Source organism: Mercurialis annua, linkage group LG3 (assembly GCF_937616625.2).
Source record: "Mercurialis annua linkage group LG3, ddMerAnnu1.2, whole genome shotgun sequence".
NCBI classification, from domain to species: domain Eukaryota; kingdom Viridiplantae; phylum Streptophyta; class Magnoliopsida; order Malpighiales; family Euphorbiaceae; genus Mercurialis; species Mercurialis annua.
This window is the reverse complement of record NC_065572.1, coordinates 72097491-72212110: the sequence shown is the minus strand read 5'-3', so window position 1 is coordinate 72212110 and position 114620 is coordinate 72097491. Positions and strand designations below refer to the sequence as shown.

The following is a 114620-nucleotide window of genomic DNA, read 5'->3' as shown; positions in this document are numbered from 1 at the left end:
AACTTTAGTAATTTGCAATTACAACACGAACTTTAAAATTTGGCAATATCAATAACTAACTTTCATTTTTGACAAATTGGTACACCGACCAGTTATGCAACAACACGTGGTTGTATATTAAAATGTACACGTTAGTATCTTTTTTTATCTCGGTGTACCAATTTGGCAAAATATGAAAGTTGGTTGCTGACATTGTCAAGTTTCAAAGTTCGTGTTGTAATTGCAAATTAGGATAAAATTCGTGATTTAATTTGCAATTAACCCTATTTATTTCATTCCTCAAATTAGCATCAAATAATTTCCAAATATCAAATTAAGCCTTATAGTATTAAAAGCTCATATATCATGAAAATTATTTAAAATTAAAGAGGTTTTTTTATATTTTTCACACTTCACCTTCTTCCTCAAACAACCCTAAAAATCCTAAAAAAATGAACTTGTTGCCTCACCTTCTTCTTCAATCGCTGCCGCTACTGTGAAGTAACGGACCCAAACCGTCTTCAAGACCTTTTTTTCCCCGAAGAAGACGAGTTGAAAGCAACATAAAATAGCGGCGGTAGGCGGCAATAGTAGGTTTATTAAAATTAAATAAGGGTTATAATTAAAAGAATAAGATTAATTAAGTGAAATTATATGTTTCACTTTTTCTTTGTTAGAGAGATGTTTTGGATAAGATTTTGTCAACTAAAATTTGTTTTAATCTGATTTGCTCGAGAATAGTTTTTAAATTTTGTTGGCCAGATTGAGGGGTTAAGTGGTCCTTTGTTCCTTACTAATTCACCATATTAGTGATTGTTTGTGTGGATGGGATATTCATTGCGAAAACATATTACTGAAGACTGAAGTGACTCAATCTTCTTAATTCATATTCCCCATGATACTGCTAACAGAGATGAAAGCTTTTCGTTTGTCCAATAGTACAACAATGGGGACAAAAACTGAAAGCAGCATGCAGAACAAAAAGATTCCTATGAAATCATAATACTGAACATACTTCTGTTGAAACAAAAAATTTAATTAACTATTTCCTAAGTCCTAACACTTAAACTGTGCAGACCTTAATTCATTGTAATTTCATATTGAAATGACATTTAAAAAAAAATCAAAAAGCAAGATTTAGTCTGAGATATATGTAAAATACATTTTCAGCCTTCAATAAATTATAAAATCTTTATAAAATCAACAATTTTTTACATATATGTCAAAAAAGATTTTAATAACATTTAATTAAATTTATAATTCCTTATATACAATTAAAAATATCATGATCAAATTAAAAATTCGTTAACATACAATAAAAATACATACAAAATAAAGAGAGAAAAAATACAATCATTAATAGCTTTAAAAAAAATTTAGTTATTGCTAATTAAACTCGTCACAATTAATGGAATGTAATGATTTATAGCTGCTAACAAGTCTCAATCTCAATATAATCTTTCTCCTATTCATGAAGTAATAAATAAAAAAAAACTCTTCTACACGAATAATTATACGACACAACAGTTGGGTCATGTCATTCGTGCAACAAACCAATGAGGCGTTAGCCATGTGCAAATGTTTAATGATAAAAAAATAAGTAATAAATAAAGATTTTCTATCGCAAATGATTATTGGCTTATTGTAAAAATAGAGTGACACATCCGTTGTGTGGAATAAACACTCCTTCTACACTTGATCTGGCAACACCATTAAAGACATGCATCAACCTCACCATACGAGACACCAGAAATAAATTAATCTGACACCTACATTGCAACTTGTATGCCTTTTAAAAGAATGTCTATTCTTCAATTCAATAATGCTCTATTTTCCTCCATTTAGATGAAATAATTATATGAACTGGTATGTAAATTCATTAATTAGACACATTAATTTTTTATTTTATATCAACTAACTCTTTAATTAAATCATTAAATTCCATAAATGCATTTATTATCTCGATTAAAATTGTCAAATATAGATTAATTAATCATAACATATAAATTTTAAAGATCGGAATGATTTTTTGCTAAATAAAAATAATCATTAAAGCTATTCTATGTCTAATACTATTAAGGTTCACCACTGTTTTTTCTAAAAGTACTTTCGGAGATACCGTAAGCGTCTGATATTAAATTTTAGGTAATATTAATATTATAAATTTTAATTTTTAATTTTTATTCATTTTAAAAAATTATTTTACTATTCTATATGTTATAATAACATGTATGTTAGTATATATTTTTATACACTTTGTGAATTAATTTTAAATTCATCCATGACCACTTCCAATTATTTTAGAACAATTTGGTTTAAAATTTCAAGGACGGCTGAATATAGAACAATAAGTTGCATGCAATTTGGTGAGCCTTGTACGTTTCTATTTAACATTATTATTATTTTTAAAATATTATTAAAAACTCTAAAATTGTATATTTATACTGTATTATTATAAAAAAAAAAAATCTTTTCTTTCCTAACTGGGGAAGAAGAAGTTCTTGTGGAACATTTCAACCTACAACTTATCAATTTTATGCCCAATATTTATACCATTTGAACTACTATAAATCATTGGTATGTCTTAGTCCTTGAAAAAAAATCATATATTTTTTAACTTGCAACATAGACATATGGTGTATAAGGATGCCATGTTTAAATCATTACTTTATATATATATTATCAGTGCTAGAAATCTGTTCAAATTAGATAATTTATATTGTTAAATAACAGAGATTTGCTTAAATCAACTTTTTTTTGTTTATGATAATAAAATATGATATGACATTTAAAAGGGAAAAAAAAGATAATAACAATAATAATCTAAACACTGGTTATAACAATTGGATACTGATGGATACAATCAGCCCATGGGCCATTACTGGACTCCCTAATTACAGGCCTCAAACACTCCCAAATAACACTATTACTCTTAGGCCCACTACCCATCCCAAGCTGCCAAATCTTGTCACCTTTCTTCACTCTATCTTTAGCTTCCAAGTAAGCTAACTCATACCAAAGTGAAGAAGAAGATTGATTACCAAATCTGTACAGTGTCATTAAAGCAGCTTCAGTATCTCTCTCGCCAAGCTTTAGCCCTTTAGCTATCTCTCTGATCACCGGCCGTCCTGAAGCCGGCAGGCAAAAATGGTCGATCACCGATTTAAAATTTGGCACGTAAATTTCTCCTGACTTGTCAATGAATCTCTTTCGAATCACTGAGATGCCGTGTTTGATTTTTTCTGAAGGTGGCAAGATTTTTGAGCCGAGGATTGTTATGTGTGAACGGAGAGATTCTCCGGCGACTTGGAGTAAGTCTCTTTTGAGTGTAACTCCGAGGTTTCCGTCGGAATCTTCTTCACGAATTGCTGAGTAATATGCTTTGTCTTCATGGGCTCGTTGGGTTCTGACGCTGCAGAAAAGCTTATATTTTGATGTTCTTTGGGATTCTGTTTTGTTTGTGAGTAAAATGGCTGCACTGCCCATTCGGAAGAGGCAGTTAAGGAGTAATTTAGATTTTTCATGGCCGGAATACCAACCGGTTGATAAGATTTCAGTGCTGAGAACAAGTGCGTAGGAATTGGTGTGGATTTGAAGAAGTGTGTTGGCTAAGTCGATGCTTATAGCTCCTGCACTGCACCCCATACCAGACAGGTTATAGCTTTTGATGTCACCTCTCATGGAGAATTTGTTGATAATAATGGAAGATAAAGAAGGTGAAGGGCAAAAACCGCTGCAGTTTACTATTAATATGTCGATTTTTTTAGGAGAGAGATTAGTTTTAGAGAGAAGATCTTCTACTATAGGAAACAGTACCATTTCTACTTCTTTAATGGCCTCTAGTTGACTGGTTTTCGGAGGAATGTGGTGTAAAGCTGGAGGAAGATAAGTCTCTTGACTTTGACCAGAAGTAGTGAGGATTTTGGCCATGAAAGCTACACTTTCACTATCAAAAAACTCAATCATTGACGAATGTTCAAGAAATTTAGAGAACGGTACTTTGCAGAAGTTGGGTGGTTTAAAACATGCAAAATCTACAAGATAAACGGGTACAGGCTTTGAAAAGTAGGTTTTAAGCACAAAAAACAGCAAGAAATAAATTAGGGTTAGGAGTAGAATAATGGGTGCCCATTCTTGAAGCCATTGAAACTCAAAGAGAGCTGAGAAATGCTCAAGAACAGACTCCATTAGAGAAATTATGGTGTTGAACAACTTGTGATGATAGTGTAGTGTTGGTGTTATTATATTATAATTATGTAACGCAAATACCAATTGGTTAGGGTTTAATGCATGGATGTGAAACCTGCATTTTACAGATTAGCAAAGTCAACGAGGTAATAGTTGTCGTAGCTTGTAGTAGCATGCAGCGAGATAGGGATAGACTGTTCTAGATTTTGTCAATGGGGTAAATCAACTCTGCCAAGTGTGATGATGGAGAAATACTTGCATGAACCTAGTTCGTCACGTAGGATTATAAACCATCCATTTATCATGTGACACGTGGCAACAATAAATATATTAATCAATCAATAAATATCACATTAATTCACATTAAAAGCTAAGCAATTAATGTGATATTTATTGATTGGTTAATACATTTATTGTTGGCACGTGTCACACGATAAATGAATGGTTCATAATCCTACATGGCGAACTAGGTTCACCTAAGAATTTCTCGTGATGATGAGTCGGAATTTGAAGTAGAAAATGGGAAATTTTGGGGTGAAGAATTTGCTAGAGCCTAGAGGTATTAAATTTTGTTGGTTGGGACTTGATAAGTAATGAAAAAGTGGAAACAGAGTGGGACACCTGGTTACCAGACTTTGTTTGAGGGTTTCAGATAGACAGGAAGATATCATAGATTTGAACCTATTTATTGAGTGAGCTTTGGAATTTATTAAGAGGTTCTTCACTATGGCAAGTTGCATTCAATTTTCAGATTCGAATTTCAAATCTAGAAATTAAAAAAATTGCTGTAATATAAATTAGTAATATACTCTTAATTATGGCTAAAAACGAGTAGGACAACAGTTCGGTGTTCGGCGCGATAAGAGTTTGGTTTGTTTCCGTTCGTATTATACAAACCGAGCTCGAACTTGATTTTATGTTCATTTATTTAAACGAACATGACATAGTGGTGTTCGGTTCGCTTACGTTCACGAACAGCTCGTTTAATTGTTCGTAAACGAGTTCGATTAAGAGTTCGTGAACGAGTTCAACGAGTTCACAAACTGGTTCATATAGGAACTCGATAAAGTGTTCACGAACTAGCTCGTCGAATTTAATAATATAAGATTTATTCTATAACTATATTATTTTAAATAGAATTATGCAGTCTTTATAATGTTATGCAGTTTCGATTCGTTTCATATTTTTTTGTTTAACTGCTAAACAATGAAGGTCAAGTACGAGGTCGTTTAGCACTCTCAAAATCTCGTTTGCAAACTTGTTCATTTAGCAACTAAATAAACGAACACGAGCTGAATAGTACAGTCATGAACATCTTATTAAAAGTCTTGAATAAATATAAACCGAATATGAACACCCCCATTCATGTACAATACAAAAAAAAGGATATAAAGGGACGGACTTAAGGGACCGAAATAATTTAATTGCCCCCAAAAAATTGAATTCAATAAAAATGGGGACTTCTGAAAAATTGTCCCCAATTCTTCTATTACAACATTATAGGGGACCAAATTGGTTATTTACTGTGGAATGAAAACCTAAATAGAATAGGGGATCAAATTGACTATTTACTATGGAATGAAAAACTAAATAGAATAGGTGACCAAATTGACTATTTACTATGGAATGAAAACCTAAATAAAATAGGGGACCAAATTGACTATTTAGTAAGGAAAGGAAATCTAAATAGAACAGGGGACCAAATTGCTAAACTATCCAATTAGCTTAGAAAAAACGGCAATTCTAGAGAAAAGAAAAAAATTTGGCAGTATTTGGTTTGGTGTAAACTAGTGAAACATAGTGCCTTTTTAGTGTATACGAGTGATTCTCTAGGGAAACTCTCATTGTGAAACACCAATTTTTAGAATTTTCTTATCAAATTTATAGTACGTTTGGTTTTACAATTTTATTAAACATGCTTCCATAACTCTTTAGAACTCAATATCAATGCTCTTTTGTAGAAAACAGAATTGGATTAAACATTTGATTTGGATAATCAGTTCTATTTAAAGAGCACAACTGAATTGTGAAATCACTTCTTTTGCGAAAAGAACATTGTGGGTCATTTATCTTTGTAAGTTTATTTTTGCCCTAATTGATTTTTTTCTATTTTTTTTGGGTTTTAGTTCTTCAATCATAATTGATCATGCTTGAAATAAGTATTTTTCTTTATATTTTGTTGATTTTAATTGTTATGTGCTATATTATATGTTTAGGAATTGTGTTTTGTGTTGATTGCATCTGAAACTAAATTTGGGTCTGTTGATTTGATTGAGTAAATTGGTAAGTTAATAAAAAAATTATTTGTTTATAGTGCCTATTAATTTTTTACCTAAATTGAAATTAGATTATGATTAATGCAACAAAATATAATCCTAATTTTGTTGCACAATTCTACAACATAATTGGATTTCTGATAATGCATAAGAATTAGAAATTCAATTCTGCTGTAGAATTGTTTTCCAATTATATAGCTAAATTGGAAATCTGTTGCAGAATCAATTCTGATTTCCAATTCTGCTTCATCATTGGAAATCGGAATTCTAATTCTGTAGTAGAATTTCATTTCCAATTCTGCTATAAAATTAGAATTCTGTAAAATTGGACATCCAATTCTGCAACAGAAACAGTTATATAATCTATTTTATGCTACTCCATAATTAAAAAATCTATTTTATTTGATTAAAGGGTATGATTTGGAGAGCTGATAAGTTAGGTAATGATATTAAATTTATGTCTAGAAGTAAATAATGATGATTGTCTTTATCCTTTTAAATAATATGAACTTTTTTTATTTTGCTAATCAATATAATTTTGAAATAGTTCTAACTTGGATTTAATTACATAGCATATGGCCCAAGAAAAATGTTGGATGGAGATTGATAACCGTAAAGATCTAATATATATTCGAGGAGTGGATGACTTTTTATCTTATGTATTTAATCATGCTTCTAATGAAAAAGTTATTCGATGTCCATGTATAAAGTGCAGAAATGTCAACTATAAGGAGAATTTTAAAGTTAGGTATCACTTGTTAAAGTATGGAATTGTTAAAACTTATACTCGGTGCTATTTACATGGCGAGTCCTCAAATGAAGCCACATATATCAATAATCTCGGTGCTATTTACATGGCGAGTCCTCAAATGAAGCCACATATATCAATGTTGAACCAAATCTAAACGATGATTCTTTCTTTGATGATGAGATGATTAGATTGGTAGAATATATTCATGTTATGTAACAATCCGAATATGAACAACTCAAAATTTGGCTCGACTCGCTTCACTTAAAAACCTACTTTCATTGTATTATATTTTATTTTTCCGTCCCATTTTGCTTATCCATTTTTTTTCACGCATATAAAAAATAGATTAAATGCTATATATACGTTTTCTTTTATATCCTCAACTATATCTTGAAAATATAAAATAATCAATCATCAAACTCATTAATGGTAAAGATAAAAGAAATATTAGTTATTAATAGAAATTTGACGTTCTTTTTGGGACATCAAAAAGTATAAAAGTAACAAATAAAATGGAACGGAGAATGTATATCTTATAAAAGTCGATAGGTTTTTATGATTAAATAGTTTACCGGTTCGTACTGTATTTTACAGTTTACAAAGTCGAGGATTTGGTTTTAGGTAAAAATCAAATTGAGCTTACCTTTAATTTGCGGTCCAATTGGTTGTATCAGCTGTCTCGGTTCTTGATACAAAGGTTTCCATTATAACAATTAAATGTTATTTTAGCAATATTCTTGGAAAGTTTGCCAAGCATGAATACATAACACCACGAGACGGACTCCAAGTGTTTTAAAATCATATCAAACCAGTTGGTTGGACCAGTTACGCAGCGGAGGAGTTGAAACTTAAACTCTAAAAGTTATTTAGACCGAGCGAGTGATCAATTTTTTTACTGATTTGACAAGATTTAAACTCTTAAAAACCGGTAAAAAAGATCAATTTGTTGGTATAAAAATTAAAAGACCGACCAATCAAACTTTTCCGACTAGTTGAAGGTGAACCAATAGTTCATTCCATTCAGCTACCGGTTCATTTTTAAAAATTACTTTCAAACATGTCCATATTTTAAGTTACGCAGTGTTGCAAAAATATATGCTCATAACCTGCCAATAATAGGTTGCAATTCAATTGCATTAAGATAATTAACAAAAATGATCAAGGAAACAAGCAAAGTTACTATTATTGTAGAGTAATTACTCTTCTTTTAGCAATATTATTATGCAAGATACAAAGAAGAACCGAAAAATATAATGCATAAAAAATTAATTTTGGGTCCAAAAATATACAGCCCTTAAACTTTTTTTGGGTCCAAAACGACCCCTTAATTTCTTTTTGGAGCAAAAAAATCCTTCCGTCCAAAATCTCTGTTAAATGATGACGTGGCACATATGGAAAAAGTTCAAAAACAGCCTTATTGTTTGAAAAACTTACCAAATTTATACTTATAATTTTTTTAACACATTCCACCATCTTTTTCTTTGAAATATCTATAATTAAATAAAATTATAAGTTAAAACCACTTAAAACTTAATTAAACAATCGAAACCTAATTAAACACTTCAAAACACAATTAAAACAAATAGAAATCTAATTAAATACATTGAAACTCAATTAAACACTACAAAATACAATTAAAATAAATAAAAATCTAATTAAACACATCGAATCCATTTAAAATCTTACCGAAAAAAATCAATTTTTAATTTTTTTAATCAAGAGGATGAACACTGTTCATCCTCTCAAAGAGGATTGAAAAAAAATAAAAAATAAAATTGAATGGCAAGGTTGCGACTGGTTACGGCGGTAGATTCGGTATTTGGCAACGATTTTAAAATTAATTTGTTTTTTTTTTCAATTAAGTTTCATTAGTGTTTTATTAGAATTAATTAGGATGAAAATTAATTAGGTTTTCTTAAGAGGTTTTTAAGTGAAGAAGAGGGTGAAAATGATTAAACAATTCATAGGTATAAAATTGGTAAGTTTTTTAAATATTAAGGATGTTTTTAAACTTTTTTCTTATATGGCACGTCATCATTTCTTGGACGGAATGAGTTTTTTGTTCGAAAAAATAATATTGAAGGATCATTTTGGACCCAAAAAAAGTTAAAGACTGTCTTGTACTTTCTGAATAAGTTGAGGGTTTTTTTTTTAGCTTTGGCCTTTAAGTTTTGTCGCAAAAATTAGCAATTCGCGTGCTCAGTGGATTTATTTTCACTAGTCCCGTATTTTGTCTAATTTCCTAAGCAATAACCTTACCCCATCTTATCTTAAATGGGCTTTTAGTAGAGGATCAAACTTGATATGGACTAAGCATTGCAACGTGGACCTCATTAGATATAGGCCAGGTCCACGCCCTGTTTTTCTCCAAGAAATCAGATATTATTAATATGATTCTCACATTATTAAATTATATATTTTCAAAAAAATAATATTTTTTTATGAAAAGCATATAAAAATTTGTATGTACTAAAACCATTTCTTTGAATCATTTGAAAGTTTTATACTACATAAAGTGGTTTACCCCTGACCCTGAGAATAAAAAAATTAAAAATACTTAGTTTTGTACTAACATTTTTTTTTGCACATTTAAGTGTGTCCATTTAAGTAATGCATCTTATTTAAATAATAACTCCATACACTTTATTTTTAATTATTTTTTGCCATCTCTTCAAAAAGAAAAGGCACTGAAGTACAATAGTATAACCCGTGAATGATAAAAAGAGAAGCAAACAAAAGAAAAGAATGGAAACAAATTAGAAGGAGAATCAAACAAAAATCCAACCAAAACCGTTCAATATTTTCTACTCTTTTGGCCCGACTTCCTCCGCAGAATCTTCACACCTTTATTTTGTTTGGTCCCCTAACTTCATTATTATCATTAAGTACAAACTTTTATTCCATTTACACTCAACAAAAATTAAACAAAATAGAAGCACCATAAAAAAGTATTATGCCTAAGCTTTGGTGTTCGTTCTTTTTTCTTACTCTAATTCTTTTACATCCCAAATTTGGCATTTCAAGAAGAGAACAAGTTCCAACTCCGCCATTACCAATCCTACCACTCCCATCATATTCTCAATTAAAATGGCAACAAAGAGAGCTCATCATGTTCCTTCACTTCGGAGTCAATACGTTCACTGACTCCGAATGGGGTACCGGACATGAAAATCCGCTCATTTTCAACCCGGTTGGCCTCGATGCGAACCAATGGGTTGATACAGCAGCGGAAGCAGGAATATCTTTGATGATACTAACAGCGAAACACCATGACGGGTTCTGTTTATGGCCTAGTAAATATACTGACCATTCGGTTGAAGGGAGTCCGTGGAAGAACGGGCATGGAGATGTTATTCAAGAACTTGTTAATGCGGCCGATAAGCATGACGGGATTGATGTCGGACTTTACTTGTCGCCATGGGATAGACATGAAAGAAGATATGGTAGAAATTTGGAGTATAATGAGTATTACTTGGCTCAGCTGCAAGAGCTACTAAACAAGTAAGACATTTCTTTTATTCATTTATTTTAGTTAATTAATTAGCTATCCTGAATTTTATCCCAAGCTCTTAAGTTTTTGAGATGACTATTACCTTAGCTAATCTCTAGGCAAAATGAGTTGGTAAATCCAAAACATATGACAAATTAGTATATAATTAGAGAAAAATACATAACAATTTCGAGAAATTATTTATTCTGGTTCATCAAAAACTTATGTTATTATTAACAATTTGTAATTTTTATATTATTATAAAAAGAATTACAAATTTTTCTTCTTGACTAATTTATTATAAAAATAATTTAAAATATTGGATTGAATCTTAGATTAAATAATTAGACTCTTTATTTTTTTTGGTTTGCTATTTAAATATAATTAGCACAAAATGCAATTTTAATAAACCAAACTCGCAATTTTTTTTTCAAAAATATAAATCAATTCCATCTTAATTGTGACTATAGTAGTTCATTTTTGTGAATATATTAATTGAATTCCATTAATTTCTTTAGTATCTGTAATATATAAGGATGATATTATTGGTAGGTATGGAAGTGTTCGAGAGATATGGTTTGATGGGGCAAAAGGAACAAATGCACCAAACATGTCATATTATTTCTGGGACTGGTTTGCAATGGTGAAAGAATTGCAGAGTTCAATAAATATATTCTCAGATGCTGGTCCAGATGTCAGATGGGTCGGAAATGAAAATGGATTTGCCGGAACAACTTCTTGGTCCACCATTAATCGGACTTCTCTCTCCATCGGCAATGCAAGTACTGTTGAGTATGTATTCTCAACCACATTCTTTTACAAGTACTAGTTTCGCATTACGTGCTGTGCACGTGGCTCGTAATGTAACTCGTCAATGAACATATTAGTAAATTTAGTATAATTATATTAATTTTTTATTTATAATTAATATTAAATTAGTTAAGAATTTTTGTAAAAATTAATATAATATATTCGGTTATTAATTTTTTTTTTCATACTGAATTTATTCTTCTTTTGATTTTATAATAACCATAATTAAATAATTAACTTAATTTTATTAATTTCTATCTTTAAATATAATAAGATAGAAATTTAAATAATAATATATTTATCAAATATAGTATTTTAATTTTGTAGTTCAATCAAATTAAAAGATAGGTATTCCTACTAATTTGGAGACAATTTAGTTATTTTTTACATACCAAAAACTAAATTGGAGACAATTTAGCTACCTATTCTAATTAGGACTTTAATTATAATAGTGATAAATTAATAACTAATTAGTTAATGATTATAAAATCTTTATTTAGTAGTAAACTGAAAAGGATTATTCAGTAAATTTGCCTGTCCCCCTCCATCCGTGCTTTTATATATAGTATAGATATAAATATAGAAAATTTTCAAAAAATATTAATATTATTTTTCTTAATTTATCTTTGAAAACATTAAAAATATATGTTAAATTGAAGATGAAATTAATTTTTTGGTGAGATTTGCAAAAATAAATTCTGGTAGATGTTTTTGACCATTAGGCATTAGCCCTAATATCTTTGCTTACTTAATATGAACTATTCTAAAAGATATTTAAGTACCTTTATTTTGTTTATTCCAAACACTAAAATTGTAAATTGATATTTTTTATAATGCTTATACAGATATAGAATTATTGGGCATAAGAGCAACTATATTAATGTTTTACATTTGACACTTTAGCTACTAACTTGTACTAAATGTTTTTCAATAATGCAGTTATCTAAACACTGGTGATCCAAAAGGGACTGATTGGCTACCAGCAGAGTGTGATGTTTCAATCAGAAAAGGATGGTTTTGGCATAAATCTCAATCCCCGAAAAAGCTAAGTGAACTACTCGAGATTTATTACAACTCCGTTGGTCGAAATTGTCTACTTTTGCTCAATGTACCTCCTAATACAACCGGCCTCATATCCGACTCCGACGTCCAAAGATTAAAAGAATTTAGAAATGCAATTGACACAATTTTTGGTACCAATTTGGCTGAGAAATGCATGATAAAAGTTAGTAGCCAAAGAGGGGGTAAGGACGGTGGTTTCGGGCCTGAAAATTTGGTAGACGATGACCATTTATGGACATATTGGGTTCCAAATAATGAAGAGAAAAAGGGTAGTTGGATTGAGATTAGATGTGGTGAAGGGTTGAGATTTAATGTGATAAGGGTTCAAGAAGCAATCGGTCTCGGTCAGAGGATTAAGAAGCATGAAATTTATGTTGATGGCAAGAAAATTGCTAAAGGAACTACTGTTGGGTACCAGAGGCTACATAGACTGGAACAAGGAGTTGTTTATGGCCAAAATATAAAGATTGAGTTTGGGGAGTCAAGAGATGTGCCAGTAATTTCTTCTATTGGTCTGCATTATGACCCTTATTGGAACCCAAAATCAGAGTAGTGAGTTAATCAATAAATTTTATATAGCTTTTGATTATTATTCAAGACCAAAAGAAAAATGTTGTCATACTGTTAATGGATAAAGAGATAATGCATAAGCAAATGAAATATGCTTGCATTGCAGCTTAGAGCAATTGATCCTAATCTGTCTCAATCGACCTTCGGAAAAAGAATTACGACAGAAATTAAATTAAATTATAGGGTCTTACATGGTGTAAGTTGCACCATCTTCTTTTCTCACTCTGCAACCATCAGGGAGAATATCATCCTCTGCCACACTCTTGCCGTCCTGCATTAGTAAAAACACACAGCTGAGTTGCAAACTAACAAACTCATCAGGACAACATATCACAAATACACCCGCTTTTGGCGACATTTTAACCGCCCAAGTTATTTGCACCTGTAACTTCAAAAGGAAGTATATTTTATAGCTATATAAACTATGAAAGCGTGATTTCGAAAAGGAATCAGAAACTAACTAAATTCTATTTGTTATGCACATCTAGATGTTCTAATTAGTAAATTGAAAATGCTTCACTGGACATTCACTGCGAGCAAACAGAAATGCCCAATGAAGTCAACATTGGTTTTATTTTGTAATGATACAGAGTGATGCAGATTTCAAGGTTTTCTACAATTAGTATTGTGATGAGAACATATGTAATTCCATGAGCAGTGAGAAAGCCAAGGAGACTTGGATTTTCAAAGGGAGAAGCAAAACATATGCAATTTCTTGCATCCCTCTATTTATTATACCTATGAGGAATTAAGGTTGCACGCGTACCATTGATTCCGGATAAAGTCTCAGAGTTTCCATAAGAGCAGCAAGAAGGTACTGCCTCTTGTCCATGGCTGCTTCAGTAATCAATTCTGTGGAGTTAGCAGCAGAAATTGTAACCTCCACTCCAGTTGGTTTTCTCACTTCTAAAGAAAATGTCTTTTCTTGAAGCAGCAGAAATTGATCACAAGAGGATCATGATTCAATTACGACTGCACTCATAAACATCAATGTAGATTACCTTTAATCTTCAACTCATTACTTAATGCAGTCAAAACACCCGTTAGTTCCTCCATTACAACATTAGTCGAACCTGTTACTGAGAATTCATGAAGAACTCCGTTCACTTCAATCATGCTACAGCCAGGGATTTCCTTCTTAATTCCTTGTTCATTCATTGAAGCTCTTACTCTTTTTGCATCTGTATATCTACCGGCTTTCGCATATACATCACACAAATTCACATAAAAAGCATGGTTTCGAGGGTCTAACTCAATTAAATGTTGTGCTATTTTTTCCCCTAATTGTACATTACCGTGCATTTGGCATCCTCCTAATAAGGCACCCCAAACAAATACATCAGGCTCCATCGGCATGTTCCTAATAAGTTCCTCAGCCTCTTCAAAGAACCCAGCCCTGCCAAGTATATCAACCATGCAGGCATAGTGATGAACTTGTGGCTGGATTGAATAAATGCTTTTCATTGCTTTTAAACACCAACGACCCATATTTACTAATCCACAATGAGCACAAGCTGACAATAATCCGACGAAAGTGACATGGTTAGGCTTCACTCCTTCGGCTTCCATCTCTTTGAACATATCAAAAGCCTCTTTACCAAATCCATGAAGCGCGAAAACTGAAATCATAGCCGTCCATGCCAAAGTATCCTTCTCAGGCATTTCCCTAAAGACCTCATAAGCTCTTTCTATACAACCACATTTACCATACATGTCCACTAATGCAGTCCCGATCACCATATCACACTCTAAGCCACTTCTCCTTAAGTAACTATGCACCCACTTCCCGTAATCAATAGCACCGAGATAAGCACAAGCCGAAAGTACACTAGCAATGGTAACCTTATCTGGTCTGATTTTACTGATACCATTATCATTGCCTAGACACTGCATCTCATGAAAAAATTCTAATGCCTCCTTCGGCCTGCCGCCCTGAACAAACCCCGTAATAATCGAATTCCAAGTTATAACATTTCCATTATACTTCATTTCTTTAAACAAATCCAACGCCTCGTCAAGACCTCCACTTCTCAAGTACCCAATAATCATAGAATTCCAAGAAACTACATCCCTGTTAGACATTTCATCAAACACCTTCCGTGCACTATTCACACACCCGCAACCCGAATAATAACTTATCAACGAATTTCGAACGAAGAGGTTAGTACAAACTCCAAGCTGCACAACATGTCCATGAACAGAACTACCAGCTCCTACAGCTAAATTCCTCGTGCATTCCTTTAATAGAAATGGAAACGTAAGGAAATCAGGGGAGATGCCATTATATAGCATTTGCTTGTATATGTTAAAAGCTTGATGCGGATGGGCATCAGAAAAGTAATCTTGTCCGTTGATTTTAGAAGCGTAGGCTCTGATCATTATATTGTACATTGCAAGATTTGGATTCTCTATGCAATGAAAAATCTCTGTAGCGTAGGAAACAGAGGAAGAATTTGAAAGAGCAATGAAGAAGAGCAGACGAGAAATTAAAAAATGGCGATCTCTGTAGTGAAAATGTGAGGATGTTGTTAAGATTTGGCCATGGATTTGTTTGAGTTGGTTAAGGTTCTTGCTTTGTTTTATTAAGAGACAGATTTTGTTCCTTAAACTCAAGTACTGTCGTTGAAGTTCAACCATGTTTTACAAACAAAGAAAAAAATGGGGCGAGTCGGATTTCAAATGTAGTGTTTAAAACATGATGTAGCTTAGGTTATTTTATCACAGTTTTTCTAGGCACAAACTGAAAACATAAATGTAATTTTCTTGATGAAATAAACAAAGATATTTGACCTGAAAGGACTTATCCAACTATAAGTGTAATGATGTGCTGTTTTAAAGAAAAAAGCCTTCGCTGCCTCGTCCGGATATTGTATCCCTGTATATAGTGAACGCTTCATCCATGACTTGAGCTCTAGCCAGGAGCTGAGATCTCTTCTTTCCAGATGGATGAGTAGAAAGATAATCTCTCATGGCTGATTCGCCTGTCACCTTCCCCAGTTTCTCGTATACTGCAGGTGCAATTCGTGGATCGTATCCAGCTGAAGCCATCAATAACAGCCCAACGTAATCTGCTTCGATTTCCATCCTAAATAGAAAAGCAAAAATTAAAATGTCATTTCAAACAAAGCCGTCTCTTCCATGATCAAATATACGCGTGAACGATAGTTTTTTAATAGCTGAATTACTTGGACATAGGCCAGCTGAAACGCTCAACAATAAATAACTACACAGTTAACAAGGATTTCTTTTACGCTGGATACATATCAGATTTTGGAGGAACATTACTAAAAGGAGCAATGTGATTTTAGTTTATATTTGATATGCTAATAAAGCTCAATAACATAATCTATTACTTCAAATATGAAACAGAATCAGAACTAAAGTTTCAAGCATCAAGAAAGTAGATTTTGTTGGTGACTTCACCTAGGAGTTTGAACATTACTACGCAAGAAATTCGAATAGGACACGAGACGGCATAGAAGGAAAAGTTTCATCGCCAGAAAATTCAAGTAGATCTAAAGCAAATACACGAACCACTAAATTGTACATAACTAGGGGAAAGACAGGAGTACAAACTACTGACTGTGTCCTAAAGCTTCTTGGCTAGATAGACATGGGTAGAACATTTGCTGTACCTGATTTGTCAGGTTCAAAACAGCTGGGTTGTTGCTAGATCCTATGGCAAAGTACCCACGAATTCTATCAATATCTCGATAAATTTTTTTTTGGTACAAGAGAAAGAAATCTTTCAATACTTCAAAGACTATTGCATATATTTTTATCAGGATCAATAACAGTTGTAAAGCCTCAACTCCAGGGGCGGAACTAGAAAATTTAAAATGGGAGGGCAGAAAAAAGAATTATCGTACAAAATATAACTACATCTAAAATTATACATAAAAAATAATGCATCAAACTATAATGCATACATATACTCGACTGAGTAATTAGCATGTCTGTCAAAAATTTATAAAAGTTATTCTCCATATTTTTAGATATTAGCAAGAAATTAGAGATGACAATTATATAGAAGTATAAATTTGATGACTATATTTTGAAAAAAAAAAAGAAGATAAAGTACTAATTTTTTGTTTTGAAAAGTTTGCGGGGGCGGTCGGCACTTCACCCTAGAGGGCTGGTTCCGCCCCTGCTCAACTCACCCTTAGAATGTTTAATATTCTGGTAAATGACCTGATGCGTACATCTTTAAATACCTCATTAGCCAAATGACAACTAGGCAAGATGGGGCCATCAGAAACACCATCACGGATTATGATATACAACATCTCAAGTGCACTACACGATATCGTAATAAGCACTTGTGGCTGAAGTAAGACCCTTAAATTAATGTACTATTCAAACTTCCTATACCAAAAGTAATTGAACAATTAGCTATTCATGATGCATTGCGGACTACAGCAGCACTTTTCCTACTTTTCTCCATTAAAATTACGGAAAGAAATACTTGGACTTAAGGGGACAACTTTCTGGCTATGAAGAGCGCAATTCTATCCAGAGGAACTCAAACAATAAATACAATGTGTAATAACAACAACAAAAAATATAGCGTAAACAATATGTAAATAGGAAGAAATGTCATGTTGCTCCAAATCATTGCCATATGACGACTTGTTTAACCAAAAGAGAAATTTTCAAATTCATTATGCACTAAAATACATTCATTTTCCAACTATGATTGAACACAAGCAACACCACTAACAAGAGCAGCACAAAAATTAACAATTATTCAAGAGATTAAGCCCAAGAACTTACCTCCGGGAGAAAGGGAGCCTCAAGAAAAGGGTAGACATTGTGTTAACAAGGTCAGGCATAACAAACTGATAAAGAACAAGTTGCAAGATGGCAAACCACAAATTCTTTGTGATCCCTTCGGCTGCATGTCGAGCCACAGCATGCCCAACCTAGTTTTTCAACATAATGCACAAATATAAAATCTTAGTTTTTTAGATAGTTATCATAAAGTATTTGGAAACAGAAATATAAGGCGCAAACCGACCTCATGTCCAATAATGGTTGCAATCTCCGCATCAGTTTTAAAATGATCAAGCAATCCAGTGAACACAACAATCTTTCCACCAGGAAGACAAAAAGCATTAACAACAGGCTCATTAACAACCAAAACCTCCCAATTCAACCCTTCCAAATGCGAAGTTTCCGCCCTTGTTCCTCTATCTAACCCCTTCTTTCTACTATCCTGAACCCAATTATCATCAAGAACCTCATCATCCTTATACCATTTCGTCTCAATCCTCCCCTCACTGCCACTCAATGCTCTCATCGCCTCACGACCACTCTCATCTTTCATTTCGCTATCACCCGAGGCATAACCTAAGTCACTCCACACATTCTCCTGCCTCAACCCTCTCTGCAAAGCCTCAATGATATCCTTCGCAATTAAACGAACTCGCACACTTTCCGGGTGAATTGCAGGTAAGATTTTCCCTTTAAACCCTGCTTTCATCTGCTCAAACTGATTCTGTCCAATCTTTTTCTCCATGGATTTGGACAACAGTACAAAATGTGTCCTTTTTGTGTACGGTACAGTCTCTAAGTTACCAAAATAAACAGTTATAAAAGCACCAGAACCCACCAAAACAACAATCATAACATTTCTTGGATTTTGAAACCATCTTCTGGGCCCTCTTGGTTTAAAATGATGAACTTGGTATCGATCAACAAAGTAAAATCTCTTACTAATATTACCAAGAAACGGATTATAATTTATTTTCTTAGTACCCATTTGAAAACCAAGTCCTAATCTATGGGAAATTGAAGAATTTGAGTTAAACCCAGAAAACTTAGCTGGATTAGAAGATGAAATCGAAGGGCCATTTTGGAAGATTCTCGATGATTCTTGAATTGGAGGTTTGGGATCAATCTTTGAAGCATAATTTCGAATGGCGTTGATTGCGAGCTTAGCTCCGCTGAATTTTTCCATGGTGAAATATAATGGTGTTTAAATAAGTGATTGATTAGAGAGTTGAAATGAACATTTGGAAATGGCGGGTTAAGTTTATTGAGATTTGTTCGGTAGTTTTGTTAGTATTAGTTTTAATTTTGGCAATGAAATTAAAAATATGATTGTGAAATGAAAGGAAACAAGTGTCTTTTAATCTACACACCTCTGGAAGTGACTATAGAACTAAAAAGTGGACACATTGATGGTAGTGAAACGTGATGCTCACTCATGGATCGGGCCGAGTATTGATTCCAGTAACCTGCCCGTTACCAGATTTTCCTTTTTAGTAACATTGGATTAAAAATTTAAAAAAAAATCCAAATTTTTGAACAAAAACTACTAATTCAGGTTTAGGAAAAAAATATTGAACAGAATAATAAATATTTTAGTTTTCATTTTTGAAAATTATTATTTTTAAATTCTTTAAATAAACATTTTTAAATAACCTATTTCAAAAATAATTTGAAGTAAATTAAAAAAGCTGAGGCATACACCTATAATTTTTTATTTATATAATATTGGTTAGCATATCTTTAAAATATTTTAATATTTTCATGAAAGAATATTGTTTTGGAATTGCACCACAAAAAAAGTAATATTTTTTTGTAATAATATTTCTTAAAAAAATAACAAATTGTTAGATAAATGAAAAGATGATAATAACAGAAATATATCGTTTTTGGTATCTAAATAATAATAAAATCATTCGCAAACATTTCCAGTAGAATTCAAAGAAAATGGGGAGACATCAAAATTCCCCACAAAATGAAAAATAAACATTGAATAAACACTTAATAAATAGACAGATACAAGGTCGAATAGAACATAGAAAAAATATAATTGCTATGTTAGCCAATCCAAAATTTAAAATTCACCGCTCTACAATAGCATGTTTTCTTCATTATCAGTAAGTTTCATCCTCTCAACTTAGCACCATTATCAACGGATAATACATTTATGACCTTTTACCATCTGCTACTGCTATTGCGTCCTCTTCCACCAAACTTTCTATCAGAAAATCCATTGCCTCGGCCACCCCTACCTCCAGAGGATCCACCACGGCCACCCCAACCACCACGGCCACCTCCACCACCACCAAATCTTCCCCTTGATTGCTCTTTTTCTTGTAAGGGAGGCAATGTTTTAACCACCTGTAAGCTCACATTAGCTGCATTTTCTTGACCTGCATCGAGAATGAAAAACGTAAATGACAGCTATAGCAAACCAACAAGAGAAGGATGATGGACAAACTAATGAGCATTGATTCAAATTAAGAAAGATAAATTTGAGTGGTTTCTGAAAAATTAACCAATTAACTATTTACCAGCAAGAAAAATATCCTTATCTGCTTCAGCCACATCAAAAACTGCACCATTCCCATCGGCTGTGAGGGTCATACCCGTTACCAACTCCACCTTTTCCTCGGGCACGAATCTCCTCAGCACGCTAAAAGCAAACCTGAGAAATTTCAAGAAATAGGATCAAGTACTTGAGATTACTTCATTTCAGAAGCCCTATTATCAGCTTAATATTGACATTAGATATTCTACACAAAAATCAGTCTGGTAAATTACTACTTACGGATTATAAGTTTATACCAATCTATTATTCTTCAATGCATAAAAATATGAAACTTAAAGGAACTCACGATGGCGTGTAGATGGGTCTTCCAGCTTCAAGGAGTAAAGTAACATGGTTTTCCATCGATGACAGAAGGGATCTACTCTTGACCTCAGTGTAACCCTGAACGTTTATGAACCATTTAATTTAGCTTAAGCTCTGATTAATTATGAGCATGAGAGAACATAAATTAATTTTCACGGAAGTCAATAGAAAGGCCACTCACAGCAGCATTTGCAAGTGCTTTTGCGAGAAGTTCTACGGCAGACGAACCCGAGGAATTCAACATATCCTCTGCTGCAGATATGAAAGCGGGTACAACACTGCAACATTTGTCACACTCAAAATATTTAGTAGGATGCATAAAAGAAAACAATAATCCATCCGTCTGTCAGAGATCTATATCAAATGTACCTGTCAGAAACCTGAGTAATTTTTTCTGCAGCTTCTGCACCAACAGCTTTAGCAATATCAGCTGGCTTAGGGGCGGTAATGTGCTCAAACTTCACACCAGATTCTCTTTCAATCTTAGATATATTCGACCTTCTTGGATCATAAAGCATCACAGCAACCCCAGTATTTCCTAAAGAGAAAAAACATCATAGCATGTCAATAAATTCAGCAACTTAAAAGACAAAATTAATTAAAATTAAAATTTACCAGCTCTTCCGGTTCGTCCCGATCGATGAATGTAAGCTTCAACATCACGTGGAGGTTCACACTGAAACAGAGATTTAACATACCAGTTAAGAAGAAGAAATTTAGCTTGCTGCTTAGATCTCACATAAAACCAAGAAATTGAATCAGGCACAAACCTGGATAATTAATTGCACATCATTAATATCCAGTCCCCGAGCGGCCACATTTGTAGCTACCAACGTCATAAACTTTCCTGACCTGAAGCCTTTAAGAGTTATCTACAGAAATAATACATGAAATTGGTGAGAAACCAGTACTGGCAAATTGAGAGAACACCATATGTAACAGACACGGCAACTCATCACTACATACACATATCATGGAGGTACCACCAACAAGCAACAAATTCCCAAGTTATGAATGGGAAAGGAGCTTGCAAAAATTGTAACAATTAAAACCATTAAAACATTAAATATAAACAATACCTCACGTTGAGACTGTTGTATCTCCCCGTGTAAAGCCCGTGCTCCATCTAATAAACCAGCAAGTTCATTTGCAGATTCCCTTTTTTCAGTGAAAATAATTGTCCGGCCTCCACTGAATCATAAAATATTACATGGAAGAAGAGTTACGAAAATTCACAGAAACACAAAAAGATCACTGGAATGTCACAAGTGAATGATAAGCCATGAGAAACAAACCTGCTATAACAACGGATTATATCAGGAATAAGTTGAAGTATTGCTGATTGAGAGCAGGGAACAATGATGTGCCTAACATTGGTACTAGCCTTCATTTTTTCATTACCAACAAGATCTATGGTCTTCTTAGAAGATTTAAGAAATTTAGAAGAAATCTGGTAATGAAGAAAAATAATTATAATCATAAACAAAGGAGCACAGCATACCATATAGAAAAGATAAAGCAATTAGGATTTTGAAGTGAGAGTTTAAGTCCAACATAATGGCAAAGAAACTAACTTGTTTAACCCAAATTGGTAAGGTGGCACTGAAGAGAAGTGTCTGAACTTTGGTTACATCCGCAACTTTTCCTACAAAATAATAAAACGAAAGTGAACTTGCAGTAATCAAATTGTACCAAAGTGAAACAGTGGACTGAAATGCCCGCAATAAAGTTTAGCATTAAGGTTGAATGAACTTTCAATTCCCAAAAACAATTTGTTCTATGCAGAAGAACCTATGATAGTGTTATGACCAAGGATTATTCACCATCAGAAAACCTTCTAACAATGAGCAATAGATAAAATTAAGAACATTCCGATAACTTTTCATTTCAAGGAACTGCAAATTGGACACTTAATTAAGTGAAATTCATTCTTAAGCCTAAAGAACAAACAGCATGTATTCTCATGATTTAGCAGATTGACTTTGTCCCTTTCTTGAACCATCTCTCGTGTAATAGAACAATCGTTTAACAATTATAATACATTATGTATTATACATATAATTCATTTTAAACCATCAAAGTGCGTAAAAATATTCATTTTTGTGAAAATGAACTTCAATAAGACCTTATTATATGATTGCAAATGATTAAATCACAATCAATTAAATGTACTCTTTAATTCTTCATAATATTATATACAAAGAAACATACCAAGTATAAGTTCAACATCTTCAACAAAGCCCATTCTCAGCATTTCATCAGCCTCATCCAGGACACGAAACTTTAAATAGCTAAGGTCAATGTTGCCTCTCTCTATGTGATCCTACAAAGTTTCCAAAAGAAAATTGAACTATGATTAGAGATACACAAACAAAACGTCAAAAACACCCAGTATAAAAAAAACAATAAATAGAAATAAAAGAAGGCACACCTTTATGCGGCCTGGTGTTCCAACAACGATATCCACTCCTCTCTTTAAGCTCATTTCTTGAGGATTATAGGAGGCTCCTCCGTACAAACAGCAAGCTGTCAAACCCAATGACTCACCATAAACTTTGAAGTCATCAAATACCTTTCAAAAAGTTCAAATGACTACATCAGTAAACTTAACAGTTCAAAGTAGTTAACTATGAAACAACAACATAACAATATAGCAAATAAGAAAACAAGGTTACAAGTAGCAAGCTTCCCACAGTAATACCTGATTGGCCAATTCCCTAGTCGGAAGAAGAATGAGAACACTGGGCGCCTTGCCATACCCTGTCCTCCTCGACGCTTTTGCCTGCCCATTTGTTAAAGACTCCAAAATAGGCAACACAAATGCCAGTGTTTTACCCTGCACAGCATCAACACAGAAACAAATTACTAGAGATTAAAACACCGACTCACAGCAGTCCTTTAACAAAACTAATTTCTGTTGACATTTGGGTTAATTTGAGGGTAATTTGTTCCAATTTCAATTCAACTGTTTCTATAAAGAAACTGATTATTTCTTTATTTGTTCGAACAGCTCCAACAATTTCACAATGCAAATCATAATTAAAAAAAGCTCAGAGATAACTAATTAAAACTATCAATGCTATACCTGACCAGTCCGAGCACGACCAACCAAATCACAGCCGTCCAAAATATCATCAAAAGTCATAGCTTGAATAGGAAACAAAGACTCAATTCCTTTAGATTTAAGCTTAACTTTCAAAGGCTCTGATATTCGAAACTTCGAAATCGCATACTGATGATCCTCCGTTACTTTCTCCACCTCACTATCATCATCTTCCTTAACAATCTTCGCCTTTTTACTAGCTTTCTTATCCGACTTCAAATTCGGCTCGACAAGCTCCGAACTCGTCTCGCTTCTTACTTCTTCATCAACCTCCTCGGCTTTCCGCTTCTTCTTCTCTTTATCCTTCTTCTTCTGTTGCTTCTTATCGGAAACTGAAACCATTTCCTCGTCGGAAGTTTCCAGGTGGATTTTCTTCTTCATCTTTTTTTCTGATTTTTTCTCGTTTGAATCGGATAACTTACAGGCTATATCAATTGATGGCATGGTATAGGGATTATAGTATTATGAAGAGAGTGGTGAGTTATGAGTTGTGAGCTTTCTCCTGCTATGGAAAATTGTGGCAATGAAATTGCGCGAGCAAGGAGGTAGCAAAGAGGAAGAGTAAGTTGTTAGGGTTTGTGAATTTATAGTTTTGAGGTGAATTTGATTTGGACCCTTGGATTTTAAAACCCTACTTAAGTTTGATTTTTGCCGTTCGATTAGTATCAATAACTAAAATTCCTTATACCGCTTGACAATAAAAATAATAAATATCTTGCCATGAGTCGGTGCTGCTGCGCCAAAAAATCAAGAAATTACTATATTTTAATATTAAATTAAATTATGGAAAATGGTGGAGGGAAATGAAAATATAATATTTTTACAAATATATCATCATTTTTTGTTTTTTTTTTTAAATTAAATTAATAATAAATAATTTAATCATACGATAATTCTTTTCAATATTTAAAAGTTTAAATAAAAATAGCTTTAAAATATTAGTCTCTTCATTTTTTTAATTATCCGTTACATTTATAATACGGTATTGGCATATTCAATCTCAATGCCTGATGTATGTAGCGATGGCATCCATGGTTCAAAACATTACATGTAAATTTTAATATTTTTCATTTTTACATTTTTTAGTCCAAACCAATTTTCCTACAATTTTAATCATATGTGGCATAAGAGTTCTCGTATTGCCATATATAATTAAAATTGTCAAAAAATTGATTTAGACTACAAAATAAAAAATGGCATATAATTTATACGGGATGTAAACTATGAGAATAGATCTCTATAAACATCATATACTTGAATTTAATTTGCCAATATTCCTTTCATAATATTTTGATTTTTTGAGATAGCTTTTTTTTCAAAACAAAACTAAAAGGAACCAATGAGATATAACTCAAATGATATAAGCGTTAGACAACAAACTGCTAAATCGTGGGTTCGTTTTCTCCCACTAGCGCCCCCTCTCCAATTATCAAAAAAAAAAAACAATCAAGTATATTTGTCATATTATATTTATCTAAAAAAAAATTTTGTCATATTATGATTTAATTTGGTTTATAAATTAGAAAAATGAAGAGTTATTTGCATATTAAATCTAACTTTTCAAGTTTGTAGCGATATAACCTCGTTTTTAAGATGTCATAGTGAACATCCTAATCTTCAGTTCTTTTGCATTGTGTGGCTTATAGTCGTTTTTTTTTAATCAAAAATAGAGCAAAAAATGTCTAAAAATTGGTGTTGGGTTGCATAATACTCCTAAAAAATGAAAAATCAAAATGTACAAGACAACATTTTTTAAAAAATAGGACTAAACCGCTACAAAACGCAAAACGTTAGAATTTAAGCAAAAAAAACAAATTCAATATGTTTGATTTGATTAATTTAATTTTTTGTTGGTTCGGAAATGAACTATAACAGAAAATGAGCTAAACTTAAAAAAGAAAACTAAATTGAAATTTGGATTTAGTTTGATTCGAAGAATCTTAAATTTCTAAAAACTCGGTTCAGATAGATTTAAAAGGGTTAATTGCAAATAAAATCACAAAATTTTTTTGACAAATTGGTTCACCGACTTAAAAAAATACGAATATGGACATTGTAATACACAACCACGTGTTGTTTTGCATGATTAGTCGGTGTACCAATTTGTTAAAAAATGAAAGTTAGTAATTAACATTGCCAAGTTTCAAAAAAATTTGTTTAAACTTTATTTTTCTTTTTCAAACTGAAAATTTTGGAAATCCAAACAGAACATCTACGAAGTTCACTTACTCATTGTGTTATTTTTCATCTGTCAAATGAATCAAAAGATAAACAAATTCAGATATTTTGCTCATTAATCTATATTTATTAATACACACAACTTGTAGGTCATACAATTCAAAGTCCGTTTTCTTTTCTCCAATAACATAAGAATTCAAATTCAGAAAGACATAATCCAAAGCTGACTTAGTACTGTAAAATTTGCATTAGTTCGTCCATAACTGTTCGAATTAGCTACAATTTCAAATCACAGTATGAAAAATGCAATCAACTGCACTTCAACTACAATATGCAATTGCAAACCTCAAATTACACTACAAGAAGACTAGCAACAACTACCAGAAGAGGATACAAAAACCATCCTGAAATTTTATGAAGCGGCGCAAAAGAGGAGCTACCGCAATAATTAAAGCCATACCAAGTATCACTCGGAATGAAAACGTTGTAGTCAAATCTAACAGGAAATGAATTGTAACCCTGAATCTTCACACTTACAGGTTTCCAGCCATCGGGTCCAGTTCTATACAGATAAACATAACATATCTGATGCGCACATGGTCCAGTTATCTGAAATGTATCAGATGAGCAGCTTTCAAACGTATCGGAGGATGGATCATCCAGCCTCGGTGCATATATCTGATCATTAGGCGTTTCACAAGTCAAATAATTTTACTATTTGATGCATTTCATCGAAGCTTTACGCACTGATATTTGTTTTCCGATAAAACTCATCTTAAAATTCTCGTACTATATGTTTATATTTGTCTGGTCTTCGAAAATCAATTGAAATTCGTCAAGGCTCTCGAAATTTAATGCTATTGTAATTAACAAGTCGTTATCTTAACAAACATACAGCTAAATGCAAAAATTACAACCAGCACGCCATTAGTTAATATTCACAACCATCAACAAATAAATAATTTACAGATCATCGAAGACTAGTCAAAGTTTTGTAATATACATCAATATTAATCGTCATCGTCGTCATAACATAGTAAATTGATTTCTCGGTCGCTAATTCACAGTCTAAACTAATTAATCTCATACAGAGCTAAATTAAAACGATTTTTGGTTTGCACTTCTAAATAATTCAATATTCAGTGAAATTAAATAATCATACAGGGTAAGAAATGAGAACCTGATTGCCAAAAGCGTCGCCGAAAGCAAGGCTGATCTGATCGCGAGTGTATTTGGAAGAGGAACAGCTGGTTGAAATAATCACCTCATATGAACAGCTCCCCGCGTTCTGTTTAATTTTCCGGAACAAGAAGAAACAGAATGAGAAATTACAGCAAGGAATTGTGAATGAAAGAAGAAGATCACGAGTATGTACCTGGATTAAGCTTAGATTGAAAGAATCGAGAGCTTGAGGACGGAGGCTGATGTCTTCAGCGTTCGACAGGATAAAGAGCAAAGCAAAATGAAGCAGGAGATGGTAGCAAAATGTTTTACGACCCATTTTTGGCCTGTTGAACTGCTGAGTTGAAAAAAAGTGGTAGAGACAAAAATTGAAGAAAGGTTAAATTAATTTATGTAAAAAGGCTCTTTTGTCTCATTCTTGAAGAATTGGAAAAATTTGTTCTTCGTTTTAACTTTTACCCAAAAGAGTATGGTTTTCCTTGGAAATTGCTCAAGTTCATTTGGATGTCAGTGATTATTTGATCCAACAGCCCAACCCAACATTTATAAATAAGCCCAATCCACGGATATCAAAATTGGGCCCGACTAAGGTATCATACCTCAGTCCGGAGTCGTATGTATGATTGAAATGCTTGCCTAAGGTGTTATTTTTCACACAATAACAAATGGAAAATTCTTCCATAAATTAGTAAAATTTGTTACTGAAGGATCCACTACAAAATGGAATTTTTCTAAATTTAAAACAAGTGAAACTTGTCATTAAATTGACACGACTTTAGCTTCTTTAAAATTTTAATAGGTGACTCCATACATAATAAAGAATGATCAAAGATGTTCATTTTTTTTAATGTCTCGAAACTACTCTAATGTTTGAATCAAAATAATTGTTTGTAAAGATAAAGATGAACAGTAAAATGGTCTGATATTTAAATACCTCGTCCTTTCAAATGACTTCGTATCTTATAGACTTTTGATTTATATCTACTATTAGTGAGTATTGTGAGGACGATCTATTGAAATCCAGTTTATATATACATGAGTCAGAAAGTTCAGCATTGCTTAACTTCTTTAACTCGCATGGAAGACCGATAATAAGAAGTCCGTAAAAATAAATAATACTCATTTAAAAAAATAATAAACTATAATATTCAATAACATTAGTCATTAAACATTAAACACAACTGTAAGATAAATTTGCCATTTTATATATGCTTGCAAGTGAAAAATTATTTCGTATGGGGCCTTCTTACCTCGTTCTCCAATGAAGCAATTTGAGGCATACGACTATAAACATAAATGCAGAGGAACCAAAGACTACAACCCATTGAAAATGATGATACATAATAAAACAGTTGCACTCCAATTTGAGATGAAATTTTCTTGTATTATGGCCTACCTTACAGATTTCTTTCACGAGACTTTGCAATGTGGAACGGCACGACATGTGCTGTACTGTGTCGTTTTATACATCATAAACGGTGTATATGTTAGGCCTTCTGAATCTGGCCATTATTGTGATATGATCATAGTTCAAATGAATCCTTAATTAAAGCGACAACTTATTCAGAAGAGCTGACTTTCACTTGGCACTGAAGCAGTACAGTTTGTGAATTCTATGTGATAGAAGAAGCTAGGAATATGAATATTATCCTTTTTATCTTGACATGAGACTGCTATCCTTTTATATAAGTGTTGGAAAATAAGTGTTGGAAAATGGCTTTGGTTTAACAAATATAATTGCAGAAAAAACAATGCATCGTTCTTCTCACCATTCTGTTCCCTATATTATTGACTGATTTATATTCATTTTTTCTCAAACAAAAAGGCAGATTCCTTTTGATATTTTCCATGAAGTTCCCTCTCTCAACTGAAGAGGGCATCAGAAAATAACATGGAAATATTTTATTGCAGAATTACAAAGGTGGCAAGTTACCACATTTATGTACTAAAAATAATCCAATGAAGAAACTAGATAGAATACGAAACTACAACATCAAATTGAAGTTTTAATAGGCAAATATGAATTATTTAATTACATTACACCATCTTCTCATTTATATCTATGAAACTAGGGACCCTGTAATGGCATAATCCAAACAAAGCCATATCATAATGGCCCACCCATTTTCCCAAATAAAGAAAAATACACCAACTAGCCAGCCAAGTCTCATTAAAGTTGCATCCATCCATCCAACCAAAAGGCCAAGGACCACCACCAATTGGGTGGTTCAGTGGTCCTGCTTTATCTATCTAGTGAAAGTATATCAACTTCACTCATGATAAATAACTCTATAGACTATAGCTAATACCCTATAATTCCTCCTGAAGATGAATAAACTGTAATAATATACACACAAATATTTGTTCATGGCCTCTCAAAAACCATGATTTATAACTGTAGTTTCTGCCTCTCAATTGCTTTGAAAAGAATAAATAAAATTTACTAATTTACCACTTGTAATCCCAGTCTTCTTGCTCCTTAAATCTCCGTAAAACTCCATCAATTGCAATATCAAACGCATCTTTAATACTCTCTAAACCGTCATGCGCCCTTGCATACACAAATTTCGGTATAAATTCAATTACTTTTTCTCTCATTTCCCTCACTTCCTCCTTACTATAACTCTCCAGCACTTTCCTCACTGAAGTTCCGTTTTTAACCTCGTCTCTATGTATAAAAACTGAGTAACTCTCGGGTTTCTCCGGTAAAAACCACTCATACTGCTGATAAGCCGACCGTCTCCAGAATAAAACCGGAATCGAACCGGCTAACATACAATCAAAAATAGACCGTCGAGTAAAACTATCGCCTCTCGGCTGTAAACAGAAATCGGAGTCTAGAAACGTTTCGAGAATCGCCGACGTGCCATTCGCGCAACGGCTACCGGCGCAGTCAACGACTTGACACGCGTCCGACTCGTTATGGCAATGACTCAGTAACAGCCCTCTAAAATCGTTTTTAATAGAACCGCGTTTTGCACCGGCAAAACAGAATAGTTTGTTACGGTTACGTGTACGGACAAATTCCTGCCACTGGAGAATATCGTTATCTGATCTAGGGTGGAATCCAGTGGGGTAAGGTACACCGACGTCGAAATAATCCCATGGATTCCGTTCAATTAATAGACGAGTGATATTTCTCATACCTGGCTGGTAAAGACAGCTGGAACCCCAGTCTTCTTCTTTCGACCGACGAAAATCCCATGAGATGCGTCCCATTGTAAGAAAATGATCCCAGCCGTTTGATTTCTTGAAGTAGGGTTGATCGTGCACCCAATTTAACATCATCTGGCAGTGACGATCACGGTCTTTAGAACTGTAATTAAACCATAAATATTTTCCAACAGCAAGCCCTGCATAAAACGGAATATAAAACGCCGTCGCGTTGTTTGGCTCCATCGTTCGACACGTGTGCTTCAAAATCCGATTATGGAAAATAATCTCCGATACGAATTGGTCCGTCCAGTACCAAGCCGGAAGCAAATTTTCCGGGATAATACCGGAAAGTCCGGTAGCTTCTTGACCAAAACCGTCGTTTGTTAAGGCGTCGCATCGAGAACTCCAAGGGTTTAACTCGTCACAGTTTCGAATCAACTCAGTATTGAACTCACTAGGTAATTCATAAACAAAGACTCTTCCTAATCGGCAATCATCGGAGTCAGCAGTATCCGTTTTATTGGTGATGGCATGATTGTAATTATTGCGATGAATCGTGTACGGAGAAGGGAAATGGTGGCGGCGGTGAGGGAATGAAAACGGGATTGTACGGAGGGCAAGGAGGAGGATGATCTGAACGGAGAGGATAGAGAGGAGAAGCCATGCGCGTGATTGATTGAAATAAGAATAAGAAAGGAGAGAACTAAGTGAGGTGAAGGAGTTTTTACGAGGGAAAACTACGTCGTCCGGTGGGGTTTTAGGTTTTCTGATGTACGGTTCAGGGGAGGATGGTCTAGAAATGGTAAGCATGAGAATTTAATTGATGAAACGGCAGCGTTCTCTTTCGAATTCTGTGTACAGAAGCGGTGGCGGTGAGATATACAAGCGTAGATAGTGGGGCGTTTTATGGGTCTGTTCTTAAACTGTTTTCTTTTTTTTTCTTTTCAAAGGTTTGTGAACAGGAGAGATGCACAGTGAGGATTCTTCTGTTGATAAAGTTTTATGTAACCACGTGTACGGTTTGATTACCGGCTGTTTAGGCAACCGACAAAAGTTTGACCTATTGGTAACAGGCATGTGTCTGTTTATAGCTGGGCTGGGCAACTGGGTTTCTATTTTGTTCCTTTTTATTCAGTTTTTTCTTTTATTCTTTCTGATATGAAACGTCTATTTGCTACAAATTTGTATTTTCATAACAATTAAATCTTCGTTGGTGATACAATTAAGGAAAATAACAGAAATGTTGCTATGATTGAAGTATGAATTCTGTTGATAACAAATATTCAAGCTGGAGTTGAGATATTTCTATGTAAAATATCAACCCAAAAGGAAATAAAAATCTTAAATATAAATAGAGAGTATATTTAATTTAAGATTGAAAATAAAAAATTTCTTAAATTATTTGATTGATCAACATATTCTAAATAAGAATGAATAATAATAATACTATAAAATATATTATGCAATTCATTATAACATATTACATTTGAATAATTTATTTTAAAAGTAATTATTTCATTTTGTTAAATATATAAATTTATTTTTTAAAAGATTTAGTGATAACACATTTATTTATTAATACTAGTTTTTATTAAAAATATTTTGCTAAAATTTGATCTAGTTATCATATTAAAGTTCAATTTACAAAAAATTAGTTATTTTATAGGAGTAATTTTAGATTTATTTGTAAATAATTATTTATAAAATAAATATAGATAGAATATGTTTTATTTTGCTGTAGCGAACTAAGCCTCTAGTAAACTAACATTTGTTTGTCTAGAAAAAATAGCAAATTTAATGTAACATGTGGTTAAAATGTCTCATAAATATAAAAATATTGATACTTCAAATAAATTTAATATGTAAATATTTTATTTTTAGTTATATTTAAATATACAAATTTAATTTATGATTAAAATATTTTTATTTATCAAGTTAGCAATTTTTATTTTTTTAATTTTCAATTCAGATCGGAAAATAGAAGAGTTTATGATACAAAAATAGAATATGATATGAAATCATAAAAAAATTGCAATGTATATAAATAAATAAATAATGTAAGTTTATTTTGTATTTTTTTTAACAGAAGGTTATTTTATTAATTGAATAGACCAAGTACAAAACTGAAACCCAAAATACATCTTAATATACTAATGCAGCTGCAGTAATAATTATGAGCTAATACTAAATCTTTTAATTTAATCATATTAAGATTTATTTATAAAAATAATTTAAAAATTTATATTTTTAATTTATATACAAATTAAAAGGTGTTAATTTTTAGTTTCTATTTATGAGATGGGAGTAAGATGGATTTTCTAAAAAGAACAGAGGTCTAATAAGCACCGCAAAATGTAGAAGTCCATGACGTAATTTTGCCACATGTTTCCAAGAAGTGGACCTGAGTGGAGGACCTGAGACACCTGTTAGATTTCGTCGTCATTGACCAAACGTTATCGTTTTATATAAAAGAAAAAATCGCTCTATACTACTAATTCAGTGGCGATGAGGTGGCATCCGCCATCCGGTAGCAAATAAACTTATAGCTGTACTTAAAATGTGGTGGCTGAGTTTTTTTTTTTGACAAAGTGGCTGAGCTTGACTAACAACAGAATTACACAACGTATTCGATTAGGGTCGTATTCTATGGTTACGATTCTGCCATATATGTCTTTTTCATTCCGTCGAAAATCGATTTTACGGTATAGACGCTTATGACCTCCCCCTCTATACCTTGCGGTAATGATTCCTCTGGAAATACCTTAGAACGACATGTAGCATCGAGTTTCACCGACAAAATTGCTCTCAAATATTTGTGATTTGCGACTTCCGAGCTTCTGTGCTTAATTTAATCTTGAATTTTTGATGTATAGTGTGACAGGTGGCTCCCCAAAATTGGTTGATGAATGAGTATAAGTTGGGACCCTTATTAGTAATTATTGAAATCTTTTTTACTATTTAGACATCTTTTGCCTCAAGTATGCTGGTTTTGCTTAATTAGATGCATGTTACCTGTATTTTTCATGTTTCCTTACATAGAGAATAATAAGCAATAATTTATTGTTATCTTGTTCAATATTTTTTGGTTTTGTTTTAAAAAACAAAAATTTGGTGTATTTTGATAATAATTTATTTAGAAAAGGACGGTATAGTTTGTTGCTACCTTTGCGCAAAAAAACTTCCTTTTGTGAATTATGTGTTGAAATAATTCGTTGAAGAAATAATTTGCTGCTCATTACAAGAATGTGATGATAATATGATATCATTGAAATGTATATATAAAACAAAAAAAGGCCAACTATATGTTAGTGATTATTCCAGCTGCATGTTATGAGAAAATGTTGCATTAATTTCTTGCACAGCAAACAGGATTTTAGGAAACTTCATGATCTGGACATCTTTAAAAAAAAAAATCTTTTGGCTTTGGCATTTGAAATTCGTTAATTACTCGCCCACAGGAAACTAACTCAAGCAGAATATAATTTGGATCCTTAATCAAGCAAGCTAATGAAATGAAAATATGAAATACTAGTATTTTATCATAAAATGAATCATAGATCCTGTTTTACTATTAAACATACACATAATTTTTTGTGTACTCTCCACTAATTTTTGGTATTGATGCTTTGACTATTTTTATACATCAAAGTATTTGATATTAGAACTCAGTTAAGAGTCAACTCTGAATCAAACTCATGTTCCCTCCCCCGTTTCTGATTTATATATTTTGTTGCCAAAAGACTAATTGTAATTTAAATAATTAAATATTTTATATATTTATAATAACTATATAATACATTAAAAAAATTAAAGATCTGTTAGAGAGTTAGCATTTGGTTAAATAAAAATAGATGTATCATATCTTTATAAATTAATTATTTATTTTATTTAGATATAGTTATGTATGTTTATTTCAATTGCTTATAATTTGAGACGGAAAAATAGTCTAATGTTGTGGCACAATGAAAGCTGAACACGTCAATACTAATAACATGGGACTGGACAACATGCGAAGGAACATGAGTGGCACTGTGCTTAGAGAAATTAATTTTCACATGTCAACTTATACTGTTTCGGATTGATGAACTGAAAATCGAACAAGTGTACAATATAAGTGGTTTATTAGAAGTTTTTTAACGTTGATATTCCTCTAGTGCAATGCACGAATAAGTCTAACCTTGCTCGGGTGGACGTTATAGCATAATGCATTGAACCGTACATTTCTCATACCTAATTTTATACCTCTCTTATTGTAATGAAAAATAAAATACTATAATTTGTACACAACATTTCTCCTGTAATGAGAAATATTAAAAAAAAAGCCAAATGATGTAAAAAGGTCAAACCTTTTATAAAAGTTTCACAAAAGTCTTGACCTTTCAATTTTGTCGATATTAGCCAAAAACAGACTATTTGGTTTCAATTGTGGCCAACTCTCAGTTTGATTTCAATTTTGCCTATATGTGGCTCCTACGTGGCATGCACATATATTGAAAGGTCAGGACTTTTGTGAAACCAAATAATCCATTTTTGGCCAAAATCGACAAAATTGAAAGGTTAGAACTTTTGTGAAACCAAATAATCAGTTTTTGGCCAAAATCGATAAAATTGAAAGGTTAATTTTTATGAAACTTTTGTGAAAGGTTTGGCCTTTCTACGACATTTGCGTAAAATTTTTTACTAATATATTATCTACAGTTTCCAATAGAATAAAATCAAACTACATATATATTAAAAAAATAAAAATGCATATTTAATTTATTAATTATATATAAAATATCCTCGATTATTGTTTTAAATTATATATTATGTACTATATTATCCGCTCCAACTAAATATCACAAATCAAAGTTTAAAATAATTAGCAATAATATTTTTGATAAATTACTTTTTATTTTTTTATGTCCAGCATTTAATTTATTTGTTTCTATTAAAACTATGATGTAAGTACAATTTATTGCTAAGTAATGTCAGGTACTTTTAAGTTAGATACAATCTAAAGTAATGTCAGGTTGTCTACTATTAAAAAAATTTATAACTTTTTAATACTTTCTCTAATTTTATTTTATGAATTTTATTTAATTTAGCATTTATTTTAATTTTCATGTCTTTTTAGGTATATTTAGATTTACTTTATCATATTTTATATTTCATGTTTTGATTTGAACATTTTAATTATTCTTTGAAAAATTAAACTAATGAGAAATACAATTTTTTTTTATTTAAAAAAATATTTACCAGTCATATACAGTCTTATATCATTTTAAAACTAAAATAATAAGAAAAAGGAATCATGCCAACTTCACAAGGCCATCTAGTCAAAACTTTGCATATGCTGAAATGTTTAAACTTTAAACTATTTGCACTAGACAAAAGTTTGTTCCAAAGTTTCAAAGCTACACTAAACTGACTACGTTAAGCCGTGGATCATATTTAAATTGTTGGTGGCCAATTACTAGTGATTGTAATAATTCCAAATTCACCTACCAGCTTTAGAAAATGGTTGGCGCTTGCTTGGTGGGGTCTGGATCATTAAGACCCGTTAATTGAGCTTATGAAACATATTTTGTCACCTTCCTTTTTCAAATTTTTCACAATAATAATGACCCCTTTATCTTTTCGCTTGTTTAGCATCTTTCATTTTGGCTTTAATGGTTGTTGATTCTTAGATTTATTTAATTATCTTTAATTTTATATTATACGCAACTTTTTAGGCTAAGAATCACTTCTCAATGTCATTATATCAAATGTGGAAATACAATTAAAATGCAAAATTATGCAATGAGTTGTAGACATTGTTAAAAAGATAAATAAATTATCAGATAGTAACTCTAGAATATATTAGTGGTTTTTGTAAAATTATTTTAACCGAGTTATTGAAACAGAAATATAAGTAAAAGCCATGCTGCTACTTTTGTTAATGGTACAAGTATTTAATGTAACAAGGGTCCACCCATCAAATTATAGTTCAGCTGTTTCCTAAGTTAATAAATTGGACCGCCATCTGACCTAAATGAACTGTTATGGGCTTATGGCAAGATCTATATGGTTCATGGAAATGAATATTGATCAATAGTGTCCTCAGCACATCTGTACACTATACTAGTGTGGTCCTCACACCTTACTAAAGCATAAACCTCTTATGTTGCTACCATAAACAAATATAAAACTCCACTTAAATTATAATAAAAATAAAAAATAAAAAATTTTAATCTATATTTTCTAAAAATAAATAAATATAAATTAATTTAAATTATGTATATATGTTATTTACGCTATTTTTATCTTTTAGAACTAGAAAAAATCTCAATTCTAAACAAATAGTTGCTCAAACAAGATTGCTAGGCTTTCTGAGGCAGAAATGGGCCACAGACATACCTGTCCATTACCCACTTCAGGATTGAGCTCAACTTCAAATTCAACAATTGTACTCTCTCTCTCTCTGCGATGCAATTAGAAATACTCTCGCAAATTACTCGAGAATTTTTTATAAGGTAGATTTGATAAATTTGAGATTAACTTAAAAAATCGAGTGAAGCTCGAGTATTAGAAAAAAAGTCTTGTGAGACTAGCGAGTCTAAACGAGCTCCAGTATTAGAAAAACAGATCTACAATTCGAACTTAAACCGACCTAAACAATTTTCTTGCACATAAAATTACAGTTTAATTTTACTATATAGATATTTTATAACTCTAAGATAGTTGAATTACATTTTTTATAGTGAAAAGAATTTCAAATGTGACAAATATACTTTTTTTTAATATATATCTTTTCATTGTTGTACTCGAGTCGAACTCAAATAGTTCGAATTTTAATTCGAACTCCAACTTGAATTTTTTAAATTCAAGTTAATTTGAGCTCAAACTCAAAATCGACCTTGTATAACACATTCGAGCTCAATCTTAACTCAGTAAATCGAGTCAAACGTATATGTTATGTTTGAAAATGGACAATTTAACAACTGTTCCTACCTACTGAAACTCGAAATCGAGATCTCGATCTCAGGAATGCACGGGAGAGACTTAACCACTTGGCGTCAGTAGCATTTTATACTATAAATTAATTGATAGTGAAAATATTTTCAGATGTGACATATATAATCTTTTTAATATTATTTTTTATTTTTTATTATACTCGAGTTGAATCGAATAACTCGGATATTGAACTTAAAAATTAAGGTTAACTTGAGCTAAAACTGGAAATCTGTGTTCAATAACACTTTAAAACTCAATCTTAACTCAGAAAATCTAGTCTAAGGTATATGTTCATGTTTGAAAATGGACAATGCAATTGACTACAGGTGACACTGCAATATCTGAAAATGGCTAATGCAACAACCACCCGAAAGAAAGTTCCCCTGAATCAGAGGCGGTGAGCAAATATTAGTACACAAAATAATATTAAAAATTCTCGAGTTCACACGGCTAACAACAACAGAGATAGGAAAGAAATAATAATAATTAATTACTCTTTTGGCTTTTTCAAGAGCAAAGGTCCAACATTGTCACCAGTGGCTTTGTTATGCTTTACGTGTGTTCCATCACATAATGGAAATATCCCTGATCTCCAGCATCTACCATGCACATATAAAATGAAATTCACTAAATTTTAACACAAATAATGGACCAAAATATATCAATCGTCCTCAATTATAATTATCTAATAAATTCAAATTTAAATTCAAACCTGCAATAAGGAGTTAGAGGCTTAGAAAGCTCATCGACCAGAACAGAGTCGACTACTTTGGCCTCTTCCTTTCTAATTGACGGGTTGATGCCTAGCCCTTCAGCTCTCACAGCAACCATGCGCCTTGGTCTGCCATCTACATGCACGGTTGGCTTGAGTCCTTGGAGTCTTGATTTGCTGTAACAAAAACCAGTGAATGAAGTAGCAGCAGAAATTGTGGCCATTGTATGAGATGTGAAATTAGGTTTAACGCTCAGTCTTAATCTGTGAGTGTTGGAAAAGGAAGTTAGGTTGAATTACACAAATATTGGGTGTTCAACTTGTGGAGAGCACGCTCCCCTTGATATGTGATTGTTATGCAGCCTCATGTCACTTCCAAAAATGTGTATCGAGTCTGTCTATTGAATGTTCTTTCGGTTAACGCGTAAAGCCCAGCTCAGTTACACATTAAAGCCCAGCTTATGTGTGTTGTTGAACAGTGAGAAAAGTTTGGGCCTCAGATTAATGCATCTTGCCTACTCATTATGCCATCTACTTTGATCAATCCGGTCCTTAAATTTTAATTAAAAGTAAAATAATTTATTTTCAGCTATTGTAATTAATTAAGTATAATATTTTTTAGGTCAATCAAAATTAAAATTGGTTCACTTTGATTTATAATGTTGTTTACATTTATATAATTTTATCTAAAAATTATTGCGTTCAATTAATCTAAATAGTTGAAAGTAAGTTATTTGATTTCAAGTCACAAGTTTAGTGACCGTATTCACCATTTACTCGATTAACTTTTGAGTAAAGAGTTAATTTAACTCTTAAATTTGTGACTCGCGGTCAAATATTTCATTATCAAGTATTTTGATCCAACTGATGACAATATTCTCTATTTTTGGTGTGGTGAATGATAAAATTGTGTCAACTCGGTCATTGAACTTGTTTATATTGTAATTTTGTCCTTAATTTTTCAAAAATGACTAAAATTTAATTATTTGAGCTCAAGTTACAAATTGAAGGACCATGTTAATCCTTTACTCATCAACTTTTACACGCGCGAAATGTCAAAATTGAGGCTAACAACTCATATCATTGCACCCACGCCAGCCGCACTCGTAATGCAACCCATTTAGCCAATAGCATCTCGCCATGTCTCGAGTCGTTAAAGTCTGCAATTCTTTAACACTGAAGGAACGTGCGATTGTAATGTGTTGAGTTTGGTTTAAGCAATTGCCGCGCCATCTCGGATTCTTGTTCATCACATCACATTATTCTTTTAGAAATTATCCTTTTCACTTTATTTTCATTTGCTCTGAGAGGGAGAGATATTGCAACAGAGAGTATGACGGTTTTGGTAGCGAAAAGGTATTGGTGGTTGCTGTTGATGTCGGCGTTGGTTTCAACGGCGATATGTGCGTCGGCGAGATCTGACAAGGAAATGAGGGAGCGGTTTTATGGTAATTTGTTGAATTCGTCTGCACCTGATAATGGAGACGGCAGTATAGCGCAAATGTTCGATCGAGTTCTTCAGAAGGAATTTTCTGAAAATGATCAGCCTGAAGGTTAGCTGTTGCTGCTCTAATTTCTTTTTTTTAACAAATTTAAAGTATATGTTAGGTATTGTACCGGTAGGAGGCTAATTTAGAAGCTGAGTGTTTGTCTTCTAGAGTGCAATTATAGTTCAGTGATGCTGTTTAGGTCTGTAATTTTACTTTGGCCTTGTGGAGTATGACTTATACTAGAATCATAGTATCATACCAGGAATTAGGGAATTTTGAAATGTTAAGCTAAGTGTCCAATTTGAGGACAATATGGTAAATCGGGAAACAGTGTTGCACTGGTTTATGGCAGTGGAATTGCGTAGAATTCATCCGAGATTGGTTCAAAAGAACATTCTTAATATGCATGTCCATGTTGTTGTGAATTATGTTTTAGTTTCAGGTCTGATACTCATGCCGTTGGCTTCTATCTGTTGGTTGATAACTGATGCTTATCCATAGGTCATCTCTTGATAGTGTGGTTCTTCAGGCTCTGTTTGTCTGATTTTATATATTTGTTTGTTTGTTTTCTTAGGTTCTGATGGAAGCAGTTTTAACAATAGTGTAGCTGATCAACAGGTAGGCTCAGTTTTTCCTTAAAATTACATAGATTTAAGATCTGTCTTTTGTCTTTTCTTGTGCAAGATATGCTGGTTAAGTTTTAGTTGCATACTACCTTTTAGCATTCTATTTTGTTTTGTTAAGCATTGTCTTGGTTTTGCTTTACAGGCTGTTCTGGAGACTGTAGTTAAGATCAACAAGAACAAGAAAAATGACACACAAGTGACTAAGTACAGAAATCTTAAAATACGTTTTTATGGGGGAGAGTGATTGCAGTGACTATAGTTCTCTTAAATTATTTTTGTTTATTCTTTTTGGCAGTGGAACGAAATCATTTGGCTTTCAAGATGTTTTTACATTGGAAAATGAAGATTCCGAGGACATGACAACCCTTATTGACAATAAGGTGTGCCAAAATTTGTAGTCAGCTCTTTATGTACCAACTCTTTTGAGATCATCTCTTTTTATTAACACTATTTTCTTACTAATTGTAGGATAATGTCTTTGTCATGTCCAACAAGAAATCCAAGTATCCGGTACTTCAAGTAGATTTGAGGTTAATGTCTTTTAAATCTTTATTTCTAGCTGCTATATGAAGGTTAACATTATTATGCAGTCTCATTATACGATAAGTTTTTCAGCTCGTGCATCTGCTGTATGACTTGTTTTCTTTGGCATGAACCACTAAATTAACATTGTTGACTTTGTGGTGTGTTTGCTAAATTTAATTTTTTCTTTAATATAGTGTTTGACATTTCTACAGATTAATTTCAGATCTGGTAGTTGTCATTGTTTCTGCTGCCATTGCTGGGATTATCTTTTCGTGTTTGGGACAACCGGTTAGTATTTATAAATGATAGTTATGTTTATCTTGTTTTGTTTACGTAGATAGTTTTTACTGCTTTATTTTAGGTACATGTGCAGGTTTTTATTTTATTTTCTGATTTGGGTTGTACACTATTTGAGATTTATGTTTCTCTATTGATATATGGATCTGTATGGTAGGTTATTGTGGGCTATCTTCTTGCGGGTTCGCTCATTGGACCAGGCGGGCTGAAATTTATTAGTGAGATGGTACAGGTATATTATTTTCCTTTTTCCTTAGCGCTTACACTTTTGATTCTGCACTTTCCCATTGTTGTTGTCATTTCAGTGAAGATAATTTGACAGGAACACGAATCTTGTGGGTCTATAGAACATGTTATCTTTTGTCATCATTGCCACGTTAATGTTTTTGAGATTGAAGATCTAAATGGCAATAAAGCTTTGCATGATGTTTGGTAGTAGAATCATTCTGCCAGCTTACCATCACCTGTTCCAATTAGCTGTCCTCAGATTTAGCATTATGTTTATTTTTAAGGAGGTATATGGGATTTAACTATAAGGGAGGCCAGCAGAGATCAGTGTTAACAAGTTATTAATCTGTTAGCTCTCTTTACTCATTAAACTGTAGTTAAATATCACAATTGAGAGTTTCCCTACTTGTAGGCCTTAGTAGAGCCATCTTGTTAGAAGGTAAGATTCTTTTCCTCTAGCTAGGGACTGTTTCCTGTTTTAGTTTTAGTTTTTGTTACTTAGTTTTGAGATGTTGGTATTTTTTCTTTGTAGTTTGTAATCATGGCATAAGCTACTTTGATTTTTGATTAGCTGGCTGACGAATGCTTTGCTCTCCTATTTGATATCTATTGTCATCAAAGAGAATAATGGGCTCAGGAAAACTGATTCATATTTTTAGCAAGCCACCTCAATAAAATACTCTTTGATATGAAATCAACAAGTGTCTACACTTGGCTTCTTTAACTATACTGTGTTTTAGTTTTGATCTCAATGCTTTGAGGATTTGACTGCTAATAATATTTTACATTAACAGTAAACTTTTCTTTGCTTTCATCACAGGTTGAAACTGTAGCTCATTTTGGTGTTATTTTTCTTCTATTTGCATTGGGACTAGAGTTTTCTTTGACAAAGGTAATTTATCTGTATTTGGTTTTGGAAATTCTTTGGTACATTAATCTATACAGCTATTTTTTCTGAAAGTTATACTGGTATTTATAAGAACATTTTTCACACTTATTCAAAAAAATTGCTGTGACTCAATCGTAATGCAGTTAAAAGTTGTGGGGCCTGTTGCTGTATTGGGAGGGTTACTTCAAATTGTTATATTTATGTTCTTGTGTGGCATTACTGCTGTGGTAAGTTGCTTAAGCTTCTGATGCCCCCCCAACTCCTCTTTTTTCTAGATGTCTTTGTTTAATCTCTGCTAAACTTGGGCATCTTTTAATGATGCAGTTGTGTGGAGCTAAGTTGTCTGAGGGTATTTTTGTTGGTTTCTTCCTCTCCATGTCATCCACGGCAGTGGTATTTTTTTAGGCACTTTGATACTGATATTTCTCTTATTTGTTTATATGAAACTTTGGGCTCATGCTTTTCTTTTTACTTGCACCAGGTGGTGAAATTTTTAGTTGAACGAAATAGTAGTAATTCTCTTCATGGTCAAGTCACAATTGGGACACTTATACTTCAGGTTTTGTTTCTATTTTGGCTTGTTTATATTTATTTGGGTTGCAAGGCAACTTTAGAAGATAGCATGTTCAGTTGGAAACTCTCTGATTCTGATATGAATAGTTGTCCATCATGAATTATTGCAGGATTGTGCCGTTGGTTTGCTATTTGCCTTGCTCCCAGTTTTGGGTGGCAGTAGTGGCATGCTACAAGGAATGGCGTCGATGGGGAAGCTGTAAGCTCTGTTTGCTATTTATTTTCTTGTATTACCCTCTCTGTCAGGGAGGAGAAGAGAATGAGTTACCTGTTCCTCTTTCTTTCATTGGGGAGAAAGGAGGCTCACTTTATGACTTCTTTTACTGTTCTCTGAAGCTTTCATTTTATTAATGATCTAAAGGTAAATTATTTGAATCAATTCTAACGTTTTTTATATCACAAACATCAGGTTGTTGGTCTTGTCCATATTCCTCACTGTTGCATCTGTATTGTCTTGGTCATTTGTTCCTCGCTTTCTTAAGCTAATGATACAATTATCATCTCAAGTGAGTTTTAGGCATTTCCTTAAATTATGATTTAAAATATGTCGTTCTCATGTTTTATGTTTCTCTTGGATAATTATCCAGATTGACCTTCTTAAGCTCACCACTTGTTTCATTTTTTGACCCAGACAAATGAGCTTTATCAGCTTGCTGTTGTGGCCTTCTGTTTGTTATCTGCTTGGGTAAGTATTAGCATGTTTGCCATTCAACTACTGAAGTTGTTGCACTTAAATTATGTATCCCGATGAATTCTAGTTTTGTATACCAATCAGTTAACATACAAGTAGGCGCTGTGCAACAATAGGAAATTTAAAAGGCAATTACATAGTAACCCCATTTTGCATTGCGAATAACATGCCTGGGAACTTCCTTTGCAATTTTCTGGAAACATGGGTGTGGGTCGGATGACTGATTACTTGTATAAATGCTGATTAGGAATTGATGTGTAATAATGTCTTGAATTGTTTAAATCTAAGTTGAGGAGAATTAATACAGGGAAAACAATGCCTTGCACGTAGTGAATGTTTTTATCTCATCTGCTAATTACTGAGCTGTAAGAGTATGGGATTCATTTTACATAATATTAGATAATTACTCCATTTTGTTATTGTATAATTAACTTTCTTTTAAGTGTGTTGAGTTTAATTTTTGCTTGTCACCTTTTTAATACTTTTGGAATTCTCTATTTCCATTTCAGTGCAGTGACAAGCTTGGCCTTAGCCTTGAGTTGGGTTCATTTGTGGCTGGAGTCATGATATCTACCACTGACTTCGCACAGCATACCTTAGACCAGGTACTCTTCTGGGCTATGGGTAGCTTCTTAAACATTAAGTTTGTTCATTTGTGTTAACTGATACTTCCCTTTTATAATTATTTTCCTCTTTATTTTCTTTACTTTCTTATGGCATTCACCATGGACAGTAAAAGATATGTTTCACTAGCTTTAATTACCTGTAGCCTTAAGTACTGTATTTCATGGTCTCATGGCTTCATGCGTTGTGAAAATAACCTCTTAGGGAGTTAATTTATTAGAATATATAATGGATATTATTGTATCTTATTGGCTTATGCTTATTGATTTAGAGATACTAATGACCTGAAAGTTTACCAAGCATTAGGTTGGTTGAAATGCTAGCCAATTTTAAACTTCTAGATAAGATCATGGGATGATTTAATTGTTTTAGCGAATACTTTTTGAGGATCATTGACTTGTGTTTTTTGATGAAAGTATTTTGTGTGATCTTGTTTGCTCAACTAGAAGCTAGTTTATTATGCTGTAAATGCATTATCATGTTAAGATTGACATTTGGTCTGGGACCCTAATGCTTCATATAGTTGCTCTAGTTAATATTATATGAACTTTTGATGATGTTTTCTTGGTATTTTAAATTAGTTTTGAATTTGTTTCTTTTTTACTTTGTAGGTGGAACCTATCCGTAACCTGTTTGCAGCTCTCTTCCTTTCCGGTATTGGAATGCTTATACATGTACATTTTCTGTGGAACCATGTGGATATATTGCTGGCATCCGTGCTTCTGGTCATAGTTATTAAGACAGCTGTTGTTGCTGTTGTTACTAAAGCTTTTGGCTATGGCATTAGGACATCGTTTCATGTGAGTTGCCTTTACCTTGTCCAAGTAGAGAGATCCTTTCTATAAAATACATGTTCTTAATGAAAATAATTTTATGTATTTTTCTTTAGGTTGGAGTATTGCTTGCACAAATTGGAGAATTTGCTTTTGTTCTCTTAAGCCGTGCCTCAAACCTTCATCTTGTCGAGGTAACCTCTCTTTCTTCCTTCCGTTTATTCGTGTCGGTATGCATATGGTGCTTTTATCTATGTCGCGTTAACTTTGATTGATTCTTGAAATTGGTTCTTGGTTAATGCAGGGAAAAATGTATCTGCTTCTTCTTGGAACAACAGCTCTTAGCCTGGTTTGTTTTTTTAAATACTTAGCAATGCATTGGCAGCTTTAGTGATTCTTTTGACTTTTCGATTTCACATTCACTTCTATAAACTGTCATTCAGGTAACGACTCCTCTTTTGTTCAAATTGATACCCAATGTCATGAATTTGGGTGTTCTTTTGAATTGGTTTCCACCAGAAAACAGTACACAGAATGAGGTCTCTCTCTCTCTCTCTCTCTCTCTCTCTCTCTGTCTCTCTCTCTCTCTCTCTCTCTCTCTCTCTCCCTCCCTCCCTCCCTCCCTCCCTCCCTCCCTCCCTCCCTCCCTCTCCCTCTCTCTCTCTCTCTCTCTCTCTCTCTCTCTCTCTCTCTCTCTCTCTCTCTCTCTCTCTCTCTCTCTCTCTCAGCATGTGCATGTATATAGGAAAACTAATTGATATACTTCAAAAATGTCACTGTTACTATAGTTATAGATTGCGTTCAAATTATCTCGATCATAGTTTAGTCAATTATTCCTGAAATTGGAATATCTGATCATTGATCTTTACTTTTTTTTCCTGTGTAGTACAATGCGAAAAAATATAATTTTCTTATTCCTTTTTCAGGAGAAGGAAAGGGAGAGAGTTTCCTTGATCGAAGCACATAACAGATTGTTGTGACCTTGGAAGTTTAACCTTTAAGACCTCAGTAGTCTGTAAATATATGGGTTTCTCCTTGCTGCCAACATGGTGCAGATTTCAGAAGATAGGTTAGAGCTAATTATTAACTATTAACAGTGAAGCATGAGATGTCATGTACATACCTATTATCTTTCACATTGTTTGAATAGTGTATAGTAAATTTTTGGGGCATGTCACTTGCTAGTTGGTGATCTGTGATCATTTTTGCTACCAAGAACAGTCCAATTGTTCACACAATTATTTGAGGTATTGTAGAAGATAATTAGTTCGATGGCAGTGCCAGTGTTAGACATTCGTATACTTTGATAGTTGTATGAGCATATCAAGAACTAAGATCTTCTGATCTTGTAAGTTGTTTCCGGTTAAGGAATCATTTTATCAAAATATTGAAGTTTTTTTTGGTTTAGAATCTAACTACAGTGAAAATGATCTTAGTTTAGAGAAAACATAAATTTTGATGTTTCTAAGAACATCTTTTCTAATTTGTGAAGTTACATGAAGGCTATGTTTGGTTCGTATAATAAAATATTAATGAAATAATAACGGTTCTTAAGGAGTAGATTTTTTTTTTAATTTTTAAAAGAATATCTATTTTATAAGAACTATAAAATAGTAATTTTATAAAATTATCGTTAGTTATTTAGACGTAAGTAAACATTATATGGAATAGCTCATTTCAAAGATGAAAACTAATTTGTTAGACCGACATAATAACCATAAATAAAACTTGAGGAATGAAAAATAAAGTTTATAATTAGCTTCTCTTTTGAGCAAAGGGTTAACTCAACCTCCGCACATTTATTTCGAGATCAAATGAGTCACTTTTAACTTTTTCTAATCAATTAGATCTAAAATATTGTGTTTGGATCAAATAAGCAGCACGTTAGACTTAGGGGGTATACAAATTAAGAGTTACTTCACTTAAATCAACAGAGTTTGAAATGTAATTAACTAAAATAATTCAAATTGGCTCATTTGATTTTGAAATACAAATTTTTAAATCTAATTAACTAATTAAAATTAAAATTAATTTATTTGATATCAAAATACAAGTTAGAGATCCGGATTAACGCTTTTCTCTCTCTTTTTATGGTACTTGAGTTTCACTGTTATGCCTTAAATGTCTACACTGACAAATATGAAGAATGAAATTTATCGAAAAGAAAGGGCTTTACTATATACCGTTTTTATTTACTAGATATCGCCCCTCCAAATTACCTCCTTATCTTTTTAACCAAAACATAATAATTTTTTTATCGATTTTTTGAGGTAAGACGTTTTGGGATTGCGTTCCACCTTAAAAAATCGATAAATTTTTTTTATTAATAATTTATAAATTTAAATTAGCTTTCAAAAATAAATTAAATAATAATTTTTTATTTTCAAAATAATTTTTTTAGCAGTGTAGTGGAATGTCTTGATTTGAAAAAAAAAATCTTTTATTGAAAAAAATAGATATAAATGAAAAGAATGATAATTTTATTGAAAAAAATATCTCTTCTTTGGTTAAATTTCGACTTTTTCATCCAAATTTTTTATTATCCATTTTTCGTATTTATTTGTGAGTTTTAAAATTTGGAATAGATAGTAGGGATTGTAAATAGTAGTCCACAAAAGAAAAGGAAAAAGAGTTGGTTTGTCCGATTGTTTTAAGAATGATTTTTTTGATACTTTATAACTAAATTGAGGGGTGAAGTGATCCTTTGTTCCGAAATTGACCATGGAGTTTCCCAAGAACCGTTACGATTCAGCCACGTGGACCGGAGGTGGATGTGAAAACACAACGGAATCAATTCTCGGCGGTCTTATTACAAGAGAAAAAGCTCGGAAGGAGTGACCATCAACTGTTCGAGAACGAAGTCATTGACACAATTAAAAGATAAATTAATGGAGAAGGAGGCCGTTCGGCTCCGTTGCCAGCGAATCGGCTGCAACGACACCTTCACCGACGACGATAATCCAGAAAATTCTTGCCAATACCATGATTCAGTATGCTCATAATTTTATCTAGTCAAATTTAATTACTACTTATAAGCTACTACTCTACTTTGTTAATTTTGGTTGCACCTGTGGATTTTACTGAATATTTATGGCCTGTCAGCTTTTCAATCGCTTTGTTCCATGTACACAATAGGCTAAGATTTAGATAATTTGTGAATCTCTGTGGTCAATTAGGTTAAACAGTGAGGTTTCTATGATTATTTCTGTGATTTAAACAAAGCTGTTTAACTTATAAAATTACATGATCAGCTCCAGTTGGTATGCATAAGCTATTGCTCATTTAAAAAATTGAGTCGATTTGAATTTTGCATTATTCAAAGCGTTCTATCCTGTCGTTAGTTGCGTTTTATAAGTAGTTAAATTAGCTGAATCGTTTAAATTCTTATAGAGGATAAAGGTAAAGGGAGAGAGATGGAAATTTATTAAAGATGTTTCTCTCTTCTTGAATTGATTAACGGCTGCTACTTATATTGCAATTGGTTCTTCTTGAAATTTTACTTGATCGATTGTTGAACATACCGTTTATCAAATAGACTACTAGCCAATGACATAATGCTTGCAATATATGTCTAAGTGTGACCTCTCTTTTGCTTGGACTGACTGCATAGGCTCTCTAAATGTTAATTAACAATTTAAAAGCTTAAATCTCATCCTTGAGTTATGGCTTTTGAGTTGTGATGTCCTGCATACTGTACTGTATATTACAACTGTGAACTTTTTTGGCAATTGGCACTTTTGTAGCTGTAGAAGCTCTGTTTAGATAGTTCTACATTTCCCCTGTTGTTTTTCCTTCCTTTTATCTTATATGTTATGCTACGAATATTTTCTATTATGTAATGAAATACGGGATAATAAACATGGTGCTGGATTATACTAATTGATCTTTTATCTTGCATGGTTGGGCTGGGTCTCACTGCATCTGCTCATGTGTATCAGGGAGTAAGTCAGAATCATTTTCACTGTTACATTAAGTTCTTTTAAAAATATTTTCCTTCCTCAAACATTGATGTGCTGTTTTCCAGCCTTTTTTTCATGATGGAATGAAAGAATGGAGTTGTTGCAAGAAAAGAAGCCATGATTTCACCTTATTTCTAGAAATTCCAGGGTATGTTCTATCCTTCTCTCTATTGAGAAATGAAAAGTCTTTGTTCTAACCTTATCATTGTGACTTAATCTTAAAACAATTTTAGATTGTTGTTATTAGTTCCTTATGTTTCTTCTTTATTGAAGATGTAAGACAGGTAAACATACAACCGAGAAACCAGTATTAGCAAAAGTTGCAGCAAGTCCGAAACCAATTTCTGCTCCTACCGCTGCTGCTACAACCAAGTTGACCGCGAAAGAATCCTGTCCTAGGTGCAAGCAGGGGTTCTTTTGCTCAGATCATGGTATCGTAATTTCTTTGCTTCTTACAAAGGAAATTATCATGATCAGTAAAAGCTATAGATCTTAATGTGCGTATAAGACTGCTCTTGTTTGAATTATCAAGTGAAATATTTTATAGCTTTTAGTTTTTATCATATATTTATGGGTCTTACTCTTTTCCTATTCGTAATTGCTTATGACTTATGAGCATTGACCCAACCGTGTGTCATAGTTATGAACTACTTTCGATGCTCGTGGAAATAGAGTCCTCCGCTATCTGGCAAGTTGGGATTATTTTGAAGTGCTTATGTCTCTGTTATTGCTGTGGGGATTAACTTGTGATGCTATAGGAAATTGGAACTTTCTTCTTTTGTCTATTTTTTTCGCCTCTGCATACTGCATAATTATTTCAAGTAGTTGGTTTCGGTTTGACTGTCTACCTCTCAATAGATACTTAAGGCAGAACAAAAAAGTTTTTAACTAAAGTTCATTTTGGTAGCAGTCATGGTCCTCATGGAGTTGGAATGAGATGAGATTGAGGCAAGTGTTTTAGTTTGCTAAGCGAATGAATTAGCATCTAACGAAAATTTGAGTTGAAAAGGGTTTAATAGAATAACAGCCAACTATTTGATCCTTTTTTCTTACTGTCCAGTGCACTCCGTTGTCTGTCTTGAGCATATATAGTTGGATCAATGTATCATCTTTTGGTGCGAGTTTGACTGTATCCTTTTTAAACTACACGACTGTCTACAGAGTTTAATTGCTTCGGAACTGTTCATCTTAGGTTCACAAGTCAAGCAACCTGCACCTGCACCTGCAAAAAGTGACGCGCCACAATTTTCCTCTGCACCACCCAAGAAGATTGTTGATATAAATCAGCCCCAGACCTGTAGGAATCAAGGATGCGGTAAAAGTTTCAAAGAAAAGGAGAATCATGAAACTGCCTGTAGTTACCATCCCGGGCCTGCCGTTTTTCATGATCGACTCAGAGGGGTATCGGCTTTGTGCCATTTTTTTTCCCAGTCTATTTCCTTTTTCTTTTTCAAATAATGATATAATCTACTTGTGATATTGCAGTGGAAATGTTGTGATATACATGTAAAGGAGTTCGATGAATTCATGACCATTCCACCTTGCACCAAGGGATGGCACAATGCTGATCCAGTGTCGTAGCAGACAATCAAGATTTTCAATTGCTATTCCTTCTATTACAAAATTCGATCTACAATGATTAAAAAAATTCTATTTATCCGGCTGTTTAATTAGAATTCAACTTCCTGAGTGTCTTTTTAACTTTGGTTTTTCTTTTCGGCTTCCTTTTAACTTTCTGGTCTTGTTAAAGTGTAACAGTTCATTTATTTTACTTTGGACATTGACTAAACTTCTTGGTGCTTCATAATGAAGAAACATTATATGTAAAATCTCGAACAGACTGATTTTTTGTGTTCAATATTCTGAGATTGTCAGTCTTTGCACAATTATGTTTGGTTTAGACATAGGATGGAAGCAAACCAATTTCAATTCAAAGAGCAGTGAGATAGAGATTGATGAAGCAGTCAATAGCATATATGTTATAACTGATCAATGCAAGGCCCTCCTAACTACTTTCGTTTGGATCGGATTTGGACCGGATTTGGACATTTAATTTTATATCGGGCTTGATCCGAGTTTGTATCCAAGATTAACTTTTTTTTTTATGTGAAGAGTTGGATTTTTATTTTTAATTAAAATTCTATGTTCATCCTAACAATCCGGCCTCGGTCCGTATAAATAACTGGATTCAGACTGAATTGAGATTATACATAAGAGTCAAGTTCAGTTGGACTTGGTCCGAATCCGCTCGAGTCGGGCTCAGGATCAGACCTAGACATCGACACGCTTCATGATGAGAATGAGAAGATGAATAAAACTAAATAACAAATTTAGTAATTAATTAGCTAACAAGCTAATTACTGCAAATATATAGTTATTCATAGAATTATTCATTGTGGTGTTTCTCCAACGAAACGTGAAAAACCATCATATAATCCAATGGCTTCGGACATAATCCCAGTTTGTCTAGTTTAGTTCTGTAGCGTCGCTCTCGAACTATAGACTATAGAGTCTTTTGTGGGATATGGTTAGAAGAACGTGGTATAGTTTCACTATCAAACTGAAATCCTTAAATTTAATTTAACTTAATTTTATAATGTCAAGGCTAAAAGACAAAAAAACAGTAAACAATAAACATTTTTGGATAGCTATCACGGGTCCTATGATGTGTGCAATCAATCCTCTTCTTTATTTCTCTACCAAAACTCTTGGGTCCTACTGGCTACTACTACTTATTTACATTTTCATTACCATTTTTTTTTTATCATGATGATTATTTATTTTCTTTGTTTTAACTAGCATTTTCCAACTTTATTCATTTAGGATTAAAATATTTTCAAATAATTTTGTGGGAATTTTCAATTGCATTTTCTAAAGGCTTGATTATATGTATCTTCATTTGTAAATTTTATATTTATATTTTATTATTGATTTCAGTTTTATTATACATTTTCAGTTCTAATATTTTGATTATGTTTTGAGTGAGTTGAATTGATGTAACATTTTTTTTATTATAGACTAAATTTCAAAAAATAAAATATGATATAATAATAATAACAATACAATGAATGACTTTCATTAACGTGATACTCTAAACAGTCATCTATGAGAGCCATCCAATTAGACGTACAGTGTAAAAAATTCAATTTTCAAAACCAAAAAATAAAACTAAAATTAATAGCCACTTTAAATTTATATCATCAATAAGAAGAAATTTTTACATTTATAAAAATATGATAAATTTTGTTAAAAATTTATGAATTGCATTATTAACCTATACTTTCATTGTAAAAATAAACTAGAAAAAAATATTATACATTTAAAATGTTTAGAATGTCAATTTCATTCTCTCATTTTCTGCAAGGCAATTTCTATCACCACCACTTTTTATACCATTTCATTTTTTTAAGCAAAAACTTATTAGAAAAATGTAAAATGATGATTTATTATTAACTTTTAAAATGACTGTTTTAATTTTTAATTATTCATAAATTAAAGTAAGTTTTTTCTCATTTGTCCAGGATGAAGTAGTAATGAACTACTCTTTGTTTTTTTACACAGGTGGATATTGTCAATTTTTTTTTTTTTTTGAGGAAAAGATATTGTCAATATGAATTACCCTTTGGTTTAAAACCAGCAGCAGTATCGGAAATTGAACTCTGATAGTACACGTGGCAGATATTTGTTCATAATAGCACAAGACTAGAATCTCACTCAATCATTACAAGTCCAGCCTTTTTAATTAAAAAAAATACTCATATCAATTAGTAGTAGTACTAATTTTATTTACAAATAATGCCATTCCATGTCTCCTAGGAGAAAGCCAAAACCACATCAATCCCAACTTTTGAATCCCAAATATTTAAATATAATAATGCAACGAACAATCTTCCTCATTTATATAAATATTAAAATGTTCAATGATAAAAAATAAATAATACTATTAATTAAATATTACTGTAATTTTGTAAATATTTATTAATTTATTATAAAAATAATATTAATTTCATATAACCTTTGTGTTACATTATTCTTATAATAATTCAATAAATATTTGTGATAATTTTTTTTTAATTTTTTTATCATTTAATTGACTAAAACACTGTAGATATGCTACACAAATGATATGAAACAATAGTCGTGTTGTATAAATTTTTTATAAAAATAACATGTCGCGGTGCAAACGTGGCATCATGGCACAGAATAAACATTTATTTAAATAACGGTAATGACCATTATATGCATAAGGACAACTAATTATTACTGGAATGCCATCGATTGCATTCCGAAGAAAAGGCCCACTGACGCCGGTGGTACAAGCTGAGAGCTGATAACAGCGAAGAATCCGCCGGTGGCCTCCGCCAATTTGATATGAAGACTGTGGAAAATGTAATGAGGCTATTGCTAGCTAAAATAAGGCAAGTCAGGTGTCACTTTATAGAGGTGGTATGATATGGTCTCAGATTCTGCCACGTTTCTGATAATTCTGATATGATGCTCCTTGCCCAGCCTAGGCAGACCTATAACGCTGAAAAGTTCTTAATAATGTTGGTATCATGGCGTGATTATCATCTCCAATAATTAATTGCTACGTGCAATTATCACATACCATTAAAAAAACAATTAAATGAAATTTCCATTATTTTAACTTTTGTTTATTGTGATATTGATGAATGATGATCATAGAACTGTAGAAGCAGTCATGAATTTATGATGATCATAGAGCATCCAACGGCTGGGGTTGGATGTAGGAATGGAAAATAGAAAGGCGTGGGACCAAATGCAGGTGTATATGAAAATGGTAAAACATGAATTGAGAAAAGCAAAGATTGAAAAGAGGAGAAGCAGCTTTATAGGAAGCAACCTGTTTATTGCTTAAGCGAGCGCTTTGTCTTTGCTTATTCTTTTTCTTCCTTATTTGTTTGTCTTTTCCACAACAATCTTTCTAAAGTTTTTCTGCTTTTTCAACCATTCAACCCAATGCCATATCCGCATAAAATTAGAGGATCTATAACAAAATAATTAAATAAAATGAAAGAAATATATGCCATCCTTCTTGCATTGCATGTATTGACCAAAATTACCTAAAATATAGGATTAATACATTTGGGTTCATCTATTCTTACATTTTCAACGATCGAGTTCATGAACTCAAAAACGTCCGCATTGAATCCCTGCAATATCAATTTCATCCAAGTTAAGTATTTTCGCCTATTTTCGTCCCGTTAGTTCATCTCTAATGGAAATCGACGAAAATGGACAAAAGAAACTTGATATATTTGCAGTTTAATCGTGTAGAAACGTTATGTCTACATGCTTAGTTTATTAATGAATAAACATTTATTGTTATTTATTAGAATATATATAAATATGTTATTGATTATATTAAATAAAAATATAATAAAAAAGTAGACTTTGTTAACATTAGTTGTGTTTTTATTATAATAAAAAATACTTATATAATTTAAGTTATAGTACAATGATAAAAAGTAGAAAAATTTATTAGGACTAAAAGACTATAAAAAGACTCTATTGTTAAATTGGATTATTTATGTAAGCAAATTAAATTTCATTTTATTTTATTTTTACTTTTACCTTACAATGCCTTTCAGCCATAACAGTAGATAAAACGATAGCCGTCCGATCAAACCACCAAAAAAAGCACTTGATACAGAGGCGCGTGGTGGATAAAAATAGAAACAGAAATAGGTGTCGAAAACTCAATGTTTTTAAAACCGGACCGGAACGGGAACCGGCTTCGTCGGGGGTTCACGGTTCAACCGGTTCAACCGGGTTGGATCGGATTTTTTAATTTTAATAAATATAAATTTTTTAAATTAAAAATGTATAATATTATAAAAAAAAATATGATAAAATAGTTATGTAATACCATTTTTTAGAGTTTTTTTATATAAAAAGTAAAATATAATTATAAATAATTAATATTTAAGAGTATATAAAATAATTATTATATATGAGAAATAAAAATTAATTTTAGTAAAATTTATTGTGTGAAATATAATAATAAAAATTAATATTTAAAAATATGTTGAATAATTAATTTGTGTTAGAGAGAAAAAATGAGTGTTGTATATGAAAGAGAAAATGTGAGTTATTATGAAAGAGAAAAAAGTATGAAAGAGAGAGAATAAAGTATGTATGAGAGAGAAAAAATAAAATAAAGTGTGTGTAAAAAGTAAAATATGTATAAGAAAGAGAAAAATAAACACATGAGATGTGGACATGTGTAAAATGGGACCACAAAAATATTCTTTGGACAAAAAAGAGACTTTTTGGTCTAAATTTTCTGAAAACCGGGTTTGGCCGGTTTTGGTCAAAAACCGGATTTTTCCGGTTCAATCCGGTTTTTGACCGGTTTTTGAAAAAGTTGACTTTTGTATCTAACCGGACCGGACAAAGGTCCGGTTCCCGGTTAACCCGGTCGGACCGGCCGGTCCGGTCCGGTTTTAATAACATTGCGAAAACTGTAACTACTTGGGGAAACGTTAGTACGAATGACGGCCGCTCAGTGTCTTTAATTGTCAAATCAAAACTTTATACTTAACGTCTGTCAACTCACCGCCGTTTAAGAAAATTAAAAGAAAAACACAATCCTCTCTCTAGACTACTGTAGCAGTAGTAGCAGCAGTACTATTTACCTGTCATCTTCTCCATCTCTCTTCATTAACACTCTCTTTTAACTCCTTCCTTACACTTCACGCCAACCGCCTGCTCCTCTCTATTTCTCTCTCTCTTACACACATTTTCAGCACAAACATTGCATACAAATGGCAGTTTAAACTCTTTATTTACTGTTTTTTAATGGAGCTGTGGTAGAGCTGGTTCATGCTCTCTGGTTTTTGAGAATTGCTGTTGATCGGAGACGATGAGGAAAAATGAGCAAGTTTTGGTTAATTTTGAGTGCTGTCTGATGATTTTTATCGGAGTGTTTTTGCTTCTCTGTCCGCTCGGTTCTACGCTGAACGATGAAGGTTTCCGACCTATTTTGCGGTTTATTTAACTTCCACCGTCTGTTTTTTCTGATTACTTTTTCCACTCCGTTTGCGTTTCCGTGCTTCTTTTGGCAATGCCTTATTTGAATGGTTTCGGTGATTTTAAGTTGTAAACGGAGAGAGGAGGAGGAAATGTAGATATGTTTGGAACAGAGTGCGAATAATTACAGAATCATAATAAATATCTGATAATATTACAATTATTTGCATTTTGATGAAACTTCTAATATAAGCTGTGTAGTAGTGAAGCCTGAGTATGCGCAATTTGACTGTCAATTTGCGTGTTCACATTCTTGACCTATTTTACAAGTAATTATTTCATAATATGATGAGGAGAAGAAAATTAGAGACTATAATTGTGGTGGCGATGTTGATGCAGGGAAGGCATTGATGTCGATAAAGGAGTCGTTCAGCAATGTGGCTAACGTGCTTCTCGATTGGGATGATGTTCAGAACGCGGATTTTTGTTCTTGGCGTGGTGTTTTGTGCGACAATCTCAGCAACTCTGTTGTTTCCTTGTAAGTAACTCTCTTCTGAACTTTATTTTCGTATCTCTGTTTTATGTGCTATGGGCTCATGTTTTGTTTTTATGAAGGAATTTGTCAAATCTGAACTTGGGTGGTGAAATTTCTACTGCCGTTGGCGATTTGAGGAATCTACAATCCTTGTAAATTCATTGCCTTACTATTTTTTCTTCATTTTTTTTTTAATTTTTTACTATATTATTATTCTAATGCCATGCCTCTAATATTCTCTCGTGTCTTTAGAGATTTTATGGGAAATAAGTTAACTGGTCAAATCCCCGATGAGATTGGAAATTGTGCTTCTCTGTATCATTTGTGAGTTCTGTACTAATCTATTTATTCATATGAATGGCTTCTAATTTGCTTTGTCAATAGGATTTTTTTGATATTTTATTTGCAATGTCAAATGTAGGGATCTGTCTGATAACTTGCTTTATGGAGATGTACCTTTTTCTATATCTAAGCTTAAGCAACTTGAGTTCCTGTGAGTTTTTCTCTCTTTGGCCGCTTCATTCTTTTGTTTCCTCAACTAACGTTACTTTTTGTTATTCTGAACCTGGAGTATTTGTTTGATCTCTTTTTGATTGCAGGAATTTGAAAAACAATCAGCTTACTGGTCCTATACCTGCCACTTTAACTCAGCTTCCCAACCTCAAGACTCTGTAAGTGTTTCACCTTCATATTTCTCCCTCTGTGAACGATTCCGGTTAATTTTTTGTGTGCTTATTTATTATTGGTTGAGCTTCTAAGGGATCTTGCTCGGAACCAGCTCATTGGTGAGATACCACGACTGCTCTATTGGAATGAAGTGTTGCAGTACCTGTAAGTTTTTGTCAAATCTAGTGACTATTTTTAGGCCATACTTTCATTTGTTTTAACTTAGTTGTATTAACTTTTGAGAGAATGGTTATGATTGATTCAATTTCAAATCTGGTGCAGAGGATTACGTGGAAATTCCTTGACCGGAACATTGTCTGAGGATATGTGTCAGTTGACCGGCTTGTGGTATTTGTAAGCAGTTAGCCCTTGGACTTCTTAACTTTGTATTGTTTTAAATTACAGCACGGTTTGTTATGTTTCATTTTGCTGTTATCTAACTGAACACTAATTAGTACTTATGGTGACAATGGAATTTCTTTTCCTCAGTGATGTACGGGGAAACAACCTCACTGGAACAATTCCTGATAGCATTGGCAACTGTACAAGCTTTGAGATACTGTAAGTTCTTGAGCACTGATGAAATTAAGTGCAGATATTCATAACAATCAACTCTTCTGTAAATTATTTTTAATCATGATTATTCTTTTAAACTTTTATCTTTGTTTTATTCATTACAGGGACCTGTCATATAATCAAATTACTGGGGAGATACCATATAATATTGGTTTCTTGCAAGTAGCTACATTGTCAGTATTCCTTGTAAAATTATCTTCATATTTATATGAACCTTGATCAGTTGAATGTGTAGTAATCAGTTGAATGGTTATGGTCTTGTTTATGAAGGTCACTACAAGGCAATAAGCTAACCGGAAAGATTCCTGAAGTGATAGGTCTAATGCAGGCCCTTGCAGTTTTGTAAGTCAGCCTTATTATTTTCTTCCAAGGGTCTTAATGCATTTGTTTAGTGTTTGAGTGATTCGATCTTACTTCCATCCTCTTATTCCAGGGATTTGAGTGAAAATGAGCTTGTTGGACCAATTCCACCAATACTTGGCAATTTGTCATTTACTGGAAAACTGTAAGTTTGTTGTTAGAGATGCATGTGAGTGACACTGACAGCTACTTCTTTACTTATTGCTAATTTTTCTCGCTTTGATAGGTATCTCTACGGAAACAAACTCACTGGGCCAATTCCTCCAGAGCTTGGAAACATGTCTAAACTTAGTTACCTGTAAGATTCTGCTCAAAACTTCATTTACTTGCAATTTTATCAAATATCAAGTTGCTTTTTGTGATGTTCCCGAGTCTTTTTTTTTATTTTGCAGTCAACTGAATGACAACCAACTTGTTGGCAGCATTCCACCTGAACTTGGGAAGCTTGAACAGCTATTTGAATTGTGAGCCTTTATAAATTTCTTCTCCTTGTCTTGTTGTTGCATTTTTGTTTAATTGCCTTTTGTGGTGCAGAAATCTTGGTAACAATGATCTGGAAGGGCCTATTCCGCATGACCTCAGTTCTTGCACTGCGCTGAACCAATTGTATGTTTCTTTAAATTGTATTTAAATTATCTCTCTTCATGTGCTCAAACTTTTGATCTTAATCTATAATTGATGATATTAAATCTGCTATTTCAGCAATGTACATGGTAATGGGTTAAATGGAACTATTCCTCCAGGCTTCAAGAAATTAGAGAGTTTGACATACCTGTAAGTCATTAAGTCAAGTGTCTTGTTTCACAAGAGATCATATGATATTGTTTCCATGGAATTAATCATCTTCTGTAAAACCTATAGAAATCTATCATCAAACTATTTCAAAGGAAGGATTCCTCTTGAGCTTGGACATATAGTTAACCTCGACACATTGTAAGTTTCTTCATGTGAATATATTTACTTCTATAACACGTCACATATCTCATTACTTACGGATTATTACGTGTTCAGGGATCTGTCTGGAAACAATTTTTCAGGACCTATTCCAGCTTCTATTGGTAATCTAGAGCACCTTCTTACCTTGTAAGTACTGAAAGTAATTTTAAATCTATTTTCGAACTCTTTTGAGAATTTTTTTCAATGACATTAACATATTTTCTTGTTTTTTAATTTCCAAGGAACTTTAGCAGGAATCATCTTGGTGGACTATTGCCAGCTGAATTTGGTAATCTCAGAAGTATTCAAATTCTGTAAGTTTTTTCTCAGTATTTTAACATATTCTTAGATTATATCCTTCATAAGCCCATCTTTTTGTTAGTGATTTTGCTGAACAACTTTTTTTTTTTCAGTGATGTTTCATTCAACAATGTTACTGGGAGTATTCCTGCTGAATTTGGGCAATTGCAAAACATTGTTTCCTTGTAAGTTTGAAATTCTTTCCTCCTTGGGTTTCTTATTCAAAGTATGAAGTTGTGTGATTGACAAGACCTTGTGGCAGAATCCTGAACAACAACAGCCTGCAAGGAGAAATCCCCGATCAACTTACCAACTGTTTCAGTCTCACAAATCTGTATGTCTATATTAGCAGCTTATGGACGATTTACCATTATCACATGTTTTGCATTATTTTATGGGAAATTTATATTGGGTTTTTTAATGTGCAAGGAATTTCTCCTACAATAACTTATCCGGGATTGTACCTCCTATCAGAAACTTCTCACGGTTTCCACCAGAGAGGTATGACAAAAAGTATTGCTTTATTTTTTGGCATGAGTTATGCTTGTTTATTTTTTTATAACATGTGTATTTTCTGCTCCAGCTTTATTGGGAATCCCTTGTTGTGTGGCAATTGGTTGGGATCCATATGTGGACCTTATGTACCAAGGTCAAGAGGTAAGAACTTGACCATCTGTTAACACTTCTTATTTTTGAAAGTATTTGGTTCTTATTGAACTTGTGAAGCTAAATTATTCTACTATGTCCAGCAATTTTTTCCACAGCTGCAGTTGTATGCATGACGTTGGGCTTCATGACTTTATTATCTATGGTTATTGTTGCAATTTACAAATCAAACCAGCAGAAACAATTGATAAAGGGATCTCATAAAAATACTCAAGGTAGACTCGTACCGATGTGCTCTAAATTTCTATTTTACATTATTTTTTTCATGTCCTGATGATCTCTTTTCTTTCCAGTTCCACCCAAGCTTGTGGTTCTTCACATGGACATGGCAATTCACACCTTTGATGACATTATGAGAAACACTGAGAACCTAAATGAGAAGTATATCATAGGTTATGGTGCTTCAAGCACAGTGTACAAGTGTGTTCTGAAAAATTCCCGACCAATAGCAATTAAGCGACTTTATAATCAGTATCCATACAACTTGCGTGAATTTGAAACTGAACTTGAGACCATTGGCAGCATCAGACATAGAAACATTGTTAGCTTGCATGGTTATGCTCTATCTCCTTGCGGAAACCTTCTCTTCTATGACTACATGGTGAATGGTTCTTTATGGGATCTCCTACATGGTCAGTCAACTAGCTTCGTCTTTTGCTTTGTTAATTTTCTTTCTGGAATTGGAAGTACTTATTGTATATTTTGTGTCTAAATTCCTGTAATTGCATGTTTATAATTACAGGACCATCGAAGAAGGTAAAATTGGACTGGGAAACTCGCTTAAAAATTGCTGTTGGAGCTGCTCAAGGACTTGCCTATCTTCATCATGATTGCAGCCAAAGAATTATCCATAGGGATGTCAAGTCATCAAATATTCTAGTGGATGAAAATTTTGAAGCTCATCTGTCTGATTTTGGAATTGCAAAATGCATCTCAACTGCAAAAACTCATGCCTCAACATATGTTCTAGGAACAATCGGCTACATTGACCCGGAATATGCCCGCACATCTCGGCTAACTGAAAAATCCGATGTCTATAGCTTTGGCATTGTTCTTTTAGAGCTTCTGACTGGGAAAAAAGCTGTTGATAACGAGTCTAATTTGCATCAGCTGGTAAGACTCGTGCTTCCTCAACTCTTTTAGGCAGTAATCGGTAGTGACTGTTATCTTGTTATAATGGTGTTAGCTTCGCGTTGTTTCAGGTACTGTCCAAGGCTGATGACAATACAGTGATGGAGGTTGTTGATCAAGAAGTGTCAATTACATGTGTGGATATAACCCATGTGAGGAAAACATTCCAACTTGCTCTGCTGTGCACAAAGCGCCACCCTTCTGAAAGGCCAACCATGCATGAGGTAGCAAGGGTCTTAAATTCGTTTCTCCCGGCACCTCCTACAAAGAAACCTAGTTCAGCTCCTCCGCCAAAGACAGTCGACTATGCTAAGTTTGTGATCGACAAAGGACAACAGCATCCGGTTCCCAAACATCAGCAGCCGCCTCAGCAGGAAAATAACTCATCTGATGCTCAGTGGTTTCTTAGATTTCGAGAAGTAATTTCTAAGAACACCCTGTAATTTTGCTCATCTCTGATAAGGATGGGATCATGGGAACTCATCTATTTTGGCTCCTTGAGTTGTTTTCTGCTCCAAGAGTGGGTGGATGATGGTCAGTGGAATTGCTTTTTGACTTGGGTTTGTTGAAATCTAACCTATTACTAATTTATAAAATTACAAATTAATTATTAAAAAAAATTATGTAGTTAGGATTTATTCTGTCTAGTATTGGATGTCTATTTTGGAATTCCTACAGCGGATTCTTCTAAATTTAGTCTTTTTATGTTGTAAAAACCCTATGTTGCAACAAAATATACGCTTATTCTAGCTTTGGCCTGTAAGTACTGGCTTTTACATTTTTTTAATTTGAATATAACATTAGAAACTATACCTCTGTTAATATAACAATTGGGTTGTTTTATTTTACTGCCGTAAGAATTCCTCATGTCAAATAAAAATATCAACTCATAGTGAGGATTACAGAATCCTTTAAATGATAGATATCGGTAGGGAAAAAAAAAAAGATAGTTTAATAAATAAAAGCCGACGGGAACAAAAAAATTGGACGTTCTGTACATTAATCTTCACAATTTCTACTATTAGGGAACTACTATCTTTACATGTATGAATACATGTTTCCTCTGAAAGCTAGTTGAGAAATACAAACCAACCTATAGGCATTATCTATATGGCTCATATACATATTCTGCACTACCACTCTTGACTATCAACGTATATCCAAGCTCCTGCCACCATACAAATTCCATTATCTTATTGTAAATTACTTGACCAATTGGTATTGTATCTTGATGAATAAAGAAATGAAGAGAAACATTGTAAGAATTTCGCCATAGTTTTTTCTACTTTTTAATTCAGGTATAGCACCATGGCACTGTGATTAAATTTATTACTATAGACTACATTCGATGGCTACCTGTTGATTTGTGGTACCATCATTGTTCGGTCGCTACCACATTGAAAATGATTGCCACCGAGCCTTGGGGATTTGATGACATTTCTCATCTATAATATGAATATTACGCGATTGTTATTCTTTTGAGCACGAAAATTATGTGAACGTAAATAATGAGACATGCTTGGGGGCCAACACCATCATACCTCTTGTTCTAGATGGACAGATCCTGGCGTGTTCTCCTTTAAGCCCTTAAAACAAACAATCAAAGTGTTCGTGTATTTAGTAAAACCAATACCAACGCAACATATAACTGATCAAAATAACCTCTATGCTCTATAGGCCAAAATTCATATGGAACTCACCTTAGAATGTGAAGGCATTTTTAGTCGAGACTTTGTGTTAAATTGAACTTCGGATGTCAAAGAGAGCTGGACGCCATATCGAAGAATAAGGCATTAAATATATGTAAAGAGTACTTATGCATAATGAAAATTGTTTGAAAAAATTAACAGAAGCCCACCTTACTAAATGAATCTATTATTGGTGTCTCGTCTGGAAATCTTTTATCAGCTGTAGAATTAGATTCCTACACAAGTATATCGAATGAGATTAGAGCAACCGAGTTAATCAAATGATGATATACAAGCAGAACAAATCACTGATGGACCTTACAAAATATGCATATCACCTTTTTATTTAGACATGAAGTTCTAATTCTATCTAGTGCTTCCCCTTTCTCCTTAAAGCCAGCAACAGGGATTACTCTGCCCAAAAAACTGCAACCTCTTTAAGGAACTAATTGTAATTGACTGAAAGTATAATTTATCACAGAACAGTCAGATTGCAAGAATTACCTTGTAGAGCTTGTACTTTCACTCCGGGGACTGGAGCAAGAATTTTGCGCATTCCTTTCCTGAATGAGCAAATTACTAGCTTAGAACAATTTAATATATATCTTATATCAAAATGAGTCTAGGCAGCTCAATCATCAAAGAGGTCAGATGATAAACATCGGTGCTAATCACTTACATTAATAAACTGGTGTTGCATCGCCCTTTCTGATGTTCTCAGATGAAACACCTATAATCACGAGTGAAACATAATATAGTAAATAAAATCATGACATAAACTTGTCCACTCAATCTATTTCTGAAAAGAAGTGCATAAGCCACATTAACACATGCGTATTAGTTACCTGAAACTCTGGAAGTTGCGGAGTGCTCTTTTTATGAAGCGGAAATGAAGGGGCTTCGAGAATCTGGAAGCGCAATGGACATAAAAAAAACAATGTCAATTGTCATCTTCTATTTTAAAGCACTGCCTCATAAAACTGACAGCTATTAGAACCAGAAGGAAAAAAAACTCAGTTGTAACTGAAAGTACCAACTTTTCTATTCAAGGGCCTTGCTCTGAAAATACAAGCATTTGAATTTTCAGCTTCAACTGGCTCCAAATTGTTCTTGGTCCTGGATTTTCAGAAAACATAGCATATTAAGCAATTTTATTGTGCAAGCCTGCTAGTCGTCTGTTTGGAATAGAAGTTGAAACTACTTCAAAAGAAAACACAATTATAGATGTTGCCTCGCATCACTTTGAGCTGCATAGTTCATAGTAAATATCGCTAATAAAATTTAGCTTAAAAACATATTGTAAAGGCCTGCCAAAGACACCCCATGCAGGAAGGAAGAAAGGATAAAGAAAGAAACACCACTCTATACAGTATATATTGATATGAAGAAGAAGCGAAAGCTACCTATGTCTTTCTGCCCTAAATGCTGTTTCTAAATTTGGTTCTTTGGGAACTGTAAATTTAGATTTAGCAAGTGTTGTGGTAACATCAGGTTTTGCAAGTGTTGTGGTAGCATCAGGCTTAGCAAGTGTTGTGGTAACATCAGGTTTAGCTAGTGTTGTGTTAAGATCAGTAAGTCCAACCTGTAAGACAAATCAAAGTTGTTTAAGAAATTGTGAATACAATGAACAAAACCAGAACCAGCCTACTGCAGAAGAAAATCTCTGTAACTGGGGAAATGATCAACACATATTTTGGATATACCGGCGCTATATGAAGAACAAGTTAAAGCTAATTATGAGCTGACCTTTTTAGGTTCCTTGTGTAGAAAATTAGCTTGATGCTTAAGAAGAGCCACCTGAATTACAAAATAAATCACTATTAGAATTCTCACATGGTACAAGCAAAAACTGATCATTTTATTAAGTAGAGTGCAAGTTAAAAAGATATCATTCTGCTATGGATAGTGAGTCAATATATTTGTAAGAACTTCCGCATAAATAAATAGGCAAAAATAAAAATGAATCCACCTTGGATAGATAGCCAGCCTCAAGTTTTTGCCTTTTGGTAGCCCGAACTCCATTAACAGAACTATTCCGCGGACTGTTATTCTCAATTTTTACTTGCTTCTGAGATCTATTATAAGTCAAGAATAGAACAACAAATCCGTGACTGAATATAGTTGAAAAAAATTAATCTGATAGTGATTCTTCAATGAAGCAAAATGCACCTTCTGAATAACCGATTACAATGAATCTGCGGAAGGTGATTCAGCTTCGCCAACTGACTTGCTGTAGGATTCATAAAACTCGAATATTTTGATAAAGGTGACTTGCTGAATGATCTGGCTGGACTACTTGATTCCGATCCTTCAGAAATAAACAAGATAAACTGTAAATGAATGAATCCATACAATTTCACTATTTGTTCAAAATTAAACAAAATGCTTAATCAAATCGTAGAATGTAATACACTCCCTCCGCATTTGGAAAAAAAAATTATCTGTTGAAAGAATACAATTACACAAATAAAATGATAGTCATAAAATGTCGGCAAGTTTTAAGATAGAGTTAACTTAGTAAAAGTATTTATAATTTAAAATATAATAATATTTTTTTTCAATTCTCATGTCAAAGCCAAATGCAATAAATATTATGAAACGGAAAGAGCAGTAATTACCGGGCGAAGTTACTTCATCAGAGTTGACACTGCGACTCATGTTGGCGCTGCTGGTTCGATTTATAGTTTGATAAGCTCCTCCACACATGAACGGAGCTCTTCCAGTTTTAACAGGAGCAACACTCGGCTCCCAATTGAACTTGATTATTAAAGCTAAATTCAACACCAAAATAAGATGCACAGTTTCATAAAAATAAAAATAAAAATTATGACAAACAGAATAGAAAAATGCTAATGTCTTACGAGAAGGAGGATAAGATGAAGCGGTTACAAACCATCGCTGAGCTTGATAAGCCTCGAACTCAGTTTCTGGCCTGGTGAAATCATAATACTTAGCTGCATCATACTCGTAATCAAAATCAATCTCTTCGTCTCCGTACGACGATTCATTGAATAACTCATCCATTTCCATCTCTTTTTCAAAATCTCAAAACGTGATCGTTTTCGTATAAAAACGTAAACAACATGAATGAGCTCGATTTTGTCTCTGTTTTAATTCTGTTTGGCTGTCTCTCTCGTTTCCTTTTCTCCCTCGATTTTTCTCTCTTCTCTTCTCTGTATCTTATGATCGTGAATCTGTCCCTCACCGGAGAGATGAGGGAAGAGATAGAGAGAGAGGGAGGAGGAGGAGGCGGAGGACGACGGCGGAGATATTGCAGAGGATAATGAGAAGAAGTGAAATGAATGAGAGAAGGCTTAGTTATGGGGGCAAATGAATGAGAGAAACGATTTTGTATGGAGGTGAGGGGCGAGAATTGCGGGGGATACAATGAGATATAGATTGAAAGCAAACAAACTCAACTGAATTTTTCTTTGTGTAACAGAGCTGACAAGCAGGGAGGACATGCACCAGCAAACTGTAGACGTTTTATAGCTTCGTTGCTGTTTTTCCTTTTAAATTAATTTACATTTAATTTTCAAAATATCAATTATAATATGAAGTTATACAATTCTTTAAAAAATTATGAAATATATATATATATTTTTTTTTTTTTTATCAAAGGTGGAAATCGACTCTTTAGAATCTCATGTTAGTTGTTAGTTACCGAGGCGTGGTTCGAACCCACAACCTCTCGATGCACTTAGAGACGCCTTAACCATTCAGGCTAGGCCCACATTGGCAAATATATATTTTTAGCTTCTTTTTTTTCGAATCAATGTATATTATCTTTTTATTAATAATAGAATGAAATTAAAATCTAATATAATTAAAACTTAAAAATAAATATATTTATTATAAATCTTTATTTATCTGAATTTTTAAAAATTGTATACATGAATTATTATAATTAATATGTATTTTTCATATTTTATATTTTCTAATAAAGTATCCCGACTCATATATATCTTATTTGTTGCATTTTAAATATATACCATATTTAAATAAAAATTTAATTTAGTTTTATTATTAAAAGGATGTAAATATTTTATCATGAAATGTGTGTAAAAAATAATTTTTAGAAATAGTGGTCCTAATGTTCCGTGTGTATCATAAAAAATGGCAATTTATTTTCTTTTTGGTAATCGTGCCGAGGGACAAAAGGAAGGCCAAAATTGATTCACTTTATGTCTATGATGAGTTGGTATCATTTTTGGGAAAGTTTAATGAAATAGGAAAATGAATTACGTATTTTAATTTATTTTTTAAGGAAACAAATTTCATATAATGAAGCCGGCTCAACTCCAAAAATCAAATTATAAGATAATTTTACATTTAATATGTGATTTTGCCAGCAGACTTTTGCATTTGTTGGCAATATAAAGGGCCTTTGATTTAGTCCATAAATGAGAAGAAGAAAAAATAATGAAAATATTTTGAATTTTAAAACGAAGAAAAGGAAAGGTGAGGTAAGACAGACAGTGATTTGGTGAACATTGCAAAGGAACTGGGTGTTTGTCTGAGTGTGTGGAACTGGGAATATGAAATTTGGCAAAGCCTGTTTGGTGCGGACAGTTCAATCTGCTCTGTTCAAAAATACAGAACTCGTGTTTTCAAATATTCTTTTAACATACTGTTAAACAACATGCTTGTCTTTTGCTGACTCAAGTAACAACTCCTCAAAATAAAAGGTATACGCTCCTATGGATTCAAATTTGTTTTGAATAAAGCGGGAATTGCCAACAATGTGACATAGTCACAAAATAAAGAGCACCAGTATTTAAAGTTGTTAAAATTGTATATAACACAACTGTTGCGCCATATCATTCGTGTAATAACCAATTGTACATTAGTCATGTGAAAAATTGAATGATAAAAAAAATTAAAAAATTAAAAAATTTCATATCGCAAATGCTCATTGGCTTGATGTAAAAATGGTGTGACGCAACAGTTATATGGGATAAACACTAAAATTGGTGATAAACGCTAAATTTTTTTTTATCGGATTCACCAAATACGTAGAATTGATAAATTCGAATTAAATTTTAGTTGATTTATGTTAAAAGTGTGTCAACTTGTTTATGACACGAAATAAATGAATCGTGTTACAAATTGACTCGTGAATCTGTTTAATACTTATAATATATTAAAAAATGGTTACTATTTCATAAAATATAATATGTTAAATCTTTCATGTTATGATACTTTACATCTTAGGTCTTCATATTCCTTTATTCAATCTAACCCCATCCTCAACCCCTCCAGACATCTCAACAATGACCAGATCATTATTGATTACGATGGAGGGATCAATGCTCATCTCAAAGCAAGATCAGTGGCAGGCATCGCCAAAGATAATATTGGGTCTATTAAGGGGAGTTTCCTGCTTCTTTCAGAGGCATCTGGAATCCTGAAATTATATAATTCATGGTTCTTTGAGAAGCTGTACTTTGGGCAAAACAAAAAGATTGGAATAAGATGATGTTTGAGAGAGATGCCATTCAGGTCCCCAACTCAGTCAATTCATGAAACTGCTTATTGGCTTCTAGTTGGGAAATCTGCAAGGATATATGGCTTTTTTCTAACTCCTTCACTCACTACCAGTTTTGATGGACGAAGCGAGACAATAACAAAGAAGCCCACTGTTTAGTTCAATTGGAAAGGCGAAATTCCGAAGATATTCGATCTTAAATTTTTAGATTGCTTAGCGTGCTCTGTAATCTACTAGTGGAAAAAAAATACTCCTTTATTCGGCTTATTTTTTTATGTAGCATTTGATCCAATGATTTTGTCAAATTAGGTTGATTTTTTAATTTATAAATTTTGCTATTGATAAGAGCTTCCAAACAATTAAAATAAAATTCCTTGTAACTTGTAAGAATTGTGTAAGCAAAAAGAAAAAAAAACTAATAGTCAAAGTCTTAGCTTTTTTATCACAAAATTTTAACAATCCTAGATCATCACATCATTGTAATTCTTTTTATAATAGTGGTGACGTAGTTGAATAAAAAATATTCAATCATTAAATATCAGTTCTAATTAAAAATGTGATTTGTCTTTTCTTTTATCAGGAAATAAAATGCAGGCGTAGCAAATTAAATTAATTTGCACAGGATCCAAATCTGATGAGTGATGCAGCTGCACAATGAAATGGAATTAAAGAGTAAAGTATTAAAGGAAAGAATAATGTTACTAATTCCCACTTTACGTGAATATTCTTTCACTTTTACTTTTTTTTATACCAGAAGTTGTCTCAAGACTAACTAATCATAAACTAATCATCTTTGTCAAAATAAAAATATAAAAAAATATAATGAAGGTTTATAATGGCCCCGCCTCATGACAAATCATTTTCATTACCTTAGCTTCAGTTTTGCAAATCAAAATATCATTACTTTTCTTTTTGGTCCGAATATCCATAATCGATGTCTCGATTAATTTAAACTGATCTAGATAAAAGTTTATAAAACCATAAAATTCTCTCATATTGTTCCTAACTTCATAACCAATACCTCTAGAATATGGTTATTCTTTAAGAAAAACTATTGTCCTAATATTAGGGATGTAAGTGAATATAGCTCTGCTCTTTGACGTTTGGCTCAATAAAAGTTCAATTCGTGTTTTAAAACGAACCAAATTCGAATTTTATTTGATGTTCACTTATTTGAATGAGTAAATCATGAATATAATTATGTTCGACTTGATAAACCCTGTATAATGGGATGAAGGAGATATTTTGTGTTGTTTTTTGTGCTGCATTTCTTCTTGGGGTGCAAGTAATGGGCTGTGATCAGAGTGTTATGAACTTATGAACCGTTATTACTCGTAAAAATTACAAAAAAAATCCAAAAAACGGAAAAAGTTAACAAAAATACGTACTTTTCATAAATTTTACATTTCACACTTAAAAAGTTTACAAAAATATAAAATAGGTTTTCATTTTTTACGTACTGTATCAAAGATGTATTATAGATAAATCGATAATGTATTTTTTTATAGTAAAAAAAAGTACATAAATTATGTATATTTTTTTGATTTTTAGGTACAGTCGATTTTTTTTGACTAAGTATGTATTTTTGTAAATTAAATGATTTTTTAGGATAGTTTTGTAAGTATCCCTTCTTAGTCATCATATTACCTATAATTTTGTTTTTGAAAACTCTTTGCTTATAAGTTTTAAACGCCGGGAGAATCAGGATTTTTTTATAAGACGGTTAAAATTATTATTAAAATTTATAAAATAAAATAAAATCATAAAATATAAATTTTGAGATAGACATATAGTATGAATTTTAAGCGGATAAAATTATTCTATTTAGTTATATTTTAATATTTTTTTAACTGTATTCATCCTAGGTCCGTTTCTGGTTTCATATCTGATACTTATAATTTCTCTTTTAAAAGATACATAATAAATAGAGAAAATTACAAAAAAAGACCAAAAATTAGTCCAGTTATCACGCGCTACTTTTTTACTTGTTAAGTTTACATCACTGTCGTTTTTCATCAATTTTTTTCAATTACCGCGCTTTTCTTCATGAACTGACACATGACCTTCTGTCCATCATCTTCCTCAAATGGCAATCTTTCAAACACTGCATTACCAAAAGATACTGCCATAATCACCACTGGACCAAACGCCGACAAAGGACCCACAACTAGGGGTGAGCATCGGTCGGTTCGGTTCGGTTCGGTGGGAAAATTTTCGGTTTTTTCGGTTTTCGGTTTGGAAATTTCCCAAACCGAACCGAACCGAACTTTTAGTTTGGAAGTAAAAAAACCGAACCGAATTAAACCGAAATATTTCGGTTCGGTTCGGTTCGGTTAAAACCGAATCTAATTATTTTTTTAATTTTTTTAATTTTTTTATTAAAATATATTCAAATATTAAATAATTAGAGTCTAATATACTTTCATATATGTTTAAATAACAATTATTAATTCATATATCAACAATAATAAAGATATAAATACAAAAACCATATAAATATAAGTATATATGTATATTATTTTTAAAAAAGTTATATATTTTATATTAAACTTCGGTTCATTCGGTTTTTTCGGTTTTTCGGTTTTCAAAACACCCAAACCGAACCGAACACCGAACTCCGAACTTTACCTAAAGTAGGAACCGAACCAAACCGTTTTCACCGAAAAACCGAACCAAACAACAAAGTTCGGTTCGGTTCGGTTCGGTTTTTCGGTCTGGTTCGGTTCTTGCTCAGCCCTACCCACAACGCTCCCTCCAACTACGTGCCCTTGACCGCTGACGAGATATATCGTCAACCCAGACGTATCTCTTCTGGTTCAGGTTGGTTATTGATCGTCGTACTCCTCTTGCCGGTAACGAATTCGTCGACGAAGAGCTTCTGCCGGTAATGAAGTTGCCGCCGTGAAAAGACTACTGCCCTGCTGTTGCTGTTCGTCGAAGCCGCTATCGGTGAGAAGACCACTGCCGTCTTCGCTGTTGATCGCCGCTGCTTGACTCCCCCGCTATTGCTGCTTCACTGTTTATTTAAAAAATTGTTGCTAATCTACCATTTTCTCGATTGATGAAAAAGAACCACCAACGTAATCAAACATACAATAAAGAATATGAAAAAGTATATTTAATAAACCATTGTTAAATATTGTCAAATATTATAAAATAGATACATTTATGATAAATATTTGACACATTTATTATAATTAATATAATAGATATATTTCAGATATATAATTTATACATGATATACACATGTTTGATACATTAATAGAATAACCGACTAATTCGATTGGTTCATTTATATATTTTGAAGATTTTAATTGGTTTGATTAATATTATTTAAATAATATTTATACATATTTGATATATCTTTGATACATTATTGTACTAATATAGCAAATACATTGTCGATACATATTTAATACATCTCCGATACATTTATTATCGGTTTTGTAATTTTTATTATAAATAGATGATTTTTAAAATTTTATATTATGAATATATTTTTAATAGTTGATACATTTATTATAATTAATATGATAGAGCCGTCTTTGAAAAGTATCAACAATGGCGGTGGTAGAATTTGATTTATTATTTGGTTTTATTTACTTAATTTATACTTGGAGATTTGGAATATGCTACTTTAGATTTTAAATGTAATTTGGATTTCGTAACTATTTAACGGATACATCTCCGATACATATATGATACATATTCGATGATAAATAAATTTTTATTATATAATTTATACATGATAAATGCATTTTTTAAAATGTTCTTATTGGATACATCACAAATACATAATTTATACATGATATGTACTTTTTTACCACGTAATTTGTACATGATAGACACATTTTAAAAATGTACTTAATATATACATATCTGATACATAATTTATACATATATAAATACTATGTCTATCATGTATTAATAATGTATCTAATAAGTAATTCATAAATTATTATTTTTTTCTTAGAAATGTATGCATCTTTTTACTAAATTTTTACACTATAGATACATTTTTTAAATATACTTAAACGATACATCGCTGATACATAATTTATACATGATAGATATATTTTTTAAATGTATTAAATTGATATATCGTTTATACATAATTTATACATGATAGTTACATTTTTTACCACATTATTTGTACATAATATTTATATTTCTTAAATATAATTAATAGATATATCTTTAATACATAATTATATATATTAAAAAATTTATTTATGCATCAGACCCGTGTTCGGTTGGTATCAACAATGTATCCGATAATTTATTTATAAAATTGTATCATTTGTGTATTTTTTATTTTTAAAATTTAATATATTTATATTTATATTTTTAAAATTAAAATTAATATTTATATTTTTAAAAGTTATATATAATAGATAAAATTTTGATATAATTTAAATAAGTAAATATATAAATAAATTAGTTTGTGTTTTAAAACAAAGAAAGAAAAAGTAAAGGAATACTAACCCTTAAATAGATAGATAAATTAGTTGTGTTTTAAAATAGAGACAAAAAAGATAAAGGAATACTGACGCGCGGGTCGGTTGAAGCTGGTGCACTGTTCACGTGGTGAATGAAATTTTTGTAAAAAAGGTAGCACGGACCGAAATGTTTCTCTGAAAAAATGCACCGCATGAAAAATAGGGGGCTTTTTAAAATATTTTTGTAATTTACTCTAATAAATAAGTAGAATATATAGTATAGAATAGATAAAATTATAGCTTAATCACCCCCAATAATGCTCTATTTTTTGAATTTTTTTTCTGTGGTTTGATCTTTTAAAATCATTAATTTTAGCACATTTTTAAATGTTATTTTAAAATGTAATCATTCATTTGAATTAGAGTGAAATTTTCTTTCAAACATATCGTTTATATTACTCTGTATTGTTTCAATTTATAATTTTATGATAATCGGATTAACTGATCTACTAAAAATACTTAACGCTTAATTTCACCATTTAATCCAGTTTTGACGAACAATGAATGAAGTACTGAACATCCCTAAACATTAGGCAAGAATCTTTATTTCCTTTTAATCTTAATTTTTTTGACTCATAAACTTTTATCTTTTGACTGAATAACCACAAGAAACAAAAATTAATCCAATCTTCCCTCCAACGAACGGCTCTCCCAACACACAATCCCCCCCTCCACTCCCCCAACTATCCACCCAACCCAGCTATCCACAACTCTCTAAATCCCGGCGGTTTACTCCGTCACAACCAATGACCCAAACCCGAACCCGAAACCAATCCACCGAATCCGACACCTCGTCCCAGCAGAAACCGTCAGGAGCTAACGGAATGAGACTGATAGTGCCACTCCAAGGTGTAGTTCAAGGCAGAGGAGGCCTAATTTTAGGCTCTCTAATACCTTGCGCTCTGTTCTATTTTTTTCAGCTTTACTTGAAACGACACCGTTCTCCGAATTCTCCTCCATCGAATCCTCCGTCTCCTTCTTCTTCGTCTCCACATCTCGCGGAGATCCCGAGGACGTCCTCCCGGTCTAATTTATCGACTCGCGGCTCGTTTGGACCGGTTCGGTTATCGAACCGAGGGATGTCTGTTGCAAAACCTAATGATTCGCCGTATTATATTGGGTTGGATAAAGTTTTAGATAATCCGTATGATAGAATGTGTACTCCTGATGGGATTATACAGCTTGGATTGTCTGAGAACAGAGTGAGTTGGGTTTTTTTTTTGTGTAGTTTTGAGTATTTAGTGATTTTTGTTTGGTTTGGTTGTGTTTTGATGGAGTGTTATTGTGTTTGGTGGAGGCAGTTATGTTTAGATTTGATTCAGAAATGGATGGCCGAGAATGTGTCGCGTTCCTTAATTGGAAATGATGAAGATAATCTCAATATCAATGGCATTGCGACGTACCAGCCGTTTGATGGATTGATGGAGTTGAAAGTGGTAAAACTGAAGAACATTGCTTCTTGTTATTTATTTAATTTAGCATCAACAGGACAATTACAGTAGTGACACTTCTTTTTATATCATAATCAACTAGTTTAGAATCATCGTAATGGTTGAAGAGTTATATTACATGCTTATTTTGTACTACAAAGTTTAAGGAAATTGGGAAAATATTCATGTTCGTCGAACATATTAGTATGAAGAGACTTGCATCAACTAGAATCTATACCTTATGCATTGTTATCCTCATGTAAATATGAAAAGCATGTACGGATGTTTTATGTTTTTCTTTTACATGATGAAGTCATGTGAATTTTGGTTATAAGAGTTTGATTGTCTAGAGAGAAAATAGAGAAGGATAGAGATGGCTGGCCTAATTGGATCCTGTGAATTTTGGAGCAGATATTGAAATAAAATTTAATGAGGAACTTAAGTTGCACTTTTTATCTCTACTTCGTTGTTCAGATTTAATTCTCTGTTTTAATTATGGTATTTGGCATTTCAGACATATTTGTATGCTGGGAAGAGCATATAATGGCTTCAACGATACCGTTGGGTCCTTAATGATTTATGACAATATTTAGTAGGTGCTTGTCATGTAAGGGACTCGGCAACAATCATGTTTGGTTGTTCTTTGTAAATAATGTGTACTAGAAATGAGTTCATTTCATCTGTGCAAATACCACTGGATCTGGTGTAGTAAAATGACTTTACTTTATGTTTTTTTACTATTAATTACTATTTACTTTATTGATTTTGCAGGCTATTGCGCAGTTCATGTCTCGAGTCATGGGAAAAGTGATCGCATTTGATCCATTACAGTTAGTATTAACTGCTGGTGCTACTCCTGCTGTTGAGATCTTATGTTTTTGCTTGGCAGACCATGGAAATGCACTGCTCGTGCCAACACCATATTATCCTGGGTAATTTCTATTCAAATGAGGAAATGATTATTTCGTTTAGGTCTAATTTAGGAGTCAGATTTTGACATTTATTAGGTACATTCTGCAGATTTGATAGAGATATAAAATCGCGAACCGGAGTGGAGCTAATACCTGTTCATTGTCGAAGTACAGATAATTTCATATTAAGTGTTACTGCTCTTGAACAAGCATATAATCAGGCAAGAAAACGAGGATTAAAGGTTCGTGGAATACTGATTACAAACCCTTCAAATCCTGTTGGCAATCTATTGCCACGGGAAACACTCTATGAGATACTAGACTTTGCCCAAGAGAAAAATATCCACATTATTTCTGATGAAATATTTGCTGGGTCTGTGTATGGATCTGATGAATTTGTGAGCATGGCACAAATTGCCGAGGAAGAAGAATTTGACAAGAGCCGTGTTCATATTATATACGGGCTCTCCAAGGATCTCTCACTTCCAGGATTTAGGGTGGGAGCTATCTATTCCTACAACGAAAGTGTTTTGACTGCTGCTAAAAGGTTAACTAGATTTTCTTCTATTTCTGCTCCTAGTCAGATGCTGCTTGTTTCAATGCTTTCTGATACAAGATTCATGGAGGAATATATTGAAACTAATAGAAGAAGGATTCAGAAAATGAATCACTTATTTGTTGAAGGTCTTAAGCAATTAGGAATCAAGTGTGTGAAAAGTACTGCAGGTCTTTATTGTTGGGTGAATATGAGTGGACTGATCCCCTCTTACAGTGAAAAGGGAGAACTTGACTTATGGGATAAGCTGTTGAATATTGCTAAAATCAATGCAACGCCAGGATCAGCCTGCCATTGCATAGAACCAGGATGGTTTCGGTGTTGTTTCACTACTTTAACTGAAGAAGATATCCCTATAGTCATAGAACGGATACGGAAAGTTACAGAAACTTGTAAATCTCCTGGATGAAACACTACGAAACTCAATTTGGTCAATTTGTTCAGCCTTGGTTGTCTTAGTGTTGTCAGATAAATTATTTTGCTACAATCCACGGTTCAGATACCGAGTTAGTGAAAACTTCAAATTCAGATTTCTTGGCATTCTATTAGTGTTATGTGAACACAATTTGGAAATTTGGCAACGCTTACAATCTCGACTAAGTGAAAGTTAAAAGAAATTGGTAGAAGCTTCACACAGAAAGGTAAATACAGGGTGATCCTGAACCATAATACTGACCCTATACAAGTTTCAGCCTTGCAATGTGCCTTTTCCTTTGAAATCCTTCAATCATTGTGATACCAGTTCCAAAGATGCAGCAGCCAAAAGGTTTTGTATTCATAAATTCCTGCCATATTAGCAATCGAGCAAGAGTAATTTTGTTCGTGTCATGCAGAAAAAATAGCAGATTACTAATAAAATTATTTGTTTATTCAATATCTATCTGTATGTGCTTTTTAATGGTTTTCCTATTTTATTATTGGTACCTGTTTATGAGCAGCCTAGTGTCAGAAATCAGTCTTAGATGAAAGTAAGTATAAAAGAAACAGGAACTGGAAATTTACCCTTGATGGATACTTTTTTGCCAGTTGAGTGGCTTTTCTCTGGCAACTCCTCCTCCGGCTCATCATTATCAACTCTCCAAGCGTTGGTGCTTTTTTTGCCTTGATAATGCTAACACCTTCATAATCAGAATTGCTGTGTTGTAGCTTTGGTGGAGTGCGGGATCCATTTTCGGAGTCTTCAAGAGTCTCGTGTAAACCAGACTTGGGTGGATGTAATGGAAAGAGACATTCCAAGAAAGAAGACCCTGTAAGGCTTGAAACTCCAGTGGCATAGCTACTGGTGCTGCTGTCAGATTCTGAACCAGGCGAGGCAGGTGTTTCTAACAGGTCACCGATATCATCTGTCAAAAGAGATTCTTCAACTGGAACGGCAGCAGAAACAGCAAATGTTGATACCAGGCAATTCGCCAAGAGAGAAGAAGGTGCTGTACTGTCCGAATCGTCAGTTTCGAAACCGAACGATTCCATTTCGAGGTCAAAGCTGTCACTGTGGAATTGAGAATACATGGGAGGTGGTGGTAGTAAAGCTAAAACCGGTGATTCAATGACCGGCTTTGACTCTGAGAAACAAGATAATGGCTTTCCAGGCTTTTCCTCCCAGTTGAATGGAACTGAGGCAATAAGCTTGACAGGAGGGGGCGGAGGTGGTAGAGCTAAGAGCTCTTCAGTAACTGAAGAAACCACAACCATAGGACTCCAGTCTTTTTTAGCAATCCCTGGCATTTCCTCCCATAGAAACGGAACCGACGGTGGTTGCCGGATGAGCTTGCTTTTCGAGTACTCAATCACTTCATTCCCAGCCATTTTTAAAACCAAGCCAGAGTCGGTCAATATCCCCTCAATGAATTACATATATATAGTGAGATAAGCATTATTGCACTTAGCCATTTTCCCCATAAAAGAAGATTAGACCCACCTGCTCTGTCTACTGAATTTCAGTGAAGTAGTTAGTTGCTAACTATTTGTTGGATTCGGTAACTACAAGGCCCACACGAATTAATGAGGAAAACGTAGTCGGACTCAATCGCTATCCAGGCCCATCAATCTCAGGCCAAAAATTTCTTTACCTTTTAGTTTAAACTTTCTGAATACGTTTCTATTTTTCCCCAATTCCACAAAACCTAATCAAGAAATCATTCGATCAATACCTGCAAAAGAACGCAAGAAATGGAGTCACGTAAGCGCGTGGATCCACCTTCTTGCATCCATGGTAGCGACGAAGGAACAGAGATTGTATTAATGGATAAATCTTTGAAGAAAACAGAATCATCAACGCCTCTGCTCTCTTCCTTCTCCGGCGGTGAGACTTATACTGTTAATAACATTTCTCATGCTATGTTCGGTGCTAATCCTAAATTCGGTGCGTCTTCGAGCATTACTAGGAAGTTTTCTTTTTCTACTAATAACAACAATTTCAATAACGCTGCTTCTTGTTCTGGTTCAATTTTTAAATTCAAGACTTTGCCGGAGACTAGTGTTTGTAATTTCACTTTCGGTACTGGAACTGTTACGAATAAGAGGTGCAATTGCTGCAAGAAACGGATTGGATTAACGGGATTTGCGTGCAAATGTGGCCATTTGTTTTGTGGAAATCATCGGTATCCGGAGGAACACAAGTGCACCTTCGATTATAAGGCGTTTGGACGTGAGGTTTTACGGAAGCAAAATCCAGGTTTGCAGGGTGATAAATTGCATAATAAAATTTAATTAGGGTTTCTCGAGTCATTTCTAGGTTGATTTAGGTTGTAATTGCATTTTGTAGGAGCACTCACACACGCACAATTTATATACATCAACATTTAGACTGTACATGTCAATAGTGTTGTATTTCATGTAAAATTGGTTCTTGAAAATTAGTTTCATGTAGAATTTACACAGTATGGCATCAATAGGTAGATAAAGTGAATTTAGATCAATGGAATTTAGGTTTAGATTTTCCAGTTGTGGTCGTGTATTTCGTTCTAGTCAATCAGTTATACTTTATTCTTGGTGTTTGGCGCAGCTTCTTTTTCCGCTCTTTAATTTGGGATCAAATTTAACATTTATCATTCTTCAGAGCACAATACAGAATTAATCATTGATCTTTTCAAGCACCGGGTTATTTGATACAAAACTTTTTTTTTATTTTGGCTCTCTTACCCTCTCTTAAATTTTGGGATCTAGAATTGAATAGTGTTACGTCCTGTTTTGAAACTCAGAAGGTGGATTACTTCGTTTTCTTCATCCAATGGTGGTTACTATATAAAAAACAAAGATGATTTCATTAGAAATGATTTCTTTAGCAACTTTTAGATTACTTCGTTTTCTTCACGGTTTTTACTATAAAAAACAAAGACTAGTTCACTAGAAATGATTTATTAGCAACTTTTGGTAACTAAATCAAAGAATTGCCCAAACATCAAGAACAAAGTATTTCTAGTCGAATATTCCAGTCTTAGTAATTGTCTATTAGCTAGTCTTACAAACTTTACGAAGGTTGTGATATCATAATATGGCCGAAGCAAGGGATTTTCATGTAGGATTGTATCTGTTGTCCGCTGTTGTAAATACAGTAATTTCAATCAATATAATGGTTTCTTAATCAATCAAGTTTCAAGTTTTTGTTTTTTTTATTTACATAATTTATGCTGCAAAGATGTAGGAGTTGGAATTGCTGTAACATGACATAGTGCTTTATGAATAAGGTGAAGGATCTTATTTTGAACTGAGTTGGTAAAATTGGCATGAGTTGAATGTTCTCAATTTCTCATTTAGCTTTGTATCAGAGGCGGACACTAAATCTTTCAAATAAGTCCGGACTAGTTTTGTTACTAACTTGCTATGCTCCACTAAGTTGATATTGAGTCAATATGTTGGTGTTGGAATGTGATGCTAGAAATTATCAGCAGTCTGTAGTGCCCCAAAGTCTAAATTTTATAATTACATCTCAAAGGCTAAAGCATTTAGCAAAGGTTATTATTATGGCATTAAAACTGCAACTTCTTATCTAAACCTTATTCACGAAACTAGTCGTAAGTCCGTGCATTTGCAAGTAATCTAATTAATAATTATTTACAAATAACAACTAAAATTTTAAAAATTATGAACTACTAAATAAATATTTCATATATTTAAGAATTAATAAGAATTATCTATTAATAATGACTTTTAGAAATCAAATAAGTGTTTTATTATTATTTGGAACCTATAAAAATGCTATTGGTGTAAGTATTTTATTTAAGTTAGAAAACTAATGAGAATTATCTATTAATAACAACTTTTAATAATTAAATAAGTATTTTATGTAAGTTAGGAATTCATAAGAATGCTTCTTTGGTCCTCTCAATTATATAAGTACATAGATTTCTTATAATTTTTGAACTATTTGTGAAATATGAATTGTAGACATGTTAGTGTTCACCATGAACTAGGTTTAGGTAGGAAACTTCCTTAAACAAAAGAAGTAAAGAAGAATGTTGACCACACTGCAGGTTTAAGCAGGGAGCCTTTCAACAGAAAATATGCAAACATTAAATGAGTTTTATCTGAGTTGAAGTAGTAGGAAGCCAAGTTAGGCTGCTTTGCATATCTCCAAAAACATTATCATACTGAATTGCATGAAGCATCATTGTTTTAAACTACATGAGAGAGCAAAGCATTTTTGAAGCTATTCTTTTTGAGAATTGGGTGATGTTAATTTCAAAGCAATAATTGGTAGGGCAGAGTAGAAAAAATTAATTTGATAAAATATTTCTTTGTAAATTTCTGTTTATTATGTTCCTTTTAATAAAAGAATGGTGATACTTTAGTAAGGATCTCTGAAGTGATATTTCTGCATTTCAAATTCCAAATTCAAACTATAAACCACAATTTTTTAACAGATCATACATTTTAAATCTAAAAACTCTAAATTATAAATTTAAAACCATCAAACTCAAATAAAAGAAAGTTGATTTAGAGCACAATTTTTAGTCAAATCTTTTTTTTGACAACTTTGGCATTATGGTACCTGTATATACCAAACAATAACTATTGTTTGCACGAGACTTGAGTAATTGAGCAATTGAGCAATTGGGATTCCAACTTTTCTACATGGGTAGAGTGGGAATTTCTAACAAAAGAATAGTGATTTATTACGCAGAAGTTTAAAATAAAATTAAAATCTACTTTTAAATCTTAGACTTTTGATCTAATAAAATTGATGGAGGAAAATTTTAACGCAATCTACTCGGTCGCATCTTCTGTTATAACAATACCGTCTCTGGGCAACTTGTAACCATCGGTTTATAGAGCTTTCTTCCCGTTAATTAAATTCATTGTGACATCCACGGTTTTAGCCAATTCAATAGCTGCTCCAACGTAGCTATGTGGAGTCAACTCCAAAAGATGGGCCTTTGTTTCTTCTGGCAATTCCAAGCCCTGGATGAATTCTCTTAGACTTTCTTTGGTAACAGCTCTTCCCCTGGTCAGCTCTTTCAGCTTCTCGTAAGGCTCTGGTACGTCATATCGCCGCATAACCTGTACATGATTCAGAGAGTAAGGTACAAAGGAAAATAAAAGAAAAACAATTATAAGATTAAAAGGTACATACAGTTTGGATTGGTTCCGCAAGCACCTCCCATGAATTGTTCAAGTCTTCACTCAAACGACTTTCATTCACCTTAAAGAAACACATGAAAGATAATCTAGTATATATATGAATCAATCCATTAAAAGGATTAACAAATTTCGGGCTTGATACTTTAAATATCACGAATTTTAGGGTCTTTGGCAAATTTAACTCGAACTTTTAATTTTGGCAATGTCAAACACGAACTTTCAATTTTTTGTAAGTCGAAACACTGAGCAATTTTCCGTTAAAAAATTGCTGATGTGGACCCAAAACAATGTATGTTCTGATGTCCATATCAGCATTTTTTAGCGAAAAATTGTTCAGTATTTCAAATTGCAAAAAAATGAGAGTTCATGTTTTCGATTGACATAACTGAATGAAAGTTTTTTAAAATTGCAAAACATGATAAAGTTTGTGATTTTTTAACCAATTAAGTCTAGATTTAACAGTTAGTCCTGAAATATATTCAACAGATGTAGCATAAAAATAGCTGCTTCATACCTGTAGCTTTCCTATTCCCTTCAATGCACTTTTGTAGGCTAAAAGAGAATGTCCCAAACCATAGGCCATACTCCTCAAAGCAGTTGAATCAGTCAAGTCACGCTGAAAATAAAACATATAACAAAGGGTCATAGCCAAGATAGATAATTATCAAACTTGCAGAGTCAATGCCTTTGTGATCTGCCGAACAGGTATGTAGAAACTAAAGCACACACAACAAACTGGACTTTAAAACCTAACCTACAAAGAAAGAACCATGGAAAAAGTAAGCAAATAAACTAGCCAAATTTTGCACCATGCAACCTACTTTGACACACAGATCAAGCCTACATCAGCTACTTTTGTACAAGTGTTGGCCATGACCCTTTACATTGGCATATCATAGCTACGAGTGACTAGAAGCAAAGCAACAACCAGAAGGGTAGACAAGCAGGCATGGAGTATAAATATAGGTCGAAACAGAAACGGACTGCATCTTACCTGCCAACGTGAAATAGGCAACTTCTCACTGAGATGAGACAAACTTCCATTGGCGATTCCAAGGTTACCTTCACTGTTTTCAAAGTCTATAGGATTTACTTTGTGAGGCATAGTTGACGACCCAATCTCGCCAGCTTTAGTTATCTGCTCCAAATTATGAACAAAATTAAGTAGCCATTCAGTATTTAAATAAAACATTTATCAGTGTCAATCACACTCCAAAACTCCCACCTGCTTAAAGTAGGCTAAGGATATATATCCCCATAAATCTCTATCAAAATCAATCAAGATAGTGTTAAAAATGATGATTGCATGAAAAAGTCTTGCAATATAGTCGTGTGGTTCAATCTGCAAAATAAGTATAAAGACACCATTAGAAAAACAGACAATGGCGTTCTTAAAACATAAAGAGGAATATAGAAGGGGAAAGAAAAGAAGCAAACAAGAAACATGCTACGCAGTCATTCAAAGACTTCCAAATATTTCAACTACCACTTACTGCTGATGACACTCTACACAAGTAGTTCAAAAGTTTAGATCGACACATTGCCAATCCATTCAGAGCTTTAATGCAAAGAAAACATCTTATCCACTTATTAGCTTGTTCTGGATTAACAAATATGAATACACAAATTGTTTTACCATTTGCCACTTTTTCTATCTCAGATATATTTATTAGAGTAAAATTCCAATTTTTTTAACACAAAGTCTAACTATGGTATCTTTAAAAAGGGCAGAAGAACACACCTGAGTGACATATGGATTAAAGCACAACCCTAGCGATTCCACAAACTCTTTGGCAATTAAAGGCCATTTAACTTCAGGATATGCAACAAGATGTGCATTATAATTTCCAACTGCACCAGCAAATTTCCCTTTTATCTTAACTTGAGCCATTTCCTCCCGTTGTTCGCTTAACCTAGCAGCAAAAACTGCCATTTCCTTTCCCAAAGTTGTAGGCGAAGCTGACTAAATACAACAAGAAGTCACAAGTTTACAGCCACAAAAAGGTTAGCTTAGAATACACCGATTTATACACTGTAAAAGTATCAACCAATATTGAAGGCAAACTAAAATAGCCAAAATTACGAAGCCAAAGCTGACAAGATCAATAAACATGTAGTACACACTTTAGGTTGCTATTGTTGAATACAATAATATGACTCGCATGCTTAAAGATTGAGATCAGGCAGAGACTCATTTCTTACCATATAAAAAGGGTATACAATTCAGACAGAGACTTGTTGATTTCTAATAAAGGACAACACTGCATTAATAATTCAAAAACATAGTTAGCTCATTTACCTGTCCATGAGTGCGAGAAAGCATTGGAATGGATGCATAGTCTTCAGCCATGTTACATATTGCTTTAATTAATTCATCCATCACAGGAAACATGACCCTGTTCATTGAATCTTTCAGCATCAAACCATGGGCAAGATTGTTGATATCCTCGGATGTGCAAGCCAAGTGGAAAAATTCAAGCACCTGTAGGGTAAAAGAGAGACAGTTATTTAATCAGTAAATTTTTAAAATGAACAAATCAATATTGGTTAGTTAAATCAAATTGATATAAGCAAGTTGATTCCGACACATAAAACAATAAATGTATCACTAACAACCTTAGCTATCTCTGGATGTACTTGGCACTTCTTTTTCAAGAAGTATTCAACTGCTTTTACATCATGGTTTGTCACAGCTTCAATGTTTTTAATTTCCAGGGCGTCGTCCTTGCTAAACCCATCAACCAATCCTTGCAAATAAGACTGAGCTTCTTCTGTGAAATTGGGAACTTCAGTGACTTCAGGAATTTGTGAAAGCTTCAACAACCATTTGACCTGAGATAGGGATTCTACACTTAATATTAACTTTATCTTGGGTAAGAAATGGAAACATAAAACTAAAACAAGAACTCCCAAGCAACTTATCTGATAATTTCTTAACACAAGATTGAGATATTCAAAGACAGCAGATAAGAACGTTATTACTGATTTCACCTTACTTGTGAGCCTACTAATTTTTGGTTTAGTTACATGGCGTGCCTACTAATCTTTGGAATATGCTTTGATCATCAGTATTTCTGCAATAAATTGCTGACATTTTAATTGCAAAATCAATGGTTTAATTTTCTTATTTGATCATATACAGCCATTCCTAAGCATGCTTATTTATTGTGTGAGTATAAGGAATCACTGGAAAGTGGAAAATATAAGTAATTCCTAAAATCATCGTATTATAAGTACATGATATGTCTCACTTAGTGTACTAGCTTTATATATGATTACATTTTAGTTATTGAATATAATATATTTAAAGTGATTCCCAAAATTGAAGTAGGTAACAATTTCTTTGTCCAAAGCTAGCGAAACAAAGTACCCGTGATCCGTTTACTCCTCCGGAGACAAACTAAAGAAGAACCTTTAAAAGAAGACAAAATTCTGCAGAATCACCTTTTGAACATCAAAAACAAAATCAACAGTGGAGGAGGAGATTGTGAGAGTTGGCAAAAAGGAAATTCCATGCTCACTCACTCCTCCTGCTAAAGAAACATAGCAAAGAAGACACTTAACTAACAAGTTGAACCACTTAAAAAGATACACTCCAACAACCCATAGTGGACGCAAGAGCAAAAATGTGAAGAACTAAAGATGCACTCTCACTGTATTTTCCTCAAAGGTTGTGAAGAGAATGATATAAGAAACATACTTGGCTAAACTACAGAAACTGGAGCTTTGCTAGCACAACTATAAGTCATTTTTTCCGCAAATATATACCTCTGATACCATCATCCTTAAACTTTTGAATACAAAACTAGTTACGAAAAAATATTGCAGAAATAGGTAATTCAAAATTCAAAATAAAAGGTTAGCATCCTATGCATTTTGAAGGAACGAACTTGTACTGAAATAAACCTTAAAAATCACTAACCCGAAATTAATACTATCAAACTATATATGTATTAAAGTGCAAAAAATTCCAGAGCTAAACTAAAAATATCAAAATCAAACTCATAACATTATGTAAAGTATGATTAGTTGGACCAAATTAAGCATAGAGAAATTACATTTATAATGAGAGCATTTGTCTTGTTCAATTTTGAGTAATTAAAAAGAAATAACCCCAAATTAAAACTAAACACAAAAGGAAAATACCTCAACAAGAACTCTATAATATATTAACCCAAATTCACTCAAATGAGGAGACAAGTCTTTCACTTTATCCCAATACCGTCCATCCAGAGGGGATAATGCCATTATATTTGATAACTCCAAATCACTTGCCGCAGTAACAGCCATCTTCATACACCAGCCAAATAATATTAAAACAAGTCAAACTTTAATTGCAAAAACAAAAATTAAGTAGAGACAAATAGACCAGAAATATAGTATAATTAATTACCTTAGAAGAGGAAGGAGAGGAGACAGCATGAGGAATGAGTCTCTTAAAGGTAGATTTGCATGAGAAATTAAAAACACGAAACGAAGGGTTATAACATATTGATTTAGGGAATTGAGGTGGTGTTGGTGGTGGTTTTAAGCTTGAGAGTTGAGTGATTGAATTGAAAACCCTAGAATTTGACTTAGAATAAATAGAAGAAAACGCTGTACACTCCATTACTGAGTGAAGATAAGCTGCAATGTTGATTGTGGAGTGCGATGGCAAACTTGTTAAAGGAATCACAATCGCACTCTTTGAACTATTTTAATTGGGATTGGGACAAAGGATTATTCTTCCCCCTGAGATCAAAAAAGGCACATTTAACTGCTTATCTAAACAGAAACCATATGTATCTAACAAACTTTAATATCAAAGTTCATCAAAAATTGCAAGTAATTGCTTATCTCCAGTCTCCAAAATTACTCTACACAATTTTTTTACGTCTATCTATCTCTTAACCATCCAAATGAACTTCCTAATTATGGTGATGAAGAAAGTATTAAAAGTCAAAATCCTATATAACAATTAGCGGTACACTTATTAAAGTGGTAACTTTATCAAAACTCTTGATGAAAATCATAGAAAGAGAGTGCTTGGCTCGAACTCGGTTCAAGCAATGAATACGAAGCTCGACCTTGTTTTCTTTTTGTAATGTTCATCGGCCCAGGATAACTCATTTTCATTCATTTAAACGCTAAACAAGCCAAAGCTCGGCGCTAAATGTGGAATTGAATGCATCCTCTAACAATTTAATTTTTATGTTATGGCAGTCTTAAAAGTGGGATTGAAGCAAGTAATTAAAATTTCTCAATAAGCAAATTAAAGTGACAATTTGTAACTTAATTATCTACTTAAGCAGGCTTATCAAAATTCAATGATTTTTTTTTGTTTACCCCACTTTTATAGTATAGTCTAAATCTTTACGTATATTTCAACTACATAGAGAATAACTAGTAATCAAATAAAACGCGAGTTAAACAAAAAACTTAAGAACAAGATAAAATTATATGAACTCAAAAAAAAAAAGAGAAAGAATTATACCAAAAGAATGCAGCAGACGGAAAAACGGCACAGCACTAGCGGAAGCGGCGGAAACGGGCGGAGAGGCGCAGCACAAGCAGCGGCGGCAGTAGTTGGCGGGGAGGCGTAGCAGTAGCAGTGTAGGGGAAGAGAATAGTGATTGTGTTCTGATAATTTTATTTAAAGAATACTAATGGTTTAAGTAGCAATTTAGCCTCTCAACTTATAATTACTGTATAATTGACACATAAATTAACTTTATAGATAAATTGGTTTTAAAGTTGATAATTGTGGTTAATTATTTTTTAACTTTTTTACAATTTATTTCCTCAACTTATAAGTTAATTGTCCTAATTGTTCCTTAACTTATAAACTAATTTGCAAATATAGAGTTAATTGAACATAACCACCCGTTTTAAAATTAATTTGTCTATAAAGTAAATTTACATATTAATTGCGTATTGCTTAAGTCGAGGGTATAATTTGATATTTAAATATTTTAAATTTAGGTAGAAGACAAAAGGAAAAGATAGTTGTGCGTATGAAATTACTTTACATAAAATAAAAAATAATTATTAATATTATATAAATTATATTATTAAATTCAAATTAATATATCTTAAAAATTTAATATATTTGATATTCGATAAAATAGTGTAATTTTAGTTAAAATCAGTTAATAAAAAATATTCAAAAACTGATGAGCAAAATAATATATACTAAATTCAAGATAATTTATTAATAATTAATAAGCGAGTCTATAAATTAATAATCAAATCTGTATACAAGCCACTTCAAGAATTTATAAACGTATCTATATACGAGCTATTAATCAAGTTCATATATGATTTGGTTTATTGCTTTTAATCGCATTTATATGCAAAATAATTTGTTACTTTATTAAACTTTTTAAAATAAATGAATATAAATTAAATTTTAAATAAATTCATTTAGACTTACGAGGTCGAGTAACACATAATCCTCATAAATTCACTCAATTTTTTTTAATAACTGGGAAAGAGAGAGTGCTTATAGGAGAAAATGAATTCACGAGAGGATCATGATTTTAACATTTTGTGTTTAGTGCTTGTACCGTTTGAGGTACATTTGACTGGTAATTTACTAAAAAATTAATTTATATTGATTTTAGAGTTTCTTGAGTCTTTTCTTGGTTTTAGTGATTTAGGTTGTAATTGCATTGTGTAGGAGCTCACACGCACAAATTATATTCATCCACGTTTGAACTGTACATGCCATTGAAGTCAATAGTGTTGCATATCATGTTAAATCGGTTTTGAAAAAAATTTAATGTAAAATTTACACAGTATCGCATCAATAGGTAGAGAAAGTAAATTTAGATTAATAGAATTTATTCTTGGTGTTTGGCGCAGCTTCCTTTTCCACTCTTTAATTTGGGATTACAAAATTGGCTTAAACATTTGTCATTCCTTGGAGCACGATACATAATTAATCATTGATCTGTTCAACCACCGGGTTATTTGATAAGTAGAAAACTTTGTTTTTGAAATGAGAATATTTTTTACTATCTTTAATTTTGGGATCAATATCAAAAATTGAGTGCTGTTTAAACCCTGTTTTGAAACTCAGAAGGTGGATTACTATATAAAAATAACAAAGATGTTCGTTAGAAATGATATTTTTAGCAACTTTTGGATTATTTCGTTTTCTTCATTCAATGTTGGTTACTATAGAAAGCACAAATTAGTTAATGAGAAATCAGAAATGATTCTTAATCAATTAAGTTTTAAGTTTTTTTTTGTTTTTCTTGATAATTTATGCTGCATAGATGTATGAGTTGGAATTGCTGTAACATAACATAGTGCTTTTTGCATAAGGCGAGTGATCTTATTTTAAGCTGAGTTTGTAGAATTGGCATGAGTTGAATGTTCACATTTAGCTTTGTATTAAAGGCAGACACTAAACTTTTCAAATAATTTTGGATAAGTTCTGTTGCTATGCTGCACTGAGTTGATTTTGAGTCAATATTTTAGTGTTAAAATGTGATTTATATTGTTAGAAATTGTTCACGAGGTTTTCACGCTGACGCTCAAACTTTTAAATTTATAAATAGATAATTTTAGGTATTAATGCTTTGACCGGTTTGATTTCGAATGAGGTAAATAGGATTTGAATTACGTAACCCATACTCGAATGACGTGAGCCGAATCCAAATGATGTAATCCAAATTGCAAATGAAGTTACCGCCGTTTGATAAAACTATTAGTATTGATCTGGAAATTCAAGCGAGATTAATGTAAATTCTGCTCGTAAACTAAAATTCAATCTGAAAATTAAGAATAAAAAACTTGAACTTTGGTTTTAATTAATGATATTATGATAAATCAAAATAATATAATAAATCTAGCTATTTATAGAAAACAAACCTTAATCAAAAAATTTAATTTTAATAAGATTCGATGTTTTATTTAAGAAATAAATAAATAAAAATTAAAAATAAATATAGCTTTTATTAGGCTAAATTTTTCAGATGAGTCCTTTTAGTTCTTTTTTCACCAAGTCGTATGCTTCGTCATGTCTTGATTCTACTATCTCTTGAACTTCGTCAGGTTTTGAACCCGCAGTCATCTTCTGGGCCAATACAAACAAAGATTATGAGTTATTTATATAGATGTGCTTTTTCAAAGAAATAAAGTAAAAAATGATGCACTTTTTGAAGAAAAAAAAATTAATGTAATATTTATGTTTCCTTACGGTTAACTACCTAAATCTAGTTAAAATACATGTTATGAACCAGATTTGAGTAAGAATTTACCTTCAAGTAAAAGATGTAAAGAAGAATAATGACCACACGGCAGGTTTAGCTAGGAAACCTTTCAACAAAAGAAGTCAAGAGGAGTAAATATGTGCACAAAATGAGTTGAGTCCGAGTTGAAGTAGTAGGAAGCCAAGTTGGGCAGCTTGGCAGATATCCAAAAACATGAGCATTTTTTCTGAATTCCTGTTAATTTCAAAGCAATAATTGCTTGGGGCACAGTAAATTATTTAAGTTTGATGAAATCATCTCTTTTTTAATATGTGTTTATTACTTTATTATGTACTTGTTAATAAAAGAACTGTGATCTAAAAAATAGATAAATTGTCTCAAAACTCATCTACCTTTCAGTTTCTTTTCATTTGCACTCTAACATTGTAAATTGTCGATTAAATCGACACCTGTCATTTTCAATTTTTAAATTAGTAATTTTTCTAATAATAATAATTATCTAAAAATATTTAGTAACATTACTTTTAAACATTATACTAAAAATTAAATATTTTTAATAGTATTATTATTTTTCAAATATAATTTATATATAAAAATATAGTGATTAATTTAATAAAATATATGATCTATTCTTCAAATTTTAATTGAAGCTTTATGACTTAATGGATTTATTACTATTAGAAAATAAAATTTAAACTTGAACTTGTTCCGAAATACTTAACTCGGTGAGCTTACGAGCCTAATCAAGTTTTAGTTAATTTATTTTTTACTTTTTCTATATAAATTAGAGAAAGAAAAGTGCTTATGGAAGAAATTGAACCCACAACCTTAGCATAATGTTGCCCATCACTTGTACCATTCGATCAATAACTAGTTGGTTATCCTTATAATTTTTATTTTGTATTAAAATTTAAAATTTAAATATTTTTATAGATAATCGAGGCGAGTTGAGCTCGATTCTTGATTATTCTACCGAGTTCAAGCTAAAACTTATAATATGCTCGATCGAGTTTGAGTTCCAGATTTTAGAGTCGAGTTCGAGTTTGCCAGTGTTTCGACTCGACTCAACTTAGTTACACTCATACATGAAGGTAGCAAATAGACCATTTCATGGGCTTGAGTACCCGCCCAGGTCAGCCCAAGCCCGGTATTTAGGGCCGGGTTCAAACAATGATTTTTCGTACCAAGTTTGGTCCGAACCCACAAAAAGCTTATTATTTTATGGTAGGCTTGGACTTTCATTTTAATAAAGATTACATGTAACCGTCCAAATCCGGCCCGAACCCGCAAAAAATTATGATATTTAGGGTCGATGGGTAGGAAATGTAAAGTCCGAAAAGCCGAGCTAGGACCGGATTTGGACTTGCAAAAAAAATTGAAAACCCGCCGGGTCCGGTCCGAGCCCGGCCCATGAACAGGCCTAATAGCAAACCTATTCATGGATAAGGCTCAGACCAGGCCTGCTGGCCTTTAATACTTTTATGTAAGTCTATGTCCAGCTTGAGCCCGGTCCGGACTTCATAAATTTGAATTTCAGTTAGGTAAAAAAATTGACATGCGAGGAAAAGTTATATCTTAGATAAATCACTTTTCACTCAAAAGAACTGATGGCCGGATAATGTCAAATAAACGAACATGAGTGAGCATAAAGAGCAAACACCACGTTGATGATGCAATGAAAATGCAATGCCATAATAATTGTTCCGGCAGACATGCCTGTGATATAGTAACCAGATTTGCACATGTTCTGGCAAAAATTGGTATGTTGTGTGCCCTGGCTGGCTTATTTTGGACACACTTTGTTATAAAGACGGTTCAAACCGAATAAAACCAACCTTTGGGTCAAGCCATCAACCTCTCCAGATTCAGCTTTTTTTTCATTAAGTTTGGACCACAGGCATAACTGTTTCGTATGTTTGGTTCAGGTCGACTTCACAGCCTTACAAGATTACCTTTCACAGGGCAGAATGATTAGCCCAGGTTCAAAATTTGATCTAGTGGCTAACCTAAAATATAATTATGGGACAGTTAGCAATCAAATTGTTCTTTTAAGTGGTCCTTAATTTCGAGTACCCACATCCTCTTAAAGTTTAATTTTTATCAATAGTATATATAAAATATAAATATCTCTTTATAAGTTTTTTAATGTGTGGGAAAGAGTGAGTTACACAATAGAGAATAATTTATTATTTTTCACTATAAAAATGATCAACTCTCACCTAAATACAATAACTGTATGTAATCTTTTTTTAAAAGATTTAAATCTTCTTAAATTTTCACTTTTAGATTTAAGAGATTATAATAAAAAATTGAAAAAAAATATGTGTAAGATTGAAAAGGGAATGGAAGTGGGGCAGAAAAGGGATAATAAGATGGGTTGGAAACAAAATTAGTGAGAAGATTTATTAAAGCTATATGAGCTGTAAACCCACATCAATGGAGAAATTTATAAACAAATGAAAAAGAACAACATCAATAATAATAAGGGTAGGGTTTGTCCTTTCATGCTAATTCTTTCAAGATATGTTAAACAAAAAACTAGTCTTACTATAATGTTTCTGGCTTATAAGACAATTTCACCCTCAATCAATAGGCACATCCTATTTACAAATGTGCATAACAAAAGGAAAATGGCAAAACAAGAATAATTGACAAAATAGAGTTCTGAAAAATTATATATCGACGAATAAGAATTACACACATCATTGCCATAGATGTGGTCTCGAAAACTCGAACTCGAGACTTCTATAAATTTTTAGAATACCGATCAAATCCGGCTTTTGAGAGATTAGACATTAGTGATTTCAAATCTAAGGTTCTTGATGGACCTATATATCTAACAGCTTCTGTATGTAAGTTAGTTTATAACTTTATATCATAATGAACCACACATTATAATTAATTATAATGATCTTCAGAAAGAATCTTGATTCAATAATGTTGCTATACAATATGTCTAAATGATAATGAAAATAATGTGAAAGACTGTTATTTCACATGGCTGCAAATAATTTTGATGATAGGAAAGTCCAAGAACCATGGTAGATTAATTATACTCACATATCATGTACATACATACACCTATAATTGCTGATATACAGATCAGGGTCAGACACTAAATTAACAAACCCTCAAAGATCTGTAATCCAGTTCAATCTAAAGATCAAACATTAAGAAAACAGAATTAAAATCAAGAAAATTTGTGAAAAAAAATAAAAAACTAAGAACACCATCTTCCTAGCTGGACTTCTGAGAATTGTTCATCAGTACTCCATTGAAGTTGGCACATTCAAACAAGGCTTTAGCAGTCATTTCTCTTTCAAATCTCCAAATATAATTCAAACCAACTAAAAGTTCTGTTATTGCAGCTTCAGTCTTGTCCTTATTAGCAAAAAATAATGTCTGCAATAGAAGAACATTAGTTTTCGCAACCATATTTTGCTGTTCAAAGCTCCGTTCACTTTGCCATTTGATCATATTATGTGCCAAAGGTGACAACCACCCGAGAATCCTCCCTAACGCGTCTCTCCATTCTCCGGCGAGAAGGGGATCACTGGCGGAAAATCCGACTCCTTTCAATCTAGACCGTAAAAAACACCGTATGCTATTCGGTAGCATAGAGTAAAGATCGTCCCGAGCGTCCACCCCGACGAGCTGTGGCGATTTGATCATTTTCTCCATGACTATTATCAAATTAGCGTAGTGCAGAGCTAAAGCTGAAGCACCAAGCGTAGTCTCTGGCGGCTTTAGAAGCTTCGAATTTGATTCAAAGAAGCCTTGATGATCAAGTTTCGTAGTAGCACTGCTACTCATTAATGGACCTGACACGAAATTATTAGGGTTTTCAGTTGGATGAACAGTTGCAGAAGCTGAGAGGCTACGTGGCAATGAAGCTGGGTATCCATAACCATGTCCGACCCCGAAAACAAGCTTGATTCTTGCTAATATGGTAAACACAGACCTCACCAGCATTGAAACGACGCCGTCAAAGGATCTATTCCAAATGGATCTTTCTTTTAAGTACTTTATTTCTTGTCTCTGCCAGAATATTTTCTGTTGAAGATCCATAATCTTCTGTTCATTTTTTGTTGACTGTTCGTGATCATTACACTGCAAGATTTTTCTCAATCCGTTCTCTAACGTCGTTAGCTCCTCTATTTCTTTATACAGAGTTGCCGTCACCGTTACATATCTGTCCATTTTCTTGTTCTTGGCTTCCATTTCTTTGCAACTCAACACCCAACAATTCGGATCATGTCCTGAGTTCGCAAACTCGTCGAATAACCGCTCGAAACGACGAAGATTCCCGTCACTACATCTCTTGCTCAATCTCGATACAGATTTAGCAAGAATCCGAAGATTCTCAGCCATTTCTGCGCATGCAAGACCAAGAAGGAACGATTCATCATTCGACACAATCTTCCGAACACCTTCGATGGAAATAGATTCATTTCGAAGCTTAACTATGTTCTTGTCCGAAAGAGACGGCCATAAGTGAAACAGCTTAGACATGAGACCGGCCACCTCAAAGGCTAAGACTCCGATGACAGTCGATTTCTTGGATGATTTTGGTATTGGATTAGTGGTTATGACTGAATCAAAACTGTGTGATATAGCAGATTTGACTTTAAAAAGCCAAGTTTCAAGAGCCATGATATTATTATTCTTGAATCAAATTGGAACTAGTTTTGTTTGGTGATGGGGATTAAAGAGAGGAGAATATATGAAGAGAGGAGGGGAAATAATTGAAGAAATGGCGAGAGAGATAAGGATATATTGTTTGAGTTGAGAGGCTCGTGGGATGTTGAGAGCATATATTTACAAATAGAATTGCCAAAAAAATTGGTGCAATTATAAAGAAAGATAAACCATAGCATATACATCAGATCACATCACATGATCACAGGCAAAAATTGTATTACCCACATTCATTTATAGAGCGTGAATCTTCTTTTTATAAAAACTTTTACTTGTCTTTTCTGGTTTTACTTTCAATTTAATTCATAGGCGCGTAAAGTGTTAATTTCTAATTATTTTATTGATTACTATGTTATCTAATTTTTGTTTATTTATTAAGAGTAATTCATTGGACTAGAGGATAGAGCCTGAAGATATGAAGGGCCTTAGCCTCCCAACATCTATACTATATACTCCCTCCGCCCCATTTTATTTGTCCACTTTTTAATATCACACGTATTAAGAAAATATTAAATGCTAATAATTCTTCCTTTTGTACCTTTTTTTAATTCTTAAGTTAATTTAGAATTACTATATTGAAAAAAGAAAAATAGTCAATACAATACTAACAACATTAAATGCCAACACAAATACAAGAATAATACCATTAACATTAAGGGTAAAAGAGGAACATATGTGTTTATAATACAATTGTGACAATCATTTTGGGACATCTAAATATAGTATAGTGGACAAATAAAATGGGACGGAGGGAGTATAAAAGTACGGAGGGGGGGGACAGGCACTTTTACGGTAATACCCTTAATAATGATTCAATATATTTTTTAATCCAACCAAAACTCTAACTTTTCTATATTGTAAATTTCCTTAATAATAGCTCCCTTTAAAAATATTGTAAAGTTGATTTACGGCATTACAAAAAGAAGCCTAATATGAATTATTCACATAAATTAGATAGTAGCAAAATCAAAAGAAGACTCCTAACATAATAACAACAGTAGGAAACTTAAACTATACCTTCTGTTGAGGAAGGCCATCATGTCCTCTAATTCCGATGAATAGGAATGTTTACTTTTAAAAATTAGATAACTGATTAAGAATAAAATAGATAATTTATATATAATATAATATAATTTCAGTTAGTACTCTAATTATAATATATCTAATTATGACTCTCATCATAGTATATATTTAAAATAAATAAATAATTAATGAATGACCATATAACTTTTATTTAAAATGTTTAATATAAGCAAATAATATTGGTATTTTCTCGCACTGTTGACACAAACGTACATGATTATTTTAAATATAGTAATCAAATTTTATCTGTTTTTTGTCCTACGCAATAATTTGTTTTTATATAATTAGAGGGTGGGGAAACGTTTGTGGGAGAAATCAATCCCACGATCTAGCAAATTGCTATCTAACGGTAATATCCACATAAAAAGAGTATAGCCATATAAATTATTAATATAATCATGGCCCTCATGATATATAAAATTTTGGATGAGATAAGTAAATTAATAAACTTTACGGGACATAAGTTTGATGTTTATTTGATTTGTTAATTTTATCAAACCCTGTTAAATTTTTTGTCTTAAAATCCCAAGTCTAATTAATATCTAAACTCTTAATTAATTTATATAATTTCTATTTTTAATTAAATTAAATATTTTAGTTTTTAATTAGGATCTATAATTTCCTTATTTCAATAGAATTCTACTTTTAAAATATAAATTATAAATAATATAAAAAAATATAATTATAATAAATTAATTTAATTCAACTCATAAGATATTTTTTAATCCAACATAAAGTATATTAATATTGATTATAAATAAAATACAATAATATAATTATTATGAATTCAATTAATGTAATAAATTTAGTCCAACAGATAAGATATTTCCTAATTCAATAAAACTCTAACTTATTTAACATTGATTATAATTTTAAAATGTATTAGTATAATTATAACAAATTGAATTAATATAATATTACACTCACTACTACTTTAATTATTTATATAATTAATAAAAACTCTAACTAATTTAATATAAATTATACATAAAATATATTCATATAATTATAATAACTTTATTTAACATAATAAATTATAAATAAATGTTATTGATGTCAATTAATTTTAAAAATTGATAAATTTAAGTATTATATTTATTTCTTACAAAAAATATAATTAATTTAAATTGACGAGTCACATTACGAGCCACGTGCATAGCACGTAATGCGAAACTAGTTTTAAAAAAAAGGCTAATTTTTTTTGATAGTATAAGGAATTAATGTATTTTGCGATTTGGCTTTTTCAACTTTTAAAATTAATCTTTATATATTAATTTAATTTGCGATGTCACTGCTTATACTCGCTCACTATAAAAATAATAAATTCTCACATAAATTTTAAGATCCCGATGAGTTGGTAAGCCGTTCTGCTTATTTAAATGAGGTCATAAGCTCGAATCGTATTCATATATGCAGCCGTATAAAATTTGAGGTCAAAGCTTTTTCTTCCTCAAAAGATCTATTCGGCTCAAATAGAGATTAATTTGAATGTGGAAGGTTTAAAAGTGTCGTCTCATAGTTGAGACCCGTTCATAAAAGCTCATGGAATTAATAAAAAAAATTATCACATACACAATTTGTATAGCAATGTGATGAATATTAAAACTAAAAACTCTAGAATCCTTATAAAGTGATAAACTGATAATATCAATTGGATCATGTTATATAATTAAATTGATAGAAAAGATGTGTTTGGACACAATGAACACTTTGTTTCTTCTTCTCTTTTCTGAAGTCTTAGATGCTTGTTTTTTTTTTTCATGCACATTGAAGGGTGGAGGTCATATATCATTATTGGCTTTTTCTTTTTAAACTTTTATAATGAGAGTAATCACTTTTTTCTTCAAGTATATGTTAGTTTCTTTCTAGCAAAGATCTTTTCACATCCCATGGAATTGGCATCAAGAAAATTATAGTTTAATTAATGAGAGTTTGAGAGTAGTGAGAAATTATTTAAGCTAAAAAATGAATTATCAATTTGGCTTGAGTATATATGTACTTTGAGATATTGGACAAATGTACTCAAAACCATTAACTCTATAATTCACTTGGACACTTCTAGTTCTATTTACTAGAAATAATCATTATTCAAGTTTATAATTGTGTATGAATCTAGAGTACCTTAGCTAATGATATTGGTATGTCCCCTATTTTAGTATTAGACTCTATGATTACATGTTTGAATTAAAGTCAATAATTCCATTTGAAGATATGTTGTTATATGCCAATGGGACCCTTTTACAATAAGATATAATAAATTAATTTATCAACAACAAGTAATTCACTTTGTTAACTGAAATTCTTAATTATTTGACGCTCTAAGTATCATCATATTTTCATTATTATTAAAAATTCAAAATTTCCACATTTGTGTGGAGATTCATTCAAATTTAAATCTCTATATATTTCTATAAATTGAGAATACCATAAATGAACATGTTAAATGAGACCAAATTGATGGTATATGAATAAAAGGTGTGCGTTTTTCCACAAATTACAGGGTTACGGTGAATCTAGCCGATGCATGTAGACCATAAACGATTTGATGATCTGGTTGGGCCAATCTTTTGAGTGGCCGTACGTCTAAAACATTGTTCCTAGTCAATATTTTTGCCATTGGTGCACATTGATAGTAGACCCTTTATTGGTTGGTTTGTCAAATTCTGTTTTAGACGTGGGATTGCATTAAAAGTAAGATAAACTTCAAAACCGTTTACATATAAAAGATAAACTGATTTAGTAGACATTGATTAAATTAAGCAGAAGAGTCCAAATAAACCACTTTAAGGTATGAATATGTAAACTCAATTCTTATTAATTCATGAATAATATGCTTAAAATAATTGCTTTAAAAGCTGAGTTACTTTGAGTTGAAATTGCAGTTGATCAAGTGGTATCAAAATCTCTACCATCGAAAGATCTTTGTATTCAAATATAGCAAATGGAAATCCAATTAGCAAGCAAGCAAAAAGCTAGGGATGTGCTTCAAGTTGACTAGGAATTAGTGTTTACTAATGGGGACATAACGCAAATATGGCTCTACACATATAATTAATTAATTGTAATATCATAGATATGACTATGCATTAATCAAGAAAATGGGGAACATGATATAATGCATAAATTACACTATATAATAAATATACCAGTTGGATGGTACTAATGTGTTTAAATTGGTACATTTTCTTGGGGGTCATCACTATTATTCACTAGCACTCAAACAAAAATTTCTTTTCTTTTTCTGGAACTTACTTATGAAAATTAATTAGTTACATTTATTTTTTATTTTCTTAAGACCTTTCTCTCTGTAGTTCATGCCTTTTGTTTGCCTAGGAATGGAAGGGCATAGAAGAATAGGTTTGTTTAGTTGTCGGAGCATGAATAGGCACTCTTACATTTCCATATCTTGATAAATGTGCCTTCTCTAAATCAATTGATGAGTATGGTACTTCTCTATCATTATCTGTGAGCTGAATATATAGTTTTTGACTCTTAAATTTATATCTCTCTATTTATTTAAAAGCAAATTAGTATGACACTTTTTATATTTGACATAATTTACAGTTTATTTTCTTTTATTTAAAAATTAAATTATATAGTCACTCACTTTTATTTTTGTTAACGATTTATCCCTTCTGTTCATTTTCAATATTTGTCAAGAAGTCAACGAAACTATATAGTCTCCCATTTTTTTTTATTTTTTTCAACGATTTCACCCTTCAGTTTTGTTTTTATCAACAATTTAGTCCCTCAATTTTGATAATTAATTTACTCATAAATCCTTTAACTTTGTTAACTAACACTAAAAATGGATGGAGTGACTAAAATGTTGACGAAAACAAAAGTGAGGGACCACATAGTTTAGTTTTCAAATAAAAAGGACTAAAGTGTGAATTATGTCAAATATGAGGGGATTCATAGTAATTTGCTCTTTATTTAATCTCTAAATTCAACGTTTCACTTATCGAACTTTCAAATTTATTAAATAATTTGATTGACCTCTTAACTTGATATATATATATACATGAACATTGAACTTTTCCGTGCATAAATTCTTTTAGAATGTTTCAAGTGTCAGATGGAGACAAAGAGATCCAATGTTTAGGTATGTACCAAGTTTTCAAATCGGATTATTTGACAAATTCAAAAATTTGATAGGTGAGACGTTAAATTTAGGGTTAAATGGATAAAAGAGTATAAATTTAGGAGTCAAATTATATATTAAACCATTATTTATTATTATCTCATCCAATCTGTCATCAAACCTTCACTGTGTGAGTGTACTGTATCATCCTTTCTTCCTCTTTCTCCACGTCTCTAAAGTATTATGTACTACACATAAGACTTGAAAAAAGAAGCATAAAGGGTGAATGAAGAAATACTATATACATGACCTATTATCTCTTAATCTATTTCATTAATTTCATGTCAAAGTGGTTATAATTCATCCGATTATCATAAATAAACAAAACAATGCTTAATCGGATGAAATATATTATTGAGTGGTTATAATTCATCCGATTATCATAAATAAACAAAACCAATATATATATCTTTGCTCAATTAATTAGCTGATTTTATTTATTAGCACTGTATCCAGCAATAATAATTTAATTATCATAAATAGTGGCGAGACTAGAAAAGATGTGAGATGATAAAAAGAAAACATTAACAAATTATGAAACTATCAAAAATTAAAATGATAGTCAAATTTAATTTATAGAAGATCGTCTAATATAACTTGACGTTTATTTTGTCTTTCTCAGCTCCTTCCTGCTTATTAATACTTTTTTTTTTATTTGTATATTGTGCATGTACATGTCCGCAAGCACAGGGATTTGTAGCCGGTTGTAATATAATTAAGGAAATTAATACTCAATGCGGTTGTTGTGTTCAATGAAGAGCTCCTCAAGAATCTTTGATAAAAGAAGCCTCCTGCTGAATATTTATAACTTAAATCATTTGCAGATTCATAAATGGTTGAATAAAAAATTTCTTAGATTTAGTGTTTAGTTGTTCAAGAGTCATCCCATTTCGGTAAATGTTAATTGGGATTTTGTTGTTATTGAACTAGTCCAAATCAAATCTTTGTGGTTACATGCAACATTTATATAAAAATTAGTATGAATTATATAGTCCCTTCATTCTGAAATAGTTGTCGTTTTATCTATTTTCATACAAATTAATAAATCAATAAATATGTCTAAAATTATAAATATTTTTATTAAATTAGCCCTTTTTAAAACTTGTTAACATTAATTAGTATGACTCTTTATTTGTATTTTTGTATTCTTTCAATGAATTGATGAGGAATATATGTGTAAAAATATTAGCAATAAATGCTTTTTTGATATTCTAAGGTAACAAGTATTATAGAACAAAAAAATCTCCCAAAGCGAAAACTATTTCAGAATGGAGAGAATAGTATATTAAAAGGTAACATTAATTTGTCATTTTCTACAAGTACAATGTACCATTTTACTTAATTAATTTCCAAACTCTATGTAGCAATATTAACCGATTGCTTTGATAGAATATTAACCTATCTTGTCAATCTTAATCTAATTAAGCAGATAATCCTCACGATTAATAAACACATCCTATTTTAAGCACAAGATACAGGTGAGTTGATAAGACATTTTCATGACTGAAGTCAGATCGCGAGTTCGAATCATATTCATGCATACAGCCGTTAAAAACTTAGACTATAATTTTACTTTCTATAAGAGACTTATTCTGCTCAAGTAAAAATTTATCTGAATGTGATAGGTTTAAAGGCGCTATCTCGTAATTAGAATCGATTAAGGACATCTCATAGTAATATATATAAAAAAAAAGTAAACACATTGCGCATTGGTAATTAAGGCACTCTCCTAATTCAAATAAAGTCACAAATTTAAATTTTATTCACGTAATGCGACCGTTTAGAGTTTAGAACTTTATCTTATACAAAAGAACTTGTCCAAAACTCTTTATGAATCTCTAAAAATAAACAAACACATTCTAATTAATTAAAAATTATATATAGTCACATACATGTATGATCCCCTCCTCAAATTCTGAAGCTGCTCAAGCCATTAATGAACTCGTGCAAACCCTAATAATATGAACCATGCTCAACTTTGAAAATTTGAATAATTGATTAGAAAATGAGAGCATTTTCATTTTGTTATGGGTAATAGCAATGTTTTAAAACCCGGACCGGTGTTAGACCCGGTGAAGTCACCGGTTCAAGGTTCAACCGGTTCAACCGGTTAAACTACCGGTTGAACCGTTCAACAATCTAAACAAATTTAATAATTATGTTAGTTCTGTAACATATATAGCTTTCAACTTTTACCTTTAGATTTTATGTTTTTGGTCCTATGTTACCATAGCTTTCGGACCCATGGAGTTTGGGCTTTTAACCAATTTATCACAATGTAATTCCATCCATTAGATATTAAAGAATAGGAGCCCTCATGTCCAAAAAAAACAAAAGAATAGAAACCCTAATTAATACTAACCAACAAAAACTCAGCAAATATGAAAAGAGCAGCGCCGCATTTATTGAAACATAAATTCTTGTATTTCATCTAATTTTCTTTACAAAGGAAGAGAAGATTAAATAAAAGAAGGCGGCAGAATTTTTTTTCCATATTATTATGCTTTAGAAGTGATAAAATAGCGAGGCGGTACAATGGGTTATTGAGTTAATTGCGGTTAGATGGGATTGAAATTGATGTAAACTTAACCGGCCGGTTATGAAGGTTGAACCGGTTCCCGGGTTTCCGGTTATTGACGGGTTTTTCCGGTTCAAACAGGTTGAACCGGAAATCCGGTTATTAGAGTGTAATCGGACTGGACAGGCATCCGGTTCCCGGTTTAACCGGTTGAACCGGCCGGTCCGGTCCGGGTCTTTAAACACTGGGTAATAGTTTGGTAATGGAACCAATCAATTGTGTCATGGCATGCGGTTCAATTGCGAAGCTACAGCACGCTGGCTAGCTCATTTGCCGCCAGCAACCACTCAATATATCTAGTAAGGTCTTGATAGGTCAAAATCCCAAGTTAATGAGAGCCTAGAAAAGGATTTTCATATTGTAGTGCTGTGTGATGCAATCATCCATTTAAGAGAAATTATTTTAATCCATAGTCTCTGAAATTTCTTATATTTTTCATTAAATTTTATTTTAAATTTTTAAACTTAAAATTTTAGTTTAAAATTTTTAATATCCATTTTGTAGCTAAAAAAAATTAATGGTATTAAAAAGTCAAACCTTTTTAACTTTTTGAAAATCTATCTAAACCTTTTAAAAAATTTAAATTTATCATATTTGGTAAATTCATTAAAAATCAATCTAATATTTTAAAATCGATTTGATATTTTCAAAATTGATTATCCGAACCATATATTTGACATCTCAATTGACAATTATTTTTCTTAAAAAAAATTAACACATTCAATGGCTATTGTAGACATAATTAAATCAATTTTGACAAAATGGATAGATTTACAACGAATTTGTTAAATTTGGATATATTTATAACTTTTAAAAGATTTGATTAAATGCACCAAAATCAACTTTTTTGTTTTTGGTATTTAATATAATCTTTTAATTTTGACAAAAAAGTACATGAATTTTCAAAATTTTACAATTAAAAACACCTACACCATTTTGGATGTAAAACGACACGTTTTAAATTAAAACCGCACCGATGTAAAATGACACTACTTTTAAAAGAAAACAGACACGTGGTTTTAATTGAAAAAAAATAAAAAAATTTATGTTAAATATGCTAAAATTAAAAGATTATGTTAAATAATAAAAACACACGAAATTTTGTGATTTTTGGTACATTTAATCATATTTAAATACATTTCTATTTTTATTTAAATAAATAGTTACAGTTAAAGTTGAAAAAATAAAAAATAAGATAACGTTGACAATTTAACAATAAAAAAAAGTCGAATAAAATAAAATAATTTTCACTATTTTAAGCACTAATTTAATATCTTCCACTTTACATGTAGTAATTGAGCAAGATTAATTGGACTAGAATTGTAATGGGATGAAAAGTAAGTGTGAATAGTTGAGACTCGAGTCTTAATAATTGTTAGTGTCCAAAGGACCAGTTTGAGCCATATTTTTGGGTCAAACCTGAATGCTAGTGATGAATGTTTGCCATGCTTTACATCTTAAGTCAACCCACATGAACCCACATTATTATTGGCATAGGATTTATCCGTTTAATTTATTTATTTACAAATTAGATTTCTAGCTAGAATTAACTTATTTCTAATTAATAATAATTTGATTATGAGAATAAACCCTTATATCGATAATGATTAAGTAACAATATTAGATTTTGATTTATCCCACCTCTCAACTTAAGATCCGACTGGAAGCATCTACAATTTGCAACATCTATAGGTAACCTTAAAGAGTTAGACCTATTGGAGTTATGATCAATTTCCTTATTTTGCTTTTTAATATGGTAATATCTGGAAATTATGTATCAATTTATTTTTAAAAAATAATGGGGTTTAGCTATTCACATTATACCCTTCAAGGTCTCGGGTTCGAGTCTTATGAATGCAAAAAATCACCACTGAGAGACTCACTCATCATGTCAGGTACGCGACGCGGATCGGATCCGAATTAGTCAGGGCGAAGCCCTAAAAACCGAATGGGCTTACCAAAACAAATATCCTTCAGGGGTAAAGCAGAATTTGAGGTAAGTCATGAGATAATCCCAACTTCATCAGGTCGAAACAACTTACACGAATCAGATTCACAGGGGATAAACCATATACTACCATGATTTATGAAATTGAACTACGATGCAACAATGAATAAACTCAAAAATACGGTTTCATCGGTGTAATTGCAACTAATTCTACACATAAGGTAGTTAGGAAAATTCTCGGCTGTTTTTAGATATATATGGGATCCAGGCATTTTGAAGTTTCCTGGATTAAAAGAAGCTATGAACTAGACAAGATCTTTAGACTGGGATGAAGTATATTTTGAAGGTCATATACGTAATGACATTTGACTTCTACAACAAAACTTCATATCTATAAAATTCCAGCATGTTTCTCGTAGGTACAATACGGCTGCACACGATTGGGCTCAGAACGTCAAGACGTCTTATAGGCAATAAAGTGACATTACTATTTTATACATCAAATGTAATTCTTGCGTATGCATGTACCTTCTATTTCTAATAAAAATATCTATCTCTGTTAAAAAAGAAAAAAAATGCTTATGCGTAATGATCCGTATGAGAGTCTCGGCCCACCGCAAGCATACGGAATTCATCATTTGACGTTGTCTGTATAAAACAAAAGTCTTTCATTTTCGTAAGAACTCTTATTGGATAAATAGACGGTGGCCGAGAAGAAGGCTCAATTAGCCCCTGGCATGGAAAGAAAGACGTTAGAAGTTATCCAAATAACACCAACTGAAACACATACTACATGTTGAATAATGCACCCATCAAACTTTTCCCAGTATATACCTACCCAATATCCATACACACTCTTTTCCAGACATCAAAAATATTCAGTCATTTATATATTTTCATGATACGAAACCCACTAAACCTACCATCCATACAACCTTTTTAAGAAGCCATGAGCCAAACCTGCGCACACCCTTACAACAGTCTTAGAAAACAGATCACCAGGCAGAGTCATATGGGATTCATCAATAGTCAACCCTTATATACTAATGAAGAATTTCCCCACGATTCAAATTATTATTCATCATAGTCAACTCTTTTATAAATTATTTATGATTTAAATTTTTAAACACGTCATTTTTAGCCTGATTCCGATGAGTACGTTTTAATTGTAGTTAATATTTTAAAAAAAGATTGCCTTTTTTTTATTTAATAGATGTCTTTTGACTGAAAAATATTCAATTTGGGCATAAATAAAAAAAGATTAAAACATTTGGTTTTTTTAAGGCCTAATCACTTAAAAACCCCTCACCTTTAAACTTTTTTTCAATTCCACCCTGACGTTGTAAAGTTGTCAATTTTACTCACTTTTAAATTTTCCGTTTTCAATTGTACCCTAATATTTTAATTTTTATTAATTTTTTTATTTAAATGATGAAATCATTCAATTAACTAAGTCTAAAGATGAAATTAAATTCTTTTTTATTCAAAAAAGTACAAATAAGTCCTTTATTTTTAAAAACTAACTAAAAACCATAATCAAATTAACACTAATTTAAATTCTTAATTAATTTAACTAAATTTAAATAAATTTTAAAAACATATAATTAATATATGCTAGACATGGAGAATATTTTTAAATTTTTTCCAAATGAAAAAGACGTTAATTTAATATTTCAGGGTACAATTGAAACACAAAATATGTAAAATAGGGTAAAATTGACAAATTTACAACGTCAGGGTAGGATTAAAAAGGGGCTAAAAGGTCGGGGTTTTTTAAGGCATTAGGCCTTTTTTTAATATGTCCAGCTAACTATAATTGATAAGCAATTACCAAAATAGATCAAAAGGTAATGTAGTAAATGAAAACAATTTGAATAGTTGAATATTTTCTAGTAATTTATTATTTTTGCAAAATAGAGAGGTAGTGATAATGTATATCTGTAATATCTGACCATTTAAAAGCTGGAAGATAGTTGTTAATAGGCCAAATCCATGGGGAAGCCCCTGTACTTTACCTGTTTTGTTCGAAAAGCCCTTACCTCAAAGTTTGTCACGTCTGAGTCCCTATACTTGTCAATAATCCAATTTTAAAGCCCTTTTGTGGACGGAAAACAGCAAGTGTAACTCACTTTCCGTTATTTAATAGAAAAAAGTGATGTGGCATTCTTTTTCATATATTGAGATCTACGTGGCATTATGTTTTAGGACTCATACTACACTAACTCACAACTTCACTAAAAAATGTAAAACAAAAGAAATTTGATGATAAAATGGTCATTTTGCCATCATCTTCTTCCTAACGTTAATGAATCCAGAATTCTCACCCCCAACCGTCCTCTCCACATCTCCAGCCTCCCCCCACCTAATTTCAACCCCTCAAAAATTTCACCTCGATCTCTTTTCGTCACTTTCCCGAGAAATGGAAGAAACCCCATCTGGGTATTTTTCTACTCACTGTTATCTTTCTGGGTTTCATCTCTTTTGTAAATTCACAACCAAGTGATGACGTTTCAGTCATGCTTAAACTCAAAGAAAATCTGGGCAACCCGTTTTTTTGACCCGTGTGTAAGACTCAATCCAATGTAACCAAAAGGTTCACACAGACATTTGGTTAAACACTTAGCATGCAAAACAAATTGTAAACTGTGACATAGCAGCACACACAACACTAAGAACACACAATATTAACACTAAGCACAAAGAAGTGGTTCAGGAAGAGGAGGAAGTGGCAGCTCCAACCACGGTGGCGGAGGAGGAAAAAAAAGAGAGGAAAGGGATGGTATTAGTGAGTCCCAAAGAACAGCTGAAACTTATCATTTACAGCTAGCTTTAAAATTGTTAAACCCACTTAAATTAACATAAATTTAATTGTGCTTCTTTTAAGGAATGATTTATTTGATTATTTTTGTGCTCACTTTTTCCCAAGGTTAGTGGATGCTTGTCTTATAGTGATAGGATATCCGATGGATTTTATAACATTCTTGGAATGAATTCGTATGTGGGTGATGTGCAATGATGAAGAAGAAAGCAGACAGTTGCCTCTTTTGATGTCAATTAAAGAAATTGAACCTAGCGAGACGTCCATGGAGGTTGTTCTAATCGATGGGCGTGGTGATTCTCGCATTAAGAAGCTCAAGGATAAAGCTCATGAACTATAATGTTACTGTGCATCAGAAAATACTATGGTATTAGTGGAGAAATTAGAAGTGAAGATGATGACAGGAAGGATAAATAAGAAATTTTTATTTAGGATTGTTAAATCAACTGGTTTTGGAGATAACATTGGAGAAGAAAGGAAAAAAATCATTTGAGATCCTTTAATTTTATGTGTATTTTATGTATTTTTATGGGGATTAAAAGTTTAAAAAACCATACCAATTTTCTTTTTTCAATCTCACATAACGAGAGTGAGTTACACTTGCACTTTTCCGTCCATAAAAGGGTATTAAAATTGAAATATTGACAAGTACAGGGATCTGAACGTGACAAACTTTGAGGTAAGGGCTTTTCGAACAAAACAGATAAAGTACAGGGGTCTCCTCATGGGTTTTGCCTTGTTAATACATATAGTTAAATGAGATATGAAAAGCAAAATGTGTGAAGAAATAACTAATGGTTTTTGCAAAACGTTTTGAAATTGATCATCAAAATAAGTCTTTCGGCGCCTGATGATATTGATCAAAACATACCTCTATCTCATCATGAATTGTCACTTTATTGGCTCAAGAAAAAAGGAAATTAATAAAAAAAAATAGAAAGTACAAAAAAAACTCTCGAATTTTTTTTAAAAATACAGATCAACTCTTTTATTTTTTTAGACACAATTAAATTTTTGTAGTTTTAACCTTTTAGTTTATTTTTAGAACGCTTACCCCCTCAAATTTTTAATAAATATTTTAAATATTAAAATTATTTTTGAACTTTTTTCCAATATAATTATGAGAGACATGTCAGCCATTAGCGAGTGTTTTTAATGATGCTGGATGAAAAGGATTATTTGTTCTATTTGAAAATAAAGAGGCTTAATTATATTCAAAAAAGTAAGCAAATTACTATGACACCCCTCACATTTGATATAATTCACAGTTTAATCCTTTTTATTTGAAAATTTAACTATATAGTCCATCACTTTTGATTTTGTCAACGATTTAATACTTCCATCCATTTTGGATGTTAGTCAACGAAGTCAACAAAACTATATGGTCCCCCACTTTTGTTTTTTTCAACGATTTACCCCTCATTTTTATTTTTTGTCAACAATTTCGTCCATCAGATTTGATAATTAATTAATTTACCCATAAATCCCTTAACTTCGTTGACTAATACTAAAAATGGATGGAGGGACTAAAATGTTGACGGAAGCAAAAATGAGAGGCCATATAGTTTAGTTTTCAAACAAGAGGGATTAAAGTGTAAATTATGTCAAATATGAATTCTTGAACAGCGAGCAAACATAACTATTACTCACTACATCAAAAAAATTCCATTAATGAAAGACGTAAATCCATTGGTAATTTACTCATAAAATAAAAGGGTTGATTTGTACTTTTGTAAAAACTACGAGAATATTTTATACCTTTAAACTAAAAAAACTATTGGAAAGAAATAAAAATTAACATTGACTACCCCCGTTACCCAAAGGAATATGAACCAAGAAGATAAAAGGCAACCAATTTTTTATTTTTTTTTACTTTTTCATTTGGTACGATTCAGCCATAGTAAAATGATATTTGATTTGGTGGGACGATATAGAAGTAGACCTACCATGCACTTCAGCAGTATAATGGAATCCGAGCGACTCAACATTAATATTAGAACTCGAGACTATAGACACATTGATTCTTTAGTAATAACGAGTTGACTCGTTTGCATGGCCACCACCATGAAGTTGGCCCCATACCAAGACTTTCAAGTGAAATTCAAGAGAAGAAAACTAAAAATGAATGGCTCTCTTTTTTTGTTGGAGAGGTTGATGTGGATGTAAGTGAGCATTGCTAAGATTCCACTATAAGTATTTTTGACAAATTGGACTCTTAAATTGGTCATGACCATTCATATAAAGAAAATACTATTTGCATTCGTATATAAATATTATATTTAAATCTTATATCTCCATTTTTTTATAGGAAATAAATTGAATAAAAAATTTATATAATTAATTAATGTACATAAAAAATGCATGGACCTATTTAATTAAATAAAAAAATATGTTTTTCAAGTTTTTCATTTTTAATACTAATTAGTAAGTTCATGCGTAATTTATGAATTCAACTTAGGTAAGAATCTTTTTTATTTTATACGAACCAATTATAAAGTTTAAGGATAACGATATTACTATGAAAATTGTCCATAAAGATCCAATTTAGGCAAATAATTATGTATTTATATTGACTAGTTTTTTTGGTCACGTGCTACACACGTTAACAATATCTATATGACCTGTTATTTAATATTATAACTAGCTTTAGTCCCGTGCGTTGCACGATTTTTTTAATTATTAACGCTTTAAAATATTACAATTAGAAGAGTTTTGTTTATATTTTTTATTTGGATACTCCTTTCTTTTTATCAGAATTTGGATATTTTCTTATTTATTTATAAGCTAACATATATTTATATATTTGTTTAATTTTAATAGGTCGTTATTTTTTATTTTGACAAATAAATGTCATTTTAATTATTTTGAAAAAGATGAAAAAATTATTTAAATTAAAAATTTCAAATTTTATTTAATTATTTTAAATGCCCCATTAAATTCATCAATTTTACCATATTAACTAAAAATAAATATAATTGTCAAGTTTTTTACCAAAATATTATAGCAATTTAAAGAAAAAAATCACCAAATTTGATTAGCAAATTAACAGTTAAATTTGACAATTTTAACATACAAACTGTAATTAGTTAATTTAATATTTCTATGTTTATTCTATAACTAAAAAAATAAATATTAATTAGAAAAAAAAGATTAAAGAGCCTTAAATTATTATTTAATACCAAAATAAAAATCATTTATTTTATTATTTAATTTTTCTTCTTAATTTTACCATTCAATTAATATAATATAATTATGTTAACAAAACCAAATAAAACTATGGTAGTAATTTTACTTTTTTTAATTAGCCAGCTAATAAATGCATTAGATTTGACCAATGTTGTCACAGTAACAATTAAAAAAATGTTACCATATTAGACAAAAAAATTAATTAAAACTTTAAATTTTCCTTTTCAATTTTACCACTCAATTGATATAATGTAGTATGTTAACAAAATCAAATAAAAATATGGTCTTAATTTTTTAGTATTGATTAAGCAACTAATAAATACGCTAAATTTGACATATTTTGCCATAGTAATAAATTTAAAAAGAAAATATTACCATATTAGAAAAGAATAATTAAAACTTTAAATTCGCCAATTTTACCATACCAATTAAAAAACATATATCAATTCTTTAATGTTACCAAAATGTTACCAAAATGTTACAGCAATTTAAAGAAAAAAATATTAGGAAAATAATTTAACAAATCAATTAAATCTTATCATACTAATTTAAAAGCAACGTTATAAAAATTTTAAAAAAATAAATATGACAATGATCTATTCATTAGAAAAATGAACAGTATAGATCAAAAAATAGAATTTTAATCAAATTAATTTACACCGTTCATTTTACAATAAACGGTATAGATCGTGAATATGACCCCCTCAAATTTAAATGAACTTGAGAGAATTTCAATTCTTATGATTTGATGATTTTTCTATTTCTCAATTGTAATCACATTATTCTTATCCTATACAAATAAAAGAAAATTTTGTATGTACCATAATTAGTCCATTTTTTTTTCTATATTCGCTCTATACCAAAAGAGTTAATATCAATTAGAAAAAAGATTAGGAGTTTTAAATTATTATTTGTTATCAAATTTAAAAATATTTATTTTATTACTAAGTTTTCCTTTCCAATCCCACCACTTATTTTATATAATGTAATTATGTTAACAAAATCAAATAAGATAAAATTTAAAAAATTTATCAAATTAGATTAAAAACTAATGCATGCATTGAATTTGACCAATCTTATCATACCGAATAACAAAAATAATATAAAAATTAAAAAGAAACTAATATTATCAAATTATATTAAAAATAATATTTTAAATTCACCAATTTTGGCATTCCAATTAAAAAGAAATCGTTTAGTTTAAAGAAAACAATATTATAAAATTTGATTAGCAAATCAATTGATACATCATATTTCTCCAAGATTACCATATGAATTGGAAAGAAATATATAGCAATTTAAAAGAATAAATTATCAAATCAAACTAACAAATCAATTTAGTCTTACCCTACTAATTTAAAACTAAAATTTAAAAAAAATATAAATAAAAATGATTGTGAGAATGCCAAGTATCAATTAAAAACAAAAAAAAGTAGATCCTGTCATATTAATATATAAGAAACTATATAGAAATATCAAAGGAACAAATATGAGAATAATTATGAGAGCACCGTATGTGAATCAAACAAAATGAATGAGAATAAAATTAAAATTTTAAATAATAAAAAAAATGTTATAGAAAAACCTTATGATTGAGCAAGTTTTTCCAATATCTACATAAAAATTATTAGTTAGAACATGATATTGAAACTATAGAACAAAAAAAAAAAGAAACAAGAACAACTCAGGAACTATAAAAAAAAATTATAGTGAATAAGAAAAAGAAAAAAAGAACTACCTGAGATTTTGTATCTCTCACTTGAAGAAGAATAAAAATATGAGTATATATAATGGTGATTTATGGGTATATGAAGAATTTTTTTTAATATTAATGGGTGTATTAAATTTTATAATTGGGTTATAGGTATTGAATGCATTTAATTTTATAATTGTGTGGTTACTAAAAGTTATTGTTGTAGACTTAAATTATGCAATAATTTAGCATAATGTGGAGAAATAGAGATAACCGTTACATTTAATGTGTTGGCAATAGTAATTTACAAATTAAATTAGCAAATAATTTAGAGAATTTTTGTTAAAGTGTACAAAACTGTTACCATTTTACCTAAGCTAATTAATAGAAAAAATCAACATTATTTATGTTATAAATTAACATTTAGAAGAGTTTAATCATTCATGCATAATAGATGCATGGTTAGACCTATATTTGATTAAAATTAGAATGTTTGTAATTATTAAATATTCAATAATATTTAAACTATACAATATATATATATTCTATTTCATGTAAAATTCTAATTTATAGTTTATTTGTATGTTATAAGAAGGTGATCAGACAATAATTAAATTTAAACCCGTAATTTGTGTTAAAACTGATTGATTTATTTATTTTTGAAAATAAATTGTACCAAAATTAAAAAGAAGCATGAAAATTGCACAACATAACATAGTTTCATGTTTTAAGAGATTTTAAGAAAATATGAACATTGCTATATGCAGGTCACCGTAGCCCATCCATATTAAGGAGTCAACTTTGCAATTAATTCTAATTTATTAGCTATTCGATAGTTTCGGCTATTATTTTAATTAAATTACCACAAAAATATCTTTATACATCTCTTTTTATTTGGTAGCTGTTTTATTTTTTTTAATAACCTAATTTCTTTGTTGTTACCTTATTCAACATCTAATTAGACATAAAATAAAATATAATCTTGTGTACAAAATATAAAAATGTGATGACGAAGGGAAAAATATTTTAATTTTAAATTATATCTACATGTAATTTTATAAACTTATTAGATTTTAGGGTTCTAGATTATTTAAAATTCAAAGTTATTTAAATCTATTATTAGTAACATCAATTAAGATAAAGTAATATGAGAATAAAAAGTAAAAATTCATATAAAAAAGGTTAGTACAAATAAGGTTAGTACAATAATTATCTAATATTACCTATTTAATTTTTAATATTCTTGTAATTATTAAAAGAGAAAAGAATGAAAATTAATTAGAGAGTGAAATAATGTGAGAAAATTATGAGAATAATCATTAAAGTAGGTAAATTAATGTTTTTTTTTCTTCAAAATGAATGAGAGTATGCCAAGTGTCAAACCATGGGAGAAAATGTCCTGCTTTATATATAGATAGTAGATTGTATATCTTTTAGTTTCAAAAAAAAATTGTATATCTTTTTAATAATATATTATTATTTAAATTTTATTAGACTTGTGTGTTTTTATTTGTTTTTGTTTAATTATTTTATAAAATTTTAATTTATTTCATTGGAAATATTAAAAAGTTAGAATGAAGTAATATTTTTAATTTTTGATATTGTTGTTATTAAAAAATGATAATATGTTTGAAGCAAATTTATATTATTTTTCATAGTAAATAACTAATAAATATAAAAAATATCAAAGCTGTAACACAAAGATTATAATATAATTATTTAATATTAACGAAACTCGTCATATTCTTTTATATATAGTAATATATATGTGCAATTTCTTTTAGGATCAGAAATTTAACACATAATGATAGTTGTTGCACAATTCCTTTTAGGATTAGGAATTTAATACATAATGATAGCTACTGCGATAATTATTTTTAATATATTTCTTTTATGGATTAGGAATGTCATCTTTCTATTTGTTAAGTACAAATATTCTTATATGTCACAATTAGGAATATCAATTTGGATAAAATTTATAGAGGATATTTTTGTCCGTGAATGGAAGTGTTCCACCGCGAATACCCTTTTATATTTGTTATAGATTATAGACAGTTGATAACAATATATAGCTAGAATAGCTACAAAAGTCCAAGGTCAAAGCCCATATCCGAGACCCGAATTCACACCCTCTATAACCGAGATCAGGATATGTCAAAAATTGCTCTTGGAACCATGATAAAACCAGTAGCCCGGCTAAATCTCATCACATGATGCAATCTCCGGACCGAGACAACTATTCTCGATGCCAAGCATACCCACGAATCTTCTGATATGGAAGATCGCCTAATAATAAAAACCTCTGACAAGGATATTCAGACACGGTACCTTTTGCGTATCTCACAAAGGGCAAAAAGAATAATTGAATATGACACGTCATCGCGGATCCTAACTAACTTTGATGCATCATCAGAAGCACAACAAGTCTTACTACATCATCATTCTCTATAAATGTCTCAAAACAGGTAAAAAGTTAAGGTTAATACTCTTTCTCACTCTCTAGTTTATCTTTCATTCTAATTTGAATTATTATTTGGCGCCGACACTAATGCACATATTTTTATTAGAATTTTAAAATTAAACGTGTTTGAAGGACTAGAGAATGTAAAGATTTTTTAGAAAGTTTCTGGGTTGCATCCTAGAATAAATTATAAATTTAATTTTTTTATGTTAGTAATAAAATTGATGAATATATAAATGAAAATTTGATGAAAATTAAGTTAATTTGTTATTGGACAAGAGGAGGAGACATGAGATGGGCTCTCATAATCATCATAAATGAAGGGGAAATGTCCCACTTTTGCAAGACATTCTTTGGTCCCAAAGGCAAAAGAAAAACAATAACTTTGGAAACATCTCTTGTTAAGAGATTGGTTGGTCTCTTAACCATTTTCCCTTATTCATGAACACTGCCCACGTGTGCCATCATCATTCTATATACGTGGTAGACCTAATTATTCCATTTCACCCACGTGCACCAGGCCCAGGCCCATATTAAATTTCCATTTTATTTGCTTCTTCTTTTGTTTGGGCCCCCTTTTACTATAGACTTAATTACACAAAAAACGGGAATTACCCTAAATAATCTCAAAATTACGATGCTAAGTTTGCTTTTAGACATATACATTTTGTTCTTTTTGTTTTTGATTTTTATACTTTTGCTTTTTGACAAATACCATTACTCCTCTAAATTCTTTTTATCTTGAT

At 31.8% G+C, this 114620-nt stretch overlaps 17 protein-coding genes across 22 annotated transcripts; 6 read left to right on the top strand and 11 right to left on the bottom strand.

The window, feature by feature from the left end:
- Positions 1-2786: 2786 nt before the first annotated feature.
- Positions 2787-4224, bottom strand: LOC126674067 (3-ketoacyl-CoA synthase 5-like). Its single transcript, XM_050368438.2, has one exon. The coding sequence runs from the start codon at positions 4165-4167 to the stop codon at positions 2803-2805; it is 1365 nt and encodes a 454-aa protein (XP_050224395.1). The 5' UTR covers positions 4168-4224; the 3' UTR covers positions 2787-2802.
- A 5797-nt stretch (positions 4225-10021) lies between these two features.
- Positions 10022-13148, top strand: LOC126673076 (alpha-L-fucosidase 1-like). Its single transcript, XM_050367042.2, has 3 exons — positions 10022-10695; positions 11237-11476; positions 12434-13148. Exons 1-3 carry the CDS (start codon positions 10148-10150, stop codon positions 13107-13109), a joined length of 1464 nt encoding a protein of 487 aa, XP_050222999.1. The 5' UTR covers positions 10022-10147; the 3' UTR covers positions 13110-13148.
- Positions 13149-13203: 55 nt separating this feature from the next.
- On the bottom strand, positions 13204-15770 carry LOC126673075 (pentatricopeptide repeat-containing protein At3g62890-like). Of its 2 annotated transcripts, none has more exons than XM_050367041.2 (2): positions 13865-15770; positions 13204-13397 (listed from the first exon to the last, which is right to left on the bottom strand). In XM_050367041.2, the coding sequence occupies exon 1, from the start codon at positions 15761-15763 to the stop codon at positions 14114-14116; it is 1650 nt and encodes a 549-aa protein (XP_050222998.1). In that variant the 5' UTR covers positions 15764-15770; the 3' UTR covers positions 13204-13397; positions 13865-14113. The 2 variants fall into 2 exon arrangements, with proteins under 2 accessions (XP_050222998.1, XP_050222997.1); XM_050367040.2 differs by having other exon boundaries at positions 13893-15770.
- A 7-nt stretch (positions 15771-15777) lies between these two features.
- LOC126673077 (mitochondrial metalloendopeptidase OMA1) lies at positions 15778-19277 on the bottom strand. The gene is made up of 3 exons (XM_050367043.2): positions 18144-19277; positions 17900-18048; positions 15778-16211 (listed from the first exon to the last, which is right to left on the bottom strand). The coding sequence occupies exons 1-3, from the start codon at positions 19083-19085 to the stop codon at positions 15959-15961; spliced, it is 1344 nt and encodes a 447-aa protein (XP_050223000.1). The 5' UTR covers positions 19086-19277; the 3' UTR covers positions 15778-15958.
- A 595-nt stretch (positions 19278-19872) lies between these two features.
- Positions 19873-24440, bottom strand: LOC126671816 (DEAD-box ATP-dependent RNA helicase 7). The gene is made up of 14 exons (XM_050365622.2): positions 23857-24440; positions 23473-23607; positions 23203-23343; positions 22983-23094; positions 22346-22416; positions 22067-22221; positions 21851-21962; positions 21542-21643; positions 21387-21447; positions 21141-21309; positions 20953-21049; positions 20755-20849; positions 20431-20564; positions 19873-20289 (listed from the first exon to the last, which is right to left on the bottom strand). The coding sequence occupies exons 1-14, from the start codon at positions 24316-24318 to the stop codon at positions 20072-20074; spliced, it is 2064 nt and encodes a 687-aa protein (XP_050221579.1). The 5' UTR covers positions 24319-24440; the 3' UTR covers positions 19873-20071.
- A 1840-nt stretch (positions 24441-26280) lies between these two features.
- Positions 26281-27626, bottom strand: LOC126671466 (embryo-specific protein ATS3B-like). The gene is made up of 3 exons (XM_050365232.2): positions 27428-27626; positions 27233-27340; positions 26281-26730 (listed from the first exon to the last, which is right to left on the bottom strand). Exons 1-3 carry the CDS (start codon positions 27551-27553, stop codon positions 26404-26406), a joined length of 561 nt encoding a protein of 186 aa, XP_050221189.1. The 5' UTR covers positions 27554-27626; the 3' UTR covers positions 26281-26403.
- A 1594-nt stretch (positions 27627-29220) lies between these two features.
- On the bottom strand, positions 29221-31477 carry LOC126673716 (xyloglucan galactosyltransferase XLT2). Its single transcript, XM_050367952.2, has one exon. It carries the CDS (start codon positions 31198-31200, stop codon positions 29683-29685), a length of 1518 nt encoding a protein of 505 aa, XP_050223909.1. The 5' UTR covers positions 31201-31477; the 3' UTR covers positions 29221-29682.
- Positions 31478-37735: 6258 nt separating this feature from the next.
- Positions 37736-38405, bottom strand: LOC126673813 (CDGSH iron-sulfur domain-containing protein NEET). The gene is made up of 2 exons (XM_050368111.2): positions 38078-38405; positions 37736-37964 (listed from the first exon to the last, which is right to left on the bottom strand). Exons 1-2 carry the CDS (start codon positions 38299-38301, stop codon positions 37856-37858), a joined length of 333 nt encoding a protein of 110 aa, XP_050224068.1. The 5' UTR covers positions 38302-38405; the 3' UTR covers positions 37736-37855.
- A 758-nt stretch (positions 38406-39163) lies between these two features.
- Positions 39164-46199, top strand: LOC126674008 (K(+) efflux antiporter 5). The gene is made up of 20 exons (XM_050368358.1): positions 39164-39630; positions 40142-40185; positions 40336-40397; positions 40489-40573; positions 40662-40723; positions 40931-41006; positions 41173-41247; positions 42064-42135; positions 42276-42359; positions 42457-42525; positions 42614-42691; positions 42816-42904; positions 43115-43211; positions 43337-43390; positions 43906-44001; positions 44632-44820; positions 44910-44987; positions 45098-45142; positions 45237-45332; positions 45720-46199. Exons 1-20 carry the CDS (start codon positions 39411-39413, stop codon positions 45771-45773), a joined length of 1725 nt encoding a protein of 574 aa, XP_050224315.1. The 5' UTR covers positions 39164-39410; the 3' UTR covers positions 45774-46199.
- A 2618-nt stretch (positions 46200-48817) lies between these two features.
- LOC126675532 (cysteine and histidine-rich domain-containing protein RAR1) lies at positions 48818-50638 on the top strand. Its single transcript, XM_050370185.2, has 4 exons — positions 48818-48900; positions 49026-49183; positions 49945-50153; positions 50238-50638. The coding sequence occupies exons 1-4, from the start codon at positions 48836-48838 to the stop codon at positions 50331-50333; spliced, it is 528 nt and encodes a 175-aa protein (XP_050226142.2). The 5' UTR covers positions 48818-48835; the 3' UTR covers positions 50334-50638.
- Positions 50639-55376: 4738 nt separating this feature from the next.
- On the top strand, positions 55377-61725 carry LOC126673181 (LRR receptor-like serine/threonine-protein kinase ERL1). The gene is made up of 27 exons (XM_050367189.2): positions 55377-55744; positions 56145-56283; positions 56361-56432; positions 56533-56604; positions 56702-56773; positions 56880-56951; positions 57040-57111; positions 57229-57300; positions 57436-57507; positions 57627-57695; positions 57793-57864; positions 57956-58027; positions 58109-58180; positions 58275-58346; positions 58417-58488; positions 58585-58656; positions 58744-58815; positions 58894-58965; positions 59061-59132; positions 59232-59303; positions 59381-59452; positions 59548-59619; positions 59702-59775; positions 59868-59999; positions 60078-60416; positions 60527-60897; positions 60987-61725. Exons 1-27 carry the CDS (start codon positions 55639-55641, stop codon positions 61356-61358), a joined length of 2970 nt encoding a protein of 989 aa, XP_050223146.1. The 5' UTR covers positions 55377-55638; the 3' UTR covers positions 61359-61725.
- Positions 61726-61886: 161 nt separating this feature from the next.
- LOC126673182 (protein TPX2-like) lies at positions 61887-66067 on the bottom strand. Of its 3 annotated transcripts, none has more exons than XM_050367191.2 (16): positions 65465-66067; positions 65222-65374; positions 64773-64911; positions 64573-64678; positions 64350-64400; positions 64007-64185; positions 63641-63719; positions 63449-63511; positions 63283-63333; positions 63108-63166; positions 62942-63017; positions 62774-62839; positions 62616-62681; positions 62457-62501; positions 62272-62360; positions 61887-62083 (listed from the first exon to the last, which is right to left on the bottom strand). In XM_050367191.2, the coding sequence occupies exons 1-16, from the start codon at positions 65631-65633 to the stop codon at positions 62065-62067; spliced, it is 1410 nt and encodes a 469-aa protein (XP_050223148.1). In that variant the 5' UTR covers positions 65634-66067; the 3' UTR covers positions 61887-62064. The 3 variants fall into 3 exon arrangements, with proteins under 3 accessions (XP_050223148.1, XP_050223147.1, XP_050223149.2); XM_050367190.2 differs by having other exon boundaries at positions 62942-63029; positions 65465-66066; XM_050367192.2 differs by having other exon boundaries at positions 62942-63029; positions 65497-65595.
- Positions 66068-73183: 7116 nt separating this feature from the next.
- Positions 73184-79074, top strand: LOC126674210 (probable aminotransferase ACS12). 3 transcript variants are annotated; one of them, XR_008790308.1, is made up of 5 exons: positions 73184-73792; positions 73892-74026; positions 74792-74952; positions 75041-77789; positions 77948-79074. XR_008790308.1 is itself a non-coding variant. In XM_050368624.2 (4 exons), the coding sequence occupies exons 1-4, from the start codon at positions 73337-73339 to the stop codon at positions 75894-75896; spliced, it is 1608 nt and encodes a 535-aa protein (XP_050224581.1). In that variant the 5' UTR covers positions 73184-73336; the 3' UTR covers positions 75897-79074. The 3 variants fall into 3 exon arrangements, 1 of the variants encoding a protein (XP_050224581.1); XR_008790307.1 differs by having other exon boundaries at positions 75041-77849; XM_050368624.2 differs by having other exon boundaries at positions 75041-79074.
- On the bottom strand, positions 75995-77293 carry LOC126674211 (uncharacterized). Its single transcript, XM_050368626.2, has 2 exons — positions 76490-77293; positions 75995-76272 (listed from the first exon to the last, which is right to left on the bottom strand). Exons 1-2 carry the CDS (start codon positions 77291-77293, stop codon positions 76165-76167), a joined length of 912 nt encoding a protein of 303 aa, XP_050224583.1. The 3' UTR covers positions 75995-76164.
- Positions 77657-78196, top strand: LOC126672960 (putative zinc finger A20 and AN1 domain-containing stress-associated protein 8). Its single transcript, XM_050366905.1, has one exon. It carries the CDS (start codon positions 77657-77659, stop codon positions 78194-78196), a length of 540 nt encoding a protein of 179 aa, XP_050222862.1.
- A 1441-nt stretch (positions 79075-80515) lies between the features above and the next one.
- Positions 80516-86707, bottom strand: LOC126673830 (uncharacterized). The gene is made up of 11 exons (XM_050368131.2): positions 86541-86707; positions 85461-85798; positions 85214-85357; positions 83684-83899; positions 83367-83549; positions 82809-83030; positions 82293-82409; positions 82062-82205; positions 81582-81683; positions 81060-81128; positions 80516-80986 (listed from the first exon to the last, which is right to left on the bottom strand). Exons 2-11 carry the CDS (start codon positions 85674-85676, stop codon positions 80753-80755), a joined length of 1647 nt encoding a protein of 548 aa, XP_050224088.1. The 5' UTR covers positions 85677-85798; positions 86541-86707; the 3' UTR covers positions 80516-80752.
- Positions 86708-92293: 5586 nt separating this feature from the next.
- LOC126671164 (protein PSK SIMULATOR 3) lies at positions 92294-94157 on the bottom strand. Its single transcript, XM_050364886.2, has one exon. The coding sequence runs from the start codon at positions 93916-93918 to the stop codon at positions 92503-92505; it is 1416 nt and encodes a 471-aa protein (XP_050220843.1). The 5' UTR covers positions 93919-94157; the 3' UTR covers positions 92294-92502.
- Positions 94158-114620: the final 20463 nt, after the last annotated feature.

Coding starts and splice junctions, on each gene's coding strand:
- LOC126674067 (XM_050368438.2), bottom strand. CDS start 4,167: ATGGAGTCTGTTCTTGAGCATTTCTCAGCTCTCTTTGAGTTTCAATGG.
- LOC126673076 (XM_050367042.2), top strand. CDS start 10,148: ATGCCTAAGCTTTGGTGTTCGTTCTTTTTTCTTACTCTAATTCTTTTA. Junction 10,696..11,236: donor CTGCAAGAGCTACTAAACAA/GTAAGACATTTC, acceptor TATTATTGGTAG/GTATGGAAGTGTTCGAGAGA. Junction 11,477..12,433: donor GGCAATGCAAGTACTGTTGA/GTATGTATTCTC, acceptor TCAATAATGCAG/TTATCTAAACACTGGTGATC.
- LOC126673075 (XM_050367041.2), bottom strand. CDS start 15,763: ATGGTTGAACTTCAACGACAGTACTTGAGTTTAAGGAACAAAATCTGT.
- LOC126673077 (XM_050367043.2), bottom strand. CDS start 19,085: ATGGAAAAATTCAGCGGAGCTAAGCTCGCAATCAACGCCATTCGAAAT. Junction 18,049..18,143: donor CAACCATTATTGGACATGAG/GTCGGTTTGCGC, acceptor TTGAAAAACTAG/GTTGGGCATGCTGTGGCTCG. Junction 16,212..17,899: donor AGGCTCCCTTTCTCCCGGAG/GTAAGTTCTTGG, acceptor TTTTCTATTTAG/GATGGAAATCGAAGCAGATT.
- LOC126671816 (XM_050365622.2), bottom strand. CDS start 24,318: ATGCCATCAATTGATATAGCCTGTAAGTTATCCGATTCAAACGAGAAA. Junction 23,608..23,856: donor GTCGTGCTCGGACTGGTCAG/GTATAGCATTGA, acceptor GATGCTGTGCAG/GGTAAAACACTGGCATTTGT. Junction 22,417..22,982: donor AGATGTTGAACTTATACTTG/GTATGTTTCTTT, acceptor ATTATTTTGTAG/GAAAAGTTGCGGATGTAACC.
- LOC126671466 (XM_050365232.2), bottom strand. CDS start 27,553: ATGGGTCGTAAAACATTTTGCTACCATCTCCTGCTTCATTTTGCTTTG. Junction 27,341..27,427: donor TCAATCTAAGCTTAATCCAG/GTACATACTCGT, acceptor AAAATTAAACAG/AACGCGGGGAGCTGTTCATA. Junction 26,731..27,232: donor GCGACGCTTTTGGCAATCAG/GTTCTCATTTCT, acceptor CCTAATGATCAG/ATATATGCACCGAGGCTGGA.
- LOC126673716 (XM_050367952.2), bottom strand. CDS start 31,200: ATGCTTACCATTTCTAGACCATCCTCCCCTGAACCGTACATCAGAAAA.
- LOC126673813 (XM_050368111.2), bottom strand. CDS start 38,301: ATGGCCACAATTTCTGCTGCTACTTCATTCACTGGTTTTTGTTACAGC. Junction 37,965..38,077: donor CCTCTAACTCCTTATTGCAG/GTTTGAATTTAA, acceptor TGTGCATGGTAG/ATGCTGGAGATCAGGGATAT.
- LOC126674008 (XM_050368358.1), top strand. CDS start 39,411: ATGACGGTTTTGGTAGCGAAAAGGTATTGGTGGTTGCTGTTGATGTCG. Junction 40,574..40,661: donor CAACCCTTATTGACAATAAG/GTGTGCCAAAAT, acceptor TACTAATTGTAG/GATAATGTCTTTGTCATGTC. Junction 42,360..42,456: donor TGTGTGGCATTACTGCTGTG/GTAAGTTGCTTA, acceptor TTAATGATGCAG/TTGTGTGGAGCTAAGTTGTC.
- LOC126675532 (XM_050370185.2), top strand. CDS start 48,836: ATGAAAGAATGGAGTTGTTGCAAGAAAAGAAGCCATGATTTCACCTTA. Junction 48,901..49,025: donor TTATTTCTAGAAATTCCAGG/GTATGTTCTATC, acceptor TCTTTATTGAAG/ATGTAAGACAGGTAAACATA. Junction 50,154..50,237: donor TTCATGATCGACTCAGAGGG/GTATCGGCTTTG, acceptor GTGATATTGCAG/TGGAAATGTTGTGATATACA.
- LOC126673181 (XM_050367189.2), top strand. CDS start 55,639: ATGAGGAAAAATGAGCAAGTTTTGGTTAATTTTGAGTGCTGTCTGATG. Junction 56,284..56,360: donor AGCAACTCTGTTGTTTCCTT/GTAAGTAACTCT, acceptor GTTTTTATGAAG/GAATTTGTCAAATCTGAACT. Junction 58,347..58,416: donor CTTGAACAGCTATTTGAATT/GTGAGCCTTTAT, acceptor TTTGTGGTGCAG/AAATCTTGGTAACAATGATC.
- LOC126673182 (XM_050367190.2), bottom strand. CDS start 65,633: ATGGAAATGGATGAGTTATTCAATGAATCGTCGTACGGAGACGAAGAG. Junction 65,375..65,464: donor TTCATCTTATCCTCCTTCTC/GTAAGACATTAG, acceptor TGTTGAATTTAG/CTTTAATAATCAAGTTCAAT. Junction 64,679..64,772: donor TGTAATCGGTTATTCAGAAG/GTGCATTTTGCT, acceptor GACTTATAATAG/ATCTCAGAAGCAAGTAAAAA.
- LOC126674210 (XM_050368624.2), top strand. CDS start 73,337: ATGACCCAAACCCGAACCCGAAACCAATCCACCGAATCCGACACCTCG. Junction 74,027..74,791: donor GATTGATGGAGTTGAAAGTG/GTAAAACTGAAG, acceptor TTGATTTTGCAG/GCTATTGCGCAGTTCATGTC. Junction 74,953..75,040: donor CCAACACCATATTATCCTGG/GTAATTTCTATT, acceptor TACATTCTGCAG/ATTTGATAGAGATATAAAAT.
- LOC126674211 (XM_050368626.2), bottom strand. CDS start 77,293: ATGGCTGGGAATGAAGTGATTGAGTACTCGAAAAGCAAGCTCATCCGG. Junction 76,273..76,489: donor CAAAAAAGTATCCATCAAGG/GTAAATTTCCAG, acceptor CTAATATGGCAG/GAATTTATGAATACAAAACC.
- LOC126672960 (XM_050366905.1), top strand. CDS start 77,657: ATGGAGTCACGTAAGCGCGTGGATCCACCTTCTTGCATCCATGGTAGC.
- LOC126673830 (XM_050368131.2), bottom strand. CDS start 85,676: ATGGAGTGTACAGCGTTTTCTTCTATTTATTCTAAGTCAAATTCTAGG. Junction 85,358..85,460: donor CCTCTCCTTCCTCTTCTAAG/GTAATTAATTAT, acceptor TGGTGTATGAAG/ATGGCTGTTACTGCGGCAAG. Junction 81,129..81,581: donor AGGGAATAGGAAAGCTACAG/GTATGAAGCAGC, acceptor TGTTTCTTTAAG/GTGAATGAAAGTCGTTTGAG.
- LOC126671164 (XM_050364886.2), bottom strand. CDS start 93,918: ATGGCTCTTGAAACTTGGCTTTTTAAAGTCAAATCTGCTATATCACAC.